Genomic DNA, 144,179 nt, shown 5'->3' with positions numbered 1-144,179 from the left:
AGAGAAATTAAAGAAAATTATGTGGAAGAAAAGCTGTATTTACGGAGGTAACACAAGTAGCACGAGACCAGAATATTGGTGTGCTATGCTACCATAAGATGTTTTAAGCTTTTGCATTTCCTTATTTAAGCAGTTCCACCATGACGATTAGTTCTGCTGCAATTACTTGGACAGAAATATAGTTCAGTTTTATTTTATGGACCTCATTATGTTAAGTAGTTTGATAAATGAATGAATAAAACAGTGAATCGAACAGTCATTTAGTTTTGTGAATGGGTATGCCCTAATTCCACATACGCATCTGCTGTAGCAGGTATCAAAAAAGTAGTAGGGCGTTGCTTTATTCTGATATGCTCCGAGCCATATGCACTGCACTTAAGTCGAAGGCGAAGCTGGTCGAGGACACTAAATATTTCGTCTCATTTTTTGATCATAAAATTTTGTAGGTATTCCTTTTATATTTTTGCCTGTACAATTCGTATAAATGAACTTCATCATCATCAAGTTATCGTTATCTTCTTCTTCAACTACTACTACTTCTTTTGCTGCTGCTGCTTGTCTTTTCTTCTTTTTATTTCGTTCTTCCTTTTTCATTACATTACTGCACTGGTCCCCGCTAATTTAAAATCATGCATTTTTGCAAAGTCATTTTCTGCTATAACGTCAAATTTAAACTTTCTTTTCTAGTCCAGTTCATATAGTGTTGAAACATTATTATTCCTATTCCTAGATGTACTAACATGTGCCTCACTAATAGCGCAGCATTAAGAGATTAATGTTAGGACTGGTGGGCCTGGTGTGACTGGGTAGGACATCATGCTAGACATCACTTTAAGCTGTCACACTGCAGACATAGTAGAGATATGACTGAAAAATTGTAAAAGCTACGTTAAGTAACAAACAAAGAAACACACACACACTATTCCTTGTGATTGTACATAAAATGAATTACAGTAATTAAAGATTAGATTTATGCAAAACATTTGCCTTAGCACTTGGAAAAATTATGTGACCCGTAGAACTCGAGTTTAATTTCATCTCTTTCATCTTTCGTTGGGAATGTTTACACGCAGAAAACTTTGTTATAATTAATAATATAATTATAGTTATTATTATTACTATTATTATTATTATTATTATCATTATCGTTATTATTATTATTATTATTTTGTCTATTAATAAGAGACGTATTTAATCTGTTTGAAACGTAATTTACAATTTAAATTTAATATCGGTGTCGCATTATCATTTTGCATGAAAGAATTTTAAAAGAAGCTATATTGTAACTCTTAAAAGACTTTGCACATAGAGTTCATTTCTACTGGTTACAAATCTGTTATGGGTGATCACAAATATGACTAAATTGCAAAGCAATTCAATTCTGCTGGTTCTATTATGATTTTGAAAACCCTCATTTTCCTTTGAAACTAAAATATCATCTCGATGCCTTTTTCGTTATTCAAAATCACACTAGCTGCAATTCTAATTTTTCCTAGTCCTCTGCGCAAAAAGGGGTGGGGGGTGGGGGGTGGCATGGAATATCTATTTCCGCCTGTTGTCCTTAAATCTCTTTCGTAACTTTGTTTCCTTTACATAACTTACAATGAAGATCGGCACTTTTTTATATTGTAACTTTATGGATAATACGAGTTTGTCATATGATGTGAAGTACAGAGGCGTAGCTATGATATTTTGCGCCCGGGGACGAACTATAAAATTGGCGCCCCAGCCCCCTCCCCGTCTAATCACATTTTTGAATATTACCCTTGTTTACTTATTATAATATAACGCTGTAAGCCTCATTTTGGCGCCCCTGTACCTTGGCGCCCGGGGACATATGTACCCCCCCTGCCCCCCCCCCAGCTACGCCTCTGGTGAAGTACGATTTTCGACACAAAATAGATCCTTTATTTATTGGGTGTTGTTAAACATAATCATCGTGGCCGCTGTATATTATTAAGGTGGTAGAAACGGTATACAATCATGATGTGGAGCTTTATATACACAATTTATGTCATTTGCTGGTATTTAATTGGCCCACCCCTCTCTGCAGCCGTTTTGATTTTGTGTTCATGTTTGTGTCTTGATGCAGTGGTTTTGGCTCCTTCTTTCCTTCCTCCATCCTTTCGTACTTTCAGTTATTTTTTACTTTATTTTCCGCTTTTTTTCTTTTTATGCTGAATTAGACTGTTGCGCAAAAACGCGCAATTGTCAAATTATGGTAATGTTCGTTTTTCCCGACGACTCTTCATAATAAACCATTTTACTTTGAGATTCTGAACTTGTGTCAAACAGAAACCGTAATGAAAAAACAATACATATGAGAGAACTGTGCACAGCCTTTGCTATTTGATTATGGAAGAAGTGCACTGGATGTCCCAATCTGATCCGTATATGATATGTTTAACTTGCATATTGGTCTTCATCAAGTGATACGGAACCTATAAGTCAGGATGAAATGTGTATCAACTTTCAATTTCTTAGCTCACTTTTTCACTTCAGAATGTTTAAAGATGCTAAGCACAAATGTCTTCTCACGTTAACACTTTTTCAGAACTCAAGATCTATCAGAAATAAAAATAAATTTTATTAATTTATGAAGTACTCTTTAATTGCAGATAGTCATGAAACCGAAAAAAAGTTCTGAAATAATTTGTGTTTGCCGTCCGTTCGTCTGACACTAAAGAATGTGAACATTCCAAAGTATCTGCATTAATATTTGAATTTAAGTACATTTGATAATGAAACATTTTTCTCAAGTTGAAGAGTATGTAAAACTATAGAAAAACTAAACACCAAATATACATATTCCGATATGAATGACTGACCGACTGGTGCACGGAATGAAATACTCTGTGTGTGTGTGTGTGTGTGTGTGTGCGCGCGCGCGCGCGTCTGTGTGTGAATGTGTGTGTGATTTGGATTTATAACATAGCTTTAGTTGCAATCCACTAGTTACTTCTATTATTAGGCAAATTAAAAGGTATTTGTTTGTGTGAGTGTGTGTATGTGTGTGTTGGATTCTTAACTTAGCTTTAACAATTTTTCAGTCATATCGCTATGATGTCTGCAGTGTGGCAATTTATTGTGACGTCTAGCACTTGGGTATCATGCCGCAGACATGTAGCCTGATGTCTCACCCAGTAACGTTATACTGAAACCAGGCCGACCAGTCCTAACACTAACTATTAATGCTGAGCGCCTAGCGAGGAATCTGATATCGTCATAACGGTAAGGCTTGATGATATCAGCGACGATAATTTAGAATACCCTGTTGTTACCGTGTGCAATTTTACAATACAATCATGCAATTTTGTGCTCGTGCACGTGGATATCTTTTTCGCGATTATATTTAAAACCCCAGCGATGGTTGCCGTTGATGAAACACATACTGTCACAGCTGCAGCTGCTGTCACTTGTGTTAGCGTTGATAATACCACACCAGTACCAGCAGTGAGCGCGGATACCGAGTACACAATAACATCAATGAGAAATGTACGTCTTCTGTATTTTTTTACTTTCGTTGTATACTTGGCAATGATGATTTTCAACGTTATCTGCCAATCACGTACTTGATCATATCTAAACGTTTGAACGTCGGTTGAAATGCCCATTATAGTTTACACAGTAACCAATTGATGTATTTCAGCAACAAATTCGAGACTCCACCAGTAAGATGTTGCGGTTAATTTCTTATCAGCTGCTTCCAGTATAAATGTTTCTTCATCTCTGCTATTTAACACAATAGACACAACTCCGGAAAACTTATCGGTTGAATGACGTCAGGGATATGTAGTGTATATACTAAATTTTGCAGCGCTGAACACAGACAGTCTGTTCACACCAATGACTTCCGCGGTATGTTTGATAATATTATTTTGCTGTGACCATGTTGAGAATCCCGAAGACCTGTGTATACTATGTTGATGATCTGTTTGTGGAGAATTTTAATCAGATTAATTTTGTTAACGATTTCAGGAATTCGAATTATGATATCTAGTGTTTTTAATCGTTTCAAAACTCGTCTTGATTTCAGACAGTTTCACGTCAGCAGTCAACGGGGTGCCAAAGAATTCCTCTGCGGTTTCATTAATTTTTCTAAAATTTCTACGAAGATTTGTAAACGCACTTACGTGAACTTCGTACTTGGCTCGCAGCGTAGATCATTTACCATCTACGTTATCTATTTATTTTTGGGAGCCCCGATTGGCCTAAAGCGCTCTCCGTTACAGATCACTGCCATCTCACCTCTATCTGCAATTATACAGATGACATATCGGGCATACTATAATATATATTGAACTATTTATAATGTTTAGATTCATTCGTCAATTAGCAAACAATAATCGAATTGACCAGTTACGCCAAATACATGAATGTATTGTATTATATCTTTATTCATTTTGTCATTGTTTTGAAATATTTCTTTAATATTCGGGATTATCATATCCTAAATACACTATCATCTCCAAAATTTCAAAAAGTTTCTCTTCAGTCCAGTGTCGGTCACTCTTGAAAATGGCAAAATCAGTTTAGCGTAATCACGAGGTACGAAACTTTGACGTCATACTTTGAGTGGGATTTTCCAGCGCCCTACATATACTATAAATTTCTGAGAGAGTGGTGTGTGTAGGGTGAAGTTGTTTACAATTGAGAGAATGTTGGTATTCCTCTATATTACTTTCATGAAATGTGGCTAAAGTTTCTTTTCATATTGTACTCGTAGAAATTATACATGATCTAAGCATACCCGCTAACAAAAGCGACTGCTCCCTTATGCTACAAAAACAATCAGCCCCAGCTAGTATAAAAAAACACTCTCTTTAGCAGTTTTTTAACTAGGGAAGCATGAAATTTGCCAGACTATACACTACCAGTTTCTGAAAGTGCAATGAATTAATTACCAAATATATAAAATATAAAAAAGTTATCTGCTCTATTTTATAAATAATACAATTACCTTCTGAAGTCCAGGAAGTGAAAACAACCAAGCGGAGCTAGAAGTTTTTGGGAGATACACAACTGAAGTGAGGCCAAGCTGTGTATTATATAAACGATATTACAACCTTCAAACATACACCAAAAGAAAGGGAATTAAAGATTCTTTGAACAATACCTAAGATATATTTTTTTTAAAATAACAAAATAGCCAATAGAACCAGTGAGGAAACCAGGCAAATTCTTTTTCTTTAAAATTCTAATCTCCATGCAAAAAGCAGCAGAGAGGGCGAACAACCTCTAATTGACTCACTCTCTATTTCAATAAATACGCCTTCCTGGAAATCACAACAAAAATGTTCGAAATGAACGTCTTGGAAAATCCTAGCGAAAGATTTACCTCGTTGCTGCTATTAATTAAAAGTTTTATCAAGACCGATTCGATATCGTGATCATGGGTCATGTAAGTTTATTGTTATAAAACCATGCGGGGATAACTGAGCCTGACTAAATAAATTTTTAAACTTAATTATATAAATATCACGTCTACACCAAGTATAATAAATATTTCGTAACGTGTGAGTGTCAACTCCGTTAAACACAGCAATTATATTACAGTTGTCCTTGATCACTTTAGGTATTTTTGTATGCCGCTGAGTAACATAAATCACGTCTGTGCTTTTGTGCCTTCCTCTAAAATATATTCTAGCTGGATTTGATTGCTTATCCAGCATTACATCATTGTACACAACTAAATTATTAATAAATCCATCAAGGTCATCTATAGATGGTGCTTCATCGATATCAGTAATAAACTCAATACCATCATCACGGAGCTCATCCAACAACTTTGCGTTTTCATTAAAATCTTTAAGTACATCATAGCATCTCTGATCATCCACAGACGGAGCTACCAAATACAACTTATCCCAGCTGAGCCACCTCATTATCAAATTAAGCAGCAGTTGCATCTGATCCAGATGGACCTATGATAATCATTCAGACAGAATTTGGTATCGCAGCATGATGCTTGACCGGTTCTCGTTTTCTTGTTGCTGAGAAATCAATTACATTCATGTTATAGAAATATAATAAATAATATGGATTTATATTGTGTGAAATGCAGGACGCGTACCCCCACAGCTGATCTAACAACTATTACAACAAAAAATAACAGGTAAGCAGTTACAGTAAGTGTGAAAATTGCGGTACAAAGAAATTTAAATTTATTTCTGATCCAACCAATATTTAAAAAAGAGGAGATGATATTGCCGCCCAGTTAGCCAAATTACCAGGAACTTCTTTAGCTAAGTACCCAGGAGAAAAACACTTTCCAGGATATGATTGCTGTGGCCCTGGAACCCGACTTGATATCAGACTTGATAACCAAGATCAACCAAAACCAGGTGAATATAAAATAAATGCTATTGATAAAGCGTGTCAGTTATAAAAGTAAAGATCTATAGCATATGCATATAGCAGATGTGAAGTTAATTCACGCGCTAAATTCCATAAAAAATAAATCTTTCAATTCCATAAAAAAATAAATCTTTCAAAGAATCATGAACTAATCGGTTGTTGACATCTGCAATGAAAGGTAAGCTTGTATTGGGAAACGGAGTTTCCTAAGCTGGTAATTAATCAACCGATTATTGAAATAATGGATTCGATTTATTATTCTCCAAGGGTTACTGGAGGGGTAGAGCAGCGATTAGTAAACTCGCTTCGGCGGCAGGTGTCGAACATTCTACTGCTGAAAAATGGCTAGCCCGACAGGCAATAAAGACAAATTTAGCTACGCCGCCTAAAACAATACAGTATGAGTATTTTGATGTCAGCGACCCTAATGAAGTTCATCAGGCTGATATTCTATTTTTACCACATGATACTATCAAATTTTAGGACGCCGATTAACCTACAAATACACGTTAAATGTCGTTAATGTTGCAAGTAGATATACAGAAACAGAGACGTTATCAACAAAGACAGCTGTTGAAGGAGCTTCTGCGTTTAAAAGAATTTATCGGCGTGGAGGTCTACGATGGCCACAGCTGCTACAGGTTGATCCTGGCAAAGAAGTTCAGGACGCAGTTTCATCGCTGATGAACCAACATAAAGTCAAAATATGACTAGGACATACTGCAATTCACCGCGATCAAGCGATTGTTGACCGATTTAATCCAACACTTGCTGGGCGGTTTTTTGGATATCAATACGAGAAGGAAATAATTCAAGATACTAGATCTCGCGAGTGGGTTGCAAGATAATGAAATTACTCGAACAACTAACATGAAACCTATTAACGCGATCACAAGTGCGCATATACCTGCAATATACAGATTAGATTCAACTGCTTCTCAGCGTGGATTTAAACGTGAACAATTACAAGTAATTCCTGAACACACGCATTGTCACCGCGATCACTTAACTAGCACCCCTACGTCGATTACATTCGAGACAGGTCAACATCGTATTTTCACGTGTATGACAGCGACTACTATCTTTTCTATCTACGGTAAATTGTCTTTTATTACTCGAGTACTGCCACCACATTACAGCTCGTACAATGATTATTCTGCTGCTGCTTCAGCGCTATGACAAATTCAACATCTAGATCAAAGTCGCGTTTGTTGTTTTTTGTCACTTTGTTTATAACCGGCTAATTTTTGCTTACTATATCGCTGTAAATGACATTATTGATGGTTTCTGTAACGTCTATGACAATTCTCCGCAGCTGAGATATTCTTCTGACTCGAGACACTGCGAGATGAACTAAGTTTGACCACTCGACGCGATCGGCGACAATCCAAAATCGAGTATCAGAGCTGGTTAACCCCTGAGATGAGTGAATTGTCATTGCGTATCCTAACGGCCACGGGGATTTATTAGCGTGTAGCGCATCCACAACAACACTGACATCAACCAAAACAACATCATTTAATACGAGATTCTGTTTCTCAGTCAGTCCTGGTATATCAACGTCGATATTCTGTCGACGTGTATCAGCTGGTCTATAACACAATGGTTCACGTAGATCTGAAAACTTTTCTTTATATGCTTTTCAAATAACCGCTGTTGAAGTGTATCACGAACTATCTTTCTACTTGCCACTATCAAATCATTTGGTCTCCACACTTGTAGAGAGTCGTTAATTGAAGTTTCTGAAATTATTTTAAGCATTATTTCACACTGAATTTTATTCGGTTGATGTCTGATTAATTGTTTAAACTCCCTTAATTCTGCATCAAGAGATCTGTGATCATCAGTTATCTCCTCGTAATAATCTAAAACATTCTTTAACCAATCGTGTGGAGATGGTCCAACAAACGGTGGTGGTTGGTCGTGATCGCCGCACATTCTCACAGCTGTATTTTTCAATAACAGCCAATTGAGAAACATTTTTAATATATCTTCAGATACTGTGTACACTTCATCCCAAATAATAATTTTTGGAATATATTTTTATCCCATGTGTCACCCTTGTATTGAAAAAAGCTGTGATAAGTACATGATTGCATTCCTCGCTTGTTTCATTTCTCTCGCAAGTCTGTGTGTATGTGTTAAAACAACCATATCATTTGAATTCTGTCGAAATAATTCGATCACCCGAGTTGTCTTACCAGAACCCCCAGGCCCGTTTAGATAGACCGTCTTGTGTCGGGATATTGGATCATACACGGATGCCGCAGACGATAATTCTGTTATCTAATTGCTGTAATACATATCCTTGATCTCAACATCTGAGGATTCAGAATAATTATATAACATTTCTTGTTTTACTCTCCATTCGCCCCATGATGCATCAGAACTTGCAAAACGAGTCAGTATTTCTGAATATGTATTATCGATACAAAATGAATCCGTTGCAATTCTGACTGCAGTATCAGGGAATGTATTTATCATCGATAATAATTTTATAGAAACATAAGCGAGCATTGAAGATCTTAAATGAGTAAACTGAGGCTACTCGCCATCAATATAACCAAGAATTGTACCCAACCATGTTCCGTCAGATAAGTTAGCGTTTTCTCGACTTACAAATATATATCTCGCTGTCGCATCAGTGATTATAAAATCATATTGAGCATCATCTAGAATTAATCGTGCAAAATGTCATTTATGATCATATGCTCCACCTTGAGTAAACTTGCCAATTATTCTTCTACCGAGATCCTTTGCGGTTTTATCATCATCAGGTGGTGGTAACCAAGCTTCGGTCTGCTTCCGATACGATATAACTGCCTCACTTACAATCAACGATATTAATATTTTACAATCAATCATATATCGTAATAAAACTATTGGTGCCCAGCGTTTCTCTGAAAAGTCTACCAAACCAAACATAACAGATCGGATGAAGACCCTTAGCAAACTCGAATGATACAATACGAGCGAATCCGGTTAGATCAAAATCAGGTAGTGGTCCATTTATCGATATCCTTGTCATCTCGTTTGTGGTATGTCGAAATCTTTTAAAAAATCCAGAACACTCCCCAATCCAAGAAAACACCCCCCATAACACACAACCATATCAACCAAGATAACGTCGTTGTGATCATATTTGTTTTTACACAACCCACCGTGTCTCTATTCACAGCAACCTAATTGTACGTCTTCGAGAAATTCAAATCGTGTTAGCTTCCACGAATTTTTCTCTCTTGCAAAGTGAGCTGCAACATATGGAATTGTAAAATAATTATTTAGTAATTGCTTAGTATTCTCTGTTGAAAATTTCTGCGCAAGAATTTTCAATTCTTCATGAAGAGATTCTTTATGATATATTTCGCCGTTCGGTCGTACAAATTAACCATAGTTTTCATCATCTGAACTTTTAAATAACCATACTGACACAGGATCGTCTTTACTTATTTCGTGAATAAAATCAAACATAACTCCTTGGTTAAAATCTTACTTACAATTCGATCTCGTGGAAATATTGTGACTGCGCTGGTCCACGCGTGCGCATTATGATCAATAACTTCAAGTGGAACTCCTCTCGACTTATTCTTTGATTCATATAAAATCTCTCTTGTTAACGTTTTACTATTATTGGAAATTTTAATTTCATTCCTAACTCGGCAACATCATTTATTGTAGCTCCGGTATCCTTAACCGATTCAACCCATTTGTTTATTTTTTCGCGTCGTATATTTATTAACCCATTTCCACGCATCGCGTTTGTAAAATGTTCGATTACTCGTTCGGCTACACAATTCAGCTTTGAAAATCTCATTGATCATTAATGTTGGATTTACCATTAGCTGATACATTCGATAAACAATCGCTGTTATAGAATACGCTCGTTCGTAATATGATCTGTCAATACCGGTCAGTAATCCTAGCTTGGAATTTTTACTTAACCCAACGGCTTTTCCATTAGCAAGGACAGGGTCACGTTTGTCACGGATAATCCACCCATCATAATCTGTTTATTCTGATAATACAATAAACTTTATTCTGAAAAAATATTTCTGATCGTTAATATAATCAATAATAGTTTTCGCCTGTGTATCTTTCGTTGTAGCATCAATGACTTCGTCAACACCTTTGCCGACACCTTTAGTGTCACGTATACTTTTGATGTCAACCATGTGTGAGATGCCCCATCATCACGAAATTCTGTTTTTGCATCCCTGACAATAGTAATCAGAATAATAATCGGATCAGTCAGAGTTCACCTCCGCAAGTCAGGTGTTATTCTGTCAAGATCGAATCTGGAAGTTTTCCAAGGCTGGATTGTAGATAATCTCTCAAACTCTTCCATATTATATTTCAGACAAGTATTTAAATAAAATATATTATATATGTTATGACTCAAATAAGAAATCAGTGCAAGTAGTCGATGGTAGGGTCTTCAACTCCTTGTAACAAATCCTGCGTAAATGAATTCTGCGGTCAACATTTGCAAAGTGTAAGGAGGGGGAGTCTTGGTCCACAAACCTGTTTAAGATGTGGTGTTCGCGTTAGAGGAAAAACGCAGTTGTGTGCGCGTTGTGGTGGTAAGAGATACAAGAGTTAAAATGATATTATGATGAAGAAATAACAACCCTGTCACTGATAAGGTTATAAGAACCCATGAAGACGAAATAGCCAGATTTGAAGATAAATTATAATTTAGACAAATAATATAATATATATATGGAGCAAAACGAATTTGTCCGACATCCCACCATTAAAAATTATGAAGCATTTCGTGATGGTGTAGTCAGAAACTGTCGACTGCAAAATCCATTTGGTGTTGTTGATAATACTGGTTATTTTAGATTCAACACTGGGAAAAGAAGGTATTACTGTCACAGGTTTGTGTACGAGGTTTTTCACGGAGAGATCAAATATGGTTCTGTGATCGATCATATTGACGGGGAAAAGAACAATTACCCTTTACAGAATCTTCAAGATGTCACACAGAGCGAGAATTGCAATATCGGAAATACTGGGAAGTATGAAAGAATTTTTAGGAGAAGAACCATTAAATAAAAAAATATAGAGACCAGCAAAGAAATAATATTTCAATCGATATATGCAGCTGCAAGTTATTTCAGTATCTGCCAGCCTTCAGTACAAAAAGTTGCAAATAAAATATACAAATCAGCGTTTTCTAAGAAGTATAGACAGCGGATTTTATTTTGTTATGTTTAGATACAGACAATGAAGAGAGATAACTCTACCGCGGATATGTAACGCGGTTGATAAAGTTATTGTTGTTTCCTGTACTGATTAACCGCCTCCTAGTTTCATTGTCGTATAGTTGTATACACATTGCCCCAAATCATTAAGCCGCTTATCTGGGCTATTTCAGTTTCTCAATGTATCGTAAATGTACATGATGGTTGAAATAGACTCAAAGGTAAATTATCATTCTTTCCTCGTTTAGTCAGTATCTTTATTTTTTCTCTGTCCTTGATTTTAGAATACCTCTGCATGTAATATTGTTTTGTGATAACGGTTCGACAAACACGAAAGTAAAATAACTACGGTCTATCTCAACAATCTTTCTGGCATCAGATTTCAGGGAAGTTCTATTTCAAGCCCTAACAGTTATCTCCGATTACTTCCCCCTGATGTTATTAAGGATTTTACCAAGGACTGTCAGTACCGGCAGGTGTAATTGATTATTAAAGATAAATATATTTTAAAAAATCACAGACAATATATTTGTTTTACTAAATCCTCAGGTTTTCTGGTTCATCGACATTTTTTCTGCGATTATAAGTAAGAAATATTAAGAATATAAACAACAAATAAGTCACGCCTATCGCGTGAGCTATCTTTGAATTTCCAAGTATCAGCTTATATACTATGGACCTGTTTTATTATTGGAGTTCGAAATTCAACAGACAAACACACCTTCCTGCCATGTCAACACGTGGCGGATGCCTTTTGCACTCTCCATGGGTTGATTTTGGGGACGGGTATGCAAAATCTGTTGAGCGTAGAAAATGACCGCGTATCCGTCTGTACCGTCCTATATGTGTTGTGCTGTCCTTTCTGTAAATAGTGCAATTACCTTACTGTAAATACTGTAAATGCCATATGTGTTGTGCCGTCATTAGAATTAAGGTTTACAGTATCCTTGTGGACTTGGTAGGATGTCATATGACACCCAGGTGTTCACATAAGAAGATTGTGCCGTCCTTAGAATTAAGATTTATGTGTGTGCCGTCCTTGGGAAACACGCCCTCTTGAGCCTACTAGACTTGTTTGACAGGTTAGGGGCTCACATAAGGAGTTGTGGCGTCCTCCTTAGAGTTAAGATTTATGTGTTGTGTCATGTAGGCACCCTATGTATTCACATATGGGTGCAAGCTATTTTTCTCTTCAATAAACATTCAGTATATATTATATACTGTATAATGAATTACGAAAATATCAATGATATTTTTCTGTTTGTAAAAAATTATAAAAAGACGGTATAAATATATCTGATGAACTAAATCCTGAAAAAAATATTTCTGATGTTGAGACATTGCAAGAACGTAAGGAGGAAGGAGGTATACTTTACCATCGGAATACAGATTCGTAAAGAAAATTCAGACGGCGATGTTTCAATCGTTAGCCATAGTAAAAAAAGAGGTGAGGGAATTTGCTCCTCTCTCTCTCTCTCTCTCTCGCAGCAGAAAAAAAATTAGATCAGAATTATCTCGTGAATACGAAGCAAACAAGACAATACTCGTGTAAGACAACTAAGAAAGTTTATGTCAGAAACTGTTAGTGGTAATGAAAAATGAAAGTTAGACTCATTTATGGAAATGAAAGTGAAAGTATGCCAGATTTTAGTCCATTTGTCAGTAAAAAAATATCCACATTGACTGTCAAGGACGGAGATTAATTTTTTTGTTGTTGCTTATTTAATGTGTCAGTGACATTTTCAAAGTATGTGCTGTTCTCTTGTCGTTCACCACCGGCCAATTTTCAGTAAAATATATTTTTCTGATTTTTCGTGAAATCTATCAGATTTGCACGATTTTGACTACCCAACTAATTATCCAAATTACAAAATCGGTCAGATTTTCAGCAGAAAATAAAAATAATTAATTTTATAAATCTGAGCGACTGTTGCAGAAAGGTCTCGTCAGTGACATTTTCAAAGTATGTGCTGTTCCCTTGAGAAAAACACAACGAGGAAATCTTTGAAAATCGTAGATTTTTACGATTTCACATAAATTCAGACTTAGTGTTCCATTTCTTAGATCAATCAAGTTGCCGGACTGGTCAGTTAGTCTGAAATTTATTCTTGATAATAGCGGATTATGACACCGTAGATAGACGGGATTGATTGGCTCTTGCACAATGAGAGATCCAGGTGGAACTTGCGGAGTAAACGAATATAGAATATATCCTTGCTGTGCCTGTGTGGATATTTCTGTGTTTGTCTGATAGCTTCCATCAATTACATCACTCACAAAATTGACCGCGATCGTCTAGGTTATATTTACGATTACGATTTTGGGTCATTGTTGTGCCGGAGAATTTTATCCCGGCGAGTATTTTAGGGAAAAGCTCATCGATGATATTGTTGACGGATTTTCTTAACTCGGGTGCGTTATACCCGGGAAATTTGTAATTTGGAAAATCAGCTTCTGTTATCAAATGTACATTTAAAAATCTTTGTTTATGGAGATTTTCGTCGCCAATGTAATCAATTGTTGCCTGAATTACTCGCTGGTTAATATATTCCATGTCGGATACAAGTTGATTTAATATTTCTACTTGCTTAATGATTTCGCTGCGTGAACTTGCTATATCAAAAAGATGTTCTTGGAAACTTTGCCGTAGTTTTTCTCGTTGTATTTTATGTTCTTGATTAATAACTCTGAAAGATCTAGCAATTTCATCTAGGCGAATAAATATAAATTCAGTTCCATCATGTTTGTCTAAATACCAAACTACAGCAGTCTTATTATTAAATTGAAGCCCGCTAACCCGAGTTGTACTTTTTATTTTAAGTAAACGATCTTTGTATGATGGGTTAGCTTCGAAGTATGATTGTTTATCCGAAGTAAAATCAGACCGTTTTTGTTCTGGTAACGGCGGAGGTATCGGCGGTGCAATATCAAGCCATCCTAACACTGATCTGATTGATGATTGATATATATCAAAGGCGTAATCTGGAGAATTTATCTCGATGGCCGCAGACAGCGTTGGTTCATTTACTGTTATGGCTATCTTGGATTCCCGGCCTGTGACAGATTTAATTCTGCGCTGAAATTCATCCTCGATTTGTTCGTTCTGATAACTGCCAGTTGGTATTCCAACAACGTTCCAGTCAGGGGTGCCATCTGTTTATTTTTATTTGCAAACATCAACGAATTATTCGATTGTAATCCAGCGAATGATTTTGATCTGATATTTGGCCAACTGTAGTATACTCGCAACTGCTCAAGGGCGATCTCGCTTACCGAAATCGCAGTTGGAAAATTAATACTTAATTCAGGGTTGGTGGAGTTTACTGTTATCATTGTGGTCTTCCGCGGCCTTGTGTTTGTGACTATTTGCTGAAGTCGTTCGGTCATTATTTAAACCGTCATTTTTCAAATGGTGGTTTTCTAAATCAATTACTTCATTGTACATCTTAACCATTATGGCAAATTCGGAATCTGATATCGTTGTGTCGTCGAGGATGGATGATATCAGCGAGGATAATTTCGAGCGCGCATTTGTTTCCGCGTGTAACCGCGTAATATAATCATGCAATTTTGTACTCGCGCACGTGGATATCTTTTTCGCGATAATATTAAAAACCACAGCAATTGATGCTGATGATGAAAAACATATTGTTGCTATTGCTACCGTTAGCGGGGTTAACGCTGATAATACTACCCCGGTGAACGCAACAAGTGTAGATACCGTGTATACTACAACAGCGATGGCAACTACACGTCTTCGGTATTTTTTCACTTTAGCGGTATATTTGTCAACGATGGTTTTTAACGCTGATTGCCATTCACGTACTTGATCATATCTAAATTTTTGAACTTCCATTATACTTTACACAGTAACCAATTGAGGTGTTTCAGCAACAAATTCCAGACACCCCCATTAAGATGTTGCGGTTAATTTTTTTTATCAGCTGCTTCCAGTATAAATGTCTCTTCATTCCCGCTATTTAACACAACAGACACAACCCCGGATAACTTATCGGTTGAATGCCGCCAGGGATATGTAGTGTATATACTAAATTTTGCGGCGCTGAACACCAGTGACTTCTGCGATATGTTTGATAGTATTATTTTGCTGTGACCATGTTGCGAACCCGGATGACACTGTGCATACCACGTTGGTAATCTGTTTATGAGGAATTTTAATCAGATTAATTTTGTTAACGATCTCAGGAATTCCACTTACGACATCTTCTAGTGTTTTTTAATCGTTTCAATATTCGTCTTGATATCAGAGAGTTTCATCTCAGCGGTCAATGGAGTACCAAAGAAAACATCGGCGATTTCATCAATTTTTCTAAACTTTCTACGAAGATTCGTGAACATATTTACATGAACGTCATACTCGGCCCGTAACGTGGATAATTTATTATCTACGGTGCTGTAGTTAACGTCCACATATCTTTTTTTGTGTTGCCGCGTCTTATTTCCGTTCATGCTGTGTTCACCTGTCATTGTGTCACCGGTATTCTTCAACGATTAGCAACACTTCTTGCAATTTCATCTCTGATAGTTGTAAACGATATACTCGAGTCTCTGATTCTACCACCGTTAGTAAACACAGGAATGTTATCCGTGACCGCACCAAGCACTCGGTTTCAATATTGTTTTGATATTTTGGTAATTCATCTCACATAAAAACACCTCTAAAGTTTTTTTATTTGTAGTTGCTTAGCAGCATCAAATAAATCAAAATTTGACATCGGTGTTAAACCGCTGGTTTTTAATGCAGTGTTCCTGGAAGTCTCAGACCTTTTCCTCGATAAGTTCCTGGAAGTCTTAAGCCTTTTCCCGTTGCTTTTTTAATGCCATTTCAGCAGCTGTTCGAACAGCACCTAACGCGGCCGCCTTTGCAACAGCTGGGGCGGCAGCAGCTATCAGCGCTGATATTGCTGTGAGAAGTGGGAATATCCCGCCTGTCTTAGCGGTGTCGCTGATGGCTCCTTCGGAAAGTTTAAGTCTTATTCCAGTCTTGGATTGTTTGGCTTTATCAAAATGTTTGCGTTGACGTTCTGTCAACGACAGTTTATTTTCACCGCCTGTGATTTGGTTGTGCTTTAGCGTTATTGTGGTCCCACATTCTTTTGCTGATGCAGATTGTAGCTTCTTGATCTGACCAGGTGTCAGACTAACACTAACATGATGATATGATGACATTTTATAAAATACTCGTATTGCTAAATCACATTGATTAAGGTAGCAGATTAAGATTTTCCACTGGCGTGTTAACGACTCTCATTCGACTAACCACCACCTTCAATTAACACTGCTTTGTCGTTAAGTATAACCGCGATTGCTCTGTAATTAACAACAGCACCTGGATTCACGCTAGCCCTGAAGTGTATATCAACGACAGATTGCCTAAATAAATCTAAATGTTCTAGTGAAAGGTAATAGATTGGATACAATGTTGTAAAATCCAACTGTGGTATTTGTAAACCAGTATTTGATCACGACTCATATACGACAACAATCGATGATACGCGCGCGCAACATAATTGTTTTCAAAATTTTAAATTATATCCTCGGATGGTTCTTGGTGTCGATTTATCCTGAAAGAAACCTCACTGACTTCAAGGGTGTCAAATATCATATGGGAGCGTTCTTGACTATCTACCCGATTAACATTTTGCAGAGCAACAAATATGTGTCTCGGTGCAGAAATACCCAGTTGAGTTGCTATTTGCCACGTGAATAACCCAGCAACATTACTTTGGATACTATCGGTGGACATTGAGTACCACAACAACAGAGACTTACCACCTGTACTCATAAAGAAAGTAATCGCTGTTCTTCAGGAATCGATGGGGTCATTACTGGCATCCACAGTGACAGTTTAAACAGTATTACTTTACCAGCAGCAGCAGCGGCTGATCGCCAAATGGCATCGTTACTGTCACCTATTCGTACAAGCACAACTGTGTGTTTCGCTCCAAAGATATCTTTTCGGACATTTCTGCAAATTCCAAAGATATGTGATAGTGGAATCGCGCATGAAAATGTTCTACGGTTACCTTTTAGCGATGATTTACGTGTAGCAAATCCTATGTTGTAGTTAGGGTTGTGACTATGTGGCATAGAAAATGCATCAGCGGGTTTATCTATCGCTCCATCTGGTTGTGGATCAGTCGAAGTATTTCGTGTCACTTGTACAAAACGAAATGGGTTGGGGCCAGGACTATTAGAATTATCCTTGGCAAACATCATTGACGGACCGGTTGATTTTGTATAATCGCCAGAGTATCTCGCTAACCCTACTAGTGTGGTGGCAACGTCAACGTCTTTTTGGACTGTTTCTATGTTTTCTCCATCAATCATATATGTGGCACTGTCAAATAACGATATAATACCGTTATTAACAAAACAAACTATGGCACCATCCCCATGTGGTGTGCTAAGAGGAACATCTGTTACAAGCTCACCTTCTACTTCAATAAAAGCCTCAGCGGGTAGAAAATATATACTTGTATCATGGACCTGCAATTCAGTTCGTCCTCGTGCGTTAGGTACACGTGCTTCATAAGAATAATAATGATAATCACGCACATATTCATTTTTTGGACTGGTTCATCCATGTCAAATGCTGTATCGGATGTACGTTTGAACATCTTTATTATGCTGCTCATTTTTTAAATCGTGGTCGCCTAGATCTTCGGGAAACTCCACCTCCTCAAATAAAACTCATGTTTATTTTTTCATTTCCAGGCTGATTTACCAAGGCTGATAGTTTTTTTATTTGCGGCTTGGTTTATTATTTTACTGACATCCGCGGCCATAACCTCTGTGGATGGCAAGTTTACTTGTGGCTTAGCAGTCTGACGTCTGCGTAATGGTTGAGCAATTCTGTCTTTGCTTGCCGTGAAAGCTTTACCTTCAGCACTAGCAACTGCACCAGGAGCTTTTTCACGAATAACGTAGATAGCTTTCATTGATAATTGTTTTGCAATTGGTGCTGCTTTGGGAGGCATCCTTCTAAAAAAAAATCCCTGAATAATATTACCAAGTCCATCTCCGTAATAATGAGCTAATATGAAATATACACTACCGCGCTTCTTGTTTTCGGTTATGTTCATGATCCATATATTATGTGATGATAGTACTGCATCTAGTTTGTTTGAAATGCGTATGTCCTTACTGTTTCCATATTCAGGTAACTTGACATTTAGCTCTAGACGTATTCTGGCAAACATGTTTTATTTAAGTAATGTCATTTCACTTCTTTTTCTTGTATATACTATATTTACCCCATGAGCTTAGAAGGTGACATTCATCCTAAACCGCGACCAGACTATTTAGTACTTCTTCACACGATACATCTAGCTCGTCAATTTCTTCTTGTAGTATACGTGATTTTACACACCATAATGTTGAACACAATTTGACAAAATTAAATACACTATGTGCGGACTTCGTGGAAGTTAACATTTTGACCTTCTCTACAAGTTTGTCCAATCCATTTCTTTTGATGGCCTATCCCAAATTTTACCCCAACCCAATTAAGGAAGATCGTGTATGTGATACTCACGCTGATTTCATAATATATGTGGAAGAATTAATTTATATCCATAAACGACAGAAGTTCCACCCAAATGATTTCGAATGCTTATGGATTGCACATTCATTTAGAAACAAAATTCTTGCAGGCTTATGCTATAGACTTCCAAATAACGCGTATATTTCAATGTTAGAAGACTCCATATATTTTTCTCTTTACAAGAGGAATCGGGATTAGTTCTTGTCAGGATATGATGGAATGATGTGAGATACCCCATTCCTAAATTTTTTGTTGTTGTTGTTTTCTTTTGTTATCGTTATCTAGGAGATGATCGACCATGGTGCTATTGCCAGGATCGAGTAAACAACAAAATAAAATATGTAAGTTAATGGATGGAATAACAGATTTGAGCAAATATACAGAATGGAACAACGTGAGCCCCCTAAAGCAAAATATAATAATTTAATAAATTACTTAAACAAAATTAAATTATACATGACATTGGAATGATCCAAATTCCCTGAGAGATAGCGTTACAGACTTTATGAGAAATTCAATTAGCCGTTTGTTATATTGATAGAGCCAATTTCATCATGTAATCGAGTGACTGATCGAACTCAAATTGACGACATGTCAGCATCACCTAGTTGATTCCGGTCTTTTCCAAATCACTGTTGGTGTTGGGTCGGCGTTGCCGTATTTCTTTTACTTCTGTCTCTCTCTCTGTCTCTCTCTCTCTTCTATGGCAGCTTCGGGCCATGAAGATATTTTCCCTTTCAAATAACAATACTGTATAATATCCAAGATAGATACATGTCATGTGTTTTCTTCCTCCTGGGATCAAACAATATTCCCACTTGTTTTCGTCAGATATGTTCTGTAGTAATTCAGCAGAACTAAGCTATGGTCAGTTCGCCACCTGACACCCCTCAGCATATTATCAGAAATTAATGTCTTTTCTAGCCACTGCTGGTATTCCTACTGAGAACCTGGCATAATTATACATATCCGATAAAGCATTGCATCTAGCTGTGCGTATACCTTACCATCTGAATTATGCCTGTCAACACGCGTACCTAATATTCACACACTCGATTCTCGGTTGAGAAAAATTCACAACTGAATTAAACAGCGAATGTATGGACCTCACTCCTGATCCTAACGACGTTACTTTACTAATTAGCGATTCATTGGCGTACATTTTCAGACACACTCCCACAAAAACAACAAACAAATCTCAGCATACAAAATGCAAATCATTTAGGATAGATAAATTAATTCTCATAATGCGTATCCGAAAAATGTATGAAATCTTTATGATACATGATTTATATTACAAACAAATCAACTGCATCCGGAGTCATTAATATAATACACGAGTCATATAACATTTGAGACAAAATGTTTTCAAATAATTAACTTTTGAACTAAGGAAAAATTGAAGTATAAATATAAAAGGAATATATTTTCGCTTATCATCGGATAATTTCTTCTTTGGTTACGGGTTTCTCACATTTCCAGACATCCTTGTCACCTGGACGATTTATTTAATAGAGAAATTACCTACTGAGTTTCCTCGAAGTCCCTCAGAATTCGCCTTTCGGCAGAAAACTTGGATTGACTAATATCGCGAGGGAAAATAACTTTAAAACATTGAATTCCGTCTGGGGAACACCCATCTTGTTTAGCTTAAGCAATCAGGATAAATTTCTCTAACCGCCAAACACTTTTAACACTCCCATCTAAGTTAGAATAATCCTCTCAAACATGCCTTTATTAATACCCATTTTGAAAAAATATAATTCAATGGCATCTGTTTTAAATGGCATAAGACTTCCTAAAATTTCTCTGGATTGTCTCAACGTTTGTCGTTTACCGCTACATGATCTTGCACTGTCATATCTGTCGGATAGTTATTGAATGGACTCTAATTAAAATTCGATTCATGCCCCCAAATAGAACAGATTTCATCCTTCGCAGTCAACAATGTATTGCGAGCCCAGCCTATACATCAAACCTAATGGTTATGTGCCATGCTGACCACTACAGAATGTACTATGAAATTATCTCAATAACATTTGGCACCATTACAGGCACCAAGAAATTTCAAAGTGCTAAGAAGTGGCCAAGTCATCCGGTTGAGAAATGGGGCTGTCAAACCAGCTTGAGGCTAAGTTTGAAGATTGTGAAACTTGCGAAATACACAGTCTTGATCATGCAGAGCCATTAATACCTTCCAAAACTCATGATAGGCCTTGAGAAAATTTGGTAATGAATTGTTGTAATCTAAAGAACTGCAATATCTGAGTTTGTAGATTATTGTTGTAAGGTTTATGGAGCTACAGAAGCTATGGACTACAAGCTCTGAAGCTGTCATCAATAGCCCTAAGTCTATGTTTTCTGGGCATGTTATTCCTGAGTATCACAACTAAATGGTCTAACAAAGTAATAGAGTGAGAAGAAACAATCTTTGTTAAATTAACCAAATAATTTATTTCCCTCAAATACAAAGTGAAAATGAAGAAATGGAAAAAAAATTACGGTATTGCCAATTAAATTCCAAAATTATCCTAGACTTAGAGACACAAGCTCTAATAATTAAGTTCTGAATAAACTTAAGTGGAAATCCAAATTAAATCCAACGCTAAACGTTTTGACGTGTCTGTGGTGGCGTGTATTCCTGTGTTGTAGCAGCAGTCTTTAGTTTATCACAGTATTATAATTCCAGGTTTAAATTTACTATAAATCCCAGTGAATGCCTCTGTCCAAGAATATTTATTTTTTAATAAGTACTCTGTATTTTCAGTGCAAATTCACTTGAACAATTTGAAGAAAAAATTCCAGTACAATTAACACAACAACAATACAACTGATTCTGCCTCAAGAGATTATATCATGAATTAATAATTTTCCAGTAACACGATTATTTAGTCTTCTGGTTGACCCCAGGTCATGATTAACATTTTCTATAAAACAAAACATTACCTAATGGAAAATAACCTTCTGGAAGGTTCATAATATTTGCAGAATAAAATATTACTTATAATTAGCAGTCCGTTACTAAACATTGTAATTTGCAATGTGTAGCAAACAACTGATAGACCTGGCAGTTCATACTGAATTTCCACAGTTCAAGACACAGATTGAGATAAACATATTTACTACAAAACCAAAATCAATAATTCAGGCCATGTAGAAAATGAACTTAATTTTTGATAAAGACATGTCCAACATACAATGTCACATTATCAATAGCATATAATGAAATAAATTTTAAAAAATAAATGCAACTAACTAACAAACAATATAAAGTAAATATACATAACATGGGATTCTTATATCAGATAATGGACCTGAATGTACTTTTGTTTCATTTGTGTCCTTGACAACAAAATCTTATTCGGCTGGATTCATGATTAATCTTGTGCGTTATCAGATGGTGAACCATGAGTGACCTTACCGATAATTTTTCTGCAGGTATCTTTGTCGTCTTGTGGTAACCAAACTTGTTGTTTTTGTTCTTTGTACGAAATTATCGCAGATGTTACAGTCAACAATGCGAGGATCTTGGCATCGAGCAAGTATCGTAATAGCACTACTGGAGCACAACCACACAGATTCTTTGATGAAACAGTCATTGAGATTGACGCGGTTTATGAAAGTTTCTACCAGACCAAATTGGTATCACAGGATGAATACTCGCTGAAAACTCGAATGATTCAATCTCCACAAGTCCAGTAAGATCGATATTTGGTAGTGGCCGGTTTATTGCAACTCTAGTGATCTCGTAAGCAGCGGGATAAGCACCGATAATGTCAACAGAAATAATGTTGATGTGTTATGTTTTATGTTCTAAAGACCACCATAGCCAAACTCAGCAATGGAGTTGGACGCCATTTTTGTTGTTGTTGCGCTATATGAGCCTAAACAGATGATGGTGTAAAACAGTTAACAAGTAAATCAGCGTTGTCGTTGTCATATTATACACATTATGTTTCATCGCACGTTGGAGTGATTCCTTCCGATAAAGAACATCAGATGGAAGAAGAAGCTAATCAAATGTTGATTCATCCGACTCAGAGTCATCTCCGAGAAATAACCAGACCGATACAGTGTCACGCTTCCTCGTGCGGTAGATTTCTTCGTAAATATCTCCGTCATAACATCGTATTATTCTCTCTCTTGGAAATTTTGTCACCGAGTCGCTCCACGCATGAGAAATATGATCATATAAAATTATTGGAGTACCCTTATTACAATATTTACCAGAAATTTTTTCTGATTGCTTATTGTTTTTATAGTTATTGGAATCATCAGTGTGGGTTGTTTTTATTTTAAAAATAACCACATCACTTATTTTAGCTCCATTAATAAGGGCGTTTCCCAGTTGTTATTTTTTTTAATTCTTCATTCTCTAAGTCCGTTTCCTCGTCTCGAGTTTGCAAAATGTTCTCTGACACGATGAGCCCGCCAAAATAGCGAGCATGTTTTCATCGGAGCAAGAGCATAAAGCGCATAAACAGCCGCGGAAACTGGATATGCGTTATTGTAGTATTGTTGTCAATTCCGGTGAAAATACCTACTTTATAATTTTTTTTTATCTACAATGACGACTTTGTTATGATGCCGTGAATCCTTTACAGGGTTGAGTTTATATCACGAATACTCCAAGTCGGACCATCTTGACTAACATTTTCAGCAATAAATTGTATTCTGAATATGTAATTGCTGTCATCAACAAGATCATTACGTTAGCAGATGCTAGTTTGTTGTCCAAAGTGGAATCAGTAAATGTTACATCGCCATCAATCTTAAATGTTGAAAAACCGTGGGGCGCGCCATCGTTGATCAATTCTTTCTTTGCTTGTTTGATAAAATCATACAGTTGTAACTCAAATGGTGTTCGTTTTCTGTCACCCGGTAATCTGTCAAAATCCGATTTGGTGATGTGCTCTGGCTCAATTTCAGATAACCTTGTAAACTCATCTTGTGTTGCTTCTAGTGATCTGGTGTAACTTTTAATGAGATTTAAATCTGTTTTTGATTTTGGTAATGAGATTTTGTTCCTGGCAAGATCTTTACATTTTTGTTGCAGTAATCTAGCTTCTTCCCATGTTATATGAGTACATTTCTTTAATATACATAATAGTATTTCTCTAAGTAGGCTTTCATCTAATTATACTTTTATTGATAGTATAATGATCAACCAAACGGATAACAGATGCAAGTGGATAAATATGGGGTCGTCTACACCTTGTAAAAAAATGTGGCAGTGATTATTGTGCGCTTCATTTACAGAATGTTCAACCTGAAAGTACCGGCCTAAAACATTGTCTTGTTTGTGGAGTTGGCTTTAAAGGAAAAATACAACTGTGTGTAACTAATGGTGGAAGAAAATGTCGTGCGTTGGAAAGATACTTTGAGATGGTTTGTGTGGCATCGTCGTACGCATGAGTCAGCCAATGCGTTCCAAACTGTTTGGCTAAAACTTGCAAGTGCAGTTTATCTCTAGGGTTTTTAAAGAATACGTAATGAACATTGAGACTGATGGCGCGATGGGCTTTACTTTTGGGTAATGTAAACGACACTGGCATTACGATGATGCCCTTTGAGCGTAAACCACAGTTTAATTTCTTCTTCGTCTTCTCCTAACATGTCGTCGATAATGACCAGATTGGTTTACTGGGGTCAGACATGATTCAGTCGTCTGCGCTAGGAATGCCTTCCACAAACACGATGGAATCGCCTTGACTTTCTCGCAAGAAGCTGTACGCCGATTGCCACTCTTTGTAACACCACACGATTCGTTGAGGTGAACAATCGATCAAATGATGTTTATATTAGATCAAACGTTTTCGGTTTTGCCTGAACCTATAGGTCCGGCAATTACCTTGTTAAAGGGATGGCGAAGATGCAAGGCCTCCCAACTGGCATGATCTAAGTGTTCGTCAATGATTTTGAAAGTGGAGCAGGTGGGAGCAGAGACGGCAGAGGTAGCCATAGTGCAAGGATTGTCACTTTTGACACAAAAACAAACAAGACAAGAGTTTTTATACTTTTTTTTCAGGACACATTTATTTATTTTAAAATGGAACAACACGAAAGACAAAAATACATAAAAGCCAAATAGTTAAGTACAGCAATACAAATCACATCGAAACCATTAAAGTGGAATATAAACCAGTGATTGTACAACATGTTTTTGGCAAACAAAGTGTCCCGGGACAGTGTACTGTAATTAGAGTCTCTGCATCGGGTACAGTCACATAGGTGTCCTCACGGAATGGTCTTTCGGGAATGGCCATGACTGTCCTGTCCTGAAGGGAGTGGATTGGTTCTTCTAGCACTCTCAATAACACAGGTTTAAAAGTTACTTTTTTCACTGGACGTTTGAATTGAGGATCACAACTCTTGGGTATAACTGGCAGCGGCGTCGCTAGGGTTGGTGTCACCCAGTGCGGTAAACTCATGGTGCCACCCCTCCAGACTTCCACCATGGATTTCTTCTTCTTAAAATAAGTCCACAGTATAAAAATGACAATAATAAGCACCAGACGCTCTGCAGACTGCATGGTGGCACCCTGTGCCTGCTGTCATGTATTTAACTATGATCGATTATCCGCTTATGAAATCCGACTAGACCGAGCAGTGTGTGCTCTGTAAAATTTGCAATTTTTCATTTTGGTGTCACCCGTCTGAGAATTGTGTCAACCGGTGCGGTCCGCACCCCCCCCCCCCGCACCCCCTAGCGACGCCACTGATAATTGGCAACTCTTTGGTCCAAACCTCGAAACCCCAATTTTCCAGTCACGTACAGCTGTCCAGTGAGGGCGTACGTCACAAGCTACACACACATCGTCCTACACATCTTCAGTACCTAAAAGTTGACGAATCTTTTTTTTCCGTAGAGGCTGAGAAGTATCCAAATGAAAACGCAAGGCTTTTAACAAAATGAGTTTCTCGTGAACATTTGAAGGGACCATTTTCATGTTTTATTTGGGGGCAAGTACTGTTTGTAAAGATCCCACAAGGAATCGGCTTTTAAACGAAAACCCAGAAAGGACGTCACTAAGACACACACCACACGGCGATACCCAATTCAATGGACACAGTTCATGTAATAAGTGTTGGTAATCCTCCACCGTCTGAATACTCTCATTGATTTCCTTCCATGGAATTTGTTGTATCACGAGTGATAAAGATTGCGGCATTGCATTCTGTTTTTATACCCTATCTTGTCAGAGGTAATACGTGTACTTTCTGCACAGAGATGATCATACCATCAGAGATGATCCAGTGGCGAATCTAAATGGTTTAGTCACTAACTTGCACGTCACATTGCGTAAGCATAATCCTTCTGTAGTGACAAACCAACCACAACTAAAGCACTTGACCTTATCCCTTTCGCCCAAGTAGAAAAATCCGACTCAGGCTAATTATTTGGGGGTAAGTCCTCCCAGATATTTAGGCCACTTTCCTTGGAAGGTTTAGAACCGACTTTCAAAGTCGCAATATTCAGGCAAACGCACAGGGAACGAATATTCGTCTTTCACAGGTTCATTTCGATGAGCGAAGAGTGAAATATGCAGGGGTTTGCTTATTTTTGGATGACATCCGTCGGGTGGTAGCTGCATGGTGTCACGTGGAGAATGACATCCACCATGAAAACCAGTAAAGAGTCTACAATAACGAGTGGCATCGCTTTCGCATCCGTCAGGTTTGACACGTACAGCATCACTTTTCATGGTAGGTATTGAAATAGTAGTTATAGCAAATGTCCCATGATGTGGTCACAACGTACCGCATCGCTCTCATCGTAAGCCACAGCATTACACTCCACTTGAGAATCGACAAACTTAAATTATGTATATTTGAAAGGGTTCATCATTCTCGCGTAGTCGTTGTAGTTACAATGAACTATCGGTCTTAGTCGTTGTTCCTTTTTTATGCTTACCAATATCGACGTGATCGTACGGTAAAGTGAACTGGTTGAGAAGTCACCCTCGCTTCTGGTACACAATTTGATACACTTTTTCCAAAGGTCGACTGACAATTTCGTGTGTGGGTAAACGTACAATCTTGTGCGGCTCGTAGGTGGTGACTAAAATTTCGATCCTCTCCAGACTCAATGCTTCTTTCAATACCCCAAATTTCACCACTCGACTGGTGGGTTGAGAGTCAATCCTTTCACCTTACACTCAGTATGCACTTCTCTTTGTTTGTCCCGGTATTCGTAGCCGACTAGGGCCACGACTAGCAAAACGTAGAATCTTCTTGTCTGGGTGCTCGTCCCACTAGGCTCTTAAACGGTCTCCTTCGATGTCAGGGTGACGTTGACCCAGGCAATCGATGTAGATGCAACTGTCAATGTCAAAGTACAGGACGCGATCTCCTAACAGTTCTAAAGCTTCGTACAATTTTAAACGAGCATGAACTGTCACGTAAGCCGCAAAGATGACATTTCCAAATTCGTCGGCTTGTACAAAGTCCAGTCCTTTTTCATAACTGACTAAGATCAAGTCCTCAGGAAGGACGTCCACGTGTTTCATGTATTTAGTTTTGTCGTGACTCATCTGAAAGTAACGGGAACATTCTGTCAAATACTACGTCTTGGGTAAACACGGTTGTTGTGCCATTTTACCCCACAAGCGATTTAGCATCACTGTGGCAAACGATCGCCTTCCATCGTTTTTCTCCACGTGGTCTTAAGTGATGCCTTGCTGCTATCAGTATTTCACTTTGAATTTCGTTTGGTCTTCGGGAGTATGGCACCAGTAAGGATAGCTGCTGACTCCATGTAGTCTGCAAAAATACCTTTCTGAGTCTCGTCGCCCTTGTGGTACTATTCTGTCTTGGGAAAGTGGTAGATTTCGTACACTTCTAACAGATGGTGTCACAGGTCCAGTGCTTTAAACAATTCCACGCTAACCCAAGGCGCGTTCTTCCTGGATGTGCTGACAACGATAAGCTTGATTACACGTTTCGACACAAGTACGGAACAAGGGAAACATCACTTTTCCTTGGCAATAGTGAGGTAAAACGGGGTGGTACAAGTCCGTGGGAGGCAAGACTTTCCACTTGATCAATCCTTCGTATTGTTGAATGTTGTCCAGGTCGTTGTGTTTCGTCATCAATTGCAGGTGCCCTGTCAGAAAGCAACAATATTTGCACACATATGGATAAAGCGAACACACGTCCAGGTATTTCATTTGTTCTCCTTTCTCTTCGTCAGAGTGGTACGGCAAACAGATGGCATTTGTCCGTCCTCCGTACAAACTATCCCGTGGGTTCAGCGGCTCCATCAACTTGTAACTTTCCACGATGTGTTTAAACTCGGGGTCGGTTTTCAAACGGTGATCGTAGTCGTGCTCCCACATTTCCACCACTTGGTATCCCTGCTGTTCTAATTTCAGTCACCGCTGACAAGTGGCCTAATACAAGTCTTCCATGGTCCGTTGTAAAACTGATTTTTAGTGTCACACTGAGGGTACCAAATGGGATATCCGCGAATTAAGGATCCATTAAACTCATACACGATCTTGGGGTTTTCTAAGTCACAGCCATCCACCGAATACCTTCTGCTGGTCTTTTCGCCTCCTCCGTTGCGGGAATGCTGGATCCATTTGTCACTCTTGTCGCACAAGTAATGTAGCCAGCGTAGGTCTTTGACCGAGTATTGACGTTTGACAAAGTTAGTCATTTGAGGGCTAATGACAACCAGTGTGTTTTCGGGCATGAATCATTGGCTGTATACTAAGGAACACGTTTTGGCGATGGTGCATGCTTCTTTCAAAGGATCTATCCCTCCGTGCTCCATGAATAATTCTCGAACTTTTCCACAGCAATGACGTAAAATGTCCACGTCGGAGCGACAATACTTTAACATTTCTTTCTGAACGTCGAAAGGGTCTGAGGCGTGAGTCTGGTACAAAGCGTAGAAAGCTTCTGGTAGTTCGGTAAGCATGTTGTCGGGGTCATAGTAGTGAGCCTCAGGCAAATGGGGTAGAACAGCATTTTAATTGGCTTAGGTATTGAAAATGTGTGGAAAATAACCTTTAGCTATTTCTGTCATTCCAACTTAAAGGCATGGCTAAGTAACTCATCGAATCTTTAAGCTGCACTCGTCCCGCTTGCATGGAAATGATGATTGTAGCTCAGTTCAAAATAACTTTCAGACGTTCGGTACATTCCTCCGTATATTATCTAAACAAAATTGTCTATCGTATCCCGAGGAATTGTGAGCCATCACCGTGGCATGGCGATGACAATCTCCCTAGCGTTCGATGTCCTTTTGGCTCCAAGTCTCGTCGATGGGGTCTTAGATCCATTGGGCGAAATCGGCTAACGCGTTTGGTACCCAAAATATATTTTCACGTCCTCCAGGAATCTTGCTGCAGTGAGGGCAATGACTAAAGATAGGTTATTGGATGCACTTCTCGCACACTCGATGAGCCACGCAGAAATTAGGAACGTGAATGCCAGTCTTTGCATGGATTCGAAATCGAAACTGATGAAATTGACTTTCTTCAGGTGATCTTCTTCATGTTGGGGCTGATATCTTTGAATGTAGCATTTGTGTTCCTAGTCCACGATTTGGTGACAAATGTGACATCGTTTCTTTCTTGAACATACGTACGCCTTGGCATTATTGCTGCGTATGACTTGTCAACAAGTAATGCACAACCTTAGGAGTTGACAAGCACTTCTCTGCTATGAACCTTGCGTTTTCAGATGTTGTTGGTACCAGGATGGAGTGAGAAAAGGGCGCTGACAAGTATGGCAATGCACTCGTTCTTGTTCTTTGTCCAGACAGGGTTGATAATCCAAACATCATGAGCATTTCAATCCATAATGTTTGTGTTGCTCTTTCGTTTGTTGTTGTTATAGTCGTAGTCATATTTCTCACAGTAATAACCGTATACTAGGAATCCGGTGATACTGGCAATATCATCGAAATGTTCATCGTGATAATAGACGTGAATGTATTTTGCGTTTTTAAAATCTTTGCCTCGAAGCAACAGAGGTCCGCGCACTTCTTGATGATGCACTTTCAACGTGTAGCGTGGAGCCAAGACGGCTTGTAATTTTTGCATTTTAGAAATGTTACAATGTGTGTCTTTGGATATCCACGCTTGTTATAACAGGAGTTCTGCTTCTCTTCGTTGTTTGGCTCGATCCGGTTGTCGAATAGTTTTCCAGACCGTTTTCCATTCTGCCGTGTCTTTCTTGTCGGCGTACGTTCGTCCCACCACGATGGCACAAGCTAAACACATTTGGTCTTGAGGGTTGTTAGTTCGAACGAGGCTCGTTTTGGTGGTGCGAAGTTCGTCCACCAATATCACCTTTTTGCGTCCGGTCCCTTGGAGAAGAGAAACATGGGTCATGAACAGTGTTGCTTTTCCATTGATGATCATAAACTTGTCGTTGGATTGTTGCACGCGTTGAATCTTGTCGATGACTTTGGAAGGTGTCAATTCTGCCTGACTGCTAAACTCGATCCAAACGGGGGACTTCCAACTGTCCTGATGAATAGAAAGTCTCAAGCAATCGTCTTATTTGGCTTCACATTACTGTTTCAGTGTGCTTAACAAACAATGATGAAACCCTCTGCTTTCTCCAACGGTACGTCGGACTTGAAATCTTTAAACTTCACCGTGTACGTGTAAGCCGTCGTTCTAAGTTTTCTAGAGGAGCGCTTTTCCGTCTCTCGTATGTGATAGTAGTTTTCATGGTTTACTAATGGTGATGAGCTTTGGTTAATTGTAGACTCTCTGGGTCTGGATTCTGGCTGACTCGTGTCATCTTCAAATCACTGGCATTCATTTGTGCCAGCTACTGTGCGAGGCGATAAATCACGTTTCTGCCACTTACTTTCTTCTCCTTTATCTGTGACATGATGAGATCGTTTCATCTTGACTGCACAAAGTCAAGTGACTAAATTTTAAACGCCATGGACCCCTTTATATGTAGTTAGGACCAGTGTATATATACAGGGTCAGTGTCTTCCCTTCCAATATTCATTTCGCTCTCAAACCGACCAGAACCCACACAGATCGAATTTCTGATCAGAGCTTTGCGAAGTTTCATACGAAAGTTTTCTTCAGACATGCCGATGGACTACTCCCCCTCCTTTCGAGATCAAAGTCAAGATACTTGATATATCTGTAAGAAGAAAGGGCATTGAGCAAGACGTTTAACAGAAGAGACATAAGTCAAGATACCTGTTATCATTGTGAAGAGAAAATACATTGGTCTTCATAATGCCCTAAAAAACAACAGGAGCAAGAGGAAGAGAGTGGTTCCGAACAGGAAGAAAAGGTACAACCCCAACGGAAGAATTCAGACACGTAAAGAAGAGAAAAAAGAGAAGAAAATAAGACGACGAGAAAGTGAGGAAGAAGAGGAGGAAAAACCTATGAAAGTGAAGAAATTCAAAACACAGAGAAAGAGAGTGAGCAAAGGCTCAGAAGAAGTCTATGAACTTTGTAAAGTGTTGTGTTGTGTTGTGAATTGGAATTTTAAATATGTACCAGAATAGACCAGATAGAAAACGCAAGTGTTTCTTGCTTTTGATTTTTTAGAATATGGATTTGCACTCACGCACTCGCTCGCACACGTACATCACAGGCAGAAAAAAGAGATCTTGAGTTTGAATTGGTTTTGGCAAAATGAATGGTATCTCTTTTCGAGAGAAGTGGATGTTTGGACCGATGGGTATTTGTTTGTTTTAAAAAATAATCAGGAACGTGACGTAATCAGCTTTAACTGCCTTAAGCCTTTGCCACGGCCAAGGCCTACTTCTGGACTTGCTCTTGTCGATGATTTGGTAGAAATCACTAGGGGTGGTATCGTAGACGTAGTAACAGAGCTTGGTTGTTTGGCTTGGGAAGGTCTTTTTCTCTTGGGTCGTATTAAATAAGTCTGATAAATTTGTTTCAGACTCCTTAACTTTGCTAAAATGTCTAAGAGTACCGTCACCGTTTGACTTTCACTGTCCTCCTTCTCTCCTAGGCTTTGTTTCTTCTCTGCTGATGATGTTTCTTCTTCTTCTTCTCGTATCCTTCTTCTTGCCTCTTCTTCTCGCTGTTGATGTTGCTGTTGAAGGAGAAAAGCATGTTCTGCTTCTTTCTGCTTTTGTAAAAATTTCTCCAATTCTTCTTTCTGTTTCTGTTTAAAATCCTCGACGTGTGGTAAAGAAGGAGAAGGTGGCAAAGTTACTGGTACCGGAACAAATTCTTGCGAAGAAGAAAGAAAATTGACTAAATCCCGATTAAAATCGACCTCTTCTGGAAGTAGGACTGTGTTGACTTTGGTAGCCGCTGCTATACCATCGCTTCTCGTCTCCACGGCCTGTGCAACCCAATTTAGTGTCTTCTTAGTTTATGTCATGTTTGAAAAACTCTGTCGCATGGATTAACTACACACAGACGCTAGCGCACATATATAGGGAATGTGACGTCACGGGTAGCTCTCTTCGGATTGGAAGACAGACTCCACAGTATGATTGAATTTTGTACCGTGTATTAGGATTGTTGAAAAAACTCAATCCGTTTCGATCCGCTCTTCCACTATAAATAACCCCGTTCAGTTCATTCCTTTCATCTGTTCTCGTCACAAGATGTGGACAAACGTAGAATCATCTACCCTCGTATCGTCGATGCTGTTCCGCACGGACTTACCAATGTGTGTGAAATCATCGTGGACAAATATCCGGATCACCGAAACAAGCGTTTGGAAAACAGAATTTATGTGGAGAAACAAAGCTGTTTGAAGAAAGGCCTTATCTACGGACTAGAAGTCAGAAAAAGTTTGAGGAAGAAAGGAAGACCTATGCGATGCCTTCTATGTTAACGGAATAATGTTAACATAAACTGAAAAGCCCTTTTCAGGGTCACTCATTTGCCGTGAAAAGATTTGCTTTCTTGCCTAACGTTAGTTGTATAGTTATTTGTGTTTGTTTGATGTATGTTGTATGAGTTATAAATCTAGAAACGATTTTCTTTCTTGCCTATAAATTATTTTTCGTTGGTTGTATAGTTCTTTATGTATGTATGTTGTATGTGTTATCAATGTATGTGTACCGCCAGTCCCGTTTCCGCCAAGCGTTCTAGGTTTTTTTCTTTCTTCCCGTGACGTCACCTCACCTGTTCCTATAATTGTTGCAACATTGTTACCAATCTTCAGTACCGTGACGTCACCTCACCTGTTCCATTCATATTGTCCTTGTACAACGACCCCATTTTCCTTTGATGCTATACAGACCCGCTATTCCCCCTGGTCAATTCCCTTTAGGCTAGAGTGTCCCATGGTGTGCTTTAAAAATACTTGAGACTAGAGTGTCCCAGGGGCGTCTGTAATGTATTTTCCCCATTGAGGCTAGGGTATCCTACTTCACTACTTCTTTCATTTACTCCCACGTTGTTCATTGTCGTGCTCTAAATACTTTCCACTTTGGCAAGTAAATAATCTAAATTTCATTTCATTTTTAACGAACTTTCAAAGACTAATGAGGACAATGATAAATATATTCCACAACTGGACAAGGATGATAGATAAACAATGAAATAAAAAATACAAAATAGTATGCATATCATTACAATAATCGCATCCAATTTTCTCTCCCTTCCTGTACCATCTATTACCCTATACTTACTGTCTTTTCTTTTTTGCATCATCTAGTACCCATTACTTGACTGTCTTATATTCTTGTATCGTCTAGTACCCAGTACTTACTGTCTTCTCTTTTTGTATCATATCTAGCACTCACTGAGTAGCTTTAATAATGGGAGGGGGACAGGGGGGTTGCCCGGGCACCAGAGGTCTTGGAGCACAAAACAACGGGTGCCCGAGGTACTGGGGCGCCAAAACCTCTTTGGGTCTTCATCGTCGCCTCTGGTACAATTTAGCCTTAGTACACCACTGTACCCAATCATTTCAACGGATTAAACCTGAATTGGTGGGGTTTATTTTCTTTTTTTCTTTGTTTTTTCTCTTTTTTTTCTTTTTTTTTTTTTTTGTTGTTGCTTTGATTGCCGGTGTCACATGGTCGATTCATAACATATATTTTTGTTTGCTTGGTCAATTTTTACAAACTATCATTATGCTAACAGTTGTTTGTTAATCATTACATGTTTTTTTTTCTTTAAATACACAGTTAACATGCAATTAGAGCTCGTGTGTGCTTCTTTGTTTGCATTCCCTAAGATTTTTTGCTTAATTATTTGTAAATATTTATTTTATTGAATCTAACAGAAAAAAGCGAAATGTCACAAATTCACATAAAATAGATCGTGTTTCTTTCCACCTTAATATATATTTGTCCAACTGGATCTTAATTCTGTACATTATTTGTACAGTCAACGTTTGCCCTTGACCCTTTAATTGGTCTACAGTTTCTTACGCACTGGTTGTCCTCGTACCTGCATGAGAAAGGAATACATTCATGAATTATTTGCATCCAAAATGACAGTCGTAGTTACTATTACTAAAGTATTTGTTTTGGTTGTCGCGCATTTTCAACATGCACGTTTCTTAATTTAGGAGTATAGCATGGTGTAAGCAAACTGGGTCATATTTAGGGACGCCCATCACTTGTTGTTTTCTTTCAACCAATACCGTAAATTGCCTGCAGCAAATACAATGCATTGCAACCTTAAACTTGAAGGCTATTTGTGTAGGGAAGCACATTTCCAATGATTATTCATTAGTAGCAAGTTTAAAAGTCAGTTGTATCGTAATCGCTGTTGGAAAATGCATGCATATCCTTAAGTGCAGCTTTGGGTATCATCTGACAACACGTTTTCGAAGAATTACCTATTTCCGAGGATGACACATTAATGCATCCGTATAACTAAATATGGGATAGAGACATTTTCTTTGTTCATATTTTTTGTAAATAATTGTTCCTTCTGATTTTACTCTGTTCCTTTATCTAAACGAAGATAACGAGACAAATATATCCTGTTATCACTATAGAAGTCATAAGGTCATGTAGACGTTCCATAGCGACTATTTCATTGATGGGTGTAATTTGTAAAATTTGATTACACTTAACTTTCTGGGGCAGTTATTCTCTATATTTTGATCCTCACATATCCATATTTATTGGAAGGCCATGTCAGAATCAATGTTAAAGGACGTGATATTTTTGGATGAGGTAAACATGATGTTATGATTCAGTACAAACCTGTTTTAAATGTTATTTGTCTTGGTGACCCAATATCCTCTTTTGTTGACCCAGTTTAGTACCTCTCCACCATTTTAAAAGTCCATAGCTATCAGTAATTTTTGTCTGTAACTTTTTGATGACATCTAAAATGCAGAGCATTCAGAAACCAGGTTTGAATAGACTGGTTAAACTAAATCAGTATTAAATTTTAGAACACCAAAAGTATTTATTTGGCATTCACTTATGTGATGCTCATTCAATGAGGAAATAATTCTAAATAGCTTCTTCAAAATTGTATTTGGACCCAGTTTATTTGTGCACAATGCAAGTGAAAACCCCAGATATTGTGTATGTCCTGATTATAATTTTAGCTTGCATTTTGAGATGAATAAAGGAAAGAAAAAGTGTCCCAATTACATTTGGTATGCTTAATTAGCAAAAATACATGTTCAGAATATGACTTTTTAGAAAAAGCCTAGAAACCTTTCTCAGGATTAACTGTTAATTAGTCACACTGGCTTTATTGTTTGCGTACTTAAACCAAAACTTTAGCTATTTAGCAGTTTAGCCAGAGCTGACCAGAATATGAAAAAGGGTCTTGTCCTGGCTTGGGTAATAATAAGGTGTATCACAGGGAGAAATGACACGTCCCATGGACGCTCACACATTGGGGCAAGGGGTGGGGTCAGTAGTATCCTCCCCCCAATTTCTATTGTCATCCAGTTATTATGAAATTTTGACCTCTTTTCTTTTAATTGCTGCTATTTAAACTGCCCAAGAGATAGTTTTACATGAATTCCAATCATTGGAGTACAGTTTATACATGCTACATGTAACAGGCATAGAGTGAATAATTTGTTTTATATTTTTTTAAAGATTACTTAATATTGTGTTTTCTGAAAACATGACAGGGTTAGAATCTTATTTTTAGCAAAGCTTCCACATTTGATTAAAATCAGATCTAAATTTCACCTATGACAGTGGTGATTTGATTTAAATTGTGCCATGTTACGGCATGTATGTCAGCATCTTGAAAATACATTTACTCATTTCACCAGTGTGATTAAAGTTTCCTTAGGCACACAATTTTTGTTTATCCCAATGGGTACCTCACTTTGAATACAGGATGGGCCTGACACTTTTTCCTAGGATTCAAAATATCCAACGGTATGTCTGGAACAACGCCAACGTTTAGTCTAGGCCTAGCATTTATGTATCCTAGAGCTGCCATCTTTTTCAGGATCCCTCTCAGAATATTCCTTTGAGAAATGTAATGAGCACATAGTGCTGTATGTTGTTGCTTTGAAATCGACTCACTTGTAATAATGTATCCATACTGTCTTTATGCCTTTATCTTTTGGAAAAGAAAACAAATGTTGTCCACATGCTTTTCATGACGTGCTATTACACCCGTAAGCAGCACAAAATGGCATTGTCTTTTACTTTGGCAACTCTCACTTGCTGTAGTCGCTACTATGATGTCACATCCCAAAAGTATTCTAATAGGGGAGGAAATGTTGCATACGAGGTCACAGAAATTCAGCTTCTAGAAGATATGCCAATATTTAAATATTGGCATTACGGTCACAGATTATACTTCAGATGAAGGTTTTCTTCTATAGTGCTTTTATTATTCTATATATCCATTGGTTTCTGGACTACTTTTAAAGAATATTCTTATAATCATTGCTAAAATAATATTTCAGATGTTAGTTTAAATTCTTTTGTGACATAAAAGAAACAAAAATAGGGCAGTAACAGAAGTCTGGCTAGGATTTTAAAACTTGGAGTCCAGGACTCCCATTTTGGTAAAAATAGGAGTCACATCAACAAAAGTTGCAGTCCCTCAAAGAAAACTTTGCAGATTAGAAGAACTACTGGTTGCCATTGAGTTTAATTTCTACATTCTTTATAACATTGACATATAGCTCTTGTTTGTCCATCAGAGTGAAACTGACTTTTGTAAATCCAAGGAAAGGTCTTATTCCAAACACTAAGCCAGGCATCACACACTTTATTACATTTGGCTACTGTCCCATCCAAACTATCAGTTCTAGCAGCTTTAGTACTCTTCTAAATTTCTGTACAATCTCCATCAATTTGTCATTTAACCCTAAAACACTTATCCAGATTTGTGAATGGCATTTTGTCTACATCTGAACATGTCTTGATTCTGAAGTCACGTGCACTACTTATTCAGTTACACTCTGAAATGAACACAATAATGAAAGCTGAAGTTTTTCATTTGATGTACTCTTATAAATGACCACATGTATATCTCTGGGTCTTTCTGCCTCTGAATTCAGTCATTGTAAATATCAGCACATTTCCCCCCAAAAGCCGCCAGTCAGAGCCTTTGAACCAGCCACCCTGCTATTGCATCATGTTCTTTTTATGTACTCTTATAATGGCAACATATACTCAGCAGATTTTCCAACCGAACAGCCAGTCAGAGTCTTTGAACTTGCCACCCAGTTAGTGCATCATGTTTCGTTTGATGCACAGTGGTCCCCCTCATGAACAGCCCCCCTGACCAGCAGCCACTCTTTACGGCCCTCAGCACTGATGAGTTTGTGTTCAGAAGTACCCCTCAAAAAGGGCCACATCTAATGCAACCAGTGGCCAACATGCTTGTGTAAAATTTACCCCTCACAGACGACCACATTTTATTACTAATATGTGTCCAGAACCAATATTTAATTACAGTAAGGTTAGTAATCCGATTATTTTTCATGGTGTCTCATTCTGGTTGTCAGGTTTTCATTCTTGAAAGAAGTTTTGGCTAAAGTACATGTACCACTAAGGTTATTATTATAACATTAATGCTTTAATGCCAACGTTTGCAGGAAATGAATTCATCATTGTTTTGATAGATCTTAGGCATCATACATTGGATTTTTTTAAATATTAACTAATACGGCTGATGTAATTGTTAAGATGATAACATGGTCAGATAGGCTAAAAATAGATTTTGTGGATTACCACAACACACAGACAAACAATTAACCTTGAATAAACAGGGTACCCAACAAAGACTGAAAAATTACGTGACAGTATATGTATCACTTCCTTTATAACAAGACATTTCGTTTTCAAAAGTTTACTCTGCAAAATTAAATAATAGTACTGTACAATTAGTAGCATGGGAATAAATCTTTACAAAATTTTAATATGTCATCACGTAAACAAAGACATAATACTTCAGAAGAAAAGTTATTCGACTTGACTTCAGTGGGGAGAGTTCACTTACCAAAACATTTTTATATTGGGAGGACTCAAATAAACAAGATCGTTAAAGATGACCGTATAAGGGGGGACCCATGTACTCTTATAATGACAACATGTACATCTGAATTCTGTCATTGTAAATCAGCATGGCTAATTGATCAGCATATTTCCCCTCTAAGCAGGTGGCTGAAGCAAGACTGGCAAGTCTTTTTGTCACCCACTTATTATATGCATATGGAGGACTCCCAATTAATGATTTTTTGCATCCCTGATTAAAAATTGGCATCCAGATATGCATGATTAAGCATTTCAGAGACCTCTGAGTATGTTACGATGGAAAAAAACAAAGGGTTATATCACCATGATCTTATGTAAATGGTCTACTGGACAAGTTTGCAATAGGGAAATATTTTGTTAGGTTTTGTGGTTTTTCTAATTCCATGAATATTTTGAAACTTCTAGCCCAATGAAAGTTTCTTATTCAATTTATTGTCATAGAATGATTTTAATTAGAACTGGTAAACTTGTTTTACTTAAGGGCAGATTGTATATTTTAAATATATTTTTGCTGTACTCAAGTGCACCTGTTGGAAGGATACCAGTTGTGGATTTAGACTAGGTAATCAGCCTCAACCCATTCTAAATCTTGACATGGTCCCTACCAACTAAAAACAAACATTGCTTCGGAACCTGGCCTCATATGGTTCAAACATGTCTTACTTCACCTCATGAAATCTTGCATCCACCCATTAATACAACCAACTTGTTTGCATTCCAGATTGAGTGAAAATGAAGGTTGTATCAGTTATTGATGTGACAGAGTCTGCTGTCAGAGCCAATGTGACCACAGGTAATACAGCCTCTGATGCTAAGGCAGGTGCATTAGTACTGCAGTCCTTGAAAGCCAGGAGAAAAGCTCTAGAGGAAGTAAAAAGAGCCTGTGCTAGGTGAGTAGGTTATCGGAATATAAACGTCTTGTGTTGAGGAACCTTGTGGTAAGTTTTTTCCTTGTGGCAATGATCATGGTTTCAAGTTTTGATTGACAGGTCTCTAAGTCTATAGTAAAGTCACCTGGGTCAAGTAATCACATATACTGATATAAATGTAGAAATTAATTTTAGTTTTAAAATATAATCATAATATAGTTCTAACAAAGTTTACTCAGTTGTGATTTTTTTTGAGTGATCTGAACAATAATTGTCATAACAAAATTTCCTGCTGAAAATTATTGATTGCTGTGGACTTTAATAATGGCAATGCAGCATTAGGCTGGGTCAAGATGGTTGATAATGGATGGAACTGTTATTAGTGCATGGGGTATCATTGGATAGTCGCGTTAAAAAAAAGTCTCATGATTTACATTTATCTCCCATATGGATGTTCAGCTGTGAATGGGATAGAGGAGTAACAGACATTTTTTGTATGTATATTTTTTACATTGTACTTGTGACATTTCTTCAAAATTATAATTTAGCATAATTTAAAATTTAAACAAAATAAATCTGAATTGACAGCCATGTTCCTTCTGTCTTTTATATATATGAAGGAAGATATTTAAATGGGAAAAATAACTATTATATACCAGTTGAAATATAGGACACAATGTAACACACACACACACACACATATATATATATATATATATATATATATATATATATATATATATATATATATATATATATATATATATATACACGTTTTAGGTGCGTTGTGGGCAGTCATCCCGAAAGTGGGTTTACGGGAAGGACATGATATAGTTTACATTTCAAATCAAAATACATATACATAGGTTGTATTTCTTACATAGTAATTATGTATATGTTGAAAATAAGTATATACACTTATGTTATAGTCCTATTCATGTTTTCGGTTCGTGGGCAGATATATAAATTTCATGGGCAGTTTTGACCTTTAGGTTGAAGATGACAAAGTAACTGCCCAAAAATACGTTCACGAAGAACAAACATATAGCATTCTGCCCGCGAATACGGCCCCGGGAACAATATATAGGGTACTGCCCACGAATACGTTCACAAGTAACAAATATATAGCATGACTTTCCGGTGTGCGCGCGCAAAATGGTTGTCAAGACACGACGATAAACATTAATCTATTAAAGCATCCTTTGCAATGGCCAGCGTACATATAGCGGACGTGAGGTTCGTTTTTCACAGCTTGTTTGAAATAAATGGATGATTATATATCTAGTGTAACAACTTGTCTTGACAGCTTATGGATGCTAATGTTTGACATTTATTGTGAAGATGATTGTTCACTGCTTGTTGATGAATTCGTAGCTTCTGTTAATCGATGCTATAGCTCGATTTAACTGTCATACACTGATATGTTTAAGTCTGCTTGCACAGTTAACTATGCAGAGTTATGGAAATATAACAAATTGGTTTTAATAACTTTCAGAGTTTGTTTTACTATTACTCAATATTTGTTTCAAGTACTATAAAGGCTGTGATAGGTTGGGTGGCTTAGATTACAAATCAGGCCCTTCTCACTTGGGGGGTGGGGGGTGGGTACTGCCCATTATGAATATTACTGGTCCTAGATGTCCAACCTGATATTTATGACATATAGGTTCAACATCTTACTGCCAGCAGAAATGGTGTTCTGTAGTATTTTTCCCAGTCAATAGTTTATGGATATATTATGTCATGTACTATGCTTGTTTAATTCTCTCATCTCAGTTCTGACGTTACCATTGAATGCTATAATGTTCCCAGACATCCGGTATTCTTGGTTATTAAAATTATATATATACACAGATAACTGAAGGTGAGTTCTCATTATTCCCTAACAATTGTAATTAGTGGGGCTGTAGCAATTGATGGTCTGAGAATTCAAGTTAACTGGTTCAAAACTTGGGTAAACAACAAACTGTTTTCTTCCTTTGACAGGCATCATAAAGTTTTGCATCTTTGTCACTCTGATGACTGTGGTACACAAGTTACAGACTTTGCCTTAGAATGAGCCTGATTTTTGATACTTGTTACTGAATGGGGTGGGGTAGGGAAGTAACAAAATTATTAAAGGTGGAATGTATGCAAACCATGCTGGAAATAGATATGTGCCAGCAACTGCAACATGTAAGCTTCAATCAATTTGGAAACTATAAGCTTTATCCTGTAAATATTAACAGTTCACACCCTGTATAAAAGATGATTTTGTGTTTGATTAACTGGAACTGTTAATTTATTATGTTAAGGAATTTATTGTTTTAACCCTAGTAAATGTAATATAATTAGGTCAAAAGTTCCAGTTTGTTTATTGTTTCCAGAGTTGATTATTGTAACTTGAAGAACCTGTTTCTAAGTGTTAAATGAAACGAAAGAGATATTGTTTACTCAAGTGATATAAAATAAAAGTTTAAAATGAACTGAAAGAAATATTGTTTATTCAAGTGATACAAAATAAATGTAAAAGTGTATATTCATTAAGAAGTGTATTGTCAATTGCAAATAAATGAAGATTTATCTTATTTTGTTCTTTACTTGTGTACAAAATTATACCTGGATTGGGCAATAATTACTTGGACTCCATTTGGAAAAGAAAAATCTATATGTTCTAAATGCCTAATGTTCATATCATAATGCTCTTTTAATGGATGATTATGCTTTTCAGCTGACGTTACCATATTGCCAAGTGAACTAATAGTATGGCCTTCGGTGTGGCCCACTAATCACATTTGTAAATGAATTATGCATACAATAGAGAAATAGCTCTTAAAATATCTTAGGAGTTGAACAATGTGTGTACACAAATAAACATGAAGCAAATCTTTGAACTTGTATGCCACACATGCAAGTGAATTGGTGGTTTTCATATGTAACTTGTGTACTCTTATGGCTTTTGTCTATATTACTTTTAGCCATTTCTATTCACACACCAGAACACAACCTTTTTTGTCTGATTCAGGTACTAATGCAAAACTTATTTCAGCTGTAACTGAAGTATACAGAATTTTTCCTGATACTGAGGCCTACTGTGTAGACAGTATAGCTGTAAGTCATCAAATCAAATGGAAGACAACAGTGTGCAGTTGAAGAAAATGATATATACCCAGTACCATTTCGAGTTATCTTAAAGAAAAGTCACAATGCACACTGATACAAGTAGTTTTAGAAAATGCATTTGTTCCACATACATTTTAACTTAATCCAAAAGTTCAGTCTCTTGCCTAAAATTCAATCAGATGTATGCATTTATTCCATAAAACACAAAGATATAATGAACCAAATCATTTTCATTATTGAGTTAGGTAGTAGGCTATGTTAAAGAGTGCAATCACTTTATCGATTTTTTTTTCCATTACATTTTTATTTATTATAAAATGACATTTCTTAGTGGAGTGCTAGCAACTGTAACTTGAGGAATATTTTGTACATGCTGGCCTAAGTGTCATGAATATACTGTGCTACATTTTGCTTTATTAGGTATAATACTATCATGAGACTTGCTTGATTAAATCCTGAATTTGTCAGTTACACTTACAAGTCCACTGGTAGAATTTAAAATCTGTGACAGTTTGGGAACTTTTTTTGCAGTAACTGCAAATCACTTTGCCTTCACAGTCAATGAATTCAAGCCATTGATAATTGTCAAACCATTGTGACTGAAAATGTGATTGTCTCTTAGTTGTGTCCTATTTGATAATTTTGCTGCCACAGAGTCTGGATTGTGTCTCTGAAGAAATAGTTCATCTAGACTCTGTTGCAGTATTACATTTTATATGTTCAATTTAATGAATTTTCTTTCTTTGAATCATTCTTATGTCATAACTTGGGAAAATAGTTTAGTTAACAATATTTATTCAAACAGAAAAGATAACCTCACTTGACAAATCATCCTACTAAAGTGATCATGGCATACACTTTTATCTTTGAAATTCAAATATTGCCCACTCGTTAATTAACATAACTAATATTGCACATTGAAGGTGATCATATGTATCATCAGTTTTAAAAAAATAAAGACATAATACTATCATTTAATCACTGCATACAGGAAATAGACACTTGTGTCTGTAAAATGCCTTTCATTGGATTACTTTGGTTTATTAAAACCAAACAGCGATCCACTCAGGATTTTCTAGGGTAGATACAGAGAATATATTATGGTCATTCAGAACGCTATCAATACATCAGACCAGATTGTTTTTATTATTATTTAGGCAAAATAACTTAGTAAGTCAGATGGCAAACATGAGGATGGTGATAGGTTATGTGGAATTTGCATTGAATCATCTGATCCCAGAAGATTTGATACAATGTCACTGGCTGTGGTAATCATCAAGTGCAGTTGCACGGCACCATAAGACTTATCAAGATACCATAAGCTAGAAAGATGAAGAAAAAGAAAAACGATGACCCAAAGACAAATCCTGCAAACTGTGTGCAAAAACGATTCCACAGATTATAGATGAAAACTTTACTATATTTAGCTTCAAGATATTAATAAATTCGGATTACTTCCTCCAGTCTGCTACAGTAATTCATGCCCATTGCACTCATAAATTGATTATAGTCCTTGCAGTATTTTGTGTGGGCCACAATATTTTAATTGATGCAACTGATGCTCCATTCTTCAGTTCAGTGTTGATTCAAACATAGCAATGTCCCTTTGGGATGTGTGCATAAATAAAGAATGCCTGTCCCTTCATTACCACACTTGTTGAATTTATCGTGTCTCTCTGAAAACTGTACCATGTGAGAAAGAATTTTATAAACAAACTGGACATAAGTATTGCTAGACATATACTCAGACCTGAGACTTCATAAAAGACTGCTTACTTGTGAGGCATTATTAGTGCTAGGGTTTGAGGTAATAACTTGCTATATGTTTGGTAAGGCAAAATAAGGGGCCTTATGACTTAAATTGAAACTGTGAAAAAACAAAAGGTTCAAATGCAATAAACTTTTGTTTTTCCTCATTTGTTATATTACAGTGCCATGAAAGGTCATTTCTTTTATCTTTTTAATCCCTTGCCAATTTTAAGTCATCATCCCTAACCGAGTCTCTAAATCAATTCTTGGCATATTTAGCTAAAATGGTGTCTACTGTTCCATTATATCATTGATTGTTTAGCTTGCTTGTATGGAGCTTAACACCATTTTTCAGGACATCATAGACTTTACGTGGCAGCCAACATATTTATTGGAAGAAATCAACACACATAACGCTACTGGCAAGCTTTCCCATATACACACATTGGTTGGACTAGATAGAGTTGATTAGTGATGTGTATGCCTAGACCATTCTATAATCCAGGGCCCCATGATTGAATACAGCTTAAAGAAATTAACCCTAATTCAATTTCCTTGTTGCATTTAAATCATAACACCCACCATGCAAAGTGACACGTCTCAAGATTTTCAAATTTGTATATGTTTTGCAACTTTTAATTCTGAGTTGATGCATGTGGATGTGGAAATTCAGTTACTGAATACTTAGCTACTTATATAAGGAGCTCTCACACTGGTAAAAGCATGCAGTTGGGATTTTATTTGCAAGAGGGCAATTAATTGTTCAAAATACTGTTTTAGCTAACTACATATGCGAAGGGTTGATGTATAAAAAAGAGGATCAAGAAATCCTAGCTGGTAAAGATAATTGTATCCAACTTGATAGAAAGTCAGAAGGCCTTTTAATTTTGTACAGCAGTTTCATTAAGGAACCAACTATAATACCATTAGAAGTTTATGAGCAGCAAAAACCACATTTAGGACCAACTAGACATCTAAACCATATGCATAGTTCCATTTACGGCCAACCAGACATCAAATAGGTCATCTAGTGAAAGCACAATGTCAAAATGACCAGCCATCTAGGAGAAGTAGCAAGGAAGGGGTTTTCCAGATGCCCATTAAAACAGCCATATTGGAGGTTAGATTGGCACTATTTTCATTTACGTCCAACTAGACATAAGAAGTCTTTCACTGATATGACGATTCATTCAGGAGAAGTAGTTATAACAAGATTTTCAGGATGGCCACATTGGTGGCCTTATAGGATGCCTGTACAGCACCATAATTCTCATTCAGGACCTGCTAGACATCAACATAAGTATTTTGTACACATGTTGACACGCTGACACAATTATCCATTCAGAAGTAGCGATAAAAAGTTTCTTAATATGGCTACTGTGGCAACCACATTGTATGTGTGAGTGGCACCATCTTGTTTTTTCTTCCAGATATTTTCACACAAATATCATATTTAAAGATAACATGAATTCATACAAGATCTTGTCGGTTTATTTCATAAAAGATTTTTCCTCATATTAATATAATCTTTTGAAAACATTTATACATTATAGTTCTAGAAATTTTTCATGCTCTCAGAAACTATTAAAATCACAGCAGAAAGTGTTATGTTATATCTTTATTCAGCACTGAAAAATATTTATGAACTCTTAAAGTTTTTTCCCCTATATTAACTTAATTTAATGAAGATTTTCAGACTATAACCTTTCCATTGGATTTATTTTTTCAAACATGGCGTAAAAAGTATGTTATAGTAACCAATTTTTACATTGCCTTCACCATCGCAGAAATCTCTATAATCAATTTCCTAGTAAAGAAAAGCCAAGAAAATAAATGGACAGTTAATATTCACTTCAGGATCACAGACCTGAGGCAAATATGTCATTGTTAAATCAAACATTTTTATTGTGTTTCCTTAGACCTAAATATATATATATACTTGCTGTTACTCTAAACAAAGGCTGGTGATCCAGTTGATAACCTTTTGGGGGTTTTAAGGATGTCTTTAAAATTAAGGCCTTAAAAATGTTGAGATCTTATATTAAAAATGACAATTTGAGCCTTGCAGATTCATGTCCACAGGTGCCCAAATGAAAAAAAAGGGGGGGGGGTGCAAGGGGCAAGCTTGTTGGGGTGTTATAAAATAACTGACTTATCATCGGTGTGCTGACAGGTAATGTGTAATTAAATCACTGTTGTAATATTAATAATGAGTGAGTCTGCACAAAGGAATTTCATACAGCTAAACTAACTCAACAACTAGAGGCAATTAAGAAATATATCCACATTCGTGATTCCGTCAAATGGCAGATACAACAGCATCAGGAAGCTCAAGTGGCATTTACAGAAGGTAAAGAGCCACTATACTTGTTATCTTTTTAGGGATGTGCTTGGATTTTGCCCTCAAGCTGGAGCAGTCATAGGATATATAATAAATCGCCACGGTCGGAATTTATCCCCAAGCTGGGGTAATCAATGGGTAAAGTCTTATCCACAGTCGGGGATTTATTCAAGCTTCAGGTGCAAGTTTTTGTGCATCTCCATGCCCTTGCATAAAACACAGTTACGCGTTTTTTTTATATAGATATTTTTCAGTTGTAGACAGGAATAATATGTATTTGCGAGTGTTTGAAATGAATGGGTTCATTATGAATTGAGTGGCACTACATTTCAAAAGCAAAATTGGATTGAAATGCAAGAACTGTAGTATGGAATTAGTGTTGGTTCTGGATCGTAGAATGGAATTGTGTGTGTGTGATTGGATTTTTAACATAGCTTGAATAATTTTTCAGTCATATTGCTACGATGTCTGCAGTGTGGCAGTTTATAGTGATGTATAGCACTGGGGCATCATGCTGCAAACATGTAGTATGATGTTGCACCCAGTCACATTATCCTGACACCAGGCCGATCAGTCCTAACACTAACCTCTTAATGCTGAGCGTCTAGCGAGGTAGCTGTTAATACCATTTTTGTAAGTCTTTGGTATGACTTGGCTGGGGTTTGAACCCATGACCTCCCGCTTCTGAGGCGGACGCTCTAACCACTAGGACACCGGAGTGGTCAGAATGGAATTGTAACAATTACAATGGAAGCAATTTGTATTATGCTTGTTGGGGCATTCCTCACTGATGGCTGTCAGTGACATCATCATGGGAATGTGTAACAGCCACATTTTGTAAGAACAAGGTGTAGTTGGTGAACAATACAGACACTTTTCTGCCATTTCCACTGGCATCATATCATATGATGTTATTTAAAAAAACTTCCTACAACATACTCACAACATATAAAACCTATATGCAAATCTGATGAAAGCTGCTTGTGTTTCTGAAACACATATTCCATACTGGTGGCAAGAATGTCCAAATCTACATTACAAAAATGAAAACATTACCATCCACCTAGGAGTTGCAAATGTATGAAATCCTCTTGTTGGGTAGTTTTACTAACAGGCTTTACAGCAGGGCCTTCCATTAGATTTAAATGTAGCAGGTAAGTTGACAAAGTAGGGTGGGGGGTTGGGGGGACCTTCCCCAATGAAGATAATTCATTTTTTTTTTAAAGTAGCATGGTGTAAAGTAAAAGTAGATGGGCTGATAAGGAATCCACTGAATTTACAGACTAAAGGTTCAGACATTTGTTTTTAAGAGAAAAATGAAAGAAGGAAACAATACAACAGATATTTTAATATGACTTTAATGTTTATTTTCTAGATTTAATTAAGATTATGAATCAGAATCAGTCTCCAACTCCACTGTAAAGTTTATCTATTACTTCTTCTGCTCAGGCACCTGCAAATTAAAACAAAATTGTAATGCTTAAATAAAGTCATATCATCTCAGCACTAGTTACATATGCAGAAGTCATGTTAATCAGCATTATAAAAATGTATGAAATTTTCTTCACTGCACTTGTGCTTCCCTTACTATCGTTAAGCCATGATACAAGATAACTTTGCACTTACTTATCATTTCTGGCAAGTGGATGGTGCAATCAATTTGCACAAAGATGAATTTATTTCATCCAAATATTTCATGTGAATAAAAATTCCAAATGGAGGCACTTGTCCGATCAGACAAGATATATGCATACTGTAGTTAGCTGGACTCTAGCTTTGATAGTCCTGGGCAATAGGATAAGCTGATTTTGTTATCAGTTTAGAAATGCATCCGCTTTGCAAATACTATGCTTTAAAAGACGAAACTGAATCCAATATTGATGAAATAAGAGTCATTTGGATTACCTTGTTTTTTATCATTCTGCGTTGGTTGGGTGCATATTTGAGGGTCTCTGATATGGTCTCTTCCATTCCATTTGCCTTTGCTTTGCCATTAGTTTTCAAGCAGGCTTCTGCAAGAGTAATACAATGTTTTAAAAAAGTTTCACAACAAAGGATGCATTGCATTTTTCTAAATGCCAGCAATAATCAATGGAATATTTTTAAAACATGTACTTTGAAATGTGGTCTCAAGTTACTTTATCAATTCATTTAAAAATCTCTGGCAAGTCACATGAAAAACACAATTTAAATCAAGCCATACTTACTTATCAAAACCTGACATATCACAAGCTCTTGAAATGCTCTTTTCCCTTTACGTCCCTTTGGACTATACTCTGGCCAGTCTTTTTGTTTTAAGCTTTTTCATCATCCTGCAGACACTATCCCCAATTGTAAACCTGCCAAGGGAGCTCAAGTAGCATATCTGAAAATAATAATAATAATAATATTACTATTTTTTGATTTTGATATTATTATTAGTAGTAGTATTTCATGATCGATGTGACAAAATATGCTTGTATATAGTTATTTTTTGCCATGGTTTTGCAAGCAAATTTAATTTCTCTAACTTGAAAAAAATTTGATAACATTAACTATGCAACACAATGTACTAATAGCAATTATAAACCAAATTAACCACCGTGAATCTATTAACTTCATAAATGACATTCACTCAAGGATTGAATTAAAGTAGCCACATAATATGTAATAGTGTATATGTAGTAAAATACCTGTTACATGTTCATCTCTAAACATGTTTTGGCCTACATCCGTAAGACAAAACAGCCGACCACTACATGTTCACCCCACCCCCAAAAATAATTATACAGGCACTGCAGAACTTGCATAATGCATATTGAGGTTCACAACAGCAAATAAAGGTTATAACAGTTTTTTTAAATAGAAAATAAAGCCCCAATTTACCATCTTCTTGGAGAGTTTGGGATTCTCCTCCAACCTCTGGCAAAGGCCCTCTAGTTCCTCCACTGAATCACATGGCATTGCAAGAATTTCTTCTCTATATTCTGTGTCTGGGCCTTGTGTATGAACTTGGAGGGCCAGCTGCTCCAACAAATTCTCAATATTTGTGTCCAGTTTCATAAGTACATTGAACTGGAAATCTGTAACAGATTTGTGATGAAATTAGTTTTGAAAGATCAAGATCATTATTATAAACTCCTTAAAAAGATCTGTACAGTGAACATGGGTTTAACAATGAAATATATTTATGGAATGAAATACATGGTTTTTGTACAGTTTATATGAAAACTTTTCCCATAATCCTTTATTTTTTTATTCCCTGGATATGTTGTTTCACTGCTGGTGTCTGTAAAGTCTGCATTCAATGTAGATGGTTTAGGCGTCTGACTTACACAAGACAATGGTATACATCAGAAAGAAAAATAAAAAAAACCAATGGAATGATGAACAGTCGACACATCAATGAAAAACAATTCATTGTTTATTTGCACAAATAAGTCTTGAACAGTATGTTTTATGACCTATAATTTAATTAATTAACATCTCACAATGTTCTGAAATAACAGTATCTAAGCTACAAGAGCTTGTGCTTTCATGTCATAATCTTCCATTTTGCAAACAAATTTTGATGTTGAATCAATGTATATGACCTTAGCATTGAACACTAACATTCAAAATGTCTACAAGATGACAAGACTATTATCAACTGAAGTGACAACAAACCAATGAGTTTTACGTGCATTGAACATAAGCATTTTTAAATGCTACAAAATGTGTTTTTAGTGTATGGCCACAAATTACCCAACATTTTGTCAAACATAAAACAGTTCTACTACCTTAGATGAGAATTAAATTCATAAATACAGTGTATAATTGACCTACTCGTATTTAGAGAGCTGTAAATGAAATAAGAGATTATATAAAAGTCAACACCTGTAGTATTTGTTTCATTATTCTATAATGTACATTTTTTTTCCATCCTCAATACTTACTACTTGCAGAGGAACTGGCAGAGAGAAATCTTTATATTCTCCACTCCAGAGTGGATGGGGATGGTGATGGTGTTGTCCTTCTGGATGCAGCTAAGAGTATAAAGATTATCACTACTCCTTAATTGCAGTAGAAAAGAAACAAAGAAATCAGACTGGATTTTTTGGCATGTAAACAAAATGCATACTGGTTGCAATGACCACTGTATATAAAGCAGTGATACAATATATCAAAATGCATTCTTTTTTGACAAAACATCTAATCTCATATATACAGCATCATGAGTAAGTAAGTACTCTTAAACACATCTTATTAAACAGACAGAAAAATGATGAAATTTATACATACTTTTGATAAAGAATTTCCAATTGTGGCATGGTATAAAAGCAATTGATAAAAAATAAAAAGAGACCAGATAAACTAAATAGAACATACCAGCAGGATAAGAGGAAATCTTGGAGTCTGCAAAATACTCTCCATTTCAGGAGGTTTTGGATGAGATGGCTGACCAGAAAGGTTTCCACTTGAGATTTTCATCTTTTTTCAGTTCTTCACTTTCATCTGAAATGTCAATGAGAACTTGTAAATACTGTATGAGTCCTTGAATACACTGACTCCTTGTGACATACAGGGTTTGCAGAACAATCGCTAGCAATATTCACCACTTTTAAATCCAGCTGGTGAATTTTCACCATGAAATGCATCCGAATGCAGTGAATAATCCTGGATTAAAAACAAAATAGAGTACAGAAATGTGCAATAAATTAGTCAAGCTCCAGACAAAACAAAGATATGATTTATCTCTGATTCATAATGACTTTTCTTGTGCTACACATTTTACCAATGCAAATTACATTGAATTTTGTAAATTAAATGGTACAATTAAGATATGTATGTCAAAAGATTACTAATCTTCAGCTTTCCAATTAATGCTAAACACAAGTATCAAGTCATGTATTTAGTCTCTCACCACCAATAAATGCATTTTTAAGTAATCATCCTAGAGTGCACCAAAGTCATGTGAACTTGATCCAATTCCAACATTACTGCTGCTTGAGTGCTTAGATCCAGTATTGCCTTCACTAACTGATGTTATTAATACCTCTCTCTCATCAGCATAATTTCCATCATTTTTCAAAACTCCCATTGTAAAACCTCTGCTGAAGAAACTAACACTACACCATAAGGATTTAAAGAACTACTGCCCGGTTTCTAATCTCCATTTCATATAAAAAAATCTTACAAAAGGTTGTTCAATCCCAGCTTGCATCTTGTCTGAATTCAAAGTCTTTTTAGCAATGTACAATCTGCATATCGCCCTTGCCACAGGACACAAATTGTGTCTGCAAATAGGTTACACTCCAGCCCAGTTGATCTATATTGTGGTGTTGCACAGGGGTCTGTTCTTGGACCTGTTCTCTACACTCTATACACTCAGCTGCTCTCAAGTGTCATAGATCATCATCCAGTGTCTCACCAACTGTACACTGATGACACCCAAATATACAAATCTAGCCACCCAACTGAAGTTGATGCTACCATCCAAGGTGTAGAGATGTGCATTTCTGATGTGAAATCATGGATGACTTGTAACAAGCTGCAGATGAATGATGATAAAACTGAGGCCATTCTGATTACAACACAAAGACTTTTTCATTCACATCCTTTACCTCACACAATAAATATCAGCAACACCAACATTAAATTCACACAATCAGTACAAAACCTAGGTGTTACTCTGGACAGTACTCTCACATTGCACCAACATGTCATGAACATATGCAAGGCTGCATATCTTGAGCTGAGACGCATCAGCTCCATTCTCAGATATCTTTCAGTTGATGCCACTAAAACACTTGTGTGTTCATTACTACTTTCAAGACTGGACTATGGTAACTCAATTCTGTCTGGTTCATCTTAATATCTACTGCAGAGACTTCAAAAAGTTCAAAACATAGCTGCTTGGATCATACTTAGAGTACCACAATCAGAGCACACCTCCCCGCTGCTCTGTACCCAACACTGGCTATCCATTCGATCCAGAATCAAACACAACATTAGTTCTCTGTGCTACGTTTCACTGACAGACTCTAGTCCAACATACCTATCCGACCTCACCTATGTGTACACACAAGCAAGATACTTACACTCCTCTTCCGACAATCATATACTCATTATTCTCAATATGAAAACAGAGTCACATGGACAGCATTCTTTTGCATACCAGGGCCCAGCAACATGGAATGAATTGCCCACTGAACTTAGACACAAAGACGCAGTGATCCCATTCAAGAGTGCTCTCAAAACTACTTATTCTGACTGCAAAAACAAACTTAATGACTTAATAATGTTAACTACCTTAAATATTCTCAGCATGTTTTTTATGTTTTCTAATTTCATGGTGTTTGTTTTTGTAATCATATCATTGTGTATGTTTTTATGTTGTCTATTGTTGCAAAGCGCTTAGAGCTTCTAAAGATTAGGCGCTATACAAAGTCCTCATTATTATTATTATTATATTTAGCTTGGATGAATATTTTTTAAATCAGTGGCCATAACTAAAACAATGGGATTTTGTTTTATGATCATAAAAGTATGTTGGACACCATCCATGATGTACAATGCTGTCTGACATTTCTATGCACCTAAGGTTTCCATCTCAAATATTAAAGCAAAATGCATACCAAATTTGACAGATTGACGAAAATAAAAAAAAAGGAATGCTTACCATTTGAAAAGAGGCAATTGTCACTAGAATATTCTATTCAAAATGATATTAATTTTGGACACAGGGGATAACACCCTCATGTTTTCCTGACTCGTGATATGTCGGCCTATTCTGTGCACAGCTTTAAAAGATGTAATGTTTATCCATCGAGCTATAGAAATGAAATACATTTACTGTAGACTGTTTCTGTCAGCAGTTAAGTTGAGTAATTAGGTCAGGTTTATAGCTAGTTTACAAAATTTAATGTAGAATGCCAATAAATGACAAGATATATTTTTGCAAACTAAAGTGATCTTGAAAAAAGATTAGTAAAGTTTAACATTTTATAAAAAATAAGCTATTATGTGGAAAAGAAACAACAATGAAATAGGATGCAATGTGTTTACGTCTAGTTTTGGAAGGTACCGTCTCTAAGGTACCATCATAATTGTACCGTAGTTTAATGGGTGGAAAGGCCATTGAAAGGTAAGGGCAGTGCGGAGACCATCGAGTATGTTCCAGAATAGCTGAATCTTTGTAGATACATAGATCCATTCGTAACTTCAGTCCGCAAGCGAAACACTGTACTTCATATCCCAATCCTGACTCAGGTCCGAAGTAGACAAATCCTGTTCTAGCTAAAACATACGAAGAAGGTAATCCTTCCCTATCCGTAGGCCATTTTTGAAACATGTCCAATCGACGGGCACAATCACAATAGTCAGGTAAGAAGACTGGAAAATGGTAGGGTTTCGAACTTGGAGTTCTCTCTGGATTTCTCACTCGATTCTTGCTGTGGCGAAGTCATCCTTCTGGTGGGTGGCTATCCTCTTACAACCAATGTTTTATACCGACATGTCCATACGGCAAAGTAAAGTGGGTGGGAAGCCGCACTCGCTTCTGCTACACGATTTGATAGACTTTTTCCAAGGGTCAACTGACGATGTGGTGTGTGGGTAAACGTACAATCTTGTTGGGTTGATAGGTGGTCACTTTCTCTAGACTGCAAGGCTTCTTTCAATACGCCAAAGTTGACCACTCGACTGGTACGATAATTCAGAGTAAGTCCTTTCACTTTACACTTCGTGTGCACTTCTTGTTTGTCCCAGTATTCGTAGCCGTAATTTTTGGGACCACCACTGACGAAACTTAGAATCTTGTCATCGGGGTGCTCGTCTGTCCAGGCTCCTAAACGGTCTCCTTCGATGTCAGGGTGCTGTTGACTCGGGTGATCGATATAAATGCAACTGTCCACGTCAAAGTACAAGACACGTTCCCCTAACAGTTCTAAAGCTTCGTACAATTTTAAGCGAGCATGAGCTGTCATGTAAGCTGCAATGATGACATTTCCAAAGGGGTCATCTTCTACAAAGTTCAGATCTTCTTCGTAATTCACCAAGATCAAATCCTCACGAACGACGTCCATGTGTTTCATGAATTTGGCTTTGTCGTGAATCATCTGAAAGTAGCGGGAAGGTTCGGTCAAATACTCCGTCTTGGGTAAACACGGTCATTGTGCCATTTTACCCCACAAGCAATTTAACATCACTTTGGCAAACGATCGCCTGCCTTCGTTTTTCTCAATGTGATCTAAAGTAATGCCTTCTTGTGCCCAGAATTTCTCTCTGAATGTCTTTTGGTCTTCGGGAGTGTGACACCAGGACAGATAGCCACTGGCTTCTTGCTTCAGTTTCAAAAAGGCATCCACGTAGTCTGCGAAAATGCCTTTCTGCGTGGGGTCACCCTTGTGGAATTATTGTGTCTTGGGAAAGTGGCAAATTTCGTACACTTCTAACAGTTGGTATCCCATGTTCAGAGCTTTGAACAATTCTACGCTGACCCATGTCCCCGTCAAGGCCCGTTCTTCCTGGGTGTGATGACAAGGTTGATCTTGGTTGCACGTTTCAGCACAAGTACGGCACAAAGGAAACATAAGTTTGCCTTGGCAATGGCGAGGTAAGACGGGATGGTATAGGTTCGTGGGAGGCAAAACTTTGCACATGATCAAGCCTTCGTAGTGTCGAATGTTTTTTAGGTCGATGTGTTCGGTGAACAATTGTGGGTGCCCTGCAGGAAAGCAACAATATTTGCACACGTAGGGATACAGTGAACACACGTCCAAGTATTTGATTTCTTCTCCTTTCTCTTCATCAGCTTGGTACAGCAAACAGGTGGCATTGGTCCTTCCTCCGTACAAACTATCCCTCGGGTTCAGGGGGTCCATGAACTGGTAACTTTCCATGAGGCGTTTAAACTCGGGATCGGTGTTCAAACAGTGATCGTATTTGTGTTCCCACATTTCCACCACTTGGTATCCTTCCTGTTCTAACTTTAGGCGTCGCTGACAAATGGCCTGGTACAAGTCTTCCATGGTTCGTTGTAAGAACTGATTTTTAGTGCCGCGGTCAGGGTAACAGACGGGACATCCGTGAAATAAGCAACCGTTAAACTCGTACATGATCTTGGGGTTTTCTAAGTCCCAGCCATCGACCGAATGCATTCCGATGATCTTTTCGCCCTGTCCGTTGCGGGCATGCTGAATCCATTTGTCTTCCTTGTCGCACAAGTAATGCAACCAGCATGGGGCTTTGACCGAGTATTGACGTTTGACATAGTTGGTCGTTTGAGGACTGATGACAGCCACAGTGTTTTCAAGCATGAATCGTTGTCGGTAGACTAAGGAACACGCTTTGGCAATGGTGCAAGCTTCTTTCAAAGGATCAACCCCTCCGTGTTCCATGAACAGTTCTCGAAATTTTCCACAGCATCACCGTAAAATGTCCACGTCAGAATGACGATACTTTAGCATTTCTTCCTGAAAGTCGAAAGGGTCGGAGGCGTGAGCCTGGTACCAAGCGTAGAAAGTTTCTCGTTCGGTACGCATGTTGTCAGGGTCGTAATAGTGAGCCTGAGGCAAATGGGGTAGAACGGCGTGTTGATTGGCTTCTGTATTGAAAAAGTGTGGAAAGTACCCTTTAGCCATTTCTGTCATTCCAAACATTTTAGGCATTCGACTCAAAGGCATGGCTAAGTAGCTCATCGAATCTTTAAACTGCACTTGTCCCACTTGCAAGAAAATGATTTTGGCTCCATTCAAAGTGACTTTAGGACGCTCGGTGCCACGTTCCGTATAGCATCTCAAAAGAAACTGTCCATCGTATCCGGAGAAATTATGAGCCATCACCGTGGCATGGTGATGACATTCTCCATAATAATGTTCGATGTCCTCTTGGCTCCACGTCTTGTCGATGGGGTCTAAGACCCATTGTGTGAAATCGGCTAGTGTGTTCGGTCCTTGAAAGATTTTTTCACGCCCTCCAGGAATCTTACTGCAGTGAGGGCAATAACTCAAGATAGGTTCTTGAATCACTTCTCGCACGCTCGATGAGCCACGCAGAAATTAGGAATGTGAATACCGGTCTCTTGCATGCATTCGAAATCGAAAAAGATGAAATTGCCTTTCTTCTTCTTGTGACCATCCTCTTTCTCTGGTTGGGATTGGTATTTTTGCATGTAGCATTGGTGTTCCAAGTCCACGATGCAGTGACAAATGTGACATTTTTTCTTTCCTGAACATACGTGTGCCTTGGTACATAGACCTTGTCCACACATTGGGCACAATCTCAGGAGTTGACAAGCACATTTCTTCTGTGAACCTTGCATCTTCAGATGTTGTTGGTAACAGGCAGGGCTGACAAATGTGCGCAGACAAGCAGGACAATGCACTGGTTCTTGCCCTTCGCTCAGACAGGGTTGAGAGGCCAAACATCCTGAGCATTTCGATCCACAATGTTTGTGTAGCTCTCGATTATTATAACCATCATAAGTCACATTTCTCACAGTAATATTTGTATCCCAGGAATCCAGTGATAGTGGTAATGGTATCGAAATGGTCATCGTGATGATAGAGGTGAATGTATTTTCCATCCTTAAAGTCTTTCCCTCGAAACAACAGAGACCCGCGCACTTCTTGAGGGTGCACTTTCAAGGTGTATCGTGGAGCTAGGGCATCTTGCAATTTTTGCATCTCAGGAATGCCACAGGATGTGTCTTTGGACAGGCATGCTTGTTGTAACAGAAGTTCTGCTTCATTTCGTTGTTTGGCTCGGTTCGATTTTCGAATGTTCTCCCAGGCTCTTTTCCATTCTACCGTGTCGTTCTTGTCGGCATAGGTTCATCCCACCACGATGGCTCGGGCTAAACACGTGGTCTTGAAAATTGTTAATTTGGACAAGACTTGTTTTGGTAATGCGAAGGTTGTTGACCAATAAGGTCTTTCTGCATTGTCCGGTCCCTTGAGGAGGAGAGACGTGGGTCATGTCCAGTGTGGCTTTTCCATCGGTGATGTCAAACTGGTCATTAGATTGTTGCACGTGTTGAATCTTGTCCATGACTTTGGAAGTGGTCAATTCTGCAGGGCTGCTAAACTCGATCCAAACAGGGGATTTCAAGCCGTCATGTTGTATGGAAAGTCTCAAGCGATCATCTTCTTTGGGTTGACATTGTCGCTTGAGTGTGGTGAGCAAAGAATCCCACATGTCGGTGATGAACCCTTCTGCTTTCTCTAACAGTACTTCAGACTTGAAATCTTTAAACTTCACTGTGTATTTGTAAGCCGTAGTTCTAAATTTTCTAGAGGGACGCTTTTCCGTCTCTCGAATGTCATAGTACTATTCAGGGTTGACTAAGGGTGGTAAACTTTGTTTAGAGGGTTTGGACTCTGGTTCACTCATGTCCTCTTCAAAATCACTGGCATGAATTTGTGCCAAGACTTCAGCCCTGGTACAAGGCGATAGATCACGTTTCTGCCTCTTACTTTCTTCTTCTTTCTTCTCAAATGAATCGGATCATTTCATCTCGATAGCAAAAAGTCAAATGACTAAAGTTTAAACACCATGGACTAATTTATAGTCATAGCAGACCAGCGTATATAAAGGGTATGTGTCTTGTCCTTTCACTATTCATTTCACTCTCAAACTGAGCACAACGATGGAAGAGACTACCAAGATCGAACGTTTCATCAGAGCTTTGCGAGGGGTCATTAGAAAATTCGCTTCAGACCAGCCGAGGAACTACTCTCCTTCCTTTCAAGATAAAAGTCAAGATACTTGCTATATCTGTCAGAAGAAAGGGCATTGGTCTTCAGAGTGTCCAGACCGTCAAAAAAGAAAAAAAAGGGGTTAGAAGAGACAAAAGTCAAGATACCTGTTATTATTGTCAAGAAAAAGGACATTGGTCACCAGACTGCCCAAAAAAGAAACAAGAGGAGTCAGAAGAAGAGAGGGATTCTTCAGAGGAAGAGGAAGAAGAAGAGGAAGAAAACAGACAGGTGAAGAAAAGAAACAGAAGAAGAAAAGAAGGGAAGAAAGTGAGGAGGAAGAGGAGGAAAAGACTATGACGGTGAAGAAATTAAAAAAACAGAGAGTGAACAATAAGACAGAATAAGTCTATGAACTTTTTAAAGTGCTCTGTTGTGAATTGCGAATTGTAAATATTTATAAAAGAATAAATTAATTATAAAAGGTAAGTGTCTTTGGGTTTTGATTTTAAAATAAGAACCTACACTCACGCACTCATACACAGACAGGTACTATTGGGTAAAATGATTTTTTTTAGTTATTGGCAATTGAAAGTCTATCTCTTTTCGAGAGACGTGGATGGCCCTGAAAAGGGCCTTTTTTGGTGTAAGGGGTGAGTTTAAACAATCAACTTTAACTGTCTTAAGCCTTTGCCACGGCCAAGGCCTAATTCTGGACTGCGTACTGTTGATGATGATTTCGTTGAAATCACTAAGGGTGGTGCGGTAGGCGTAGTCACAGGGTTGGAGTGTTTAGCTTGGGAAGGTCGTATTCTCTTCAGCCGTAATAAAGAAGTCTGATACATTTGTTTCAGACTTCTTAACTCCGCTAAAATGTCTAACAGTACCGTGACCGTTTGATTTTGACACCCTTGTTTCTTTGCTGCTGCTTCTTCTTCTTCTTGTTTTTTTCTTACCTCTTCTTCTTGCTGCTGTTGCTGTAGGAGAAAAGCTTGTTCCGCTTCCTTTTGCTGTTGTATAAATTTCTCCAATTCTTCTTTCTGTCTCTGTCTAAAATTTTCCATGTGCGGTAATGAAGGAGAAGGTGACGAAGGTTCAGGAACAAATTCTTGCAAGGTAAAAAAATCCACAAAATCCCAATTCACCTCTTCTGAAAGTAAGTCTGGGTTCCCTTGGGTAGTCTCCACCATCAGTGCACCCCAATTGATCGTTTTCTGAGTTTCCGTCATGTTGAAAAACTGTCGCTTAGATTGACTGCGCACAGGCGCTAGCGAATCTATATAGACTATGTGATGTCACAGACTGCTCTCTTCGGATTGGACGTGGGCTGACTGAATTTTGTAACACGTGTTTGGATTGGTCAACAAACTCAATCCGTTTCAATCCTTCCTCTCCCTATAAATAAGTACAGTTCACTGGATTCCTTCACCTGTTACTCAGCACCCCAACATGTGGACCGACGTACAATCTTCAACGCTTGTGTCTTCGATGATGTTCTGGACGGACATACCAATGTATGTCCGATCCAACTGGACAGTTATCCACAGGACAGACACTAGCCTGTGGATGCGAAGAATCTTATGTGGAGCATCAAGGATGCCTCAAAAGAGTCTTAATCTATGGTCCTGCAGTCAGGTGCAGCCTAAGGTCAAGAAGAAGATGTCACAGATGCCCTTTATGTTAAGGGTATATTAACATAAAACCAAAGGCCCTTTTCAGGGCCATTCCTATCTCTCGAAAAGATCTTGACTTTCAATTGCCTACCCCTTTTTTTTATTTTTTTGTTTAAAAAAATAATAAAAAAATAGAGACCCCTCCCTGTTTCAATTTTCGCCTGTTCCATTTTCATAGACCCATCAGGTCGGGACCTTATTAAAATAGGGTCCCGACCCTGTTCCATTTCCCCTAGTCCCAAGACAGTCCCACGATTTATTCCCCATGTTCAATTTCCCTTGTCCCTAGAGTGAATAGTTTTTTTTCTTTCTCCCATGTTAAATTCCCTTTGTCCCTAGAATGGATATTTTTTTTTCTCCCATGTTAAATTACATAGTCCCCAGAGTGGATATACCCTTTTTAACATGGAAGTTCCCTAGTCCCTAGACCGTCCCTATTCACTACTACCATTGTCATTACCAGCCTGAAACCCAATTTAATGCCATTTGTATAAATTCATTTCAAATAAATAATTGAAGTGTAAAGTCAAGCAAGTATTCTGTTTGCAGATTTTACATTTTAGATATTATAGTAAAGTCATATTTTCTCTTGTTTAGTAAACTTTATTGCAACTGGTTCCAAAATAGTAAATCTTATTTAATGTTCATTCACCAGAATAGGTATTAATACAATCCCGAATTAACTGTATGGTACTAAAATATACCCTGATCTTGTGTGAGATTGTAATATACAGAACTATACCTCAAGACAACAATAATATATTGAATTTATATTATATCAAGACTGTCATTGTTATGAACTCCAACTTTATTCAGGTTTTTTCATAATAAATGATCATCTTGTGCTATGGTTGAAAAGAAATCAAAGTTCAGTTTAACTCCATTCTCTCCACATTTGTCAGTTGTTAAGAGGCATACTCATCCTCAGTGTTATAGTAAAATGTAATCTTATTTGGATCAATCTTGGTGGTGTAATATATGAATGGAGAAAGAATATTATCATCCAGATTAAAATATGTTTTATTCAGACTCTACTAAAATTTTTAGTTGGATATGGGTTACGGAGCCTGATGTGTACGAACAAAGCAATGTGTACCATGACCCTTTTTAATTTAACATTTTAAACTCCTGCAGAAGAAAGAGATTTTTTAGATCCATTAAACTGAATTAACAAAAACATTTCTTCAGTATGATTTTCCTTTACTTAGTATTGACAAAACTCATATTTTAAAGTTGTTGTTTTTTTGTGTTTGGTTTAGCCTTTTATGGTAAACCAACACAAGTAAGTTATTTAGTGCCAAGGCACTTTAAGTATAGTGCCTTGCCCAAGGACACACCATGGTAGCTAACCCAGGTTGGTCTGATGGTAGAATTTGAACCTACCTTATTTCACAGGTCCAGAAAGCTAACCACTGAGCCACTACAGCTCCCCATCTTATAGTGGAATGCTGGTATACTTTATGATCAAGAAGGATGGGTTGGGGTATGCATGTTGCATCTGAAAAAAGTGATGGAATTTTTGTTTACATAATATTTTAGTCATACAATATGAATCATTTTCTATAGATTTAAGATGTATCAGATCAAGTTAAGAAAAATCATATATTCTGTTTCCTGGGAATGTACTAAAATTCACTGTTATTGTTTGATTTTTTGGTAGTAAGCTTACTTGGTATTTTTTTCTTTTTAACTTGAATACCTAATTTGTTAACATCCTATTCTAAATCTTCATAGTTCTGTCTATTAAGTGACAACTGTTGATACATGTAGGGAAGTTTCTGTTTATATCTTTTGATTTTTGTGATTCTGGAAGTTGCAGTATTTGTTGTTGTATTATTAACCATTTCAGTAATTTAATGAATGCAGAGTATACTGCTCTATAAATGAAATTTAAGGGAAAATAATGTAAAAGTATGTTTCACTGCAAATATAAATTGTTTAAAATAATATATCATTTATCATATGACTATTCCATTGTGGTAACTAGTATTCCATCCAATATCTATATATTAAAATATGTCTTTTCATACAGCTGGTGATCATTTAGATACAAGTCCAATTGAACATAATCAAATTATCAATGCAGGTGTTTTTATTAGTAGTAGTATTGCAAGTATAAGTGTTAGTATTAAGATTTCATATACAGGTATGATAAGTGTATCATACTGTTTAAATGATGCTCCTTGTTACAACATAAAATATGTTCATTGAAACAAATGGTTCACTGGTAAATTGGCAGCAATGGTCTTCACTGAATTATGCTGCATAAACTATTTTACAATAAAACATATATGATGCATCTCAATTATGATGAATGTGAGGAGGAGGATTAATAATAATGCAATTTAAGTTATCTTCATAACATAAGTTCTAGCAGATGTGTAATTTTTATGTGGTTCATCATCAGTTTGAAACTGGTCTATGATTTCTGGATCTGGACATATCTAGTCCCCTGCTGTTGTGCTGCTATGGTCTTTACAGTTCATTAGGATATCAGTTACACTTGGTTTACATTTAGAACCCCATAGGATAGAATGCCCAGTTTGAAACTGAGAGAATGGTTAATTATCCATAATATAACTCCTGCAGTTATTATTAGGTTTGATATCAAGGTCTTTCTTTAAAAGCTTTTCAACTCAGGTTCTGTTCTACCATACAGATAAATAAAGTCAAATTCAAGGCTTTCAGATTTGTCCAGTTTGTTTCATGTGTTGCGGCAGACAGACTGTATATTGCCACTGTACCATATAAATATCAGTGCGTAGTCTGCTCTCAGTTGCTGTGGTTTGATTAGTTACAAGTGTCATCACATGTGACTAATTATTGACCAATGTAATGAAACTTGTATAATTAGAAGGCTGGACATAGTACACAATTAATTTTACTATATGTTCTCTACATTTGTTTCTCAGTACTGACCTTTCCACTGTGTGACAATCAATGCAAATCATATGTTAATCTAAAATACCTTCAAAGATGACTTCACGGTGAAGTTCTTGTCAAAGGTTGACCTGCTCTTTTTTTAGATCATTGACTGTCAACATAACAGCATGTAACCAGAACACGTATTTCACTTCCAGATCATCACCAAGGCCTTATTACTCACTGTGCACTGTTGCCAAAATACATACAGACAACAACACCCTGAGCTCATATTATCAAGAATAAACAGTTACCTTTAAATCCCTACCAAAAATGCATAAATAAAACTCTTCTATCACCACCAAAATGAGAGAGGTAAAAATGTTCTAAAAATAGACTAGAACTACATTCGTGGGTACTGAACTGGAAGTATTAATTGTGATGTAATTCCTGACAGGCTCCATGTTTTACGCCAATTTTAGTCAAACTTTTATATTTGCATGCTATACCTATTTCAACTTTATACATGAAGTCTTTTTGAATTTCCTTGCAAGGAAAACATGTGACACCTGTCAGAAAGTATGTAGTGCTGGTGTTCCACAGGGTGCAAGTTCTGGTCCAAGTGCTCTTGAGAAACCAAAACTAAATTTGCTATATCTTCCTTAATTATAGGAATTTTTCAATGCAGTAAAAACCTAATTGTGATACAAGATAAGCCCTGTCTAAAAAATATGTTTGAAAGTTACAAATGTTGATAAATTCAGTTTTAATGGCAAATTAAATAAACATTTAAATTTTAAAAACTAAATTTTATTGAAAACTTAAATTTTCATACAAGTTTTAAAACACAGTTTGACAAATTTTAGACAGAAAAGTTGACTAATGAATGATATTTAAAACAAATGGTAGTTTGGGTCTGTATAACTGATAACATTTTCCCCAGGGGTAGTGAAGCATCATAGCTCATAGTGATTTTGGCAGCAAACCGCAATATGCCTGTCCAGATGCATATAGGTGTACACACTAAAGAAACACTGACAGGTGCTATGTTCCACATTTATTGTGTCAGGTACTTAGGCAGTTGTTTCCATAACTAATAGCACATTCAGATTTAAAGTTCTAATGGGACCACTACCATGTTTTATAGCAAAAATGCATTCCATTTCAATGTCGATAACAATAAAAGGTGGCAATGGGATAGGAAAATAGTTTCTAGGGAGGTTCTACTTTACTGAAAAATGGTGCTGATCTCTCTCATGAAAACCTAAGCCATGTCTTTGAGGTGCCATATATCAGTGTGGTGATATGAACTAATCTTGGTCACTTATGGCAGTACACTGCACATGCCCTTATGAAACCATGCTATTACCACCAGACTACTCAGGAGAGCTTCCAAGCTGATCCAACTCTAACACTTTGTTCCAGATACCAGGCTAGACCTGAAAAGATACAATATGTTTCACTTAATTCTAGAAAACAGTAAAATCTATGCAAATGAAGTTAAAATGTGTTAGATATGGTGATTTCAAATTAACATTAAGGTTGCAAGCATGGGGGAAAATATTAAACTTGACAGAGTGACACTCAGAAATGTGAAGCAATGGCCATGTATTAAAGTGTTAAATTCATCCTAAAAGTATATGAGGTTTCTAGAAGCACATTTAGCCATTTACAAGTTAAATAACTAATCAGGTAGACTATGTATCATAAAGTTTAAGGCAATGTTGGGGTGGTGAGGTTTGATCATTGGTGTAAACATTATTACATACCAGTATACAGGAAAGTCAAGTGACAATGTACTAAATTAGAATGTGTTACTATAAGCATTCTTATTCATGAGGGAAATAACAATTTTGGATATTGCAAGTGAATACAGCCAAATGTGGTCATACAAATCAACTATAAGCACCAAGAAAACCTATATCATCAGCTAAATGTGAAATTCTCATCCCCAAAACTTGTAAACAAGGATGGAAATTTGCATATGTGGGACATATACAATGTACTTGTTAAGATCAAATGTGCAAACATAATTCAAATGATCTATATGAACATTTATATGGTATTTTGAAGAGTGTTGGTTACCAATTATTAAGCTCATTGATTGAGTGGAATCAGATATCAGCTGATGTTTCAATACCGCACTCTGTCAAAGTACTAAATTGAAATATGTTACCATACATAGGCATATTCATGATGAAAATAACATTTTGGGATATTTTCAATGCACATAGCCATAAATGTGCTTTACAGGTTCACTATAGGTACAATGTCAGCCTATATGATGTACTGAATGTGAACTTTTGATCCCAAACATTCTAAAATGGATGGATATTTGTACATGTGGGATATGTAACCATGTACAAAGTTAAATTCAAATAATTTGTTTGAATGCTTCTTATGTAATCTTTAGAGTGTCAGTTAACAAATAGTATTAGTAATTAATAATGCATAAAGCAAGATGGATCATTAGAATTCCCATAACATCATATAGGCCACAATGCCGCACTACACCAATAATATCTTAACCTAACTGAACAATGAAATGGAATGCATTTTGTATTCAACTTACATCATTTTGCTTTTTTCTTACATCCAAGGGTAAATATACCTGGGGGAAGCATATTTTATCCCTTTGACCTGTATTTCATTCTCAGACAGTTTAAAATGATTTAGTAGAGAACTTGAGTAGGTTCTAGTATAAAGTTTTCATCGCTGTCCTCTCACTAAATACCTTATAACTATGTTTATAAAGAATTACTGAAGGCTATACAAGCAGATGTTTGTTACTCAGGAAGTGACCCCATCGTAAACACATAAATTAACTGACTGGACCCTTAATAAATAGTCTGAATGGCCAATACAAATTATAATTTTGTCTTCATGTATTTTTAATGAAGGTCTCATTTTGACTACAAAGATATTTTCTCTGACAAAATGTGACAAAAATCCAACACTGGAGCTTTTATATGGTGTAGGAATACATACATGCTGATAACATTTAATATGATTCCCAAAAATATTATATATGTGCATTTTAGGGGTTTTTTAATTATTTTTTTTAATTTTTTAAAATTTTATTAAAATTTTTAAAATAAAAATTAATTATTTACTTTTAATTTCATTTTTATATTTTAAAAGTCAATATACATGACATATTAAAATTTCATGTGTCTATCATTAATAATAAAGATTTTATACCAATTTAAACTTTGCTCCAATACTGCCCTGACAGGACATAGTACACAATTAATTTTACTATATGTTCTCTACATTTGTTTCTCAGTACTGACCTTTCCACTGTGTGACAATCAATGCAAATCATATGTTAATCTAAAATACCTTCAAAGATGACTTCACGGTGAAGTTCTTGTCAAAGGTTGACCTGCTCTTTTTTTAGATCATTGACTGTCAACATAACAGCATGTAACCAGAACACGTATTTCACTTCCGGATCATCACCAAGGCCTTATTACTCACTGTGCACTGTCGCCAAAATACATACAGACAACAACACCCTGAGCTCATATTATCAAGAATAAACAGTTACCTTTAAATCCCTACCAAAAATGCATAAATAAAACTCTTCTATCACCACCAAAATGAGAGAGGAAAAAATGTTCTAAAAATAGACTAGAACTACATTCGTGGGTACTGAACTGGAAGTATTAATTGTGATTAATTCCTGGCTGTATTTAAAAACTCTAAAGATTTTAAATGTGTGCTAGAGGGTAGGGTTAGCAGTTATACTCCCAATTATGTTTGTGATGAGCAAAAGCAGCTGCACAAATTTGAGCTTTTAGTTTGGTTCTGGTAGGGTCAAAGGATGCAGGTACATTTTACATTCATTTTTTACTAGAAATAGCTATTTTCAATATTTTTCTGTGACAAGGCAACTAAAAGAATCAGTATGTGCCTTATGCATGAATAAAGTTCACTAGTACTATAACTAATTAGCATACTTTTCATCACCCCTCTACCATCAAGATTTTTTTATATTTACCTCTGTAGCAGACACAAATAAAAGTCGGCAGCTCATTTGCAGACTAAGTTACGCATATGATCTCCAATGCTCATCTAACTGTGACAGGCAGTCACCAACAAGCCAACCTATTTCCATGCCTAACTCAAAGTAAATCTGAACCACATTATAGATTTAGCTTATGTGTAAATTTATAAATGCTAGGCTTGTGATAATTAGGTTCATGCCTTCTACCTTAAAAATTAGAGGGATGTCAAAATACGAAACTATCTAGTGAGACCAATGATGTTAATTTTAATCCCTATGGGATTTGTGACATAAAAAACCCAAATGCTTTATGTATTAAAAGGTAACTAATGGGGGCAGGATCTGCAGTGAATCAATGGTTAGTATGCTAGACTCCTGATAAAAATGTTTGTGTTAAAATCCTGTTATCAAGTCAACCAGGTTACCTACTGCAATGTACCCTTGCCTTACTCCAATTCCCTCAGTACTCAGTAAACAACTAGTGTTGCTGTACATAACAAAACCAGTCCATATTGATTTTACATATTTTACTAAATCCTGACAAAAATAATTCTCTAAATAAAGAATGATTAATATGTGATGGTCTCGCATGTAATCAAACTCTTCCAAGCTTTTAATGATATGAACCGATTTATCAATGTTTATCAAATTTGCATGAAAAACTATTTCTTATTTGTCAACAAATATGTTCAATGTTTTGATCATATAAGCATTTCTGCTACATTAGATCAAAATAATCTTTTTGTCAGAAATAGAGCCCTTATAGTATTTGCAAGGTCAACCAATCAGATGCGGAATTTGAGTTTAATATGAATGAATATTTTTTTTACAAAATTGCTCTTTTGCTATATCTTGATGAGATAAATCTATTCACCAAGTCTGATAAAATTAATGAGAAATAGTTTTAAGAGCAGTAGCAAGAATGGCTAGTGAGATGTAGAACCACCACATTATATGCATAGATTTTGCTTATAGCCTCAGACATACAAGCAAATAATTAAACAAGTCAGATCTAAATTGGATCATAAACACCGTTGTGCAAATCATAAGAAACTCTGCCAATCAGATGCAAGGTCACTTCACTACCATACCTTTATCACACTCATAATAAGCATCATTGTGAAACTTGACTATATAAGCCCAATGGCCAAGCATGATCAAACTTGAATCAGCAGTAGTGGTTATAACCTCATGTATTTGTATGCATCTTCACTTCTTCAATCTAGATCTCATTTATATAAGCATGTATTCTAAGTTTAGTAAAAACTGCACTACATGTATAAATATTGCATGCGGTGGTAACATACTCAGATGAGATCACCTTATTATTATTAATGGTTAACACTCATCAAACTTCAAGGACAACTTAATGATTTTAGCCTATATTGTGGAAGTATGGCTTTTAGGCTGGTTAAAAAACTCAACTAATCTTATACATGATCACATGTATATACTTGGATTTTGCTCATTATTAGATTTATCCAAGATGTTGATTTAAGCCCAAAACCAAGTTTTATATAAACAAATTGATCAGAGCTATGGACTCCAAAGTAGCTAATTTCTTACTGTTGAAAGACAGAAGGGGATGTGAAATAAATAACACACTCTGGACCATTACATAAACCCACTTAGCCTTTTGACCAGTTGAGATAAAATATCAACAATATGTTAAATAAGATTGATAAATTATGTTTTCTCACATTACCTCTAGCCCTTTTCAACATGGATGGTATTTTTCTTCCACATATGTCAGCTCTTAATTAGTGGCCCTTTCCCATCATGAATGTTGTAGGTGAAACTCTCAGAATTAGGCTTTTTAATTTATATCTGTAGAAGAAAAAAAACTATTGGTCTGCATATATCAATGTCACCATTTCTGTATTAGATTAAAATACCATATGTGTGTGTGTGTGTGTGTGTGTGTTAATTTTAGAATTTAAGCAAACTTGTCTCCATGTGTTTATTTTAAAACTGATGATGATAACACATAACAGGTTCAATGGATAAAATGTTATTTCTTACAACTGCTCATTATATCTGAATTTACATTCAATGTTTGTTTTAATTAACATATTTGGGATAATGGGCAAATCATTTATTTTGTAGTTTATCATTATATCATTTACCAGTCTTTTATCATTCAAATATGTAAAATATAGTACCATTATACTGACTTCATATTCTATATGATATCCCAGCAATACATATTAAGCAGATAAGTGCAAATAAAAATGTTCAGAATGTAAAATTTACTCCAAACTCAAAGAAGATCAGCAAAAGATAATATCCAACAAATTACCAAACAAAAAGCGAAGTTAACGCAGTTACCTTTATTATGATGTCTCCAACACCAACGGTACTGTACAGCTACGTCTTCTGAGTTTTACCGTCATCTTGTCTTTCAAACCAGAATTAATTTCTTGAGCTCTTACAAAATGAAGAAACTTTTAAATACTATAATTTAAGCAGCTTCTTTACATGCCATCAGATAAATTATGGCACAGTGTTATGTCTGTCAGCAAAACGCAACTTCACATTTGGACGGCGCGCTGTGTGGGCATCGCCGACACAGCAACTGACATGAATTCTCTATTAGCAGACAATGATTCGGAATAAATCCTTCGCAAATCTAACATTCTCGATTTTTCATAGTTCCACTTTTCATTGTTGCATCTGTTTGATTGTACAATTGCTAATGATGTTCAATGAATCAACTTCAATTCATCTGCTGTCTGAAATCCCGGTTCAGTTGGAATTTTCTTCCGCGCATGATGCCGTGTAAATAAAAGATACGGTCGACATTCAAAGTGGTTTAGGTTAATTTATTATTTTTCTTTATTAAGGTCATTTGCAGAAAGTGTTTCGCTAGGGTGAGAAAAAAAAAATATAACAAAAAGAAAACTTTCTTTTCCAACGCTAATGCTGTATATATTTCAATTTGTGATTGATGCTATAAATAAAAAAAAATGATAATAAAGCATTTTAGCCCGTGGCTTCGGCACGGCACTCGTTTTTGTGGGTGTTTTAAAATGTTGTTAGTGTTGTTTTGGGGTTGTTTTTTGTGTGTGTACCACACTAAAAAACATACCAGGTATTAGGCCTAACGTAGGAAAAGAAATTATCCTCTATTTATTACTATTCTTACTGTCAAATGACGCAAAAGTGATCAAATTGCTATTAAGATTTTGTTTTGTATAACACTTACCGCTCGTTTTCCTCGAGATAAAGCAGCCACTTCAAAATGATTATAAAATCTGTGACAGATGAAAAACGTGGTTTAAATAATTCGTAATCGCCTGCCTTAAAATACTGTAGGAATTTGCTAATGTATTTCATGGCCCTCGTTTGAATAGATACCAACGATCATGTATATCGACCAAAATTTGTATATTCCTGCCCACAATCATGTATTTTGTATTAAACCGTATATTACACGAGCGCTCTGTGGCAAACTCGGGGGGGGGGGGTCTCTATTATACCCAGAGGCGTAGCTATGATATTTTGCGCCCGGGGACGAACTATAAAATTGGCGCCCCAGCCCCCTCCCCGTTTAATCACATTTTTGAATATTACCCTTGTTTACTTATTATAATGTAACGTTGTAAGCCTCATTTTGGCGCCCCTGTACCTTGGCGCCCGGGGACATATTACTCCCCTTCCCCCCCCCCCCCCCAGCTACGCCTCTGATTATACCTGCTGTATCAGTTGAGAAATATATTGAACAGATCAGGCCCCAATACTCTCGCTCTGAAAAACATTAAAATAATTATATGCAGAATATCGGTAGGTCTCCCTCTTGCCGAAAATGTCAGCACCGTATATATTTTGCAAGTAATGTAATGGGTATAATAACACACACACACACACACACAGACTTTTTTAGGAGTGGGGTGGGGGCAACGGACAGATGCCCCATTTCCAAAAAAAATAAAAAGTATTTTATATTTGTGTATTTCCCCCTCAGATGTGTTCTACGTTTTATTAAAACAAAATTTTATATAAAAAATTTAGTTTTTAGAATTTTTGATGGGGTATTTATGTTTCCATAGTGTTATCTAAAGGGTTGTTCGTCCGAGTCTGGTTTCCCTCACCTTGCTCGAAGTTCCTTCCCTTGAAATGTTTTGTAACCTTTGCTATATGTCGCCTAGGTCTCAGTGTTTGCTATATGTAATGGTGTTATATTGTGCGTATGCTATATTTTCTTTATGTTTGAGACAGCAAGTAAAGATCAAATATCTTTCCCAGTTGTATTTCTTCCTTTATGATGTTATATTGTATCTTTTAATTTGTTTTATGGTTTTCTAATTTTGACGATGGAATGGTGTACTATTTAGATTTTGTTTAAAAAAAATAATTTCCTATTTTATTATTCGAGTGATAATATGTGTCGTTCCTCATAATAGTCTTTAAAGATGTTGATAGGTAGGTTACGCTCGATCCAAGGTTCACGCTTCTTTATTCTCTATGTGTTTTTCCTGGGTCGCGTTAGGCCTCCTTTATTTAGTTTATCTGATAATGCTTTATTGAAAGATCCAAACGTATTTATGAGACCACATTATTCTATAGTGGTCAACCATGCAGTGCGGGAGAAGTTAGTAGGGTTTTAAACTAAGTGTTATACAGTATGTATTTGTGTCTTTATTTTGTCTGTTTATGTTCTACATTGGGTGTTTTCAAAGACTCATGATGGGCCTGTGCACTTCACTGAGCCCTGTGACTTAGCCCCATGATGTCATCGCCATTTACTTCCCCCTTATATTTTCCCTGTATCCCTTCCTATATATGTCTTTAGAATTTTCTTTCAGAGAAAGAAGAAAAAAAATTAAATTACAAAATTCTTTTATTTTTTTCTTTCTTCCTTTCTTCCCTTTTCTCTTTTAAAAAAAAAGTTATATGGGTTTCTTTGAAATATTTGAAATAGAATTTGAAATTTTCTTTGAAATATGGCTGTTGTGGGGTGCGAGGAGGGGGTATGGGTATGGCATCAGCTCGCAATTGCGCTACGCGACCCTTCGGTCTGTAATACCTATTCCTCCCTCCCCCTCTCTCCCCCAATTCCAACATCAATTGCGTTATATCAACCTGACGGTAAGTATCTATTCGTCGTAAGACGTATTGAGTTCTTGTTGTGGTTAATATTCTTATTTTTACCACGTATCTTATTTAAAAATCTTTATCACCTGTCCACAGGATATCATCGTAGTTACTATATAGTCTATACATTTAAGAACGATTTTGTTTTCGTAGTCTAAATCTATGAATAAAATGTTATTTTTGTTATACTTATATTTTTTGCAAATTTCATTATTAACTTTATCCTATTATGTTTAGTTTTATCACATTGGACAATCGTATGTAGTTTGGTGAAGTTCGCTGTTTTACATAAAGGGCATTTCGGCATTATCCTCAGCATACGATGTTTGATTGTTTCTTCGCTTGTTAGCCAGGTGTTGTGCAGGTATTTAAAAATTATACTTTGTGTTTTGACAGATCTTATTTTCCCCAATTTTTCCAATTTTTTGTCCAATTTACCCCCTCAGTTGTCCTGCTCTACTGTACATTTTATATTTTTGGTTACCTCCTCCCTAATCCAAGCGTGACTTTTACTTATTAAATTTTGCATAAATCTGTTTTGTCTCTATATTTTAAAATTAGTTCTCATATGTTTGCGTGGCACTTCGATTTTTTTATATTAATTTGTTATTTTTGTATATCTCTGGTCGGTTTCTCAAGGTGAAGCCGAACCAGTAGATGTACGGTGCTTCTCACGCTGTAGCCGGGTCTGAGTGCATTTTTTTTTTTTAATCTATTGATTATGTTAGTTAATTATAGTAGTAGAGGGCTCGGCAACCCCAAGCCCCCTCTACTTTTGGCCCTATATAATGTCTCTTTTTTACATGATGCATTTTATGATTCCATATATAATCTATTATTTCGTTGTCTGTTTTGTTTAAAATTGTATTATCCATATCTATGGATTTAATTATGTAGTTAATATTTGAGTATAAATAAGTCTTGGCCACTTGGGCCCGCTCCATGATAGGTAATGGCGCCATGGCCAGATTTTCACATTTTCTCTTATTTTATTGATAATATGTTCATAATTTTCTACAGCTTCTTTTTTTTTATTACCAAAGTAAACCCCTAGAGCCTTTACAGTGTCTCTCAGTAAGTGGGGGGGGGCGATAATCCAGGGTGGTTGCCCCTCCAGTTAATTATTTTTAAGATTTCGTGCTTGTTGTGGTTTATTTTGGAACCCGACGCTTATAGCATTTCCCCTCTCTTATAAAGATGTTGCAATCATATGCATGTTAGAGCATTTTTTAATTCTTTTTAAGGTTTGGTATTTGTATGCCTTGTATAATCAGGGGCGGATTAAGGCTCACTGGTGCCCTAAGCACTGACAAATCTTGGTGCCCCCCTCTTTTCCACGTACACCTGAGAAGATAACCCTAGGGTGTACCATGATCAAGAAACAGAACATCATGATCAATTTGCACTAGTTGTATCAGTTTTTTTTACAAATCTTCATTCTTTTTTCTTTCTTTCTTTTCACCCTTTTCTCAACTTTGTGGTGCCCCCTTTGGCCCTGGTGTCCTATGCACGTGCTTAGTCTGCTTAATGGTTAATACGCCCCTGCTTGTATATCTGGGTTGTTTCTTATCGTGTGACGTAAGATTTATATTGCCATTACGTATTCTAGCATTGATAGTGGACATCCTTGTATCACTGATCGTTGTATTTCAAATTCTTTCGTGCATTTCCCGTTTAATTATCCCAGTGTGTAGGATTTTGGTCCATTTTGGAAATTGGGTCCGAAACCAAATTTTTTAAAAACATTCTTTATACAGTTTTGTTCAAGTCAGTCGAAAGCTTTCTCCTGGTCGAAGAGTACCATAGCACTCATCATACCAGTTTCATTTATGTAGTTAATTGTAGTTTTAATGTTTAAAATATTGTTTTGTATATCCCTCCCCCACAAGTTTGATTTACATTAATTATCTTGTTTATCCTACCCTTTACTGTATTTGTTAAAATCCTACTTAAAATCTTATAGTCCGTGTTTAAAAGTGATATAGGCCTCCAGTTTTTAATCTCGTCTCTATTCCCTTTCCCTTTGTATATAATTAAGATAACTCCCTCCCTCATAGATTTAGTCATTTTATTTTTACTTAAAACTATATTATTATACAAAGCGTTTAAGATCGGCGTCAGTTCACCGTGGAACTTTTGGTAGAATTCCACGATGAGTCCATCTTTCTCTGGTGACTTTTGTGAGTGTTGATATACCTTTTGTGATTTCTTCATCTGAGATGACATCATCACATTGGTCTCTATGTACTGCTGATGTCATCTCACAGTCGACATTTTTTAAGTAGCTGTCGATTGTGCTGAAGTATATGTTCTGTGTGGTGTGTGGTGTATAGTTCTTTATAATATTTGGAAATATTATTTAGGATATCTTCTTTTACAGTATGGGTTACATTGTTTATTTTGATATTGTTTAAAATTGTATCACCCCCTTTTCTAAATTCTTCTCGCTTATATACGTTTTTTGCCTCGTTGTAGATCTCTGTAAATTTTCCCGCCCTTATTATTCTCCCCTGATTTTCGTCTTCTTCAACGATTTTTATTTTGTCTGTCAATCGTTTTTTTTTTCTTTCTCCATCGTCGTTTGTTGTTTTGCTTAGTTCTAATTTGAGTTCGTGTTTGTCTTTTTTTTTTCTGGGGTTTTTCCGCCCTCTATTTGAGTACTGAATATTTATTCCTTTTATTTTGTTTTTTAAAACATCCCAATCAGTTATTATATTAATATTTTCTTCATTTTTGACGGTTTCAATTTCTTTTTTTAATTATTATTTCGACATATTCTTTGTCATTTAAAATCTTATTATTTAGTTTCCATAGTCCTGGCCCACACTTTTCTATTTTTTTCATTTTTAGGTCAATAGTGAGCATGAAATGGTCTGATAGCTTTTGGTTGGTTATTGCAGTATTAATATGTATTAATGGATCATAAAAATTTCCGTAAAATTTATCAATCCTGCTAGACTGGTTTAATTTATAGTTACCCAGTTGAAATCTCCCCCTATGATTAGATTTTTCCATCGAATATTGTTGTAGGTAGGTATATAAGTTTTCTTTAAAATTAGTTTCTTATTTCTATTAGTTGGCATGTACACATTTATAATATGCCAATTAAACATTTTAACACGTAGCAACCGTCCCTTAACAAATTCCCCCCTCCTCAAACCTTTCCCAGCTTTTTAAAAATATTATTGTTGCAACCAACTCTAATATCATTATTTGCAAAATTGTTGCATATCTTTATTGCGTTAAGTTTGTCTTCTACTAAAATTTTGAACTCTGGCTTAATTCTATAGTGTGTTTCTTGTATCATTATTACATCAAAGTTTGTTTCTTTGGCTACTTTGTCTGCTTTCGCTTTGTCTATCCCATTGCTGTTGATAGTAGCCCTCCGGAAATTTGTTTCTTCCATTTTTGCTTTACTCCCAGGTGCCGCATCACTTTTATATTGAATTTAATTGTATATATTTCAGTTAAAGTTATTATATTCCATATTTTTTTTGTACACACACACCAGCACGCTCGACAAAGAGCGCTTGAGTAATATACAGTTTGATACATCCTACATGGTAGTGGGCAGGAATACATATATAGGTCGTTATCCTTCTCGACCGAAGTAGTAACATTGTTCCAATGCTAACACTCGACGTCCTCGATTTGTGCTTCATCGTATTTGCAGTCTATACACTTAAAGTTACAATGGAAAAGTGTACATGAACATATTTATACCATAGACAGAGCCTTGAAGTACTACTTTTTTCGGTCTAAAACTGCAAATAAGCTATAACATTAGTAATTTTTTAAAAACGCGATTTAGACGAATTTGATATCAATTGATAGGTTTCTCATCAGTCTAAATTGATCTGTGAAATATATAAATGTGTGAAAATGCAAGTAAAAAAGTTGATATTTTTTACTTGGTGTCGCTTGCGATATTACGGATCATCAACGGATCATCATATTCTATATTCTACCTATGTGCCTCTACCCTTGCCGCTTTGAGGTGGTACCATATAATTCGATGATAATCATTTGAATGTTAGTGCTCCTAGATCTTTACAACACGAACGTTTATCTTAGAGTCGAATAAGTCATACCAATCGTAAGCACACACATATTTTGACAAATCTGGTATTATTTGGTAGGTTTCTCATCATTCTAAATTGATCTGTGCCTACAGAAATGTGTGAAAATGCAACCTAGAAAAGTTTATATATTTTACCCAGTATCCTTTGCGACTTTACCATTACCAATCTTCATATCCTTGTTACGTGCCTCTAGTATTGCTGTTTTGCGATGGTATCACATACCTCGATGCTGATACTAGTGATATGAAGCATATACTTAAGCAATAAAACAGTAAAAATTATGTGTATGTATCTTATTAAGTACATCTTCATTTCTCTGTCCGTGCGCCTATATCCTTGCAACATGATCGTTTTCTATAAGGCTAAATATGTCATGTTAATCGTAAAGAAAGCTACAAAGATTTGGACCTATTTGATATCCAGTTATTGGTTTCTCATTAGTCTAAAACGACCCGTGTCAATATAAATGTGTGAAAATGCTACCTTGAAAGTTGCCTTTTTTGTCTCGGTATTGCTTGCGACTTACCGATCTTCATATCTTTGCTACCCGCTTCTACCCTTGCCGTTTTTTGATGGTTTGTATATAACCAAATAAGTCATGCCAATTGTAAAGAACCACCGATGTTAACACATTTGATATCAGTTTATAGGTTTCTCATCCTCCAAATCTTTCTGTTTTTAAGAAACATTTTTCTAATTCAACTAACGGGTCATCACGCTAAAATTACGCTACTGACAAATGTCACCTTAATATCCTACATACTAAACTTAGACAAGCAGGTAGTCTCCTGAAGTCCGACCTTTACATGGTGAATTTAGTTAACTCTTTCACGTGTGCATGTGCTTATGATAATGAAGAAGCTGGACACTTTGTCTATTGCCCCTTACCTAATGCCAAAGATCCCAGCTCTTTCGCTCTACCTTTCAATACACTTCTTGGTTAAGTCTAGATTTATCATTGAAAAGTGACGTGACTACTCACCTACAATAAGATGTCTTTCTACTTGTGTGATGACACGTTAGTTAAATTAGAGAAACGTTTCTTAAAAATAGAAAGATCTGGAGGATTTCGGATATCATCAGGCAGAGAGTTTTAAAGACGAATCGTATATGGTAAAAGGTCGTGTGAAAATATAAAGTTTGGTTGAGATTGGTGTGATACTTTGAGAGTAACGTAGACGATAATTAGATGCCTCATATCTCCTTTGTGGAAGAAGTTCGTTTAAATAGTTAGGTACTTGAGTATTTATAATCGAATACATAATGCATAATCTCTTCCTTTTCCTTCGTTGTGCAAACCAAGCAGTTTCCGCATAAAGAGACTATCTAGAAGAATTAATGGGTATAGATCTGGAACGATCCGTGCATCTTCCATCTGATTTTCCCCCCTTTATTCTGATCTTTCCGAATCTTCAATAGAACAATTATCCCAGACTCCAGAAGTATATTCTAAGGTTGGACTTATGAATAGTGTATATAATTTAGCTGAAGTCAACAATTAGTCTGCATTTAGACGGTAGTGTTTTATCTTCTTTCTTATACATCGGTATGTCATACGCTAGCTTGCACTGTGTTAGGAACACGCTGGCTGGGAGTGATTTATTTAAATGTATTTGCAATGGAACATACATTTCTTCAACTATACTTGTACAAGTTTATTACTTATTGGATTGGTTCCAGCGGTTTTGTTTAGGTCAAGACTAGTTACTACATCTATAATTTCTTGTTTATATATAATGATGGCAGAAATAAAAGTTTCATTTCTAACTTCAAAATGCGGTAACTGTTTATCATAATTTTTTAAACGTGTAACATATCAAACTTCCGAGTTCAACAGGTCGCACTTCTCCTGATCACTTGTTACAAATTCAGATGATCATTTCGTACGTTTCAGTGGAGGTAATAGGTTCCATGTCTTTGTAGAATGTACTTGTTATCTCATTATTTTCCAATAAGGTCGAGGATTTGATCCGATGGCAGGGGTTGAACCTGCATCCTTTCGGTCGCAGGTCTGAGACGCTAACCACTGAGCCAATGTTGCTCCTCTTAAAATTAATATACCCATATGATATTTTCCAGTATCATACGTAACTATATGATACGTTTAATAACACCCAATAACTCAGCAAATGCCGGCATGACGACATATGAATTGAAGGTGTAATGACGAATGTAATTTAAAGTCAATTATGTAACCTATTTTTATGCTTTTTATTGAATATCATTTCTGTCATGTGATACACATAACATAATCTTACATTTAAGATTATTTAAAATGAAATTTATGAAATTCGTTAAATAGTTTCAATCTTTTGCGACTCTCGTGAAAAGATCCTTCATTGCTGTTCATGTAATTTTACATGTCATTATATTTCTTTATTGATTTGCACTTTGGTTACAAAAGAGACAACTTTTGCAATTTAAAACTTATTTCATCTATACTACACTAGTATAGCTCATGAAATGAAGGCAGTTTACTTGGCCTCTAATTCATCTATAGGGAATGATACCTGCGGGAGACTGCTCTATCTGACCAGTGTGTAACTATGGAAACGGTAATTTAGTGACCACTTCTCCAGCCTCGAGCTTTAGGTTAAGACTGAAATTCGCTGTCTTATGTAATGTTCTGTATCTGTAGTTTAAAGCTGGGATAATTATACAAACAGAATAGCAAGTAAACCCTTCTGTAAATGGAGCAAACTCGCACTTTTACATTGTAAAACTAATTTATCTTACAATCATTTATGAATAATTAAAAATTACTGAGTAGTAACTAAGAATATATAAATTCTTTAGATGGAGACCCAAATTTCATTTTTTAAATTATCGTATTTTTTATGTTTACTTTCCAGATACATTTTTTAAAAAATTCTCAAGAAAAAATGAAATCTAACAAAAGATGAACGAAAGTCTTATTATTTTGATTTTTTGTAAAGAGCAAAGAAAGAAAACTATTAATGACATAAGCTTTCATCATGACATATACACACTAGCCTCCACAGAAGTACTTTTATGACAGTACGGTTAAAATAGAAATAAATATGCATATACAGTTGTAAACTTTCCCGATTTATGACTAAACATTTATACTGTGATAGGGTATTCTTAGTAAGTAAAATGTGTATTATACAATGAATGAATAGGAGGTATTCGATGAATGGACTGCACGCATTTCAGGTGCAGTGGCTACTCAAGATTATTTACTGATGCACAAACTAGTTATAGTTGTCATACTGGTTGTCATTCCAGGGATACTGACAGTCAGTGATTTCCACCTTGTAAAATCTTTCCTCTAGGGCGGACAATAATAATAGTTTCTGAAGCTGATTTTATTAGCAATGGTTTGCAAAATAACAACAAATATCCTTGTGTTTTATCAACTCATTATGGTTCCGCTGCTTTGGTAGAACAAAAAGGAATGTTCTTTATTGTTTTATGAATTTTATGCCCTGTGACAATGGCCAACATTTTGTAGGTCACGATCACTTTGGCATAAACTTATTTTATGCATGGCAGTTGGAAACTACGAAAATCTTCTTAGAGGCGAGCTGTATAATCGGCAGTTACATTGTTATTCTGAAAGAGTTCTGATAACTAAATAAATAAGTAAATAAATAAAAACACCATCTTTTATCATTAAAAGTTGCCAAGTGTTGTTTATACATTGTACGTGGCGTAATTCGTAAGTTTACTCGGCATATTTTCAACTCGGTAACGCCTGGTAACGGTCATACTTTTACCTAAATATGTGGGTCCTTTGAGAGCATCGTAAATGTATGGAGGAAAAGAAATAATTGTATTTTATGCTCATCTCAAAAGATTTGTTTGTATTTCTGCGAAATAGTCATGCCTAACCAGATAATAGCACAGACCCCCCCCCCCCATTGTAACTACAAAGCCTTGAGCAAGTGCGAAGTTACCAGTTAATTTTATTGTTTGTTTCTATTTTTCAAGTTGTCTTCGTGTGTGCGCGCGTAAATTGAAAGCTTGTTATTACTAGTCAATATCGTCAATCATATTTGCTCCATTATTCCATGCAGATAAGAAAGGAACTAATTTTGTGTTGAATTTGTGCCCCCCCCCCCCCCCATCCCACCCCGCCCCGGCACGGTACAATAAACAAACACTTGATTGAAAATAAAATAAAAGAAACTAACCTTGCATTGTTATAATGTATTCCTTCTTTTTTCATCATGCGAAATTTACAGAACAAAATATATCAACGAACTCCGTAAATGTAGCGGATGCCGGCATGCGTATGCATCCTTACTGTGTGTGTATCGCTAATGTCAGATAAAAAAAATATCGCAAAAGAGACGAAAATATCACCAGATTGCTTGAAGGCGCCTGCCATTCACGCATGATAAGTTTCAAGGTGCAAACGGACCAAGGTTATATTGTATCCAGGTTAACTATACGACGATATCTCGCAAATGAAAAAATAAATCATTATTTTAAAGAACATACAATGTGAGTGCAAATGATAATCTTTCGCTAGTATGAGTTACGAAAGTATCATGGGGGGGGGGGGGGCACCAGACAGATGACCCCCCCCCCACAAAAAATAAAGTGTTTTCATGTACTCTTGTATACCCCAAGATGTGTGTGCTTGTTTAAAGTTTAAAAAAGGAATTTTGATCAAACTTTTAGTTTATAATTAGTCCTAGTGTTTTCTAACGGGTAGTAGTCTGAAACATGGGTCTTATTCCCATTTTCAGATTTCATATCCTTGATTTTTAGTGATCTTTGTCAAGAATTTTCTATGTTCCGTGTATGCTATCTGTATCAATGCTATGGTGTGTGTATGCTATATAGTCTGTGTGTAGGGACAGCAATACTATGTCAAATTTGTCTCTGTTGTCTTAATATATATTTTTCTATGGACTTTTCAAATTTATTTGTTTGTCCTGGTATAAATTTAGTTGCTTTTGAATTAATTTGCAATTTAGAATTCCGGCGAGATGAACGGTATACTACCATTTGAAATTAAAATAAAACCTTTTGTTTTATGTGATTGACTATGGTGTGGCGTTTCTCACATTAAAGTCTATTTTCAAAATGAGGTAGGCTGTATTCGAGTCAGGGTCCGCACTTTCTTTCTTTATTTATTTGTGTTTCTCCCGATTCGAGTTAGGCCTCCTCTCTAGTATTTAATTTATAATGTAAAAGAAGTAAATATCCAACCCAAAACCCCTTAGGAAGCTTTATACATTTACTGGTTTGGTTTTAGCATGAAAAACATAAGTGACATCTACAAAAATAATAAACTGGTAAAAAGACTAGAAACAACAAGGACCTTTAGAAGTATAAAGGAACTTTTATGTAAATATAGGGAAAATGAGGAACTTTGGGGAATTGAAACTAAGGAAACATATAATTGGATAAGGGAAAATTTAACCTCTAAAATTAAAAATAAAGTAGAGGAGGAAATATCTCGGTTAATTGGGACAGACCTTGGAGGTACTGGACCAACATCGGCTCTCCAAAAATACAAAGCTTGATATTCAAATATCTACACGACATATGCATACATGTAAAATATCTCATGTGCAAATGTGCGAACTTCACAAAATATCATGCGATGGCACAGTGCGAGTTTAGGAAACAAGACAGGATACAATTAATTATGGAGATATCCAAGAAATAAAAATACAGAAGAAACCAAGTTTTATATCAAGACGGCAACTTTAACAAAACTTTAATAGGAAAAATAACAGATAACATAACTAAAACCATGATGGCGTGTGACCAAGTCATAAACATAAAAAAATGAATAGGCAATTTTTTTTGTAATCCTTTCAAATTAATTAGAAAAAAAGAACTTCTAGGAAGATTTGTGAATGGGAGGGACGGGGCTGCAAAGAGTGAAAAGAAGGGGAGGGAGATGGGGCAATGGATAATCTCCCCTTAAAGGGGACCATCACAAAGTGAACCCTTGCCCTCATACCCCCACCCCGGATTGGAATCTGCTGTAGCCGCCACCCTTTTAATTTCTTATAAATTTTCCTAAACAGCTTCAGTTTCTTTTTATTATCCATTAAAATTAAAATTAAATAATTAAATAGACTTTAATTATATTACGTAAACTATCACAAATCCTAATTATCGGGACAGAGAAACTATATGGGAAAAGTACGAGATAATGACGTCATGGGGCTATGAAAGAGTCGGGAAAAACACCTCATATAGGAAACTTTACATACATACACGAAAACAAAGGATCTAATAAGTCTCTCTTCTAATTCTATTTGCTCAAAATGTGCAGCTCTCGCACTGCACGGTAAATCCCCACTGTGTGTGTGTGTGTGTGTGTGTGTGTGGGAAGAACAACCATTTTTAGAGATTTTGGCAGAAATCCAATAAATAATTTGAGACGGCCTAACTCTAGGTGGGAGAAATACAAGCAAATAAAAAAGTGTATGGACTCCAACTCGAGTACAGCGGATTTCAATTTACAAATCCAATATGTGAATAATGACACAATATATTTGCACACAGAACACATTAAGTTTTTTTTTCTTAATTAAATTATAATACACCGTTACTTAGCCAAAATTCAAAAATATATTAAATAAATAAAAATAAACCTTTTCTTGATCCGATTATAAGGTCCTAAGATTACTGGGGAGATTTGGGAAAAAATAAAGGCTATCCCAACATGGAAGCAAAATATAGCATACACAAACTATAGCATATATATATATATAGCACACACGGGATATAGGCGACCTCTAGCCAAGGTCAACCAAGAGTATAGGGAAGGGATTTCAAGTCAGGTGATGGAAAGATGGAAACCTATTCGGAAAAACAACCCTATAGATAAAACTAGGTTTTAAAAGAAATACCCCGTTAAAAAGGAGAATTAAATTTTTTTGACCTAAATTCTTTTGCATAATATAAAACATACAACACATGGGGGGGGGGATAAATACACATAAAACACTATAATTTTTTGGAAAAGTGGGGTAGGGGGTCTGTCTGGTGCCGCCCCCCCCCCCCAGTACTTCGCCTTGTGGGGATAAATGTACGTCATTTCCTGCTGGCGTCCTCTATAAGTGGAAAATCGTATCTAAGTAACAGTGATGTATACTTTTATTTCGAGAAATTAAATTATTTTTTCTGTACACTTTATAGGTTTTTTTTGGTTCTTTTTGTTCAAGTATAACTACTTTTAATCATGTTATGCAAATCTGATGTATAAAGAAAAATGTTGGTGCATGGCCGGTAACTTTTATACGTCATGGCAACGGAAAATAAATTCCGCGCATGCGCATTTTGTGTGGGAGCACAAAAAAAACCCCACACAAAAACAAGCAATCTACTAAAACAAGCCATTACGTGAGAACTTGGCCTGAAAAGAGCAAATATAGGTACTATAAAATATTGCTAGTCTCGGATTTGACAATCCTTAGTTTTTTATGCTGATGAAACATTTTTCAGTAGAATTTTTCTTCCTACAGTTTAAATGCCTAATTTTACTGTTTATAATCATACATGTTCAAATGTACTGGTCACATATAACAATATCGTCGAAATATTAACTGATACCATGCTGGATTTATATAGAATGTCTAAATAATCATAAAACTAAAGGTGTAATTGATTATAACCAATATATATTTTTTGCAATAACAAGATAATGAGATCCGAACATTGACCAAACAGTACTTAGAGAAATTCAATATCGATTAGTTCATTCTCAACCTCCAACTGATATACTTTATTGCAAGGGGTAAATGGTACCGTATTGAAAGACGTGTTAGGATAAAAGATACCGTTGTTAAAGAATATCCTGACCGACTGAGATCTTAACATCGTACATCATAGCTGAAAACAGTGCAAGCCAGTATACATATTTGCATTATGCTCACGCAAGAAATATTGTATCAACCAAATGGGTTTCTTGACCGAGCGATGTCAAGCCCTTGCGCGAATCCCGCTACGAGTCATAGGTTTCCCCGATTCAAAGGAATCCTGTACAACTACTTCTGCAAACTGGAAAGTCCAACGCGTCCAATCTATCAGTAATGTTACTCTAATTAATACATGACCACAAATCCCAACTTCCCAATTGTATGTCAATGTCACAACTGCAAAGCTTCTCTTCGTTAACTTTCCGTAACTTACCGCCAGTATTTCACGCCGTGAAACTATACAACTCAACAACCTAATACAGGGAACCGTTTTTACTACGCCACCTTAGGCCTTTTAAATCATGATTTTTAGCTTCATTTCGCCTGTAACTTTGTAACATATTTACCACCACAGCAACAATAAATGGCGCCCGCCGACGGCGGAACAGTCCTTTTCTATTGATTCCATTGTATAATTTACCAATCTCCAGTCATAAATACTGCACCTGGAGTCACACGATCAATTCACGCAATTAGATTTGAATAGGGACTACTGAGTGACAGGGATACTCATGCGGCTCTTACCTGAATTCACCAAAAGTAAACCATGTCATCTTGAAACTCACTTACACTTCACTCCGTAACGTTTGCTCCTAGTAATTGGCTGATTATTTTGGTCTAAAGACTATAATCCCAGCACCGACTTCCAATATTCAAGCAAGTATATAAGGAATCCTTAAAATGGAGAGCGGTAAACAAATGCGCATACTCCAAAATATATTACAATATTATACATACCTTGGAATTTTATTAACTATTTTTGTTTACATATTTTCATTGTACTCGTGGATGGGTAATGTGATTTTGCGTTCTGCCTTGCTTATAAAATGTATTGTCTTTGGTCAACAAAAGTTGATTTAGAGAGGATAAGAAAAGAAGTTTTGTTAAACGATGATGGAATTAAATAAACACTGGGGACAATATCGTACGTTGCACATAAATCGCAGAGATTAATTGAGATTTTGCTTAACGGTCAATCAGTCCGCACTCGAAGTAGGGAAATAAGCGAATAGTGCAAAAGCCGACCATTGTCTGATAATCGACGTACATCTGCCACAGCCATATATTGTAAAAATCCCATTACTACAGGTAAAAAAGAATTAACTACAACTGCTTCTTTGGGGCGTCATGTGTGACCAGTGTATATTAGTACTGTGTTAGAAAAATATTGCGACAAACCAAAGTAAAGAAAACAGTCACTTTTATCAATCAGTCCATATCGTTTTACAAATTATACTGAATAACTGACTTCAGTAGAACTCAGAAGAATGTATTCCTGTAAGCACATCACGATTGCGGTGTTTGTACATTTATATAAAGTGGGATCATTTTACAAGCAAAGTATACATTTAAAAATTAACACTACAAATGAGACAACGCTTAAGTACATACGGATTATAATCGTGAGATGGCAAAGAATGGTTCATATGTTGAGAGGTAACCAATACACCAACAAAATAAGAGTTTGTAAGAACATCTTATTTCCTTCTTAGATATACTTAGCCATAATGCAAATTGTTTCCTAATATGAAACATGTAAACATATTCCGACCATGCTGGAAACAAAAATAGTAAATTTAATTTAGTTCAGCGTAAACTGTAAGTTAGTTCTTTCCTTTTGGCATGGTGTCTGAATAAAAAAGTATATTTCTCAGATTTGCTAACCACTACACTGTCATTATGTAATTAGATACCTAATTTATGTACCATGGTTGTATACATATATCTATAAATATATATAGTTTTGTGGACATGTACGGTTGAATAATACCATCCCGTGTTTGTGTAGGGAAATGCGTACATCACAATCGCACTCGTAAATTTGAATCAATACCATCTCATGAATGGTTAGGGGCCGTCCATTTAGTATGTACGCATAGAGGGGTGGGGGGGGGGTAACCCAAATGCATAGGCTTGAGCATGGAGGTATACTGATAATATATGTACGCATTTAAGGGGGGGGGGGGGGCGCTGAAACCTCGAAAATAAGTTGTATAATACGTAACCTGTTCGACTTGGTTCAGTAGGCTTTTGCATTTTAGCGGACATAAGACAAACTTGTCCCACCCAGTCACACTATCCTGACACCAGGCCGACTAATCCGAACACTAACCTCTTAATGATCGGCACCAAAAGAGGCAGCTGCTAGTACCATTTTTATGTCTTTAGTATGATTCGGCCGGGGTTTGAATACGCGACCCCTCGCATCCGAGGCGGACGCTCTATAGACACATTGCACCATCGGAGAAGTCGCTTAGTAAAGAATGTACGATACTGGTTCCTGTTTTTCATGACAACTCGACCTGGAGACCTACCTGATGGAAAATGAAGGCGCATTATAAGGTTATAATATACGAGTCCATAAATACATAAATATTTTTTAAATTATAATTTTCGAGCAATTAGTGTCTCTTAGCATTTGACAAAGTCTGCTTGCAGTAGCGTACTAAGGGGAGGGGGGTTACAACATACTTCGATGCTAATACTACTGATTTCAAGCATAAAATTAAAGCTAAACAACAGCATATAACATGTTTACATATATTATTAAGTACGTCTTCATTTGTCTTTCCGTGCGCCAAATACCTTCCAACACAAAGATTTTCCATATAGGTAAATTAGTTGTACCAGTCTTAAACAACCATATATTTCGACATATATAATATCAATGTATAGGTTTCTCATCAGTTTAGATCGATCTGTGCCAAAAAAAGTCGAGAAAATTAATAATAAAAAGTTGGTATTTATGACTCATTATTGCTTGCGACTTTACCGATCTTCATATCCTTGATATGTGCATCTACCCTTCCCGTTTTGCGATAGTAGCACATACTTGGATGCTAATACTATAGATTTGAAGCATATAATTTAAGATGTACAACATTAAATAATATGTGTATGTATCTTATTAAGTACGGTTTCATATGTCTGTTTGTGCACCCGATGCCTTCCTATCCGAACGGTTTCCATATAGGTGAATAATTTATACCAATAGTAAACAAACACAGCTTTTGACAAATTTCATATTAATATATAGGTTCTCATCTGCCTAAATCGATTTGTGCCAATAGACGTGTGTGAAAATACAAAATAAAAAAGTTCCACTTTTTACGGAATATCGGGTGCGACTTTACCGATCTTCATATGCTTGCTACTTTAATACACCCTTCCCGTTTTGTGATTGTAGCACATACTTCGATGCTAATATTAGAGATCTGAAGTATAGAATTAAAACTATACAATATTATAAAATGTGTGTATATATCTTAATAAGCACGTCTTTATTTGTCTGTCCGTGCGCCTAGATCCGACCTATACGAAAGTTTTTCATATGGGCGAATAAGTCATAACAATTGCAAAAACAACGGTTTTGACACATTTGATATCAGATGATAAATTTGATTTTAATTGATATGTTTCTAATCATACTAAATCGATCTGTGCCAATAGACATGTGTGAAAATGCAAAATAGAAGGTTTTGTTCTTTTTACTGAATATCGGGTGCGACTTTACCGATCTGCATATCCTTACTACGTGAATCTACCATTGCCGTTTTGCGATCGTACTACATATTTCGATGCTATTGCTATATATCTAAAGCATATAATTAAAGCCGTACAACTGTAAATAGTATGTGCATGTATTTTATTAAGTATATCTTCCTTTGTCTGTCATTTCGCCTAATGTCTTCCTATACGATCGTTTTCCATACAGGTGAATAACTCATAACAATAGTAAATAAACCCCGATTTTGACAAATTTGATATAAATTGATAGGTTTCGCATCAGTCTAAATCGATCTGTGATAGTAGAAATGTAAGAAAATGCGATATGAAAGTTTTGGTATATTTGACTCTGTATCGCTTGTGAATTTAACAATCTTCATAACCTTGATACGTGCATCTTCCATTGCCGTTTGTCTCGGTATCACAAACTTCAATGTTTATAGTATAAATCTGAAGCATACAAGGAGAGCTATACAATAGTATATAATATGTGTATGAATCTTATTAAATACATCTTGATGTGTCTGTATGTCCGCCCAATGTCTTCCACAGCGAGCGTTTTCCATATTGTGTATTGTTCCACTTCCTATTTTTACACTACCTAATTTTGACCTAGTTTAATAAACACCCATTTCTACAGAGGACACATCTGTCGCAGCCTCGACATTTTTTTACACTTATCAGCATTGAGTCACTCGGACAAAAAGATTTGTCAAAAGTCATATCATTATTATTAATGAAGTGAAACAAGGACACATACGATGAAAAAAATAATACATTTCTCCAATTCACTTTTTTCCAACCAGGAAGTCCTCTTAAAATCTTTACCAACTATTCTGACAAGGCAAATACAATTCGTTCCATACCAATCATCCAGTCTGCTACTCAACATGTGTTAGCTATGTGACTCACAGCTGATAACTGCATCTCCATCACTTTTTTAGAATTGTGTTTTGTGTTTTACGTGAATATGTCATTACTGATTTTCTGAGGTGGTTCTTGGGTATTTTACTTTGGAGTAATGAACATGAAACACACGTTTATGGTATATTTCATAAATAAATCAGCATCCTCTACATTACTGCTAATTGAAATAAAATTACGTGTATTACTATTAGGATTTTTCTCTCAAAAATAGGCAATTTTACTTTAATAGTAAAGTTTCAAAAGTCCATTAAACTAATCTTGATATTTAACTTATTTTGACAAATTAATTCTTTCTAAATGTCTTCTGTCTCCTATTATTTGCACTATTAGAGAAATAAGTTATGAAGTATGCAAAACAGTTTTGTACCTTAAACAGTACATGTACATTAATGAATTGGGGTTCTGCATATTCACAATGCCATTTAATTATTGCAAGGATGTTGTACACTAAATCTAGTATTCTTTTATTATAAGTAAACAATTGTATTATTATACCATCATGATTTTCCCCCAATTTTATTCTTTCAGCTTTTCCAACAAAATATCTGTTCCAAAACAAATTTTTTGATAAATATAGGAACAAATTCTGAGTAAACACCATTTTTCTTTTGTTGTCGTTGTTAATGGTAGACTGAGAGAAGAAAATGCAGCAGCATATAATATGAACTTAAGTGAAGTTATGAACTTACTAAGCCTGGATTTAATTAAATGGTATCACTTGTATTTCTAATGACAGCCACAATCCTCTTAGTTTGGGCTCAAGACCAGCAATAGTGAATAGGTATTTCGAAAGACATATAACAGCTCACTCATTATAATGTTACTAATTAGCATTATTGAAAACTTCTTAGATATCAAAATAAATAGTATATATGTATGGTGCTTGTTGACGACATTGGCAGATTATTCACTCCACATCCTGGTTCCCGGGCAGTTTTGATCTCTCACAATAATAATCACGGGCACAGTGGCTCGTTACAAAGAAAATCAACAGATTTGGGTTCTAACCTGTAACACTATTAACATATTATATTGTTACAGGTTAGAACCCCATCCCTTGATTTTCTTTGTAACGACTCCCTGTCATCATGGGCAGTAAATTTGAAACATACTACTTCCGGGTCAATCTATTTTTAAGGTGCAATATATACTAGTACATAATGGGAGGTAACTCAAGTTGTGCTATTCAATTCAATTCATTAATGAAAAAATGGAAATAAATAGGTAAAAAGGCAATTATTTATTTTGCAGATGAATATTTATCAAATATTTAACATTCAGCAGCGTAAATATGCATTTATTTTATTGATATTTGTGGCAAGAGTGCAGAAAAGGACGACGTGCTTCGTGGGCAGATGGAAATCTGCCCACGAACTTTTATCTGCCCACGAAACCGTCTGAGGACGACAAAACTGCCCACGACCCACCTTAAATAATAGTATATATATATATATATATATATATATATATATATATATATATATATATATATATATATACGAAGTTACATAATTACCTCCAGTTTATTTTTTTCCCCAGGCTTTGTTTATAAATGACAACATTGTTGCATCTCTGTTTATGTTTGTTCTAAAACTTCTTCCCATCAGCAGGTGCTTTCCCATCATAGTGCATGACAGAACCAGTTGAAACAGGATCACCTTGGGTGACTGTCTAAAATGTTGACATATGTTATCATTGAATTTGCTGTTCAGCATTTCTCAAGGAATTTATACAATAATCTTCAATGGAACTTTGATGGACAAGGACCAAAATACTCCACTCCCTCGATAACTCATGCCCTGTTAAATCGTGAACCCGCTTATAATGCAGGTTCAGGCGTGGATCCCATTTATTAAACCAGAAAATACCCCCAGAATTGATGCCTATCTGTTAAACTTCAAGCAAATTCCGATCAAAATTGGTAACAAAATCTTTGATGTATCGCTCATTATATCGTCAAAAACGGTAGATATGACCTGGACATTTTAATCAACACTTTGATCATACAATTTTTTTACATTTTCTTTCCAAACGACATTCCTAGTACACCTCAATTAACGATATGTAAGGAAATTTTGAACAATGAAAATGTCACGCCGAGTGAAGGCAGTACTTCAATAAATAAAAATAAATTAAATACATTTTTTATCAATTGAAATTTGTATTCTAGTTCTGTCTTTTAGTTCCTTTTAAGTGTAATCGTCATCAATGCAATGTGTCCTCTTGTAATTAAATGTAAAATGCATAAATTTACTGTAACAGCTATGTCTGCGAGCGTTTTTCTGAGAATCTAATTAAATGCCGACCATGTTTTGATAACTGACTTGCGAAAGTATTTTTGTATTGTTGCACTGAATTAAAAACTGGCCTTCTTTGTATTATCACGTTAATTATATCTTTTGAATCAAATAAAGGAGGCTGGGATAAAAGAAAAGTTAAAAGGCACAAAAATCCTACAAACTTAGAATCTAGCAGTCCAGGTCATATGTCAGGTGAACTCACTTCATTTGATCATTTCAACACTATTATAAATGTCATTGTGTATGTAACATAAACTACCTTAAATTAACCGACTCTTTCATAACTGTGATCAAAGATAACAAGGCAGACAAGTGAACTGAATACTTCGTAAAATAAAGACTGATTTCACAGATATGGACCATTGTGGGCAAGCGAGTTTCAGAGAATTCTTGAACTGGCACTTAGAGATATCCACAAGGATGATAAGAAGTTTCATTATTACTACCAATGAAATCACGACATCAGTATTGCACTAATTGAGCAATACAAAAATTGAGTTTCAACGTAGACAATTGTCTTGCAAAATAAATGCTGTGTGTTTTTGTAAGAAAAGGAATCTTGTTTGTTGTTTTATCAACAGTTAGTCTTATTCTGTTCCCTGCTCTGTGGACTTCGGTTTGGCAGGATACGATTAAATACCACTATGGGAACAAGAAAGATAAAAAGCAGTTACGTAATACACAGATTTTTTGTGTACTTTAAACCATTTGGAACAATTCTTCCTATGTTGGACATTTTGAAAATAAATGTTATTTATAATAATAATAATGAGGACTTTGTATAGCGCCTAATCTTTAGATGCTCTTAGCTCTTTACAACATTAGACAATACCTATAACATAAAAAGCATATGTAATGCTATGATTACAAAAAAGAAACATCATGAAATTGGAAAACATAAAAAACATGCTGAAAATATTGAAGGTAGGAAACATTATTAGGTCATTAAGTTTGTTCTTGCAGTTGAAATATGTGAGTTATATGAGCACTCTTGAATGTTATCACTGTGTCTTTGTGTTTAAGTTCAGTGGGCAATTTATTCCACGTTGCTGGGCCTTGGTATGCAAAAGAACACTGTCCATATGACTTCGTTTTCATAGTGGGAATAATGAGTATACAATTGTCAGAAAAGGAGTGTAAGTATCTTGCTGATCTACACATGGGTGAGGTCGAATAGGTATGTTGGACTGGAGTCAGTCAGTGAAACATAGCATGGAGAAGAAATGTTGTGTCTGATTCTGGATCAAATGGATAGCCAGTATAGGGTACAGAGCAGTGAGGAGGTGTGCTCTGATCGTGATACTCTAAGGATGATCCAAGCAGCTGTGTTTTGAAGTTCCTGGAGTAGATATTGAGATGAACCAGACAGAACTGAGTTACAATAGTCCAGTCTTGAAAGTACTAATGAACACACAAGTGTTTTAGTATCATCATCTGAAATATATTTGCAAATGGAGCTGATGCGTCTCAGCTCAAGATATGTAGCCTTGCATATGTTCATGACATGTTGGTGCACTGTGAGAGTATTGTCCAGAGTAGCACATAGGTTTGACACTGACCGTGTGAATTTATTGTTGGTGTTGCTGATATGTATTGTTTGGAGTAAAGGATATGAATGACAAAGTCTTTTTGTTTTGATCAGAATGGCCTCAGTTTTATCATCATTTATCTGCAGCTTGTTACTTGTCATCCATGATTTCACATCAGAAATGCACCTCTCTACACCTTGGATGGTAGCATCAACTTCAGTTGGGTGGCTGGATTTGTATATTTGGGTGTCATCAGCATACAGTTGGTGAGACACTGGATGATGATCTATGACACTTGAGAGCAGCTGAGTGTATAGAATGAAAAGAGCAAGTCGAAGAACACCACAACATAGATTAACTGGGCTGGAGTGTATTCCATTTGCAGACACAATTTGTGTCATGTTGACCAAATAGGACTTGAACACATTAAGGCTGTATCATGAATGCCAAATAAATGCTGGAGATGGTAAAGTAATATATCATGGTCTGTTGTGTCATATGCTGCAGACAAATCAAGGAGAGTGAAGACTGTAATCTTTCCACTATCCATAGTAGAGAGAATGTCATTAACTACTTTTAGAAGAGCAGTTTCAGCACTGTGGCAAGGGCGATATGCAGATTGTACATTGCTAAAAAGACTGTTTGAATTTGATGAGATACAAGCTGGGATAGAACATCCTTTTCTAAGATTTTTTATATGAATGGGAGATTAGAAACTGGGAGGTAGTTCTTTAAATCATTATGGTCGAGTGTTGGTTTCTTCAGCAGAGGCTTTACAATGGCAGTTTTGAAAAATTATGGGAATTCCCAGGATGAGAGAGGTATTAATAACATCAGTTAGTGAAGGCAATACTGGATCTGAGCACTCAGGCAGCAGTGATGTTGGAATTGGATCAAGTTCACATGACTTTGGTGCACTCTTCATCATGACTGTACATACTAAATCCATAAACAGGTTCAAATGCTGCTAATGGTTGCCACTGAAATTCTGTATCCCAACTGTATGGTGATGACAAGTCAATTGAAATTGTGTTGTCAAGCTTATCTCTAATGGTTTGTACTTTGTCACGGAAGAAATTTGCAAACAGGTCCAGAAGGTCGACTGGAAGTGGTGTACATTTGTTCCTTGACATTAGCTTGTTAGTAATCTCGAAGAACTCTTCGCAGCTGGAAGTTTCCATGATCTTAGTACTATAGTGGGCTGATTTCGCTGCATGGACTATGTGGCTTTCTTTTTAGCAGCTTCATAGATTTGCTTATGAATAGTGAGTCTGGTGGAAAGCCAAAGCCTCTCAGCTTTACGGCGGTTTCTTTTAGCAGTGCAAAGCTGGTCCCTAACACTGCTATACCATGAAGAACACTTCTGCACTTGGTGGCTGGGGCATGTTTGCTAAGCAATGAATGCAGGCAGTTATCAAGTTGTTCTGCTGTAGGAAGTAAGTAAGTTGTTAGGTTTGCTTGGATGTCATGCATTAGTTTGGTTCTATTTATCATACGGAGGTTTCTCTTAGTAGCAAATAAATGGGGAGGGTTAGGGACTGATACGTCAAGATGGCATATAATGCAGAGGTGGTCTGATGCAAGTAGGTGGGATACCAGGGAGGACCGTAGAATATTATCATCAGGTCTATGAAGAATCCAGTCTAAAATGTGACCATGTTTATGGATGGGTTGGTTAACTGACTTTGAGGTTGAAAACATTAATGGAATAACGAACAACTTCGTTAGGAAAAGTGTGTTATTAAAATTTATTATTCGACAGATTGTAAAACGAGGATTCAGTCATTGAACAGCTCGTTCCCTCATGCTACCCCCACCCCCGGTTTTCTCGATGTGACAGCAATTGTTTTCAACATTTAGAGTTCCCTCTGTAACTCTTGCGTCTCTTGTAGTGTGGTCTATGTTTGTGGACCCCAGTGTGCGCGAGTTATCTAGGGAGAGGTGTTATGTGAATAAATGCCATTTAAAGATGTGTTTAATCACATTCATCAAAATGATACTATAGCTGCAAAAAATGATGCAGAGCAAATACATAACCTATGTGAGTTACACATTATACTGTATATAGTAGACACTAATCTTTTTCACTATTTCCACTGATCACCCTGTCAATCACATAGTTGGAATGGGATATAACACTTTGTCCATTTTATGTGTTTATTCATTAGCACATATGTGTGTATATATACTTCTTCAATTCATTGTTTCATGGACATATTTCACATGTAAAAATTATTCATTTGTTATGCTCGTTATTTTGGGTCCTTTTTTAGCAACACATGAAATCTGTTATGTCGATGCATTTCAAGGACAATAACTTGGCCGTAACAAAACCATACCAAAGTGACCCATTTAGCATGCTTGAATGACTTTTGTATTTTAATGCTGTTCATTCATTACACCCTGAATGTATTGAACCCTGTCTCACAACATTTATGAAAATCTTTTTCTTTTTTTAAATATTATAATGAAACAAACATGCTGATGTTTTTTATACCAGATTACAGAAATGATGCTGAATTATCAAATAGCATTCTAGATCTCTAGGAATGAACCATTGTAAGAAAATAACAAGGTTTGGGGTTGGGGGCTTTGTCATATGCTGCTAATTTTTCATTTGGTCTTTAAATTCATGGTTCAAGGCAACAACAAATCCCCCAGAATTAGTACCCAATGAAAATAATGATTCTACAGTAAATGTCAGTCCTGACTTAGAAAATTTATTCAAATGTTAAATAGCAACTTTTGGATTGGTCAGATTTTATGGTAAGATTTGATACTCCTAAAATTGAAATGCATTCAAATTAAATTTCTTGATATGTTATTACTTAGTAATTGATTGACATACAAAACTTTCACAAATTAAAGTTAATGTAGGTTTATTTTATGTAAGAATTTCATTGTTCCTTGAGATGCAATGTTTATTACAGAAAATCAGTTTTTTCGATTTAGTAAATTTCATAAAATTTTAACTTTCAGCAGATTAGCGGCATAAATAGTCAGCAGACTGCCAATGCTCTCCCCCACAAAATAACAAATGTGTCCTCACATGCTATGCTGTGTTGACAAAAACAGAGAAATGCATTTGCTTTATTCCAAAGCAGGGGGTTTATCAAATTACAACTAACGCGAATAAATGTCGACAAGTATGTGGGAGTTTCAATAATATAATGGAAAACCATCATTCTCTTAACAGATATACTCACTTTTAAGTTGATTCCAACTGGAGACAGTATAGACCCTGATCTGTTGTTGCATAATGTGAAAGCAAATTAGGGTCTGTGTTGTTTGTTCTACTGATTACCACTAACAAACTGCATAGACAGACCTGGTGCATTATACGAGAATGTATATATATAATTTTTAAAAACAACTTCCATAGGTCCATCAGCCTTCTGTATATATTTGGTTATAACCCAAGTCCAGTTCAGATCTTCACTGTACATTATTTATTGCAGCATGGATGCTAAGCATGAGTAGGTTATCTTCCAAAAGCTGGACTTTGGAGAACTGGCAGTGTTGGACACGTTCTACAATGCAGATGTGGTGGTGGTTGACATGTTAGTTACTGTCCAGTAGTCCTCCCTTTTCTATCACTTAGGTGTGCGGGAAAGTATGGAGATGAAAAATAACATCATAATCTTTTACGATAGTGACCCAGAGGCCACGATTTCTATGAAGGTAAGCATATGTGTACCTTGCTAGTATGTGGTTAAAACCTAGCAATGTAGAATAGGCATATTGTATGAAGCAAGTAACAGAGGCAACCATTTTGTCCCAGGATGAATTCAGTAATGATATTCCAGCTCTAAGAGAGTTATAGACTTTTCTTTAAGAAACCCCACAGTTTATATATAAAAGTTTGCATTTTAAGGATTTTAACCTTTTCTTGGCTTCATCTTTGTTTTGTACTGTATGTATTCTCTTATAAGACTAGTCCAACTACAAACTGCACAGACCCAGATCTGGCATCACATAATATGCCAGCAGATCTGGGTCTGTGCAGTTTGGCATAATTAGTAGAAAAGCAACATACACCCTGATCTGCATGCACATTATGATATGGCAGATCAGTATCTTGGTTATTTGCAGATTGACTTGACTTATAAGCAGGTATTTATGGTGTGCCTTGTTCATTTTGGATAATTTACCTTACTATATTTAGGATAGTCTGGATTGTGCTGCAGTGTGAATAAACTCGATACATACATACCAGCTTATCTGGTTGAATTTTATGTACAATAGAATTTCAACAACATACAGAGCTGTGGACTCAAAATCATTGTGAAAGATTTTGGTTGTTTGGAGTTTTATGAGGTTGCAGGCAAGAGGGGGCTTTATAATAAGATCATAGATTTCATTGGAGTGATGTAGTCAGTTAGAGTGATTGATGATCAATTTTTTAAAGTTTTGCTGTAATTAGATATGATTTATGAACAAGACAGTTTTTAAAAAATTTAAATATACACTCAAAGATGTTTTAGCAAGCTTCAAGCTCATTGTCAGTCACAAGTTGGTTGAAGGATCAGTTGACATGAAAACTTTATACCAGGGGAAAATGTATAGGATACTTCATTGATATTGTAATTTAATCTGCTCATCAAGGCAAAATAAAGAAGCTCAAATGAATTCTCTTAAGTTAAAATATCAGATTTTTTAGTATATCTAACCTTTTCCTTATTTTGTGTATCTGTTTATAGACTCAACTGTTTACGGGAAGTGACATTTCTAGTAAAACATGTCTTTCTTTAAAAGTCATGGGTTATGTTCCTTTGAGATTTTCTGGATATGGACATTGATTCAGTTTTATTTCTAATAAAACAAACTAACAGCCCACAAGTTGATTTTTTTTATATATGTCTTAGTTAAGAAAACCAGTTGTCAGGGTTGGGTCTTTAACCATTATTGGTAGCAAAAGATCACCAGCAAACAGTCATATATTGGATAGAATATAAGTGACAACATTATTATTATATTGAGGTGGACAAATTTAGAAAATCCATTGTTATACCATGGCAGTGTGATTTTAAAATTTTGTATGCCCAGCACATTTTTCTGGTTTCCATGAAAATGATTGCAGATGTACCAAGATTGCTATAATCAACTTTTTTGGAAACCTTTGCCGTCTTATTGTTCTAATTGCACATTGTCTTCTTATTCACTATCAGTCCTGCAAATGGAAAGTGCCACAAAAGTTTACACTTGTGTAGAATCTATTTGAGGTCAACAAAAAAAGATGTTTCCATTTTTATGGTGACTTGTTGTCCATCAGCCTCTCATAAATTTGCCAACCCTGACAAGAAACATGGCTATATTTTATCAGAATTATCATTACAGTTCATGTTATCATTAATCTAAGACATTTAATCCTGTGTCTGATCTGTCAGGGAAATGTTAACCTTCCATGTGTGTAATTTGTTTAGCCATTAAACCACATGCCAGTATGGTACACAACAAAGAATTGTGATTGTGCATGTACTTATTGAGGGTCCACTCTTGTGTCCTAGTGGTTGGAGCATCTGCGTCAGATGTGGGAGATTGCTGATTCGAACCCTGGCTGAGTCATACCAAAGACTTACAAAAATGGTACTCACAGCTGCCCCACTTAGTGCTCAGCATTAAGAGGTTACTGTTAGGACTGGTCAGCCTGTTGTCAGGATAATGGGACTGGATGGGACTTGATGCTACATGTCTGTGGCATGATGTCCCTTTGCTAGACAAGACTTTGTTATTTCCTTTAAGTGTGTAAGATAGGGATTAAACAAGAGTTTATACAAAGTGTTTATGGGATTATCTGACCATATTATTCATATAAAGAAATGTGTTTTGTGTTGTTTCTTGTGAGAATAACATTTTTCATTTCAAAACTACAACCACTGATCCATTGATGGTCCCACAGATTGATTTAATACATGTCTTAATTCAGAACACCAGCAAGTAAAGGTGTCAGTGGGTAACCAGGTCAGGTACCCGCCCTTTCATAATTACCCATTTAATAAAATTAGCTATAGTGTACCCATTTAGTTCATGTAAAAAAAAAGGTTTCCAAGTTCAGATGAAGGATTATATATTGTAACGTACAGATTGAGGCTCGTGTCATGTGACACTGATCCATCATAGACCTCTGTCTACTGATCATCTTCATATTGTTGACGTGTGCAATCATTTGTCTGTGGACTCGAACAGTTTCCTTATTTTCCTTATTAACTGTACATGTCATGTTTAGAAGAAAACAGACGGGTTTCTTGAATTTGAAACCATGTGTCACAGATGAACTATAGTTTTATAAACGCGCATGTAGCAGACCAATCTATATTGAAAAAACATGGCGCCCAATATTATCAAGTGAAATGGCTTTATCGATGTGACCCTTGGATGTTATATGATTGAAAAATGTTAGAGGAGAGGGACCTTGTTAAACTGAAGAGCATGTTGCATCAGGAAAAGGACAAATCAGTAGTGCTTTACAAATTTTGATAGAGGAATTCTACATTGATATAATAGAGCAGTCAGAATTTGTGGACTTGACTTTACGACCTTTGAGCTAAAGTTAAACCTGTGTTGTAGACCGATTAAAGTGAATGTTGTGTATAAATAACTTATCATTTTGTATTGTGTCTGTCTTCTCGTACTAATCCACATGGATTTAGCCATTTTGTGACAATAATTTACATAACTGAAGATCCAGGTAAGTAGCAGAAATAAATATACCTGTTTCATACGGTTTTCTGTAATTATGGCATGTAATATACAGATTACTCATTTGTATGCTCAGATTACATTTTTTTCCTTCATATTAGTAATAATTATGCTTATATCTCTCAAGGGGTTGGCATGTTTGAACTTACAACAAAGCAGATCAGGTTCGCATTTAATATAATTTCCCTTTGATCGGGTAACAGATCATTAGGATCGTTGGGCACCCAGTTGACTTTTTGTAAACGTTTGACATGTCTACCAAGCAAGTCAAATTTGACTGAACATCCTTTATAAAAGTTTGCTATGAGAATGATTAATTTAAAATTCTGTCATTATTGCAGCTATCCTGTGGTGCGGATGTGGCTTTTTTCCCGTACCAACTGGATGCGGAGGGGACTTGTGCAGTGATAGATGCCTCAAGCACATCAAGAAGAGGTACTGAACTCTGCATCAACCCAGATACTGGGCCCTCCATTTATAACAAGCTGAAAAAGGCTTTTAATGATGTGGCAGAAGAAAATACGTAAGTTGCACCTTATTTTTATTATACTAATTTCATTTGCAAAAGCTTTCAGCATCAGTTTGAAACCAAACAAAATGGTTTTAATTGGAGGTTACATAAAATCTGCCATTGAATTGATTTTCAGATTTTTGGGTTCAGCTGAATCACATTCAGAGAAGCTGGGTTTAAAAATAAGCTTGTGACTGTTGTCTGTCATCATGTAACTGTTGCAGTTTTGTTGTTGTTGTTGTGGGTTTAACGCTATTTAGCAGCCACTATAACTGGTGGTGGAAGAATCCAAGAAGATCTTGGGAAGAACCACCAAACCATGGGAAGGTACCGGTAAGCTTTTTTTTTCCATACCCACATTGGCCAAACCCAAGAATTGAACCCACACTGTCAGAGGTGAGATGGCAGTGATTGGTAAAGGCTAGCACTTTAAACCACTCAGCCACCTGGGGCCCCATTTTAATTTTGGAATCATATAGAATCAAACCAGAATTGGGTCAGACAAAGGAAAAATGGGCATGTTAATTAATTGCATTAAGATTTTCAGTGTATATAGCTATGGTTGGTACTTATGCTTTTTACAAGATGGACTAATATTATTTTCATGCAGTAGACTAGCACATATACTAACTTATAAGTTGACTCAAACTGCAAACGACATAGACTCTGATCTGCCATTGCATTATACATCCAGGCAGATTTATGTCTACATTGTTTATTCCCCAAATTGTTCTTAACAGACTGCATAGACTCAGATCAGTCAGTGCAGTTTATGGTAGCAGGGCAGGGTCTGTTCATTTGGATTCAACTTATAAGTATAGATGGTATGTCAAAGTTATAAATCCCCATCTCTCAGGTTCACCTTATATACTTCTTTCTTTCAAAGGTATGTGCTGCTTTTTATGGTATTAAAAGGGAATTTTTTTATAAAAAAATTGATGAATAGCAAATTCATGATTCTAATTATGAAAAGTGCTTTTTGGTTGCACTAGTTCGGAGAAAATACCATTTTTGTAAATACAACCCAAAAAGCGTAGGTGCAAAGTCCACCTGAATGAGACCATAGATGGAGTAAGTTTCCGTACTCTGACAAAACCACAGCTGTGTAATTTGAAGACAGAGTGGAGCATGTGCAAGTCCTAGAGAGCACAAGGACTGTTATTTAACAGCTGGTCTGCTTGGTTCTTTATACATAAAAACCTTATTATCATTTTGGGGAAGAGATCACATATGAATAATACAAGATGATCATGGCATGGCTTCTGAAATTTTGTTTGTATTTTTCTCGTGCACAAAACAGTTGTTTTTTTCTTTCTTAAAAAGTTTATTCTGGGATCATGTAGGTCATCGCCAATGTCGCAAACTTGGATTGTTTGTCCTTATTGGCGGCAAAACATACCATGTGTCGATTTATTTTTATTGGCGACGTTGTTGGCTGTTTAACTCATTCAGCCCAAGACACGTTATCAGTATCACTGCTGCTATGCCCCAGCTGCGCTAAGCTGTGTCTAGCTGCGTGTGCCTCAGAGTTTTTACCTGTTTGAAAAATTTTGTAAACATCGTGCACATGCATTCACTCTTACCTTAATTTCTCTGCTTATATCCAATTAAACTCCAAGAAAGTTTCACCATTTATTGCAAATGAATTTGTCTACACAGTGATGTATTTTTTTTTCCCTATTTGTCCAAGTCTTTCATGACTTATTTATACAGAATTTACAAAATTATGTGCAACGTTTATCTGCAAGAACTCGATCATCATCGCTGTCAGCATCATCATCTTCGGATGATTCAATCTCAGAAACCTCTATGTCCGATTTGAAATCTCACAAATATCCAACTGCCAAACATATCTTTCCTCAGCTTGCTCAGTATTTTCAAGATCAAACCCGAGAAACTCCTCATTTTTGCTCTCATCAAAAATCACTCTTACGTCCGCCATCATTTATGATTTTTCTTGACCAGAACACGTGTAGTTAAACCGCTTTCAAAACAGGAGCCCTTAGCTTCTGAAGAATTCAAATTTCCGCAAATGAAAGTAAAATCATTTCTGATTGGTTTAATAGTTGTTAGTTCTTGGAATAAACCGATTTCTAACCAATCAGAGACTTTGAATCTAACACACATTCATCACGCTTGGAGACGGGATCGGCCATTGAATGCAGTAAAAAAATCACGACTACAGGCGGGATCGGCCATTGAATGCAGAAACCGGATCACGCCTACAGACGGGATCAGGGCTTAAAGGGTTAAACATTAATATACAACCATTGGTTTGGAGTGCAGAAATTCAGAGGCCCTGTGAAAGGAAGCCTCAAACTGGATATAAAATGCACTAAAATTTATCTATTATTGCATAAACAAATTCTTTGTCCTTATTGACAAACCATCTAAACAGTACATTGTTATATTGTAATCCACTTATCATGACATCTAGCATGAGTACTGTACAAATTCTTTGTCTGTATTGACAAACCGTCTAAACAATGCATTGTTGTATTATAATTCGCTTATCATGACATCTAGCATGAGTACTGTAATCCACTTATCATGACATCTAGCATGAGAACTGTACAAATTCTTTGTCCGTATTGACAAACCGTCTAAACAATGCATTGTTGTATTATAATTCGCTTATCATGACATCTAGCATGAGTACTGTATGTTGTGAAATATCCGCTTTTTTGTTGTCGACATTTCTGGTAACAGAGATCAACCAGACGAGGTATTATCTCGTAATCTATCTTTCATCACATTTTCGCTGCTTACTAGTAATTAATATATTTACAAAGACTGACATTTGTATGTTGATGGTAAGTAAAATTCCTCTTCTATTTACTCAGAATTAAATCCTTCAGAACACTCACATTTTCTGTAATAATCCCTGTCATCAGACCAGAACACCTGCATCTCTATCGTCTGTTGGCCCTTTATTAGTTTTCAGACACATGCGTGGAAGGCAGCATCCGGTGCTAAAATTTGTTTTTAAAAAATCTTACTTATTGTTTTATTCAATAGGCATGGAGGGACAGTCACTAGAATAGTCCAAACAACAGCCAATTCCTTATTAAAAATGTACTCAGATAAAATAGTTTGCTGAAATTTCAAAGGAAACTGATTACCTTTGAAGTACCGCTTGTTATGAAAACGCACTCAGCAAATGGAAGAAAAAAATCAGTCTCAATCATGCAGTACAAATATTTGATGTTGCCGCCGCAATAAAAAATGGGCATTTGCTTGGTTCTCCAAAGCTGCCCTTTAGCAGTGACTTCAATTACGCATGTACCCTTCATCAAAGAAAGCCGACTACAATCTTTCAATAAAAACAAAGAACTTTTCATCCAAGGAAGTCAGTACCAAACTTAAATAAAAGTGATGGAATCTGATGGATTTTTGCATTTTCCAATGTGACTGGAACACATTAACTGTGCCGTGAAAGTTTTCTTTTTGTAGGGAAATAGTTTATGCTTACAAACGCTACCAACAGCGGCTTAAAACGCAAACTAACTTTTACCGACTTGGGACATGCTGAAAAGTAAATGTGCTTCGTCATTCATTACGTGATTGTGCTATATTTTTCCAATGAATTCAGACCAATATGACCTGTAACAAAATTATTGAATATTTTAAAGCTCTGTGTATGTGCATATTTTCTATGGAAATCACTTGTATTGTGGATTCAGTGCATATGATGAGGTTCGCGGGTGAGTACACGATGTTGATACTATTCATCCTATACATTAAACATGTATATATAAACAGTATTCACATATATGTACCAATTTGTGGTTCTCTAAATAAAGTATACTATTATATATGTCTTCTATGTTTTCACTGGGGCCCCGAGTGGTCCATAGCGCTCTCCGTTACGGATCACTGCCATCTCACCTCTGTCTGTGTGGGTTTGAGTCTAGGATTCGGCCAATGTGGGTATGTAAGAAAGCTTGCCAGTAGCTTCTCATGGGTCGGTGGTTCTTCCCAGGGGTTTCCCGGGTTCTTCCGCCACCATTAATACTGGCCGCCATACATAGCCTACCATGTGCTGAAAAATGGCGTTAAACCCCACAACAACAACAAAAATCTGTTTTCACTACAAATGTATTTCTCATTTAATATGCATCAGTTTAAGATGGTGACTATGCCAATGAAGCATGTATTTTACCGCCTGCATTTATTACCTACACCCCGTCCTCACAATTTTTTTTGTGGGTACATGCATAATTTTGTTCAACTAACTGACTTGGTTGCTTATAACACGGTCGGGTTCTATGGTTCCCAACTACCATATTATAGTGGGGTCACACTGTATTTACAAGTTGATACTCCTTTGATGAGTTGAATTGTGGTACAAGCCTAAGGCACTGTGAAAGGGTTGTATGGTTCAGTGCTATTACATATATTTAATTTATAATGTGCTTGACCTTTTTGCCTACCCAACTATTGTCACGTTTTTTTAAAGATCTTAACTAAAACTGAGTTTAAAACCTAACCTTGTTTATGAGTATAGAATGTTCTGGAAGCAGACTTTTGACAATCTGGTGCAATTTTTCATCCAAAATTTGGGAATTCCAGATCAGTCTGTTGCACCACAGGTCATGTGAAATTTATGTATACATGGAAGTTTGATAAATAAATGTATTCATCCTGTTTCATATCAGTCTTTGTGCATTTATGATCAGTGTTTGTGCTTGGATATAACTCTTGAGGAATTATTTGTTCAAATTATTCATTGGAATTACAAAATACTCATTGCCTTTTTGGACTGAAACACTACTTTGGGATTAATGGGAACTCAGGGATAGTCCTGGGCTTCGCCAATGTCGCAAATTGCGATTTTTTTTCCTTATTGGCGACAAAAATATCCCATCTGGCGATTTTTTTGGCGACAAACTTTTTGGTTATTTAATTTGTACATACAATCATAGATTTGGACTGGATAAATTAAAAGGGAGAACGAAAGGAAGCCACAAACTTGACTAAGCAATGCATTGGAATCAATCTGTTACACAAACAATCCTTTGTTCGTATTGACAACCCCATCTTTACAGTGCATTGTTACATCATAATCTGCTTATGCCGACATCTGGGCTGAGTATGCTGTGATACAGTCAATCATGCTACCGAACTATACCTACAACTGACCGACTTCTGAAGACGCGAATAGAACAGATCCAATTAATTGAATGGCTAAATCTTCTGTTTTTTTTTTTTGTTACATATACCAGTACAATAGTTTTGCTGAACCTTCATAGAAAACTGATAACCTTTGAAGTACCGACTACTGTGTATAAATACAAAGCAAATGGAAAAATCTCAATCACAATTATGTCTGTCGCCAGTGCAGCATTTTACTCATTGATCTTTTCCTTTTGCCATCAATCCGTGTTACAGCTGCTGAGACTTAAACTCCGAAACAAGAAATAGCACAAAACAAAAACAACAACCAGTTTTGCATAATTAATAATAATTATTTATTTCTCAAAATACAAGAGTGAAAGAATCTCTAAATTGGGTGTGAATTTATGCTTATATATACGGTCCAATATTGCCAGGTGTTGATTCGTGTAAGTTTCATTCGTGGGAATGTAGATCCTATTTTGTTTGTCGAGAAAATTTATACAGCATTCAGTGATCATTCTTGGGATTTAGGAAGCAATTCACTACAAGCTTTGTTAAGCTAGCCATAAGGGGGGGGGGATGCTGATAGACTACTGGTGTCACCTGTCAGTGCTGTGGACTGTGAACGTGGATTCAGTAAGATGAACCTCATAAAAACTGACATCAGAAATAAACTCTGCATCTCATCTCTCAAGAATTTCATGAGAATCAGCATGTACAGATCTGAAAAATTAGACTTTGAAACTGCATTCAACAAGTGGGCAGCCCTAAAATTGCGACGGATCTTCATGTAACACTTTGTAACATTTTGTTAATGCTTGTTGTAATTAAAGAATTAAGTAACCCATCTTTTGTAATTTTCATTGCCTGTTACATTAATAGACTAAATTAACACTTGGAAAAATGTACACTACTTGTTCTGGCGCCACTTTTTGAAAATTGGCGACAAAATATTGAGGTTGGCGATTTTTTTGGCGACAGCTTTTTAAAATCCAGGACCATCCCTGGGAACTTATTCAAAGACATTCTCGAATGAGTCATTGTGGCATATCAGAGATTCTATTATGCTGGTATATGGTGGTTTTTACAAGCAAAATATGTCTCTGTACTGGAAAAAAAATGAGGTTGTTGGTATTTGTGTACCAATAAACTGTGAAATGTGTTTTAACTGTCTTAACGTCAAACTCAGTTAAAAGCTGACCTGTTCATTTCAAACAATCCTCACCCGATTTGATCAATGATAGCAACAAGACAGCACCATAAGAGTTCGCTTTTCTCTGTGATGAATTCAGGTGGTTTAATGGTGTATGTATAGTACAAGACTGCCTTGCTAGTCTATTAAAATAGACAACTTACACATAAAGCTGGAGTTACTATGGTTATCGGATTACTGCAACATAGTAATGTATTTCTGCTGCAGCTTAACAAATGAGGTAGCTTAGAGGCAAGTTTTATTCAGTGTGGTTACTATCAATGCTGTGCTTGAAGCCATCAAACAAGTAAGCTGACATTCCTTCTGGTGTTGGGTGTGTAACTAATTGCTAGGGTGCAAAACAATAAAAACAAGCTTAATAGTTTTTAATCCAAGCTTTTATTTCTTCTTGATCAAAACAAATTAATAACCAGATGTTTGTTTGCTGAGGGACCAGCTTGGTTTGGATTTTGCTGGTCTATAATTGTAGATAACCTTTAGTAGTGTGATCTCGTAAGCCATGTTGAAGTTGAAGGCTTTCACTTGAACCAAGCCACTAAATTTAAACATTTTGACCATTGACTTTGTAAGTGAACTCTCAACCAGTATTGTTATGTGTGGATTAAGTTGGTGTCTAACGGTGATGATAGTGGAATGGGATTATACTAATGTCCTTGTGTTCATTTGTTTCTATCCTGTAAAGGTCTGATTCATTCATTTTCTTTCTGTATAGTATTGTTTACAACATAGTTTTCCCTATATGAGAAACCTTGTATTGTTAAGATTGACTGAGTAGCATTTGAACAAATACAGTCTGGCATTTGAATGACTTTTTCTATCCTTGCTGGTACAAAGTACTGGTAGTTGTACAACCTTAGCAGATTATCTGCATATCAAGGCATTCAGGAACATTGGAATTCATCTGGAACATTGGAATTCATCTGGAACATACTGTATTTTGGACGTGTGATAGGACAATCTGGATTACTTGTAGTTGGGATTTAATTCACAATAATGTGTCTCTTACATTTTCACTGGAGAAATAAATTGTTTGTTGAACTTTACTAAGCTTGTTGGTTTTGTTTCTTTCAGTTTAAGACCTAGAGTCATAGCAAATGTAACTTTGATTCAGTTTCTCTTCTTTGCCATTATGTGTTTCTGGCTAAGAATCAGCTACCTTTACTGGAAAAAATGTCACTTGGACAGCCATATCTTTTTACCTCTCAAGGATTCCTGTGATATTTTGGTGGCCTTAATTTCCAGGTGGATTGTCCTCATTATCAAAAAGCCCATTAGTCCCTTCTTGAGAAGAACCATTCTTTCATGAGAATTAAAGCCCGTGAGGTTAGGGCTATTGCTGCATCTTCAGCAAATTTGAATCACTGCTTCAGATAATTTTATGAGAGATGCCTTCTGGCAGTTTTTTCTCTTACTTCCATCTTTTGCATGCCAGAACAAAGGCATATTTTTCATTGTGTCCTACAGGGATGGCACAGCATGTGGTATAACCCTGTAACTGTGTACATGGTGAGCACTTCTGTTGTAAGACTGCTCCGCTGACCTAAGTGGTTATAATGTCTGCCTAGGATGTGGGAGGTCAAGGGTTCAAACCCCAGCTGAGTCATGCCAAAGACACAAAAATGGTATTAGCAGCTGCGTCGATTGGTGCTCAGCATTAAGAGGTTAGTGTTAGGACTGTTCGGCCCGGTGTCAGGATAATGTGATTGGGTGGAATATGATGCTAAATGTCTGCAGCATAATGCACCAGTGGTAGACATCACTAGAAACTGCTACACTGCAGACATCTTAGTGATATGACTGAAAAGTTGTTAAAGCTACATTAAAAATCTAAATCACACACACACACACTCACTCACTTCTACTGTAATTATTTTAGGTATTGGTTTTATTCAGGTCATCAACCTTCCTCCTGACTGGAAAATTCAGCAATACAATATTAACAGGTGTTGCTTTTATTATAATTTAGTTTGGGGGAGTAAAACTAATTTTAATTATGTTATATTTAACATCTAGAATTAAAAAGATTCTGACTTCCCAGCTGGCTGTATGTCCTGTTGCCTTGGTCCAGTTCACAAGAGAATTGGGATCATGTTCTTGTCAATTCTGTCTCTTTAATAATAGCTGAAGAAGGAAATATTTAGCTTAGACTGGAGACCTGCAAAAAATAAACCGATCAGTAGTAGCAGGTAAGTATTATAGAATAAAACTTAACACCCAAACAAAATAACATTTTTTTTTATACTTCTGATCCTGTGAAGGATGATGTAGGGAACATACAGTAGTAGTAATTGCATGAAATTTCCCATGCATACTAACAATGTTTAGTTGGGCAGGCTATTTGGGCTAGGGATTTGTGTTCCTCTAAGTGTGGTAAAGAACCTGGAAATGTCTCTTGCACACAATAATGATTTCAGACTTATTGGGATTGTCATCCCCTGAGCAAGGTATTGTATCTAGGTCTGTACAAGTGGAAAGTATACATGTTACTGCTGCATTGATCAGTTACATTTGTGTTCCATATTTCAGAGTCCATATAAAGGAGAGGTTTTTAGCTGATCTGAGAAAAGCTCGTGATCAATACAAAGGGGAAGAGCTAGCACAGGTAAGTTCAAGGACTATATTTCCTTTTCTTATCCTATAAATGCAACTTAATACTAGTAATAGGGGTCTTGCAAGGGGGGGTGGTGTCACGATTCAGTTAACTTTGGCAGTGAAATTTTGTTTCATCACCACCAAAAAGTGAACCTGACTTGGCCTTTGCAGCTGATTGTTTTCTACCTCTTTTTCTAGTTGAATCAGTTGATATTTAGTCCAAAAAAGTGAATCTTGCATGATTTTTTTTAATACAAAACTTGTGTTTATATGCATGAAACAGTAGAAACAATCTTTAATATCATGTTTGATGCTTATTTTATAGCTTGTGTTGCTCTTAAAATATCCAGCTTTGTCTGTGTACTGCCATATCCCCTCAGGAAGATTATTTGCAGTTGTGCATCTCAGTGTTTTTGTAGAAAAAAATAATAAAGAAGATAATAGTTGAGAAAGGAAAAAACATGAAAGATGAGATGTCTGTTTGGTGCATGCAAAAGCATGTTAAAACATGAAGCATTAATAATGTGATTTGTATTCTTGGCTAACTGCCAAGCTAAATTAATCTATATCAGTCAGCAACACATTAGTATCTCACAGAGAATCCAAATATACTAAGGTTCTTGGGACAAAAACTACCATACATACTCCCTTATAAGTCACCTCCAACTGCATTGACTGGACTCAACTTGGGAGTATAAATGGTATGGGTAATATTTAGATATATTGATCTGACCGAAAGTCATAGAATGGCAATAATTTACTTGCCCAAAAGTCATAAAATGGCTGTTAATTTACTTACCATAAAGTCAGGGGCCCCGAGTGGTCTAAAGTGCTCACCATTACAGATCTCTGCCATCTCACCTCAGTATGCATGGGTTCAAGTTTTGGGATTGGCCAATGTGCATATGTGAGAAAACTTTCCAGTAGCTTCTCGTGGGTCTGTGGTTCTTTCCAGGGTTTTCCCGGGTTCTTTCTCCACCATTTATACTGGCTGCCATGTATCGCTATCCTTGTGTTGCAAAATGGAGTTAAAACCTACAACAACAACAAAATGGAGTTATACCCTACAACAACAGCATGATAAAATCGTAAAATGACATTAATTTACTTGCCAAAAAGTCATAGAATGACAATAATTTACTTACCCAAATGTCATATAACAGTAATTTACTGACCCAAATGTCATATAGTGACAGTAATTGACATACCCAAAAGTCATAGAATTCCTGTAATTTACAACCCAAATGTCATATAATGACATTAATTTACTTACCCAAATGTCATATAATGACAGTAATTTATTTACCCAAAAGTCGTAGAATTCCAGTAAATTGCTCATCCAAAAGTCATAAAATTCCAGTAATTTACTTACCCAAAAGTCATAGAATGACAATAATTTACTTACTCAAAAGTCATAGAATGACAGTGATTCACTTGCACAAAAAGTCATAGAAAGACTCAGTGGCAAGTTAGGTTAGATGGAAGGGATACAACAATTTACTTACACACTGTTTTGTAGAAGACACAGATGGGCATCTGGGCTTTGCTCCACGTATCAGAAATGGCCGAGACACTTAAGTTTGAAGACAAATTATTGAGGGTAAAGTATGCAGCATGATAATGAACCATTTTAATTTTGCTCATATTTTCTTTTGCATGGTGATTGCAGATCAAGCAACCATATGTGAACTGGCGACAAATTAGCTTTATGGGCTTTTTCTCTAATTTTACTTCTTTCTGTCTCTATATTTATTTTAATAAAACCTTGAGTTCTATTTGCTTTATTGATAATATGGTCTATTTGTTAGTTTCACGAAAGAGTGCTGGATAAGGTCACATAGATATTTGGCACATGAAACTAACTCGAATAGCTGTCCACAGAATGAGTAATATATTAGGCCAAATATTTAGAGGGATTGAAGTGCATATCTCATTATTTTTCCCAGACTTGGAGTCTTTTGAGGCCTGTCTGCATTGTTTTGCCATCTTTCTGAGCTACAGTTTAACTCAGAACCATACAAATGTGCAACTTTGAAAGTGTTTGCAATCTGAGTCATTATCAGACCCCAAACCAAATACTATATCTTTAAGATGTTTTGAGACTAAAAGCTATAAATAGATTAATGAATGTATCCAATATTTCACCTGAAAACTTTGATGAGCTTGCTTCCATGTGATGATTATTAGTCACCAATTATCATTAGCATTATATATTTTTGAGGTAACCATAGAGTGCTATTAATAAAGTTATGCCCAATTTTACTTCGATTCAAGGGAGGTGATGCTTTCAAAAATTATGATGAGTATGTTGTTTATTTAATAATATTTAACTTTTCAGAGGCTGAAGACCTTGCTTGCTATATTACAAACTTTGATCGCTGCATTTGCTAACTTCACTGTTTCCCCGTCATTTCACCCTATTTGAACAGGGAGTGAGAAGTCGCATTATCCAAAATTTTTAGTCCAGCGTGACCCTGACATTAAAGCGGGGGTTTTTTTTGGTGAAAGGAAGATATATTTTATCCCAGGGAAGTAAAGATCCATTATTTGATACCCCAGAACAAGTTGAAAATGTTTGCAGGGGAAGTAAAATTTTCTCATGTTTGCCAAGAATTTTCTAAAGAATACAAAGGAAAAATCCAAATTATTATTTATTTTCATAAAACTGTGTCCAGTAAACCATTTTGAAATTTGTCCAGCCCTGACTCCCAACAATTTTTGTACATGTACGCATTTTTAGGATCATTGCATAATACATAGTCAATTGCAGTTTCAGTAAGCATGCCAGGTGTGATCTATGTGCTAATGCATTTAGGAGGTCCATGGTTGAATGATCAAGTTTGCCATATAATTTAATAAATCAAAATTTAGGTATGGTGTGAACTCTTACCAGTCTATGAATATGCAGGGGGGCCCCGATTGGCCGAGTGGTCTAAAGCACTCTCCGTCATGGATCACTGCCATCTCACCTCTGTCTGTGTGGATTTGAGTCTCGGGGTTGGCCAATGTTGATATGTGAGAAAGCTTGCCGGTAGCTTCTCATGGGTCGGTGGTTCTTTCCAGGTTTTCCTGGGTTCTTCCTCCACCATTAATACTGGTCGCCATGTATAGCCTCTCTTGTGCTGAAAAATGGCGTTAAAAACCCTCAAAACAACAACAATCAGGTGGCAGGAGCAGCAATGATAACATTGCAGATTGGTAAGATTTTCTCATGCTATCAGTATAAAAGTTCTTGACAGTAATACTGCATGTACTTGCTTATAAGTCCATGTACAAACTGCATAGACCCAGACCTGCTGCCACATAATGCACCAGCTGATCTGGGTCTGTGCAATTTGTTAAGAGTAATCAGTAGAACAAACATCATAAACTACTGGTATATTATATAATGGCAGAGCAGAGTGAGTGTTATTTGCAGTTGGATTTTTAAGTGAGTTTATATGTTGTACAGTTGGGTACAGTGGTGCAATGTGCAATGACAAATCAGGGTGTATATTATTTGCATTTGGACTTTTAAGTGAGTATATATGGTGTAAGTTAGGTACAGTGATGAATCTTGTGGTCTATTGGAACAGTGGTTGGATAAATTAAAGATGGATTAACAAAACTGTATGCTTGTGTCATTATTGAAGGTATGGATATAGTTGTATTAACAAACCTGTATGTTTATGTCATTATTGAAGGTTGAGATAAATTAAAGTTGGATTAACAAGACAGTATTTTTATGGTCTTTATTAAAGGTATGGCTAAATTAAAGTTGGATTAACATGACTATGTTTGTGTCATTATCAAAGGTATTAGAAGGCATGAAGCGGTGACTGGATGATCCACAATTACTGTCTGTAGATGTTGTGGTCAACCTTCTTAATTCATACAGAGAGATACAGGTAAGGTGAAAAAGATGTTATTTAATATTTCCTAAAATACTATGAGTTCAGTATTTTTCATTGGATATAAATCTGTGTCTGTTTGTGTTGTAGCAGTTCATGAATTGCCAATAATAAGACTTTAATCTGTGAATTTAAAGACCAACAGAAATATAATTTAAAACAAACAAGCAACAAAAATTGGTATCCGTGACAACAAATCAATTTACAGAAAATGCTCAGTTCAAGTCCCGAAGAAATCCAAAATTGGAGGCGATGAAGTGTCTGTTATGGTCTGTGAAGTGCCGATGTGTAAGCAGTCTCTTGTTGAATCACAGAAATATTCTAGGTTTGAATTCATTTTAATGCCATGAATGTCTTTATCCAAGAATTTTGTCAGAGCACTTTTGTATTTCTAGAGAAAATAATCACTTGAATTCAGTAATTTGAAGAAAAGAAAATTCAGCCCAAACTGGTCACAACATAATACAACTTAATATGCTAGATGTTAAAGCACAAATGGTAAAATCCTCAGTCATAAAATAATATAGTTCTCTGCTTGACCTCAAGGTCACGATTGGCATTTTCTAAAAACAACCATTACCTACGGAAAATAACCATCTAGAATGATCTAGTGAGCCTTGTTTATTTACAACACAATAGCCTACACTTGGGAATCTCCAAAACCATGACCCTGATCAACATATTTAATCCTCTTTTGTTTGCCAGAGTAATACTCCTGATAATAAGATCATACACATGGAGAATAATGAAGCTATTATTAGTTGTTTACATAAATGAAATAAAAAAATTTAAGACAAATCAATCAGGTCAAGCAGAAATTAACTCAGTTTTGGACAAGGTAAAGTCTAGCAAACAATGTTATATTACAATAACATGTAGTGAAATAAAAGAATTGAAAATTAAATTAAATATACATAACATTTGTAGTGAATATTTGTTAAAGATCTCTCATTTATGCAGACGTTTGAATCCAAGAAAAACATTTTCATTTTGGATTGAGAAAGATCCTGCCTTTGTGTGACACACAAAATGGGAAATGGGACACTAAAGGATGGTAAATTACATCAAACTTTACCTTAGTCAGGGTCCTAGCAGTGTTAGAAAACTAAAAAATCATTAAAAATTCTGCTTGTTCTACATTGTTGACAATCCTTCCTCTCCCCCCCCCCCCCCCTTGGCCAGTGTGGGTATGTGAGAAAGCTTGCCAGTATCTTCTCGATGGTCAGTGGTTCTTTCTGGGGATTTCCTGGGTTCTTCCTCCACCATTGATACTGGCCGCCACATATGGTCTATCGTTTGCTGAAAAATGGCGTTAATCCCCACACTAATCCCACCCACCCCCAATTTTATAGTTGAGGAAAGCTTCAGAAAACGATTTTTCACGTGATTAAATTTAAGTCATTAATATCATCAGCTTTTATATTTCTATAACATTGATTTGATTCTAGACAAGTACCATTTCATTATTGATTCTGATGTGGAAGTGATCCTTACACAGAACTTCAGACCCTGTTATGTGCAATTATTAGCGGCTCAGACTGTTGATTGTTATGGGCAAAGATTGGTGTAAGAAAAGAAAGGACGATTTCCAAGGTTATTTTAGATATCTAGTGTTAGCATTAGTCTTCAGGAAAATGTCAAATATTGCAATATGTGAATGGGAAATGCCATGAGAAGTTTTCAAAATGAGCAACAGATCCAAAGCAGATGAAATTGCGACTTTAAATGGCTTTAGTTAACTATTCATTCAAATGGTATGCAAAAACTGATCCTTATTGGGAATGTAAAGTGGCATAAAGAAATTACTGCTTCAGATGTTGGTAAGGACTACAGGCACAACATTTCTGATTATGTTAGCTGTCTTGGGTATTGCAAAAGACTTTCAACAAAGTAGGCATTTGGTGTTGAGTGATTTGTTTTGGTGAAACACGATTTGTTTATTTAGTACTGAGGCAGTGGCTGTAAAGTGCCTTGCCCAAAAAGACATGCTGGTGGCCAACCCATCCTGATCTGAATGTAAGATTCCAAACCACACCATTTTGGTTACTGGTCCATAATATTAACAACAGAACCACACTGCCACCTTCATGCCAAGAAGGACCAAATTGTCATTTAGAATTGGAGATGGTATATAATGTATACCATGAAACATGCCTCTGACATTCGATAATAGAATGTCTATTATTTGCATATGTCCTTTAAATATAGGGTAAATATTTAGGAGAAATCAAGAAAGATACTGTAAATTTTGTCCTTATGTACTGGCCTTGTTGACACAATAGTGGCTGCTAAAGTTAACTGTATTTACATTATCTACAATTACATGTAAAGCATTTCTCTGTTGCAGGATTACAACTCCATGGTGTATCTGGTTGAGGATTTGGAGCATATTCCAAATAACAAGATTGCAAACACAATGGCTGTACAGAACCTATATGCATTTGCCCTTAACAGGTACACACACACACACACTGTCTCTGGTCTCTGTCTATCTCTATCTCTCTCTCTCTCTATAAAAATATGTTGTTGTTGTTGTGGGGTTTAACGCCATTTTTCAGCACACGATAGGCTATACATGGCGGCCAGTATTAATGGTGGAGGAAGAACCCGGGAAAACCCCGGAAGGAACCACCGACCCTCGGGAGGCTACTGGCAAGCTTTCTCACATACCCACATTGGCTGAATCTGAGACTCGAACCGCCGCAGACAGAGGTGAGATGGCAGTGATCCGTAACGAAGAGCGATTTAGACCACTCGGCCACTCGGGGCCCCCTCTATAAAAATATATATATATATATATATATATATATATATATATATATATATATATATATATATATATATATATATATATATATATATATATATATATATATATATATATATTTATATATATATAAACACCAATACAAATCATATGGCAAATTAGTTCAGTATAAACACCAATACAAATCATATGGCAAATTAGTTCAAGTGCACTAGACCAAATCGGATTCCATGTCTCAGGTGTTTGATAAATATAAATGCAATAAACTGAACAGTGCACAGTCATTTTTAACTAGCCACACTGCTTTTGATTCTGATTGTGTCTTTGTCAAAGCAGAGACTTAAAGTTGATCTTGCAAGGACATAGGTGAGATGTGAATGATCTATAAAGGCCAGCACTGTATACCACCTGGCTTCCAGGGTCCCCAGTGAATTTTTGACATCACTGTAAGCTGACTGCCTTAGTTGCACTCCATTAAGGGCCCCTTGGCAATGCGAGTCTTGCAGCCACATGTGACAGCAGTTGTATCAAAGGGATACAGCTGAAGAGTTTGTCACGTGACAATGACATGCAATCTAAAGCAGCACAGTGTGTATGGATTATTCATGCAAATATACACAATAAGAGTTTTAATGCATTCCCAGTGTTTGAGTGTAACACTTTTCCTGAAAATGTTAGCAACATGCCAGTTTGATAAAGATCACATAGGCAGTATGATTGCTTATTATGGTAAACCAAGATAGAACAGTTCACAGGATCCAAGTGTGATTTGTTTGATGGTAATTTCACAGGTAACCCCAGTGACAGGCTTGTAATGAGGACAACAATTTTCATACCATAATTTAATCAAAATTAAAGCTGCAATGCAATAAGTTGTTGACAGTAAAGATTTTTATTTCATGCTTGCAGTCAGGAAGTGGAAGCAAAATCGACACAGACATATTCATCAACAGAACAACGAGAAGGCATTTTCCAAACTGATGCACTGGAAGTAAATGGATTTACCATAGTACAGATGTGGTATTGTCATGATCAGTGATAAGAGCACTGTAAAAATGTTTTCTTTAAAGAAAAGAACACAGTGTGGGTGAAAACTGAAGCAAAATCGTAGGGATAAACTTATGGTTTGCTGTTACTTCATACACTCTTTGGAGGGGTTGAAACATTTTTGTATTGCTAACAGTGGAGTCAAGATTGACACTTGTGTCTATGAATTGCATCAAAATATCTGTTTGCACTTGGGGAAAATTTAAGAATCCCTGATACATACATATATATATAATGAGTTACAAATATACACCATGCAGAGAAAAAAGTGATATCTCTGGATATTACAGGAGGATGTATGATAATATAAAGTGAATTTTATTTTAAAAAAGTGTGGAGAAAGAATATTATCGTACAAGTTAGAGGTTTTATCTCATATTATACTGATATTTGTATACGTGTGTATGTATTTGTGTGTGCACGTGTGTTTGTGTGTGTGAAGGCTAATAGACATTCAAACTCAGAAAAGATAGAAGGCATCATGACTGGACAGAATCAATACAATCCTTTTTCTTAGAGAAGCATCTTATGTGCCAAAGATGCATACATATATACGCAGACAAATGAACAGACAAACTCGAACACAAAAAAGAGATTCAGATACAAATCTGGCAGACTCAGTTCTTGCTTCTGTGATAAGTAGCCATAGAAAATTTTTCATATTGTCTCAAAACATTTTTTAACAGTAATTTATGTCACAGAATGATTCAGTACTTGGCAGCTAATAGTTCTACCGTGTCATTCAGCCTAATACACATTACCTCCATATCTCTTGATCACTGACCAGTCTAACACACAACCTCCATATCTCCTGATCAGTGACTAGATGTTACCTGGCATGGATAATTTGCACAGTGTCACCTAATGCAATTAATTGTACTACCATCGCAATCAACCTAAGTCAGCACTTACATATCTCCTGAATAGTGACCAATAGCAGTGCTACCAACTGTACCAGGATGAGTCATTGCAAAGTCACATAACACAAATATGGAAGCAGAAACTAACAATGTCCCACCATGTGGACCAAAGAAAATCTGTAACATTAAATGGTATATCCCATTAATAATGAGTTTCCTATGTCAGCACTGCTTAAAGAGGAATAGCAGAATTTAAGATACCAACGCATAGAGTAACATGAAAAGTTGGACATTATGTGACAACTAAACTAAAATCATAAACTTGTGTTCATTAGGCCATGAATGTAGAAATTTTGTTGATTTCAAGAAGCTTTTATAGATATACAGTGTGACCCCGCTATAGCGCGCTCTGTTATAACGCGAATTCGGATATAACACGGTCGTGGCGTGGCTCCTGAAATTTCATATACATGTATTTTTCTTGTGCACAAAAAATTCTTTAAGTGTTACGAAAAAAAAACGTAAAACGTTGCTTATCATTTTGGGGAAGAGATCGCATATGAATGGTACAAGACGATCATGGCTTGACTCTTGTTCTTTTATATGTATTTTTCTTGTACACGAAAAAGTATTTTTCTTGTACACGAAAAAGTATTTTTTTCTTCTTCTTAAAAGTAAAAGGAAGAAAAAACGCATAATAAGTTTATTCTGGGATCGCGTAGGTCTTCGTCAATGTCGCAAACTTGGATTGTTTTTCCTTATTGGCTGCAAAACATACCATGTGGCTTTTTTATTTGTTGGCAACATTGTTGACTGTTTAAACGTTTATATACAACCATCGGTTTGGAGTGCAAAAATTCAGAGGCCCCATGAAAGGGAGCCGCAAACTGGCTATAAAATGCACTGAAATGTATCTATTGTTACATAAACAAATTCTTTGTCCATACTGACACACCATCTAAACAGTGCATTGTTATATCATAATCCGCTTATCCTGAAATCTAGCATGAGTTCTGTATGTTGTGAAATATCCGCTTTTTTGTTGTTGACATTTCGGGTAACGGAGATCAACCGGGCGAGGCATTGTCTCGTAATCTATCTTTCATCACATTTTCGGCTGATCGCTAGTAATTAATATATGTACAAAGACTGACATTTGTATGTGGATGGTAAATAAAATTCCTCTTCGTTTCACTCAGAATTAAGTTCTTCAGAACGCTCACATTTTCTGTAATAATCCCTATCATCAGAACACCTGCATCTCTATCGTCTGTTGACCCTGTGTTAATTTTCAGACGCATGCGTTGAAGGCAGCATGATGCTGCAACCACAAATGTAAAAAAAAATACATCTTACTTATTGGTTTATTCAGTAGGCATTGAGGAACAGTAGCTAGAATAGTCTAAATGATGGCCAATTCCTTTTTAAAAAAGTACCCAGATAAAATAGATTGCTGAAATTTCAAAGGAAACAGATTGCCTTTGAAGCACCGACTGTTATGAAAATGTGCTCAGCAAATGAATCAATCATGCAATACAATTATTTGATGTTGCTGCCACAATAAGAAATGGGCATTCGTTTGGTTCTCCAAAGCTGTCCTTTAGCTGTGACTTCAATAGCGCATGCACCCTTCATCAAAGAAAGCCGACTACAATCTTTCAATAATAATAATAATGAGGACTTTGTATAGCGCCTAATCTTTGAAGCGCTAAGCGCTTTACAACTTTAGACAACACCTGTAAGATAAGAAACATAATAATATTATTACAAAAACAAACAACATGAAATTAGAAAAACATTAAAAAAAATAAAAAACATGCTGAGAATATTTCAGGTAGGAAACATTATTAGGTCTTTAAGTTTGCTCTTGCTGTCGAAATAAGTGAGTTTTGAGAGCACTCTTGAATGTGATCACTGTGTCTTTGTGTCTAAGTTCAGTGGGCAATTCATTCCATGTTGCTGGGCCCTGGTATGCAAAAGAACACTGTCCATATGACTTTGTTTTCATACTTGGAATAATGAGTATACGATTGTCAGAAGAGGAGCGTAAGTATCTTGCTGGTGTGTACACATGAGTGAGGTCAGATAGGTATGTTGGACTAGAGTCCGACAGTGAAACGTAGCACAGAGAACAAATTTTGTGTTTGATTCTGGATCGAATGGATAGCCAGTATAGGGTACAGCGCAGCATGGAGGTGTGCTCTGATCGTGGTACTCTAAGTATGATCCGAGCAGCAGTGTTTTGAACTTTTTGAAGTTTCTGGAGTAGATATTGAGATGAACCAGACAGAATTGAGTTACAATAGTCCAGTCATGAAAGTACTAATGAATACACAAGTGTTTTAGTGGCATCAACTGAAAGATATTTGCGAATTGAGCTGATGCATCTCAGTTCAAGATATGCAGCCTTGCTTATGTTCATGACATGTTGGTGCAGTGTGAGAGTACTGTCCAGAGTAACACCTAGGTTTCATACTGATTGTGTGAATTTAATGTTGGCGTTGCTGATATTTATTGTTTTAGGTAAAGGATGTGAATGAGAAAGTCTTTGTGTTGTGATCAGAATGGCCTCAGTTTTACCATCATTCATCTGCGGCTTGTTACAAGTCATCCATGATTTCACATCAGAAATGCACCTCTCTACACCTTGGATGGTAGCATCAACTTCAGTTGGGTGGCTAGTTTTGTATATTTGCGTGTCATCAACGTACAATTGATGAGACACTGGATGATGATCTGTGACACTTGAGAGTGACTGAGTGTACAGAATAAAGAGAACAGGTCCAAGAACAGACCCCTGTGGAACACCACAACATAGATCAACTGGGTTGGAGTGTATTCCATTTGCAGATACAATTTGTGTCCTGTTGACCAAGTAGGACTTGAACCACAGTAAGGCTGTATCATAAATGCCAAATACATGCTGGAGACGGTGAAGTAATATATCATGGTCTATTGTGTAAAATGCTGCAAACAAATCAAGGAGGGTGAGGACTGTAATCTTTCCACTATCCAATGCAGAGAGAATGTCATTAACTACTTTTAAAAGAGTAGTTTCAGTACTGTGGCAAGGGCGATATGCAGATTGTACATTGCTAAAAAGACTGTTTGAACTTAGGTGAGATACAAGCTGGGATAGAACAACCTTTTCTAAGATTTTTGAAATGAATGGGAGATTAGAAACTGGGCAGTAGTTCTTTAAATCGTTATGGTCTAGTGTTGGTTTCTAAAACAGAGGCTTTACAATGGCAGTTTTGAAAAATGATGGGAATTCCCCAGATGAGAGAGAGGTATTAATAACATCAGTTAGTGAAGGCAATACTGGATCTAAGCACTCAGGCAGCAGTGATGTTTGAATTGGATCAAGTTCACATGACTTTGGTGCACTCTTGAACACGATTGTACGTACGAAATCCATAGAGACAGGTTCAAATGCTAACAGCAAAGAACTTTTCTTCAAAGGAAGTCAGTACCAAACTTAAATAAAAGTGATGGAATCTGATGGATTTTTGCATTTTCCAACGTGACTGGAACATGTTAACTGTGCTGTGAAAGTTTCCTTTTTGTAGGAGAAAGTTTATGCTTACGAATGTTACCAACGGTGGCTTAAAACGCAAACTAACTTTTACCATCTTGGAATGTACTTTAAAGTAAATGTGTTTCGTCATTCGTTACGTGATTGTGCTGTGTTTTTCCAGTGAACTCAGACCAATATGACCTGTTACAAAATCATTGGATTTTTTAAAGCTGTGTGTGTGCATATTTTCGATGGAATCACTTGTATTGTGGATTCAATGTATATGATGAGGTTCGCAGGTGAGTACACGGTGTCGATACAATTCAAGGTTCACTGAATAAAGTAAACTATTATATTATGTCTTGTTTTCAATACAGGTGTATTTCTCATTTAATATGCATCAATTCAAGATGGCAACTGTGCCGACGAAGCAGGTATTTTACCACCTGCATTTATTACCCACCCCCACCCCCAATTTTTTTTGGTGGGGGCATTTTCTTCAACTAACTGACTTGGTTGCTTATAACACGGTTCGGTTCATAACATGGTCAGATTCTATGGCTCCCAACTACCGTGTTTTAGCAGGGTCACACTGTATATACACCACTCCCTCAATAACTCATGTCCTGATAACTCACGAACCCACTTATAATTTGGGGTCAGGCATGGATCCCATTTTTTAAACCAGAAAATACCCAAAAAATGTATCCATATATGTTTAACTTCAAGAAAATTGCAATGAAAATTGTTAATGGAAACTTTGATGTATCACTTGTTTTATTGTCGAAAACAGTAGATAGAACATGGAAATTTTAATCAACACTACGAAATATCAAATTTATAAAAAGGTCATACAATTTTTTACATTTTCTTTCCAAAGGACATTTCTAATACACCGCAAATAACGATATGTAATGAAATTTTGATGAATGAAAATGTCACTTACGTAAAGTGGAGGCAGTACTTTAATAAATAAATACAAATTAAATAAAAAATGTATCAATTGAAATTTGTGTCCTAGTTCTATCTTTTAGTTCCTTTTAAGTGTAATCATCATAAATGCAATGGGTCCTCTTGAAGTTAAATGTAAAATGTGTCAACCCACCGTAACAGCTATGTCCAAGAGCGTTTCTCTGAGAAACTAATATAAGTGTTGACTGTGTTTTGATAACTGACTTCTGGAAGTATTTTTTTGCATTGTTGCACTGAATTAAAAGCTGGCCTCCTTTGTATTATCATGTTATATCTTTTGAATCAAATAAAGGAGGTTGATTAAAACAAAAGTTAAATGGGACAAAAATCCAACCAACTAAAAATCTAGTGGCCCCGGTCATATGTTGGGTGAACTCACTTCATTTCATCAGTCGAACACTTATAAATGTTATTGTGTATGTAACAAATACTACCTTAAATTAACCGACTCTTTCATAAATGTGGTCAAAGATAACAATGCAGCCAAGCGAAATGAATACTTCGTAAAGTAAAGAGCTTGATTTCACGGATACGGACCATTGTGGGCAAGCGAGTTTCAGAGAATTCTTGAGCTGTCACTTAGAGATATCCTCAAGGATGATAAGAAGTTTCATTATTACTTCCAATGAAATCATGACATCAATAATGTGCTACTTGAGCAATACAAAAACTTAGTTTCGACGTAGACGATTGTCTCAAGAAATAAATGTCGCATGTTTTAAAAAAAGGAATCTTGTTTGGCAATGTATCAACAGTTAGTCTAGTTCCTTGCTCTGTGTACTCCCAATTTGGCAGGATAATATTAAACATCACTACAGGAAGCAGACTCATCAAGAAAACAGAAAGCAGTGATGTAATACACATATTTTTTTGTATACACATGATGGTTGTTGAAACCAGTTGGAATGATTTTTCTTATGTTGGACATTTTGAAAATAAATGTTATTTAAACAGTATAATGAACTTCATTAGAAAAGCTCATTATTAAAAATTATTATCAACATGAATGTAAAATGAGGATTCAATCAATAAACAACCTGGTTCCCTAGCAGCAGAGAGACTGAGCCCACCAACTATTTCATCAAACAGAACCTTCTATCGAAAACACTCTTGATAGAAGGTCTTGTCTTCACAAATAAACCCTTCTAGTCAGAAAACACTGATAAATAGGCTTTCTTCGCTGACCAGAAGGGTTATCTCATGAAAAATATCTACCTATATAACTTCTCGACACAAGGGTCTACTAGATGAAACATTCGGTATTGTTTCAGTCTCTCTGCTGCTAGAAATACAAAGTATTTCTAAAAATCCTAGAATTTTTAATGCAAGCATTTCTGGAAAAATCCTTTAGGATTAGAAACGCTAGCGTTTCTAGTTAAAAATTGTATCTAATCCTATTCAATACCGTGTCCGAGGATCATGTAAATTTATCGTTACAAATCCATGTGGTTTTGCCTGAGCACGACTAAAGAAATTTCTGAATTTATTTATGTCCATGTCGCCGCTGCACCAAGTCTGATGAATATTTCGTAACGTGCGTGCGTCAACGCCGTTAAATACCGCGAGAACGTTACAGTTATCTCTGATCACTTTTGGTATTTGTGTATATCGTTGAGTTACATAAATCACATCAGTGTTTTTGTGTCATCCACGTGAAAATATCCTGGCAGGGTTTGATTGTCGTCGCCGTTTCTGCTGCTGTGAATTAAAAATTTAAGTTAACAATAATGGTCAACATCGGAGAAGCTCATTCCGCTAGACTAGCTCGAGAGCGACTAGAAGCAATCAAAAAATTTATTCCTGTGCGAGACAGTGTAAGACAAAAATTACAAGAATGGCAGCAAGCACAAGTTGAATTTGCAACAGGTGCAGAAGAATTATTTAAACCTGTTACAACAGCTACTGAAAAAGCTGCGATGGTCACTGAAAGAGCTTTACTGGGAGAACCTAAGGATGATATCGAAGAGGAAAAGGAATGAAGAAAGGGTATTCTTCCAGTGCTAAAACAAACCACTGAGCGGACTGAAAAGATTGCAAAAAGAACCAAACAAACAAAAAAGATTTTACGAGATCTTCAAACTGATAAAGTTGCAGCTCAACCTCCACCCACCGCTATAGCTCAACCTCCACCCACCGCTGAAGAAGTCACTAAAGTCGCTGAAGCTGCTGCGCCCAAAGCAGAAAAGGAAATTGTTGAACTAACTGCAAACTTTAATCCGGGTTTTATTAAAATCCTTAAAAACACACCAGAAGAAAAATTACCTGAATTGATATTAGATGGTTTATATGAAAAAGGTAAAAATTTAAACGAGAAATATAAGTCCACGAATGATACAAATTTTGTTAAATGGGTGTATCATGTATACTACGACAAGAAAACGGTCAAATCTAACGATTCAAAATTTTCAACCCTTGTAAATGCAGTGAAGAAACTTGATGTAAGTAGACGATGATGACTTCCACCTCCCTATTCACCGCTATTGGAGGAGCATCCAGATGAAAAAGATGATGATGTTCTCGAAGATCTTGGCCTCTATGAAGCTACAGGTAGTGGTCTTGGTGGTCACATTACTTGTCCTGATAATATCATCAATGATGTATCACGGCTGGAAATTCTCTTAGGAGGAAGGCGTGCCGGAAATAACTCACCAGAAATAATTAATGAAGCAGCTGATATCTGTCAGCGATTATTTCAAGGCGGCATCATGGATACTCACATCTATCAAGAACTTATTGATGAACTCATGGACAGCGACTGAAAGTCGCCGCGATTGAAAATCGCCACGACTAGTTAAATAAATAACTAATTAAATAAAATGATCGTACACAATTCTCATCGCAGACCAGTCATGGTCAGGATGGTAAATTCACGAGTACCCGTATACAGGATGACATATGGAAACGGATTAGGCGATGTTGTTCGTGGTTTATTCGCGAGAATGGCACCTAAAGCAATACCGATCGCAAAACAATTATCGATGAAAGCCATTGATGTTATTAAAGATAAAGCTACTGGCGCTGTTGGTAGCGCTGCCAGTAAAGCATTCCTGGCAGTCAAGGATAGACTGGCACGATTAATACGCAAATCTCAAAGAGATTCACCTCAAAAAGGTCCACTTCCGCCAGTAAAATTGGCAGCCACCGCAGACATGCCAGCAAATGTTAGTAAAGTAATAAATGAAGCCGCAAATCAAAAGCTAGCAGCGCTGATAAATCCTGAACAAATAAACACAAGTTTGGTGGCAGGAAGTGGTCTTCGTTTTAGACGATAACTTCTGTAATAAAATGTTTAAACGGGAATCCGACCCAGCATTCGACATAGACGAACCGATTCTTAAAAATGAATTATTGCGTGATTATCAGTATTATTCTTATGATGCACGAGAACCAAATAAACGAGGACGAATTGAATTGCAAGTTCAGGATACAAGTAGATATTTCCTGCCCGCTGAAGCATTTATTGAGGTAGAAGGAGAAATTATAAAATCAGCAGATGATACAGAATACGGACCCAATGTTAAAATCGGTTTTGTCAATAACGGAATTATGGCCTTGTTTGATAGTGCTATCTACATGATTGATGGAAAAAATATTGAATTGATTCAGAAGGATGTCGATGTTGCTACAACAATAATTGGTCTAGCAAGATATTCTGATGATTATACAAGATCATCTGGTCCATCAATGATGTTTGCCAAGGGCACTTCTAATTTTCCTAACAGTGATCAGTACGATATTAGACGACCAAGAAACTTTGCCGATAACGCTGACGCTGATGTGTGGCCGGTGGTTCGTGGTGCTAATGCAGAATTTAATTTAGGTTTCGCTGCACGTAGACAAATGCTAAAAGGTAATCGTAGAAATTTTTCATGTGCCATTCCGCTGTCGCACATCTTTGGATTTTGCAGAGATGTCAGAAAGGTGATTTTTGGAGCAAAACATACAGTTGTGCTTGTTAGAAAAGCCAACGACAATGATGCGCTATGGCGACCTCTAGGTGACGTTGGTAAGGTAAACAACAAAACTATCACTGTGGATGCCGGTAATGATTCCTGCAATTACTGAAGAACAGCGACTGCATTCTTTTATGGATCAAGGTGGTAAAGTGTTGTTATTGTGGCTTACAACAACCACAGATAGTGCTCAAAGTACCAATAACGGTTTATTCACATGGCATATAGCATCACAGCAGGGGGTTGCCGCGCCGCGACATATTTTCATAGCTCTTCAGGATGCTGCACGGGTGGGTAATGAAACACGTTCGCATATGATATTTGATCAACTTGGTATCACTGATGTTTCTCTGAGAATAAACGGGCATCAAGAACCATCTGAGAACATACTTTTAGATTTTGGTAATAATCATGTTGCACGTGCATATCAACGATTGACAAAGTATCTAGCGCGTGATCTAAATATCGATACTGGTTTTGCAAATATCACAATTGGATTTTATATCTCATTATCCAATCTATTACTTCTCGTTAGAGCATCTTGATTTAACCAGACAGTCTGTTGTTGATATACACTTTCGGGCTACCGTGAATAGAGACGTAGGAGTTATAGCTAATTACAGAGCAATCGCGGTCATACTTTCCGATAAAGCAATGTTGCTTGAAGGTGCTGGCGGCCGAATGATATTCGCTGATGCACCAGTACAAAATATGTAACAATTAGATCAATCTCTTATTAAATAAAATGTCGTACAATCACGTTAATGTCACTCTGACTCCTGGTCAGGTGAAGAAATTACAATTGAAAAACGCGAGCACATGTGGGGTAACAATAACACTAAAAAGTGATCAGATTACTGGCGGCCCAAACAAGCTATCGCTGACTAAAACACAACTTAATCATTTCAATAAAGCAAAACAAGCAAAAAATGGGGTTCAACTTAAAGCTGCTGCTGCTCCCGCAGTCGCAAAAACAGCCGCATTAGGGACTGTTGGAACAGCTGCTGGAATGGCATTAAAGAAAGCCACAGGGAAAGGATACAAAAAAAAAGGGACGCGGGTTAAGACTTCCAGGAACTCCACCCTCATGGTACCCAAAATGGTTCTAGACATCACTCCAATGTCAAATTTTGATTTGGTCGATGCTGTTAAACAGTTAAATATAAAAAAATTTCAGAGGCGTTTTTATGCGAGATCAATTACCAACACGACTGAATAATCCAGAAACCGGAATTATTAATCTTGATAACAGTGATGGTCCAGGAACTCACTGGGTTGCTTACGCGATCGATCCACGTGGAATTATCTATTTTGATTCGTACAGGCTAGCACCGCCAATTGAGTTTCTGAATTATGTCAGCAGAGTACAAAGTACTCTGGTGCCAGGCACTGCAATTTGGTACTCAAGGTTACCAACACAAACACTGACCGATCCTCCGATATGTGGCCGTGAAGTATTAAATGTTCTTGATGCGATCTCGAAATCAAAGATTTCTCCTCACAAAATCGTGCACGAGTATACTTTGGGTCGATTTAAACAGTTTCCTATCAAATAATGGTTGATATTTACGGAAGATCTCTTCTCGAAACAAAGACAAAAAAATGCGCCAATGTGGATTTATCAAAATATGCGACCAAAGATGAAATCGATAATCTTTTAAGTCTGACCGGGATAGACCCAGATGAGGTTGTTATTTTTCAGGACCGGCACGGAAAACTAAAAACCAGCGATATCAAATGGCACGAAATAATTCGTAGGGTTATTGGAGTCATTCCGGGTAACATCCCTGTGTTCACCGACAGCGGAAAAATCAGAGATTCGCTGATATCAATCGCGGCGCTTCGAGATGAAACACAGAAAGCTGCAGGGGAACGTGTAGCGAAGACCGGTGATACAATGACAGGTGAACTCAGCATGAACGGTAACAAAATAGTGGTTTTAAGAGATCCAACATCCCCGGAAGATGCCGCAAACAAACAATATTTAGACACGAGTGTCCACACAAGCACTAGCGCTTTTGACGGTAAACTAACTACGTTGCGGGCAGAGTATGATGTTCACGTGGGCGCGTTTACAAGACTTCGAAGAAACTTCGCAAAAACTGATGATGCCGTGGATAAGTTCTTTGGGGTTCCTCCAGTTATCGACATGAAACTTTCTGATATCAAAACCAACATTGACACAATCAAACACAGCAAAACATCGTAGCGGGGATTCCTGAAATCGTTAGCAAAACCAGTTTGATTAAAATCCCCACTGGAGTTACTCCTGGGCATATCACCAACATCGTATATACAGTATCATGTGGATTCGCAACATGGTCTCAACAAAATAATACTATCAAATATACAGCAACAGCCACTGGAGTGTATAGACTGTCTGTATTCAGTGCCGCTAAATTTGAAATCTTCACAACATATCTCTGGAGACACTCCACGGATAGATATTCCGGGGTTGTGACTATCATATTATATAGCGGAACCGAAGAAACATTTATACTGGAAGCCGCAGACAAGAAATTAACCGCAACATCTTACTGGTGGTGTTTGGAATTTGTAGCTGAAACGCCTCAATTGGTTACCGCGTAAAATAATAAAATGGCATCAACGACAACACTGTCATTGGATGCGCAGCAATATAGATATGATCAAGTACGCGAATGGCAATCAACGCTAAAAGATACTATTGACAAGTGCACAACAAAGATAAAAAAATACAAACGGCGTGTAACTGTATTAGACACAATAGTGTATTCGGTATCCGCGGTAGTTGCATCTACGGAAGTATTATTATCAGCGCTGACACCAGTGACAACTGCAATCGCGGTCACAATTACAGTTTCAACATCAGTGACAATTGCAGGAGTTGCTAATATTATTGCGAAAAAAATATCCTCGTGTGCGCTAACAAAATTGCACGAGTATGAAAAGTTAAACAGCGCGGCCACAAGCACCTACTCGAAATTGTCTTCGTTGATATCATCCAGCCTTGACGATACAACAATATCAGAATACGAATTCGCGCAGATGGCAGCCACGTACAACGATTACACAAAGAACCTCAATTTGAAACGACAGCAGACAAATAATGACGGAATTACTTCAGCAGATAGTCGCAAATACAAACCTGTCGCGAACATCTTTGTTAACAGTAACATCAACTAAGCCAGAATTCAGTATTACTTTTCCAACTGCGATTCCAGTAAGCGAAAGTGCGTTAGTGCAATTACGAGTATATCACAGTTGGCCCAATATCAGATCAAAATCGTTTGGTGGATTGCCAGCAAATAATTCGTTTGTGTTTGCATACAAAAATAAACCCGATGGCACGCCAGACTGGAATGTCATTGGGTTACCAACCGGGTCTTATCAAATCGAAGAAATCAATGAGGAATTACAACGTCGAATAAAAAATATTACAGCAAAGGAACCCAAAATAGCAGTAACTGTTCATGAGCCAACACTGTCTTCTGCGATCGAAATAAGCACCCCAGAATACGCCGTGGATATATATCAGAGTTCAATCAGAACAGTGTTAGGATGGCCTGAAGTTGCTCCACTGGCACAACCAATACTACCAGCGCAGGGAAATCTGATTATGTCACTGATAAATAATCATATCATGAAGTTGATCCATCGTTCAAGCAAGACCTACTTGACATAAAGGATCAAAGTTGCCTGGGTTTATATTTCGCAGCAAGGATGATATAGTATGGTCTCCCGTAGGAAGAGGTTATGCGCTTAATTTAAGTATAATTATTAATTATTTTAAAAACATTAACCAAGAACATGAAACACAACTAACGCAACTACGGCAATATTTCCAGGAACATCTTTTTGATATAACAAGTTCACGCATTGAAATCATTAAACAAATTGAAATATTAAATCAGCTTGTATCAGACATGAAATATTATCACCGGCGATTAATTCAAGCAATAATTAACGATGAAACTCTTGTCAATAAACAATGATTTCTCGATTATTACAAAATAACAGAAGCTGAATTGCCAAATTATAAATTCCCCTGGTTCAACACAGACGAACTAAAAAAATCCGTCACCGACCTCATCAATGAGTCCCTCGATGACATACTCACACGACACAGACAAACACTACCGGAGCCAACTATTCTCAGACATAACAATAACACGGAAGGGTAAGGCCGTCATGTATCCCCGGGCATCGTAAATATAACCGATGTGGTCACGGTCAATCTTGTGTGTGATGTCATCGATGGTAGTTACAGCACAGACACGACAGTATCAAATCAAGCCCAGCAAGGATTTATTCTTTATTCATTTACTCCAAAAGAACCACCTGGATTTCTGATTGTGCAAGAGCCAATCAATCCGGTCTATCTACGATGTCATAATCCATGGCTGACCAGAATAAATTTCACACTGACAGACCAGTCTGGGAATCCCCATGATTTACGGAATGAAACACTACATATTAGTCTTCTTGTAAAGTCTTAAGACTTTCAATCGTAAACGATTTCCAATCTAAAAATCTTCGATTTTCGGGACTTTCATCGTAAACGATTTCCAATTAATAATATTATATTATAATAATGTCCCTGAAGAAAAAATGTGATGATGATTTCATTGATGATAGCAGTGACATCACCGACGACGACAGCAGTGATGTAACTGATGATGATAGCACTGATGTCACTGACGACGATAGCACTGATGTCACTGACGATGATAGCACTGATTCACTGACGACGATGTCACTGACATCACCGACGACGACGATAGCAGTAATGTTACCGTCAACATAAAAAATATTTCAATAAATTATAAAAAAATATAACACCAGTAAAAATCGTTTACGATGAAAGTCCCGAAAATCGAAGATTTTTAGGATTGGAAATCGTTTCGCGATTTCACAATTAATCAAGCAAGTATCATATAATGTATCACCACGTGAAATGTTTCATATATGATAAAGTACTTCTTGATAACGCTGTCAGAACCGGAAAAGTTACCCCGGTAAAAATAATTTGTTGATATATACGGTCCTGACGATTTTATACTGACTGATGCACAACTGCATGTATTGTTAAAAGATCATGTTGTGATCGCGCATTGCGATACACATCAAATCCTCGAGTATATACGCTTATTTAGATCGTTAGAGTTATATAAATCTCAAATATGTACCACCACATAAATGTTTTTGTGTATGACAAACAAGCACTCGAGCAAGCAGTCAAGGCTGCATTTGCACAAGAAGAAATTAACGTTAAATTGCTCATTGATGAATACGGAGAAGATGATTTCTTACTAACACAGCAACAGTTAGATAGTCTCAGACGCGAGCATATTACTGCAATAGTATGTGACAGAGATCAAATTCTCAATTATGCACACTCCTGCATTGAACCCAACCAACTAATCACCCTGATTTCATCAGGGATTTCATCTCCTTGATTTCATCCTTGACGCTGTCGGGGTGGGGGGGTGTAAAAGAAAGTAATATTTTTTTTTTAATTTCGATTTCACTTCTGAGTACTTGATGAAATCAAGGTGAGGTATTTACTTCCTCGTCGACTTCATCATTGACTTCGTCATTGACTTTGTCCTTGATTTCATCATCCTTGACTTTGTCATCCTTGACGCTGTCAAGGGACATACAATGTTTCAATTTTCTGACGCGATTATTTATTATCTTTTTTGTTTCATACTCGGCTGCCAATGCCAGCCTGATCTTTTCAATTGCACGAGATAGTGGAACAAATTCATTTATTTGTGCTTCTTCTACGCTGGCCAGCGATTTATACAAATTATTTTGGATCATCTTTATGAATCGATATTGAGCAGGAAGAATATAACGCCCTGCGCATTTAGCTTCATATAATGATTCAAAATCGGACAGAATTGTTTCAGGATTTAGTGATATATTAAATCCTTGTTTTTCTAATTTTTTAATAGCATCAATCACATTATTGATATTTTCGTGATTCATATTTATATATATTTTTATATATTTAAAATAACAAAATGTGGGTCGTTTTGACCCTTGTATTTACATATATAACTTAATTCTAACTTATCCTAGGATGGTACAAACATATAACTTAATTCTAACTTATCCTAGGACGGTATATAACTTAATTCTAACTTATTCTAGGATGGTACAAACATATAACTTAATTCTAACTTATCTTAAGACGGCACAAACACATAGTATTTACAATATTTACAGTAGAAGCATATTTACAGCAGTAGAAGCATATTTACAGCATTGTATTTACATATAGCTTAATTCTAACTTATCCTAGGACAGTACAACATATAGACAGCACAGACAGATGCGGGGTTATATTCTACGCCCAACAAAGTTGCACCCCCTCCCCCGAAATCAATCCGCGGAGTGGTAAAAGACCACCCCTAATGGGGTGATAATGGGGAAAGTTGTGCAACTTCGTTGGGTTTCGAAACCCAGTATATTATTCGAACGATATTGTATATAAACCGACTGATACTTGGAAGTTTAAAAATAGCTCAGCGTGATTTGTTTAAAATGTTTTTTCTTAAATATGATCGTGTGGAAAATACAGATGTACCATAAACCCGAACAAGTGTAATAAAATAAAGATTTCATCTGTTAAAGAAAAAGACAATTACGCGTTTGTCCCTGACTTTGTCATTCTTGACGCTGTCACCTTGATAAAATAAAGGGAAGTTATTTACTTCCTTGTACACAGAAAACCGTCTGCTCGTACCTGTGAACGCGGAAGTGTTATAGCGCTGTCATCCTTGACTTTGTCAAGGTGACAAGGGGGAAATAATTGTATCATTGACTTTCACGCAGTCGCTGTAGAGTTATCTACATAAGAAAATATGATCCAGCTATCAAACTTACGTGAAAAAGTTGATTTGATAATATTTTCTGCAACACGTTGAACCGAACAGGGGTTAATACCGAAATACTTCGCAGCTAAGCTCATTGAGTAAAATAGATCTGACAGCTCTGGGAATTTTTGCAAATTTACCAGTGCCACCTCGTGCAGAATTCTCGCTCGGAGTAATGGATTGTAAATTTTGGAGAGAGTTATTAAGTTTATTATTATCTTTGTGATCGATTACAAGACCATCTTTGATCTCTCCGTTAAATACCTCAAACACGAACCTGTGAATGTGATAACTTTTTTCCAACAGTAAATCTAAGATAGCCAGCATTATCAACAACACCAACTGGGTTTTTCAATCTGTAATGTCTCACTATTCCCTCGCGAGATGCTTCGTAATTTTTAATGATAGGATGTGGGACAAATTCTTGATTCATTTATACTATAATGTATTTGTCTAATTTATAATTTGTCTGAGAACTTAGTTATATAATCGCTCTCGGATTTCAGCGCATCTCCATTATTTTTTATTGTAATATCGCTTGAGTTCACGGTATCGCTTTCCTCCGCATCCCGCACATAACTGTGTTTTATCTCTGACCCCAATACCACATCGCAGGCATGGTATAGGTCCTGTGCTTCCTCGTTTGATGCTTTGTATGTGTTCACCGCAGAATTCCTTCCTGTTACAGATCCAACTTTTAACCACTTGCAGTTATTCATTTGTGTATATAATATTTCTTATTTAAATATTTGTTTTAAATATAATATGAAGGAGTTATTTGGCGCCAGGAGATTCGATCTTGACAGACTAAACAGAGACTCACGACGGCGGAATCTAACTGATCTATTTAATATTATCAGAAATGCCAAAAAAAGAATTCCGCGACGACGGCGCATCTCATGTATGGTCGTCATTTAAAATTGTCCGCAACATTGATAAAATCAATGTCGTTGATAAAATCAAGGGTGACGAAGTCAATGTCGTTGACTCTACAATGAATGATGCGCGAGCGAAAACAATTATTGATTATCCTTCCCTTGATAAACATCAACGCGGTAAGAAATATTTTTTCAGAATAAAATTTATTGTGCAAACAGATTCCGATACGTGGATTATCCTTGACAAACTCGACCCTGTTCTTGATAATGGAAAAACCGTTCTGGTAAGTAGAGATTCCAAACCAGGAATGCTGACCGGGATTGATAAACCATATTACACTCGAGCGTATCCTGTAACCGCAGTCATTTATGGAATCTATCCGGTAAAAAAAAACAAAAATTGATAAACTCACCCCGATGAGGACGACTACGTCGTTGGCGTTAAATTGTGTAGCCGAGCGAGTAATGGAACATTTTAAAAACGCAAAACGAGGAAATGGTTTAACCGATCTGCGACGTGAAAAAATAGCAGCATGGGCTGAGCAAGTCATGGATACTGGGGCATCAATAAATGATGTTGATGTGCTATCAAGTAAATTAAAATTTTCAATAACAGTAAAAACACTAACCGGGGAAATATTATATAATTAGAAGCATTATAAAAAGTCAGGATCACCGATTGAAATTATTGATCATAACTCTCATGCCTGGACTGATGCAGTTACAATATTTCCACGAGATCTTGTTGTAAAACTTTACTCGGAAAACATATTTGATGTTATTTACACGCTGAGTAAAACCGACCCTGTGTCAGTGTGGTTATTTAGGAGTTTCGAAGATGGCGAATATGATCAATTTGTAAAACCCAACAGTGAATTATACCGGACGGAGTCGTTGCAACAACAAATGAAAAAACTCGCAGAGAAATATGATTTTAAAAACACTGAGCAGTTATTGGTTAATTGTTTTACAGTTCCAAATGTTGCCGCTCACGCCGCAAGAGTAAGAAATTCATGGAGACCAACCCGAAATCAGTTTCTTTTGGATATGCAATTAAGTTGTGTCGAGTATGGACATGGCGGGTTGTGGAATACCCGGGATATGATTTCCGTGGAAATGATTGCTTGCTACCCAGGAAGCTTTCTCGGGATGGGCGAGTGTCGCGAATACTTTAAGCGATTTGGACATCCCACGAACTCGATGACACGAGTTGCTATAAACGGTCCTTTACCCGATTTTGACCTGACAGGATTTGCTCGTGTGACTTCGTTTGAATTCGCCGCGAGACTTCATCCGTGCTGTTATGTTTGGTTTGGCAGACACTTCAGTGAAAAGCGCTGGGTACCAATAGTGTTATTGCGATATGTGCTTGACAGGCGAATACTGGTATCGTTGACTGTCAGTGAAGCAATCATATCATATCGACCGCAGACCTCAGTTTGGTTGCCAACACCGGAGCGTATCAGTCTCGATGAAGTTATTAGCGAGTATGCAATAAAGAGAGTCCAAATACCCCGATGGATATCATTGTCGGTGAGGCTCCTAAAGTTCTCAAGATCAAATTTAGCAATAGTGAAAAAACAGCAAAAGATCTTGGACGAAGAATAATTGGTAAATTTACTCAAGGTGCTGCATATGATCACAAACTACATCACTCGCGACTGATTATCGATGATGCTGAATTGGATTTTATAATTGCTGACACTGTTGCAAGAAATATATTTTGTAATCGGGAGGACGCTTACTTGTCCGACGGGAAAAAGTTGGGCACAATTGTAAGTTATATCGACGGAGAATCGCCTCAGTACACACATTTAAGATCTTCAATGCTGGCTTATGTTTCTATAAATTTGCTATCAATGATAAATCGATTTCCTGACACCGCAGTTAGAGTTGCGACGGATTCATTTTATCTAAGTAAAAAATATTCAGAATCACTGGCTCGTTTTACAAAGAGCGTCGAAGACTTTTACGATGAATCATGGAGTTCGTGGAGAATAAAAGCGGAGATGTTACATGAATATCGTGAATCCGCTGATGTTGCAATTAAGGATGATTATTGTAAATTAGAATTATCAGAAATGTCGAACGCACCATCTGTGCATGATCCAATCACCAGACACAAAACTGTTTATTTAAACGGGCCGGGTAGGTCTGGTAAAACAACTCGAGCAATTGAATTATTTCATGGAAAATCGAAGATTTTCAAATCAGATATGATTGTGCTAACACCTACACACAGGCTTGCCAGGGAGATGAAACAACGAGGAGTCAATTCTTGTACTTATCACAGCTTTTTCAAATACAGCGGCGGTGTATGGATGTCAGATCGAATGGGAACAAAATATATTCCCAAGAAAATAATTTGGGATGAGATATGTACGGTGCCCTTGGAAACGTTAAAAATATTTCTTGATTGGCTGCTAACGAAAAATACTGCAGTGATAATGTGCGGCGATCACGGTCAACCACCTCCGTTTGTCGGCACATCTCCACATGATTGGTTAAAAGATTTTGTTGATTATTACGAAGAAGTGTCTGATGATCATAGAGCACTTGATGCAATGTTGAAAGAATTTAAAACATTAATCAGATTACAACCGAATAAAATTCAATGTGAAATTATGCGCGAGATGATTCCTGAAACTTCGATGAGCGACTTTTGGGGCGTGTGGAAACCAGACGATTTGATAGTGGCAAGTAGAAAGATAGTCAGAGACACACTTTAACGGCAGCTATTTCAATTACAACAAGAAAAGTTTCCAATGTTGCCAGTGCCGTTATGTTATAGACCAGCTGATACGCGGTTGCAAAATATAGATGTTGATATTCCTGGGACAGAGTCCGGGAAACAGAATTTAGTATTGAATGATATTGTGTTAGTTGATATTAATGCTGTCAAAGATGCACTAAAGATGAATAAATCTCCGTGGACGCTAGGATACGCAATGACAATTCATTCATCTCAAGGACTAACTATCAGTGATACAACTGTCTGGATTGTTGATGATCGAATCGAATGGTCAAACCTAGTCTACTTGGCTGAATCAGAAGAATATCTCAACTGCGAAGAATTGTCTTGGAAGAGTCAATAACTGATAAAAACAACAGCATCACCGATGGTGATGTAATAAAAAGAAAACTCGCCGGTTACAAACAGAGTGACAAAAAAAATAATCGCGATTTCGACCTTGATATTGACTTCGTTGTTGCACTAAAACAACAGCAGAATAATTACTGCGCGAGCTGTAACTGTATAATGCTATGGCAGTATTCGAGTAATAATCCAAGACAATTTACCGTAGACAGAAAAGATAACAATCGCGGTCATACACGCAATAATATCATGTTGACCTGTCTTGAGTGCAGTCGACGTCGGGGTGCTGGCACCCTTGGCGCTAGTTAAGTGATCACGGTGGTAATTGTGTGTCCTCGGGAATTACTTGTAATTGTTCACGTGTGATTCCACGTTGAGGAGCAGTTGAATCCAACCTGTAGATTGCTGGTCTACCAGTAGATCTTGTCACAGTGGATATCTTGTGTGTGGTAACACTCCAAATAGGATCAGTCGCTCTTCGTTTACCACCTTCAAGTTCACCAGGTTCATATAAATATCTAACTGTAACATCACCCAGTATTTTTTGTTTTTCTTTCTTTCGTGGTATATTTTTTTGTAAAACACCTTGTGTTTTCGTGATTGCGATGGCAGGTTTCATGTTGGTTGTTCGTGTAATCTCATTATTTAGCGCAGCTATCACGCTTGGTAATCTTGCAACCCATTCATGCGATCTCGTATCCTGAATAAATTCCTTCGCGTATTGATATCCAAATAACCGCTCAGCAAGTGTTCGATTGAATCGCTCAACAATTGCCTGATCGTGGTGAATTTCAGTATGTCCTCGTCTGATGGTGATGTTATGTTGCTTCATCAGTGATGATACTGCACCCTGAAATTCTTTGCCAGGATCAACTTGTAATAGATTTGGCCATCGCAGACCACTCTGTGGTCCACCGCCTCGATGGTAAATTCGTTCAAACGCAGAACCAACCTCAGATGCTGTTTTAGTCGTTAACGGTTCTGCATCTTTGTATCTACTTGCAACATCAACTACAGTTAACACGTACTTGTATGTACGTCTTTGGATAGTATCATGTGGCAGAAATAATATATCAGCCTGATGAACCTCATTTGGCACACTAACATCGAAATGTGCAAAGTGAATTTGTTTAGGACGCGGTAGATAAATTTGCCATATTGCCTGTCAGGATAACCAATTTTTAGCAGTAACTTTTGTAACTTTTGCTGCTTCAGCGAGTTTACTAATTGCTGCGCTACCTCTCCAATATCCACTTGGGGAATAACAAATCGACTCCATTATATACCAGCACCTAGCGCTAATTTACCTTTCATTGCAGATTTTATTAACCAGGATGCTAACTTTTCCTTGAAAGATTTATCAGTGATGGCATTTAATGCATGAATTAATTTCACGTCCGCGAGATGGCGCTGTTGTAAATCCTTGCTAAGGTAAGCTACATCATGCGCATGACACGCCTTATCAATAGCGTTTATCGGATACTCATCTGGATTGGGCTGATCCTAAGCATCAAGTCTGATATCAAGTCGGGTTCCAGGACCACAGTAATTATATCCTGGAAGATGTTTTTCTCCTGGGTATTTAGCCCACGGTGTTCCTGGTAACGTGGCTAAATTGGCTGCAATATCACCTCCTTTTTAAAAAAAATAAATTTAAACTTTTTTATGCCACATCGTTCACACTTGCCTGTAAGCGCTTGTCGATTATTTTTTGTTGTAATTGTTGTCATATCCGCAGTTGGGGTACGTGCTCGGCATTTCACACAATATAAATCCATATTATTTTTATGATATATAAAAATGTCAAAGACATTTCAAATGGAGATTACTGACTTTTCTGCGTCAAAGCGACGAAAGCCAATTAAACATAACTCAGTGCTACCAAATTCTGTTCGAATGATTATTATAGGTCCATCTGGGTCGGGTAAGACACAGTTGTTACTTAATTTAATAATGAAGTGGATGAAGTGGGATAAATTATATTTGATAGCACCGTCAGTGGACGATCAGCGATGCTACAGCGTGTTAAAAGATTTTAACGAAAGTGCAAAATCGATAAGTGAAGACGATGTTGTTGATTTTATAACTGATATTGATGAAGCACCGAGTATCGATGATATTGATGGGAGTATTAATAATTTAGTTGTGTACGATGATATCATGTTGGACAAACAATCAAACCCTGCCTGGATATTTTCACGTGGACGACACAAAAACACTGATGTGATTTATGTAACTCAACGATATACACAAATACCAAAAGTGATCAGAGATAACTGTAACGTTCTCGCTGTATTTAACGGCGTTGACTCACACACGTTACGAAATATTCATCAGACTTGGTGCAGCGGCGACATGGACATAAATAAATTCAGAAATTTCTTTAGTCGTGCTCAGGCAAAACCACATGGATTTGTAACGATAAATTTACATGATCCTCGGACGCGGTATTGAATAGGATTAGATACAGTTTTTAACTAGAAACGCTAGCGTTTCTAATCCTAAAGGATTTTTCCAGAAATGCTTGCATTAAAAATTCTAGGATTTTTAGAAATACTTTGTATTTCTAGCACCAGAGAGACTGAAACAATACCGAATGTTTCGTCTAGTAGACCCTTGTATCGAGAAGTAGTTATATAGGTAGATATTTTTCATGAAATAACCCTTCTGGTCAGCGAAGAAAGCCTATTTATCAGTGTTTTCTGACTAGAAGGGTTTATTTGTGAAGACAAGACCTTCTATCAAGAGTGTTTTCGATAGAAGGTTCTGTTTGCTCCCCCCCCCCCATTTTTTTCGATTTTTGGAGGTCCCTCGGTAACTTGCACCTTGATTATGGTGTGGTCTATGTCTGTGGACCCTGTTATGCAAAAGTTATCAAGGGAGAGGTGTATATGTATATACACACAGTGTGACTCTGTATAGCATGCTCTTTTATAACACAGATTCGGAAATAACACTGTCATGGTGTGATTCCCGAAATTTCATATGCATATATTTTCTTGTACACGAAAAGAAAATATTTCTTACAAATAGGAAAATAATGTAAAAATGTTATTGTCATTATTAGGAAGAGATCACATAATAATACAAGACGATCGTTGTGTGGCTTCTGAGATTTTATATGTTTATGTTAACCTTCTATAAAAAGAATATTATGTTTCTGGTCATCTGGAATAAGATTAGCAAATAAAGAAAGAAAAATTACAAATAGAAATGTTCTCTTTTGATTTGAATGAATACATGATTTGCATCAAATGCATTGTTCAGAGGCTTTTAATTTCAGAAACTGTGAAATCAATTTGTTTCCAATAAGAGGGAGAAAATGTTGGTAAATGGAAAGAGACATATTTCGACTGTACCAAATGGGAGAGTTGTAATTTGATGAAAAATTGCATGAATAAAGGGAGCTGAAGTTTATTCAAATTTACTTTGCTAAAGGCATTCTTTAGTTCCTCAATGTGTTGATTTATTTTGACTGATTGGGCATTGCCAATATATGGATTTTCTGAAGGTATCAGTGAAAATTATGTCTTCCAGTGATTTCATGGATTATTTTGTTTGATTCCAAACGGTTCATTTAGAGATTTTTGCACGTTCTTTGTAGATCACAAGAGATAATTATTGATCTTTGTCTGTTACATATATTGTCTGAAAAATACTAACATGGGGAAATTTTAAATGTATTTATTTCTTTAATTCTTAAAAGTACCAAAAAATAACATGTAAAATGTTTATTCAGCGATCGCAAAGGGCTTCTCTAATGTCGCAAATTGTGTTTTATTTTTATTGGCGGCAAAATAAACCATCTGACGATTTTTGTCTTTTATTGGGGACATTGTTGACCATTTAAACTTGTAATTATGACCATTGGTTTGGAGTGGAGAAATTAAGAGGCTCCATGAAAGAAAGTCACAAAACTTGATACAAAATGCACTCAAAGTTATCTATTGTTACCTAAACAAATTTTTTCTTTGTCAATATTGACAAACCATCTTAACAGTGTATTGTTATATCATAGTCCGCTTACGTTGACATCTACATGAGTACTGTATGTTGTGAGATATCAGCTTTTTTTGACATTTCTGGTAGCAGAGATCAACCAGACGAGGCATTATCTCATAATCTATCTTCCATCGGATTTTCGGCCTCTTGCTAGTAATTAATATATTTACAAAGACTGACATTTGTATGTGGATGGTAAGTAAAATTCCTCTTTTTACTCAGAATTAAATCCTTCAGAACACTCACATTTTCTGTAGTAATCCCTGTCATCAGATCAGAACACCTGCCTCTCTATTGACCGCTGACCCTTTTTAAACTTTCTGACGTATGCATTGAAGGCAGCATCACTCTGCTACCACGAATGTAAAAAAAACACCAAAAAAACCAAGATCTTGTTGCACTGTTTTGTCACCAGGAAGGTACAGTATCTACAATCGATCAAACGACAGCCAATTCCTTTTTAAAAAATGTACTCAGTTAAAATAGTTTGCTGAAATTTCAAAGAAAACAGATAACATTTGAAGCACCAATTGTTTTGAAAACATACTAAGCAAATGGGTAGAAAGAAATCAGTCTCAGTCATGCGATACAATGATTTGTTGCAGCCACAATAAGAAACAGGCATTTGTTTGGTTCTCCAAAGCTGTCCTTAGCGGTTACTTCAAAAACACATGCACCCTTCATCAAAGAAAGCTGACTTCAGTCTTCAATAAAAACAAAGAACCTTTCTTCAAAGGAAGTCAGTACCAAACTTAAATAAAAGCAATGGAATCTGATGGATTGTTTCATTTTCCAACATGACTGGAACAAGTTAACTGTGCATTGAAAGTTTCTTTTTTGCAGGAAGAAAGTTTATGCTTATGAATGCTACCAATGGCAGCTAAAAGCTAAACTAACTTTTACCGACTAGGGAAGTACTGAAAAGTAAATGTGTTTCATCATTCATTAGGTGATTGTGCTATTTTGTTCCCACTGAATTCACACCTATATGACCTATGACAAAATTATTGAATATTTTAAATCTGTTTATGTGCATATTTTCGATGGAATTACTTGTAGATTTAATGTATGTGATGAGATTCGCAGTTGAGTAGATGGTATTGATACTCTATTCATGCTATGTATTAGACATGTATATATAAACATACTGTACATGTACATGTGCCAATGCGTGGGTCTCTGAATTAAGTAAAATATAAATGCCTTCTCTGTATTCACCACAGGTGTATTTCTCATTTAATATGCATCAATTTAAGATGGTAACTGTGCCAATGAAGCACATATTGCTTTTCCCCCGGATTTATTACCTATTATTACTCACCCACCCGGCAAATTTTCTGGGATACATGCATCATTTTCTTCAGCTGACTTGATTGCTTATAATATGGTTCGGTCTATAACATAGTCAGGTTCTATGGCTCCCAACTACCGTGTGTATGTGTATATGTATATATATATATATATATATATATATATATATATATATATATATATATATATATATATATATATATATATATATATATATATATATATATATATATATATATATATAAACATGCTTTCAATATGTATAGATTTTTATGAAGTAAGATGCATTTGTTTGCTTTCCTTTTTATATTAAAATAGTTATTGTCATCTATTTTTATGTAACTAGAAAGATTTCTGGCAAAACTAACTCTTTACTGGTTAGTTACTAATGTCTACACATTTCAGTTAGTGAATTGATTTTCATTTTTTCCAGGGGAAATAAGGGTGGTGATAGACAGAAGGCATTAGAAGTGATTTCCAAGGTAAATAAAACATTTATTTCCATATAGATGCAGATGTAGTTTTAAAGTGACAAGTATCACATGTCGTCATTAAGATGATATTCTGTAAGCCAATGATATATTTCAGTGTTACATATGTTAATTATTTTCTTGTGATGATAACAATAATGTTATTATGTCATATAGAATAAAGACAAAAGGTCAGAAACTTCCAAATATACTTTAGAAAAATTCATCTACAATACTTACCCTGTGTGCTCACATAAATTCGACCTGACTGCAAACTCAATAAAGACCCTCATCTGCCATTGCTTAATTTATCAGCAGATCTGAGTCTATGCAGTTAGGAGTTGTCAGTTGAATAAACAACCTAGATCCTGATCTACTGACATGTGACAGCAGATCAGGTTTAGTTATTTACAGCTATATACTACTCGTGAGAATATACAGCAGTCATTTACTGCATGTAAAACTTGCCATCTTACATTAGGGCTCATTTTAAATGATTTTTTAAAAAAGACTTAAATAACTTCAGTTTTGCTGTTGAAGGCATGTAAAAGCAAACATTTTTCAATCTTTTTTAAATAATTTCCTGCAAGATAAAAGTTAGGGTATTGGTAGGACTGATTGCTTTTGATATTGTATGGTTTATATATTTTGTGTTCGGTTAAGGTGCATTCCTTTTTTTTGTGTTAATTACATTGTCATTGGTACATAACTTTTTAACATTTTGTATGTTGTTCTATGAGTCTCACAGAAGGATCATTGTTTATTGGGTCTTTAAGTTGTTGCTTTGTAGCAATCACAAAATCAACATGAGCCCAGAGTGGCCAAGTGGTTTAAAGCGCTCTCCGTTATGGATCACTGCCATCTCACCTCTGTCTGCATGGGTTCGAGTCTAGGATTTGGCCAATGCGGGTATGTGAGAAAGCTTGCCAGTAGCTTATAGTGTATTAGTGGTTCTTCCTGTGGTTTTGGGGGTTCTTCCACCGCCATTAATACTGGCCGCCATGGCCATGCATGGCCCATCGTGTGCTGAAAATGGCGTTAAACCCGACAACAACAACAACAAAATCAATGAAAATTGGTACACCAAGATAAGTAGTGAATTTACAGTTGTACTGTTTTGAATAATTCCTCATTGGTACAGCTATAGTAAACTTTTCCATTCTCCAAATATCTTAATTTTCTGTTAGTTAACATGGGCAAGTGTACTTTTGGTTACATTTTGTAGAGGAATGGGTAGTAAATTTGATCCTTTACATGACTGTAAAAATCCAATACTTTGATTTATCATGGTTATTATTGTTACATGTTTCTTTTATGTCCTACACTGGAAGCATGTATACCGTCATGTTTTAGACATCAATATTCTATGGAAGCACTGTAATTGATATTTTGTATGAAATTCTTTTTTGGTATAATTAAAACACTTACTTGTCCAAAATGGCTTTTTACTTTTTCCAGGCTGCAGGACAAGGGAATCTTCTGACAGTGTGTACTCAGTCTTATAACATACTTACTTAATCTGTGCTTTTCAGGTGATTGACCAGTCTGATAATCCCATCCCAGATCTGTTGTGCCTTGCTGGCAGGATTTATAAGGATTTCTTCATTGCATCAGAGTATACGGATAAGACTTCGCTTTAAAATACAATAAAATGGTACGGCTCTCCAGAAAGAAATCCTACCTTAAAATTGAGCATTCTAATCCCACAAAACCTGCTTAATCTAAAATCAGCCAGCTTAGTCTTTTGATGCTTTGTTGATGCCTTAAATTAGAGAGAGAGAGAGAGAGAGAGAGAGAGAGATGTGGTCATTGGTAAGGAAAGTTGCCTTCAACAGCGTACAAAAAAGTAAAATAATATAATTATGTGGCAAATTGATGTTATCAGAATTTTCTTTGGTTTTAGATTGAATAGATGTTTGGGTCAGACAGAATTTTCACTCTGTATATTGACAGGCTGCACACCTTACTTGACAAGTTTACAGAATAATACGTAATCAGGAAACTATAAGAATGCCAAATTTTATGGTGAAATTCAGTTATTCACTACATTAATATGACAATATGTGTATGCTTAATGATATCACCAAGAATCATGATATCACCATATTTATATTATCATATGTCCATACTTAATGATACCAACATATTTAAATATGTGTATGCTTAATGATATCACCATGTTAAATATTATATCAGTGCTTAATGATATCACCATATTTAAATATGTGTATGCTTAATATCACTATGAAGCATGGTTAAT

General features: G+C 36.4%; 1 protein-coding gene and 1 long non-coding RNA gene across 13 annotated transcripts; one reads left to right on the top strand and one right to left on the bottom strand.

Moving 5' to 3' along the window:
* The first annotated feature begins 34,467 nt into the window (after nt 1-34,467).
* LOC149786548 (mitogen-activated protein kinase kinase kinase 15-like) lies at nt 34,468-141,960 on the top strand. The gene is made up of 8 exons (XM_089977047.1): nt 34,468-34,581; nt 39,267-39,435; nt 95,618-95,840; nt 99,200-99,381; nt 108,227-108,302; nt 112,087-112,179; nt 114,530-114,636; nt 141,883-141,960. Exons 3-6 carry the CDS (start codon nt 95,775-95,777, stop codon nt 112,108-112,110), a joined length of 348 nt encoding a protein of 115 aa, XP_089833173.1. The 5' UTR covers nt 34,468-34,581; nt 39,267-39,435; nt 95,618-95,774; the 3' UTR covers nt 112,111-112,179; nt 114,530-114,636; nt 141,883-141,960.
* Nucleotides 47,931-69,685, bottom strand: LOC149786549 (uncharacterized). Of its 12 annotated transcripts, none has more exons than XR_016424966.1 (9): nt 69,136-69,663; nt 68,513-68,634; nt 64,031-64,237; nt 61,320-61,434; nt 50,954-51,079; nt 49,472-50,610; nt 48,814-48,971; nt 48,512-48,618; nt 47,931-48,059 (listed from the first exon to the last, which is right to left on the bottom strand). It is a non-coding gene; the product is annotated as an uncharacterized LOC149786549 (long non-coding RNA). The 12 variants fall into 12 exon arrangements; XR_016424969.1 differs by lacking the exon at nt 47,931-48,059 and having other exon boundaries at nt 48,311-48,618; nt 49,472-49,668; nt 50,521-50,637; nt 69,136-69,675; XR_016424968.1 differs by lacking the exon at nt 47,931-48,059 and having other exon boundaries at nt 48,311-48,618; nt 49,472-49,668; nt 50,521-50,610; nt 69,136-69,674.
* Nucleotides 141,961-144,179: the final 2,219 nt, after the last annotated feature.

The sequence above is a fragment of the Sinohyriopsis cumingii genome, chromosome 12 (assembly GCF_028554795.1).
Source record: "Sinohyriopsis cumingii isolate HCF-2022 chromosome 12, ASM2855479v2, whole genome shotgun sequence".
Lineage (NCBI taxonomy): Eukaryota > Metazoa > Mollusca > Bivalvia > Unionida > Unionidae > Sinohyriopsis > Sinohyriopsis cumingii.
Note: the sequence above shows the minus strand (reverse complement) of the source record. Positions and strands in the feature narration are given on the sequence as shown.

Coding starts and splice junctions, on each gene's coding strand:
- LOC149786548 (XM_089977047.1), top strand. CDS start 95,775: ATGGAGATGAAAAATAACATCATAATCTTTTACGATAGTGACCCAGAG. Junction 95,841..99,199: donor AGGCCACGATTTCTATGAAG/GTAAGCATATGT, acceptor TCATTATTGCAG/CTATCCTGTGGTGCGGATGT. Junction 108,303..112,086: donor AAGGGGAAGAGCTAGCACAG/GTAAGTTCAAGG, acceptor TCATTATCAAAG/GTATTAGAAGGCATGAAGCG.